Consider the following 111,954-nt stretch of genomic DNA (forward strand, 5'->3'; position numbering starts at 1 on the left):
GCTGCCCAGGACGAGGCAGAGCACACCTCGGGTGCGCCGGGCTCCTGTTTGGAGGGCCCATGTGTGGTGCTGTCGGTTTAGGTGTTTTCCTTTTATTTCAGAGAGAAACCAATTGGGAAAGGCATGTTCTTCTGTCCACGCTGCAAACAACCCTGTGGTTGCCTTCTCTTCTTTCTTAGAGAGCACCAGTGATCTTATTAATTATCTCCTTAGAGGAGCAGGCTTAGAGGTCTATTATCAAGTTTATATTGAAAAGCCTATTTGCTAGATGGGTATTCCTAAGCTTTTTAGAGACAGATCCACAGTACCTCTCTGTTTCAGGGAGGGGGAAACACTGAAGGTTTGGGCACTTAGTGTCCTTTTCTTCTGGACCCCAAACTGAGATGCAAATCTTTTCTCTCCAAAGATGTTTAAAGCCAAGCATCTTGAGGCTGAAGAAGTATGCAAAGAGCCCCAGCTGTCCCTGAGTCTCCTGTATCCAGGATTATTCAGAGATTTGCAAATTAGAAGGGACTGAAAGCAGTTGTCTTGAGCTTCAGTGGAAAAGTATTTGATGGTATGTGGTTATCTTGCAGATAACTTCCCAGGCATCATCCTACATTGGTGATACTTTTCCACCACCGATGCTATTGGTGGCCAGGGCTCTCTGCTTGGCTCATAGCCACCCTCTTATTTAAGGCACAGAGAAACCAACGCAAGGGGAAGAGAGGCCGGGCACAACCTGTGTGGGGAAGGTGTTCCCGAATCAGTGCTGTGCTCCAGCTCTTTCAAAAACCTCGGGACATGCCAGCGGCTGTACTGGGGATGCTCTGGTGCTTGACACGGGCTATGTGGTGTCTCGTCAGACACCTGTGTGGAGGGCTCGTGGGTCAGTACCTCGTTACAGCGAATCCATGTGTCTGGCTTGCCTTTTTGCTCTCTAATTGCCGCCTCCTTGCTTCCTATCTGCATCCAGTAAGCAAGCTGCCGTGATAGTTAATTACTCTTCTGGGTTGAGTGCTGTATTATAGTCTGTTCTGTCAATACTAATTGTTTTATAGAAATATGAAGTACCACTTTGCCTTCTCTCCAAGGACTTTGAGATGTGATGTGGGCTTTAATGATACCATTTGCCCTTTTGTCCAGCGTGAGCAGGAAAACATGATCTCCCATTTGCAATGGGCACTTAGGATTATCTTTTGGAGAGCTGCGAGCACTCTGCTTTTGGGGTCTGTTCCTGTGCCTTTCCAATAAATCTCTTTACCTGCCCTGGCACCGGGCCGGCCATGTGTATATAACTAACCAATCGCAACCCAAGATCAGAGCAATGATTATCATTTGTCCTGGTGAATCCAGGCAATCCTTCCTTACACAGTTCCCTTCCTGGGTGGGGTTCCTTTTTGCTTTTCAACCTTGGGTTTATTAAATAGGTTGTGCAAAAGAATAAGTAAATAAGAAGAGGTTGTAGGCATCTCCTGAGAGTGCACATAGTAGCATGTAAGGATATCACGTAAGGAAAAGTCCCCTCCTCAGCCATGAAGAATGTCAGCCCTTGGCATTCAAAGGTATCTCTGCTTGCGCTGGCTCCGGTGGTCAAGGTGGGCATCCACTGGTGATGGTTCTTTGCAAGGTGATTTATAATTTTGGATGTATTTTTATTGCTCTGGAGTAAACACCAGATAAACCAACATTCATTCATAATTAAAGAAAGGTAAGTTAAAATGTGCCCCGCGTGTGTTCAGCTTCAGGTTATGCGGTGTGTTTATAGTGACTAATGTTTTGGGGCTGTGCTCTGGTTCTCTTTGCCTCGCTGGAGGTTTTGCTGTTAGCTTTTGTTGTTAGCAGTATGGCACAGAGCAGGATGAACTCCCAGGTGAGCACTCGAGATCTGTGCTAGCTGTTGTGCAGAGATGAAATAGGAGAGCAGGGAAGGGCTCAGTAGGAAAGGCCCTGCCACTGGGATGCTCTAGACCTGATCCTGACCGCTTTGCGTGACCATAGCTTCCTGCAGAAGCCTCAAAAATGAGATACGGGTGTGTCTGAGGTGCTGGTGTGATTTTAATGGAGATGGGGAGGGTTTGTTGGCAGAAGGATGGTTGGCAGAGTCACGTTCCCCCGTGGGGCAGGGAGGATGAGAGGTGTCTTAGCCCTCCACAGCGTAGCACCTGCCCGCTTGACACAGCTGCAGGTGCACGCCTTGGCACTTAGATCAAGGCTTCATCTGCTCTCAGCCGGTTACACTGGGCAAAAGAAGACGGGCTGTGCAGGAGGAGGGCCGGACGCAAGGTTTGATGGTATTCCTCTGCCTTCCCAGGGGATTCACAGAGCAGAACCATACTTAATTAGACTTGCTTTCAGAAGATAGTCCAGCTTCTGTTGCTATCAACACTTTTCAACAGCAAGCACAGGAGGGCAAGCAGCGGTGGAGGTACTGCAGACCCGTAGGGCCAGAAATACTCCGAGACTGAGAACTGGGAAGAGGAGGGCTGGTCCATGAGTTGAACGGTGCCAGACAACTGCCGGCTACTCCCACCGGCATGCCACGGTGCTGGACTGCTGGACATCCTCGGTGCATCCCTGTCAGGCTGAGGAATCTTTGCTGAAGTCTGAAACTGCTGTACGCAGCGTGAGATTACATGGCCGTCAATGCAAGCCATGAACTGGGAGATGACACAGCTTTTTCTCTGGAGGAGGGGGTTTTTTGCATATCGTGTGGGATTTATAAACAAAACTTCCTCCAGTATGGGCTGAACCTTTCCTTTATCCCATTAAAATACAGGGTAGGGGGGAAATTAGCTTTTTAGACTTGGTGTCTATCCTCTTCATCCATGTTGAGGGCAGGATGTTTTTGTGACCAGAGATTTGTAGCTTGGTTTGGAGTTCCCGTACAAGGACTTCCCATCCCAGCGGAGCACTCGCAGTGACTTCTCTGCTGTTTTTCTCTGCAAGCATTCGGTAAAGTTTGAGGTACTGCTGCCGTCACCTGCAGAAAACCCTGTTCCATGACCTTAAAATGCATCCCAATTTCAAACCTGTTCCATCAGGGGCTTGAGTAAGCCTGTGCTGGTGTCCCTTCTGTCATATCAGCCAGGCTTGTTGAAGGCAGCATGTAAAATAGTCTCTGAAAACAGTTTTCTGATCTCAGCCACAAATCTGATTATGGTTACATTAGGGAATGGAAGTGTAAGAAGCTGGGTTGTTGCTTTAAATTTTAGCATTAAAGGTCAAGTTCAGTTGATTTTTAATCCTTTGGCAGCAGCAGCGTCCTATCTCGTACACCTGCAACTTCATGCGTGTCTACCAAGACGTAGGCAGGAGCTTAGAGATCGGGCACCAGCAAGGCCAGGCTTTGCTTCTGGGACTTTTCTGGGGAAAAGAGAGAGGAATGTCTCGGTTCCCAGTTTACTTTAAGACAAGAGCCTGGAGCCGCTGTCGCTCAGCGGGACCCGGTGCTGCTGCTTTTGTGCCTGCCGTCAGCGGGATGCTGGGGAGCCCCAGCGCTGTGCACAGCCCTGTCCTGGGTGGGAGCGATGGCACCTCGCTGTTTGGGACCAGCACCTGGAAACCCATGGCAAAACACCCACAGGCTTTGGTGGGAGTGGGGCCAGCTTCCAGGCTGTGCCTGTTTGGGGCCTGTGGCACGAGGACGTGTGTTTTGGGAGGGTGCGGGGTCGCGTGCCTCGAAGATGAGCGAGGCTCCCATGCACGGACGCAGGGATGTGCAGCGGCTCAGGATGCCACCAATGATACCGTTGGCTTAATACTAGTCTCCTGTGTTTGCAAATCTTGGTGTGAGCTGCAGATTCTTCTGTTAGTATTTTGGGGCTATTTCCTTCAGTTCCTTATTAAAATGCATGTGTTTTTCCTTATTTAAAAAGATCATCTGTATCAAAAAGCTAATGATCACAATACCTGGCTTCCTTTTCCCCAACAAAGATGACAGCAGTGATATAAATCATTATGTTGCTGATTGTAAAATTGCTACCTTCAGGCACGTCTTTATTTTAGGGTTGGATTTTTTTGGCTGCCACAATTTACAAGAGAAAGACAGTTGGAAATTCTCCTTTAATATGTAGTTTTCACAGCTCTCAAGTCTCTTTATCGAGTCAAGCTGCTTTGGCTGCCAGGCTGGAAAGAGCAGAAGATTAAAGTGCCTTTTTTAATATGCAGCTGTGCATATAAGTATATTGTGGCTTTCCTGAGGTAAAATAAAGTAATAAAAATTTCCTGGTGGGCTTTTGCATTGCTCGGCTATTGTGGTCCTTGCTGCAGTAGACAATGAATATCCTTTCCTGAGGACTTTTTGCTCGTCTGTTTTAAGCCCCAGTCACCTTCCTGCGGTTCCTGGCGTGGTTGTTGTGGGACTACGGACCCTCCTAGCACCGAGGTGCAGCAGCTCCAACAGGGCTGGCATGTGCAGGGTCCTATTGAGAGTTTGGAGCCATCAGGATTTTAGTTGCTAGCTTTTAGAGGGAAATCCCAATGGGATTTCAATGCAGCATCATATGGAAACACTAAGGATTGGGTTTTTTCTTCCACACCCCCCCCCTCCCCCCCAATATGGGGAGACGTAAATGCCTGTCTGGGAAAATCAGGAGCTGCAGAGAGCATCAGAAACGCCACCATCTGCCCACCTCACAAATGGCCGAGGTCTGCACTTGGTGAATGACGACAGCGGGCCCTATCAAGAGTGTGGCTTGTATTTAATTCTGCATTACAGTCCCTTTAATCTAGGATTATATCCAGTTGTTTTCTTCATGTAGGGTGTATGCTGTCAGCTAAAAGCAATAGCATTTGGGAGGAGAAAACAGGGGCTGAAAACCTTGAATATCTGCAGATGCATTTGTCAGAGGCATGAACCTATCTCACAAAAAAAAAGTCCAAGCAGGTGCAGGGGCTGACAGGACCCTCCAGCTCTGATAGATGAAGACCCTGGGAAGGCAACCGGTTGCAAATGAAATGGTAATTGCTTTCCCCTCACTGAATGAAATCTTCTCTGAGGCGATTACACAGATTAAAGCTTCCCACTGCAATGTACCAGAATAAATATAGCCTGCGCCTCTCGCGGGGGGCCACTGTGGAGCAGCGTCGGGCTGCGGGGTGCCTTGTGCGAGGTATGGTGGGGTAGCTGGAGTCCAGAGAGTAAAAATAGGGCTGGAAGGACATGGGGCCATCTGATCATCTTCCTCTCTCGAAGCAGGATTGCGTGTGCCCGGCTTGTTCCTGGTGGCATTCAGCTGGCTGGTCCTGCCAGGGATGCAGGGACACGGGCTCCTGGGCCACCTCCTCCCGTGCATCTGCATTCTTACTGGGACAGAGATCTTTCCTCAGTCTCCAGCCTGGCTTCCTTGCTGTAACACATACCTTTAGTTTCTTGTCATGGACACGGGGAATGAATTAATCTCTTCTTTGCAGCAGATTTTTCCGTACTTTGAGGACTCTTGTCCTCAAAGTCTCTCCCTCCCCGAGGGAGCTCTGCGGTTCCCGCAGCCCTTCCCTGTGCTCACATTTCTTGCTTTGCTCCTGATCCCCTTCTCAGGGGCTCCCCGGGTGGTCAGTGCCAGCCAGGGTGCCCCTTCCCTGCAACATGGGAAGGAGGGTGCTCCTTCTACCTCTTCCCTTGTGTACCCATCTCTATGTGATGCTTTGGCTTTTTTTACAACACAATACATCTCCCTTTGGTTGTGCTCAGCCTGTAGTCCACTCCACCAACAGCTGAATAGCACTGTGCAAATGACTTAATGCACCCCCAGCCATGCACTTTACATGTTAAGTTTACCATTGCCCTCAATAACAGGTACGTTTTGCCAACTTGATAATTGGTAGTAGATGCCACTTTGGCTGAGGTTCAAGGGAGACTTTGCTATGCCTACACAAAATCGTTTTCCTTGCTTATCACAGCATGATTTAACTACCTGGTGTTGTTAGTGTTGTTTGATTAGGTTATGTGCTATATAATTCCAAGTACAGTGTGTGCATGGTAATCACGCAACACAAATTAAAAATCTCTGAAGTACAGGAGTCATACATGTGAGAGTCATAGAGATCCTTTTCTACTCTAATTAGCTCCTTTCCAGAAGAGAAGAAAAAAGCATTAAAAAACGCAGCTCATTGCAGTGTGTAGTAAAAGATAATGCGTTGTGTGGGCTTGGACAGTGCCACATGACGGAGCATCATGCTGGGTGGTACAAAGCTGTGTCTCTTTCCTGCAGCAGTTTGCTCCCATGAAGAGTCTGACCTTTCTAAGGTCGATGGCAAACCTGATGTGGGCAAGCGCAGGTACGGCGGGAGGGGGGGAGCCCTCTCCCTCCTCTGCACCCAGCTTGTCCAGACCCCATCGGCACGAGCGTGGGCTCCCCTTCCAGAGCTCAGCATCAATCTGTGCCCAAGGGACGCAGACTTGTGGCCTTGACACAGCCCTGTGAAGGGGACTGCTCTTGGCTCTCATGGATTATCATGTGAAATCATTTGAGTTACGAGCACCTTGGGGCACAGGCTAGTGGAGTTTTTCATTACTTCCATTCTGCACCGAGCGGTACAGGGAGGCCATGAGAGTCTGGTTATTGGCAGCAAAAATAAACCCTGGAGCTGACCTGGGTGTGAACGGGACAAGGCAGGTCCCTGGGCAGCACAGCCTGCTGCAGAGGCATTTGCAACCAAAGGGATTTGAGTGAGCTGTAGGGGAGCACTCAGCACTGCTTTGGATTGTGAAGGTGATCTCGGCACCATCACCTCCTATCAAATGAATCGGGAGGAAAAAAGTATTTCTCTGGCTCAGGGCTAGTTAGTTTAATTAAAGGTCTGTTGCTCTTGCCAGCAGTTCAGGCAGAATTTGATGTAGTCAGCTAAGTTGGTTGCTTAAGTGATGCAATGTTGTTATGCCTATTTTTCTTTGAGTCTAAATTTCTGTGGCATAAGTAACAGGATGAAATGATCTGTTGCTGTCTGCGGAGAGCTGATGAGAAATGAGTGGTGGAGGTGGTGGAGAGATACTTCAAACTGGCAGGGGATCTGCTGTGAGACCTGATGGTTTTGCTGCAAATTGCAAGGGCCAAGGATGTGCCAGCGACTCGCTCGCCTCGTGTGGCGTGCTCGATAAACGGGCACCACAGGCTCAGCACCTGCTTATTAAACTGTTTTGAAGAAGATAACCTTGACGTCTAGTTTATCTGCTCTCAGAGGACTGTGGTTTGTATCTGGCTTTTTCTCTAAAGAATAAAAATCTGTATTCATATCTTGGGGCTGAATTTTCTCTAGGCTTTTGCGTATCCAAAAGCGTCAATGACTTGAAGTGATGGTTGTAATGATGGACTTTTCCTTCTGTCTGAACTGCTGGACCATAATGGGGGATGTAAATTAGTACATTTAAAGTGGGATTTGTTTCTGTAAAGGTGCAATGATTGTATAATTGCTGTCTGCTAAAAATAATGAAAATAAGAGCAACTGTCTCTCCCTTGGTATAATGAATTTACACGGCAAAAATAACACTGAAGTATCTGAAACAGAGGTAGGCACAGCTGAACCCCAGGCTCTTGATGCGGTACTGTGTTTGAGCAAGGGTTATTAACTTTTTCAATCAAAATCTCTGTTTCAGAGATCCTGAGCTTCAAGTGGTCTGAAAACCACAGGGGTGGCTGTAAGAAGCAGAAACCTGAGTGAGTAGGTTGCCCAACAAGGACTTTACAGGCTGTTCCCAAGAAGACTTTTATGTGCATTTAACTTGGAAGCAATAATACTTCTTTGTGGTTGCTTGTTAGTGTGTTGTGCAAATGGAGGTAGATATAGCCAAAAAACCCCCAAAACAACACCTTCTGATTTTAAGCCCCTGTTCTTCCATACCTGTAGTTTTCTCATGGACCGTCTTATGTTTCTGGTTGTATTATCTTCTGATTCCAAGCCCTTGTTTTTCCATACCTATACTTTTCTCGTGAATCATCTTATGTTTCCACTGGGGATAGAAATGCAGCCTCCATGCTCCATTCCAAGGACCTTGGCAGTTGTTGGCAATAGTTGTTCCTGCAGTAGCTGCAGAAAATGCTGCGGTGGCCGCCTGGTTCCTTCTAACTTGTTCCCAAGGACTGTAATCAGCTGCCATGTGGATGCTGGACGAGGAGTAGGCTTGTGCCATTGCTGACACCTCGCTGGCCATTTGTACCGCTCTGACTCCCCATCCCAGCTGGGATCCAGCCCTTCTTTGGAGCCTGTTGAACTTGAATCCTGGCTGGTTTCTCATGCTTGTGCCCTGATCACGTGCATGGTACATCTGCTGGGACTGACTTAATGCAGTTCTGTACTTATCAAAAGCGATCATTGAGATTGGAGGCTTTTTGGCTTCTTGGCTGCCGCTGCTGTCAGTAGTTCCTATTAACACTAATGGAAATCACGCTCTGGCATCAGCAGCACAACACCCCCTGCGCGGTGCTCAGCTGTCTGACAGCGTGATGCTGCAGGATTCGCGGGAATGGAATCGTGGAGGTAATTCCTTCTGCGTCACACAGAGATTTTACTGCAAGGGGTCTTGCTATCGCTTCATACATACTGTGCCAGCTTAATGTGCTGTTATTTTCTTTCTTGGGAAGAGCCCATAAAACCAAAGAGTGTGGTGGAGGTTAATGCTGGTTCTGCAGGCACCAAGAATAAGGGAAGAAAAGTCTTACTTCTTTTGAACTCCAGCCTTTGATGTCGTGCTTCAGAGGGTTTCTCTATGGCCCTCCGTAACTACAGGGAATGCCGGTCTCTCTTCAGCAGCACAGCAGCAGCCAAGCAGGGAAAGCACCCTGTGTCGCCCACCCGAATGTCAGCCCATAGGCAGCAGGATTTGTGCACAGGCTTAGCAGAGAGCTCAGCTACCAGACCCATTCAGAAGTCTCCTTGGTCTTCCAAACAGGCTGGTGGGTGCCTTGCTCTTACTGACTCATGTTGGCCAGACTCTGGGTTGCTCCAGATAAGCGTCGTTATTCTATCATGCTCGTGCTGCTTGTGGCTGTTCGCTGTTAGCCTGCAACGTGGCAAAGGCATCTATTTTTCTATGTTGTTTTTTTTTTCTGATGCTATCTTCAGTTGCTTTGCTTCTCCGTTGCATCTGGATGAATTGGGATTTGGTTTGCTTGCTTAAGTCACATTTCTGTGAAAATTGTCTAAGGAATTAATCACAAAGCTCCGTGGAGGATAAAGGAGCTAGCGAGTGCTGGGAGAACGCTCTCCTAGAAGCACAAAAACAGTTCATCCCCTGTAAAGGTAAGGGAAGTAGGCAGAGCAAGAGACCCCCTTGGCTTAACTGTGAGCTTCTGAGTCTGCTCAAAACCAAAACAGAAGCACACCAGAAATGGAAAAGCAGACGAATACCTGTTGAGAACTACAAGGGCATTGCCAGCATGTGCAGAGATGCAGTTAGAAAAGCAAAAGCTCAGCTTGAATTGAAATTGGCCAGAGATGTCAAAAACTATAGGAAAGGGTTCTTCAAGTATGTAAAAAACCAAGCAGAAACAGAAGGAAAATATTGGCCCTCTGTTAAACAAGAGAGGTGAAGTAGTCATCAACAACGCTGAAAAGGCAGAGGTTCTCAACACTTTCTTCACCTCTGTCTTTACCAGCACAGTTGCGCCCCAGGCCTTGGGGACAAAAATCCAGGTTGATGCAAACACAGACCCACCGTCAGTGAAGGAAGAGTTGGCATGTGAACTGTTACAGGAGCTTCAGCCCTACAAACCGATGGGCCCTGACGTCATCCACCCGAGGGTGTTAAGAGAGCTGGCTGACATCGTTGCGAGGCCGCTCTCCATAATCTTTGAGAAGTCGTGGGGATCGGGGGACGTCCCAGAAGACTGGAAGAATGCTAATGTCACCCCCATCTACAAGAAGGGCTTAAAGGAGGATCCAGGAAATTATAGACCCATCAGTTGTGCCTCAGTCCCTGGGGAAGTTACGGAACGAATCCTCCTGGGGGCTATCACAAGTCAAATGAAGCACGCGATTGGGAAAAGCCAGCAGGGATTCACCAAGGGCAAATCGTGCTTGACAAGTGTGATGGCCTTCTACAACAAAGTAACCTGCCCTGTTGATGTGGGGCGAGTGGTGGACATTGTCTATCTGGATTTCTCCAAGGCTTTTGATACATTTTCCCACAGGCTTCTCCCAGAGAAACTGATGCGTTACAGTCTAGACAAGTGGTCTGTGCGGTGGGTGGGGAACTGGCTGGTGGGCTGCACCCAGGGGGTGGTGGTAGATAGCTCCTTTTCAAACTGGCAACCTGTCACAAGTGGGGTCCCCCAGGGATCGATATTGGGCCCAACGCTGTTTAATATCTTCATAAGTGATCTGGATGATGGGATCAAGTGTACCCTGATGAAGTTTGACGATGATACCAAACTGAGTGGGGAAGTGGACACTTCGGAAGGGAGAACACCTTTCAGGAAGACCTGGATAGGCTGAAAGAGTGGCCTAACAAGAACCTTATGAAGTTCAACAAGGACAAGTGTAAGGTTTTGCACCTGGGAAAACACAATCCAGGAGCGCAGCACAGACTGGGATCTATGCGGCTGGGGAGCAGCTCTGTGGAAAGGGACCTGGGTGTCCTGGTAGATAAGCAGCTCAATATGAGTGAGCGGTGTGCCACTATGGCAAAGAAAGCCCACAGGATGCTGGGTTGCATCAACAAGGGCATCCCCAGCAGAGGTAAAGAAGTCATTATCCCACTCTACTCAGCGCTTGCTGGGCCACACCTGGAGTACTGTGTTCAGTTTTGGTCCCCACTATGCAAAAAAGATGTGGACAGGCTGGAGAGGGTCCAGAGAAGGGCCACACAGATGATCAAAGGACTGGGAAGCCTCCCATATGAGGAAAGGCTGAGAGAACAGGGTTTGTTCAGCCTTGAGAAAAGAAGGCTTAGGGGAGACCTTATTGCCATGTTCTAGTATTTGAAGGGTGGCTACAAAGAAGGTGGAGACTCCCTTTCAACAAGGAGTCACATGGAAAAGATGAGGGGTAATTGGTACAAGTTACTCCTGGGGAGATTCCGATTGGACACAAGAGGAAAATTTTTCACAATGAGAACAATCAGCCATTGGAATCATCTCCCCAGGGTAGTGGTCGATTCCCCAACATTGGACACTTAAGATTTGACTGGACAGAGTGCTGGGCCATCTTGTCTAGACTGTGCTTTTGCTGAGACAGGTTGGACCAGATGATCCTTGAGGTCCCTTCCAACCTGGTATTCTATGATTCTATGAAAATAGTACATGGTTTGAAAAGAAGTGGTCACAGTGTAGAAGATTAAAGGGGGGAAAAAACCAAACCAAAACAAAAAACGTTTTGCCCCCTAAAGGAGAGCTTAGGTGTACCCCAGGAGATAGCATGGGAGAGAGAAGTGAAATTGCAAAGACAGACACACGTCAGCCAGGAGGAGTGATTTGTGCCCAGCAGCTCTGCATTTGGGCTTGGGGAGATTTGCTCATGATAAAGACTTTGACTTTAGAGTCAGTGAGGGGGAAAGTATCTCCTCCAGGACTGGAGCTGCCTGTTCGCTTCCCATGGGCAGTGACACTGAAGTTCTCAGGTGACTTCTATTGCCAGCTTCCCTGGCTTTTCTTTCCAAGATTTCCTGTGGGGGAAAATTTGTGCTGATTTTTGTTTAAAAAATGCATGCATAATCTCCGGCTTTCCAAGCCCGCAGCTAGGGTTTTGGCTGGAACCTGGCAGCTTTCTCTGCTGCGTGGGTCAAGCCAAGCGCTGAAGCCTGGCTGGGAATGAGTTGGAGGTGGAACAAAGTTTCACACCAGTTTGTCCTTCTCTTGTCAATGTGGGCAGGATACTTGCCCACTCAAGTAACCATCGTGAGTAGGTCTCTGAAGTTTGGAAACTGCAGACAAGAAATGGCAAAGTAACGCTGGCATCACTGGAAGAAGCCCTGCCAGGGTGAAACCGCTGCCGCGCTGAGGGGCACGGGCTTGTTCGTGCTGCTTCACTGGCACTTTCCCTTCCTGCGCGCCCCAGCCTTGCCCAGTTTTCTGGACAAAACCTGCTTGGTCACAGTTCAGCTTGGTCCCCTCTTCTTTATGGGGTTTTGAGGCCATGTCAGAGGAGCTGCACGACCTAATCAAGCCGGTGCGGTGTTTTTTGGCAGCGCCTGCCTTCACCTGCACACCCCGAGGCCTCCCCGCTCCCTCCCCATCTCGCAGCGCGCCTCCTCCCTCGCCCAGCTGCCAGGGAAGCTTGCTGCCGTTATCCCAGAGGGGTGCGAAGGCATTTGTCTTCGAGACAACCGTCAATCAGGGACGCCTCCTCCCGAGCAGGCTGCGTGGGCCACTTCTGCAATATGTCGCCGGGCCGCGTGCCTGGGGAGAGGCGATCGCTGGCTGTGCCAGTGCCTGCCTGTCGGTTAGCACCAGGAGCGAAACTCCGAGCTCCTCTCATTCAAATATTTTGGGGCGTTTTTGGGTAAAAGACTGGATTCCCAGATCCTCAGTTCTCCAGCTTTTATTTAAGCAATATTTAAGATTAGTATTTTTCCTTCCAATTTCCACAAGTAACAGTTATCCCTAATTCTTTGGTGTAGGCTGAGGCTTCTAATAGGAATGTTTGAGATTGAAAAGAAAAAAAAAAGCAATCCGCGCTGTAGGCTGAGGTGAGCTGGAGTCACAGGGACTGTGTGTGCTTGTACAACATAGCGTGGGATCTGTTTTGTGGGATCAGAGCACACGGGGTCCTGCGGTCCAGCAGAGCTGTCGCTGAGCTCTGGGATCTGCCACCTGCACAGACCTGCTTCCAGGACATAGCCTGCTCCTTGTACTTGCTGGGAGGAGGAAAACGAGAGTAGTCATTCAATGCTTTGTGCTCATTTTGGGAGCTTATTTTCCCACTTTTTGTGGTTTTGACTCTTATGGTTTCAGTGACCTCTTCCAGGGCTCCTGGGAGTAGAAGTGAAGCTCCAGGAGAATGCTGTAGGCAAATGCTAGCACAGCTGCCTTTTAAAAAGAATAATTTGATTTTGTCTTTTCCTCTTTCTGTATGCCCACGTGTTTTCTGCTCCTACAAACACTCCTTCTGAAATTATATGCTTCAAATCTGCAGTAGCTGTATTGCTTTTGTGGGGGTTTCAACTTGTACTCTCAGTGTGCAGACAAACTCATTACCAGATGTAGTAACAGGCAGTTCTTCCCTCCTGCTCTTTAGGGCTGTGTTCCACTACCTCTGTGCCCAGCCTGCTTTCCTCCCTCCTCCTGGGCTTTTTCAGCCAGCAATAAGGTGGCGTAAGAGGCATAAGAAATCTGTATTTGGGGCTTGGACAACATATTCTGGGGGTGTGTTGAGGAGGGTATTTGCTCCATCTGTTACACCCTCTTCTGCTGCAGGTCACTGCTCTTGTAGCATCAGCTTGCAGCGCTTCTCGTCTACGTGCACATAATCTGCAGCAAGCAAGGAGCAGAGACAGCTCATCTGGTGGGAAGGGGATAGCAGGGGGCAGTAACCCTCTGAGCAGAAATGCCCAGAGCTCATCACGCAAAGCCCTTTAAAATAACCTGCCTCAAACCCAAAGAAGAAAAATGACACTCTTCTTTTTGAGACAGCCTTCAATATACTACACTGCACAGGAATCTTAAAAAGAGCTTTCCTATCTTTAAATGAGAGCGTTTTTAATGTGTAGTCATGTGTTTTTGGAAAGGATCTTTACGTAGGGCCGTATGCAACTGTTGTGTTGAAAGTTGCCAGACTTTAGGTAGTTAATATATAAGTGGTACCAAACTTGTTTTTTCTGGGTTTGTTAGAAAAGCTGGATGTTTTGAACTAGTATCTCTCACCTTTGGCCGAAAAAGGCACTACAGGCTTTATTTATGTTTTTTTTACTTTCTGCTTACCAGTACTGTCTCTGTCTCCAGGCTGGGTTGCAGATGGGTGCTGGGGAGGTGGGCTGGACCGGACCAGATCTGGCTGCATTTGCTCTCTGTGCCAGGCAGCCAGCACGAGATATTTTTGCAGTTGGGTCCTGCTGCATGGGGCTGGATGGCTGGTTCTGGGTCACAGCAAGCAGCTTTGGGGGGTGTTATTTAGCTCTAATTAAACTTGGCAGGAGGTGAAAGGCAAAAGAGAACCAGCATGCCAGCTAGAGGCACCAAGGGCAGAGGGATGGTCACTCGGGGAGCTAGGATGTCCCTCTTGTCCCTGCCAGATGCCCCCAGGGATGGTTCCAAGCACTTGTTGGTTATGGCATTGCTTCTTTCCCTCGACTGATGGGTTTTGCTGTGGGGAAGGTCCTGCCAAGCCGTGTGTGGCCAGGACACCTTGCCCTGGAGGTACCTGTCCTTCCACTGGTTCTTCCCTGGCAGATCTCCCTGTGTTGCAAGGCTCAGACCTATCGCTGCAGACTCCAGAGCCCGTCAGCCAGCAAATGGCCTTTTTCTTATCTTAAAAATCATTGTCGAACTCCAAGCCTAATTTCACGCAAGCAGCTAATTGTCCTCTTTGCAGATGCCAGCGTGGGACCTGCACACACTACACGCACGCTGCGTGTGCACTGTAGTGAACGTGATTTCCCTAGCTATGTTTCATATATATTTACAGCCCAAAGCTGAGAAAAGGCCACTGCTTCCTCCGGCCTCCCCTGCCGAGTGAATATGCTCTGAGCCTGGAAATCTGAGCACTTGCTTGAGGCAAACTAGCCTCGAGGGGTATGTCCCCATGGGGCTCTCACCCTGTCTCGGTGATGCTTCAGAAAATTTGCAAGGTTTGCCCCTTTCATTTTCAGCCTCCTGATATAAACTGGGTCCAAAGACTAGGGCTATGAAAAAAAAAAAAAGGATAATTCTAACCTTTCCTTAAAATAAATAATATATCACCCCAGTGGAACAATGTTATTGCAAATAATGTTCCCTAATGTCTTTGAAGGAGCATTCATTCTCAGCTATTTCGGGTACGTACGCCACCATGCAAAGGTATGTTCCCATGTCTCTGCACGGCAGTGGGGATGGAAAGTTGAAATGCTTTGTTTTCTTGCGGTAGTTTGCTGCCTCAGAACAAACTACCTTTTACCAAACTTTTTCTTCCAGCTCCAAACACCATGCCCTTGTAAAATCTGAGATTACTCACTTTAGCAGGAAATGTGAGGAGGAGGAGGAGGAGCACTACAGTTTCACACCTTTTCTCTCTTGTTTTTCCATCCAGAAACAAGTTCTGTTCTGGCTTGACTGATTGATTGAACCTTTTTCAAGTGCTGTCTGAAGGAGACAGCTTATCTTTTGTTGGATCAGAGATGTGTTTGGCTCTTAAACAGATTTTCTTTAAAATCTGGATGTTTTCTTTCTTTTTGTTTGTTCCTGGAAATCATAGCACATGCACAGAATAAGGGAAAATTTCAAACACAGTTTGTACTTAGCCAGAGCTCCGGTGTGTAATAGGTCAGGTCTCTTGATATGCCGCTTTGAAAATGTGCTTTCTTTGGAAATGAAATATTGCTCAGACCTGCGTGTGCTTCCCCTTCCACCCCACCATCCCAGTTTCAAGTTGTTTTAGACAGCAGCCCTCTGTTTTGGGGGGTTGGTGGTTCCCCCAGCTCTCGGCGAGGGGCGGCGGGTGCGTGCGGGATGCCCACGGCAGGGCTCACCATTTCAGCCTTGTCTGCCTGGAAGCTTCTCTCCATTTCTTGCTGTCTTGTTCAGTCCCATCAAAGATATTCCCTCCCCTGCTAACTTTGCCAGGCTGAAAATGGCACTTTCACAGAGGCTGGAACACACCAGGAATCCTTGAGTCTCCATTCATTTGTCCGTCGCTTCTGCTCGGTAAGAACTGTTTTTAAAATAGCTTGTGACATGGAGGACAGTCAGAGTTTAATAATGAAAATGGTACAAAAATAACTCCAGTGATGGTAGATGTACTTTTTTTTTTAAGAGACAGACTGTTTTTTTTGTTTGGAGATCTGAAATGTCAGTAGGAGATCTTTAGCTCTGGTTGTTTAATGTTTTCAAATCAGCATGAGCTGCTGTATACATTAACCAAGAAGTTCTGCAGTATGTAAGGTCTGCCTGGAGTGGGAACGTAGAGATGAAAATAGTTCAAATAGTGATTTAAAACCATCTCTCTAAAAGGAGCTTGCTTTTCTTGGATAGCCCACCATCCTATTCTGTGAGAGGCTCTCAGTCTTTTCATGCGTGTAGCCACTTCTGGAGAGGAGTGAAGTGCTGTTACTCTCCTTTCACAAATGGGAGATGAAGCACAAAAGAAGCAGACAGCTGGGCTGCTGGAGAGCAAGGACTTGCCTGGGTCCTGGGACGCTACCCTCCTCTATGGCGGACCCACCGGCACAGACCAACCTGCGTTCCCACCCCATCCTACACCCACTTTTTGGACTCAGTTTATGGATATTTAGCTGTCCTTAGGTTGTGTCTGGGATCTCCTTATGGTCTTCAGTCCAAACACTGGATATACCAAGCCTTGCCTAGACTCTTAAGTAGTCCAAGAATCGAGACACTTGTGTAGTATCAGCAGCAATATAGGTTACTGATCTTCAGAGTACTGTACTGTCCAAGTAACACTGACCAGGGTGGTGGAAAGAGGTTGTCCACTGTTAGTTACTCCTCAGGAGGGGCTGGCAGGGTGTCCCTGGTCAAAGGGGCTCTGGCCGCATTGATCAGCTGAGTAAAACCATTCCCTTTTATATAATTCTTTCTTTTGGGCACCTGGGCATTATTTGTGAATCTACCTTTTTAGAGCTTGTAGGAGATTTTGCACAAAACATTTTTATTATTAAATACAGTATCAGCTATCTGTTGCAGATGATTGAACTGAGAGATTTTACATGCCTGTCTAAGTGATAGAGCAGGAGGCTTATGGCTTAGTGGCCACTGGGCAATAGATGTGTGACATCTATACCTCAAACTGACTTTTTTACTTTCCTTGTCAGTAAGGCTGTAAAACATCCAAGTTCTGGAAGTTGGCCGCAGAATATTCTGAAAGAAATATAAATTCTAATAGGTTCATAGCCCAGTCTGTCCCTGACTTTTCCAAGGGACATGGCATGGGTGACTCATGGGAGATGATCTGTGATGTTCTCCAGCTCCACAGCGTGCCCCTCCACTGTGCAGCACACTGTGGTCTTGAGGCATGAAAGTATACGAGGTAATGTCTCAGAAGCTGTGTCACGTCAACACTCACAAGCTTCACTTGTTGTTTTCCATCCAAAAGAAAAAGAAAAGGAGTGAAAATGTTACTTTCCAAGACTGCCTGTAAGGCTTGAGAGGAGAAGGAAGATCTTCCCTTGATCCTTTTTCCTAGGATAAGTTTTTTTTGAAGGTCTCAGAGCAGCAATGGACCGTACCTACTGCATGGACTGCACTGTTGGAATAAAAGGGCAGGCCAAGCCATTTCTGTTGCATTTGCAAAGAGCTCCTACGCCAGTCAAAGCAACCATGACTTGACCTGTACCTCTGACCAAGGCCCTTGCTGGCAGCATTTTCCAGGGGAGGCTGTGGAAGTGGTTGTGTTTGTGACCCTTGAGACTTGAGGTTAACCAGAGGGTGACTGGGACTGGGAGGCAGCAAAGGAGGTGTTTGGGCCAGAGAGAGGAGGAGGAGAGAAGCCAGCTGCAGAGTCCAGCCTGGAGGAGACCTCGGGAATAAAGGGATTTGACTCCTGCCTTTGGGGCTCCCAGAGGGAGAACCCAGTGTTGGGGGCTTTGCACGTCGCTCTGCCTATCCTAGTCAGCCTCCATTCTGTTTGCCTCCTGGTTTTATTTATGCTAGCTGTATTTCTGCTAGTATTTTTATGGGTTTGTTTTTTCTGTTTTATTAACAGAGCAGCTACACTTTTACCACAGGCAGGATGATGCTGGACTTTCTGCTGAAAGCTGCCAGATCACGATGATGTGTTTTACCCAGCAGAGCTCACCAGGCGAGGCTCCCATCACAGCAGAAGTTGCCAGGGAAGTTTATTAGAGCAGCAATCGCCCCTCAGCCCATGCTCAGTCACTGGCCTAGTATTTCATCATTGCTATTTCTTGCTTGTATTTTGTGCTGGCTTCTTCATTCTTCTGAGATCAAAGTCATATTCTTATTAATCAGTAAAAAAATAGGGGCACGTATCTGTTTGATCATATACAGAAAAATACCCAGCAGGGCTAGCTTAGTCTGCTGGATCTATTGCAAACTCACTCTGCTAATGGCTTGCTTAGGTAAAATAAGATCAAAGTTGGGAGAAGTTCCAAGTTTTCTGTGCTCTTGTCAGATGGCTCCATCTTGGGGTTATTCGCTTGCACACCGGCTGCAGAGGAGGGACCAGCCAGGAGAAGAGAGAGACAGCAGGAGAAGGAAACTTGTAGACTTCAGGAGGAGCAGAAGTTCCTGAAGCTGTCAGAGCTGCTTTTTTCAATAAGTGCGGTTGATCTTCATGGAAAAGGGGACCCTTTGCAGGGGGAGGTGCAGGGTTGGCATGTCAGTGTTGGATGGACACACCTGGTACAAACAGAGGTAGCAAGTGAAGCAGGCAGTGGCAAGGTATCTTTTGATGTGTCTACATTTAGGCTTGCCCTGTGGTGGCAGGTTACAGAAGGAGGGTGTAGCTTGGAAGGCACCAGGGAGAAGGTTGTCATGGCAAAGGCCCAGTCCCAAATCCTGGCTTTGCTTTTGTCTTTTAGCATTGTGCATCACTGTGTTTCAGAAAGTAGGAGCAGCCATAATAACGTTTTAGGTCTTTCATGTATGTCAGAGAAGTGTCCCTAGCTGGCACAGTGAATCATAGAAAAGAAATGCACTCGGGGTTTGAGAGGACGAAAAGGAGCATCCATGTGTTTCAAAGAGAGCAACTCGGAGCCTGTGCTTTGTCTCTTCTGATAAACCTGCTACTGGATGTAGTCTGGGGCAGTGGAAAAGAGAGATCTGCTCTCCTTGATCTAGAGGCTCTGTGCCTGCAACTGGCCTAACCAAAGGGAGTGATGTTCTACCTTCCCATTACGTATCCAGCAATACTTGAGCCTCTTTAAAGAAGAAATGTTCCAGCAAGTGCCAAAATCATTTAGTACTCACTGCTTGTGCTGCAAAGCTGCTGGAGGTTGCTTGTAGTAACGGAGGTCCTGCGGAGATCGGTCCAGCGAGAGGTCCTGGCAAGGATCGGTAGGGCAGTGGCTGGGTGGTAGCTCTGCGGCTGGGCAGAGGAGGGGGCTTCCTTCCTCTGCAGGCAGCTCTGGTGGGTTTTCTCACCCCTTTGGTCATGTTGCTGAAGCAGACATTTAGCACTAGGTCAGGAAATATTGTTCTTGTATTGTCGGGCTGCTTGAGTGAGAGGTTGGTTCAGTCTCTGAGCTGCAAATCGCTGCTGGGCTGGTGTGTAAGGACCCAGGGGCTGTTTGTGTTCCTTGTGCCCAAACCCAGCCTGATTTCTAGGCGTGGGGCAGGTGAGTATGTAGGAGTGTTGCTCCTTGGAGGGTCCCCATCGCTCTGACCCATCCCCAACATCGCAGGTGGGCTGAGCAGGCAGGGCATGAGCTGCTGCAGGCAGATGGGGTTCTGTGTGCCCTTCGCTGCTCTCTGCGTGTAAACCCAGGCTCGGTGCTGGCACAGTCGTTTTCTCTGTAGCAAATCAACTGGGCACCTCTTCTGAGAGAGGAGAAGGTGGCACCAGGGTTGATGGCCAGGGATGTGACCAGTGCTTTTCTTGTTTGCCATCCACAAAGGATGAGTGTGGCTGGAGAGAGGGCGGGCAGTGTGGATGCACCAGGGCCTGTAAATCATAGACAGACGGGGGAGGCAACAAATCAAGCGCCCACGAAGAGGGAATTGTATAGACAGCGGTAGATCAGTGGGTGTGTGCACAGTGATCCATGTGCGGTCAGACTGTAAGGGAAAAGGATGTGCCGGCTTGGTATCCCTGGAAAGATGTTTTGTGGCTATCAGAAACCAAAGCACAAGGAGCTCTCTCTGGTAACAAATATTAAACTTCTCTGAAACAACCAGAAAATACACTGTTAGGCAGCTGGGAAAAGTTCCCCGAGACTGGCAGTTAATACTGGTTGCTTATGTTAATAGCGAAAAGCCAGCGATGTTCAGCTGTTTGCAAAGCAGCCATGTCTGCCCAGGAGTGTTTGCAATTTAAAACCCCAAATGCTGGGGATGTGAGTTGCCCCCATGTGGTCCTTTTTCCCATTGCGGGGAAAGCAGCATCGGCGCAGGGAGAACCTGGTGCTTTTTCCCAGTGCAAGATAACCTGACAGGTTTTTTTCTAGTCTCATGCCCATTGCTGGGGCCTCTGGCCTCTCTCCTGGGGCCTCTGGCCTCTCTCCCGAGGCCAGCGCTTGGCTGCTCCGGCCCCCCGCACCTCCTTCCCTCCCTTCCACATCGTGGCTGGTTTTCTAACTGTGGAAGCAGTGGTGATGAGGGATGCTTGTTTGGTTGGTTTTGCTTTTTCCTAAATCACCTGGTGCTGAGGAGTAATAAAATATTTATTAGTTGTTACAAAACCAAACCCAGAACAACAGCACAGTGAGCAGTCAAATATTCCTCCTTGCGGCGGTACCTGAACAGCAGATGCCCTAAGGAGGAAGGGCTCTGTGCTGCTCTCGGTCCTGTGCTGTAGGCTGGTCTCTCTGGACAAAAGGCAGAGGTGCTTTCTCTGGGAATTACCTGCAGTCCCCAGCTGAACCGATTCCTGCGACACGGGTGGTGCTGATGGGCTGAGCCATCAGGGACCGGCGTGCAGCGCCGCGGTGCATCCTCACATCCCGGGATGCGCTGGGTGCGAGGGCACCGTGAGGCGTCGGTGCACCGAAACACCCAGTCCTCGATCAGAGGTGTTCAAACATGGCAGTAAAGGGGGTCACCTCTCTACCACAGGGGTGCCTTTCACTTGAAAACCTCCTTCTACAGAGTTAAAATCTGACTGCTATTCCAGCAACTGTCACGTTGATGGGTATGGCTTTATTAGCTGGTTTGAGTACACGTACAGCTGTGGATGGGTTATTCTGTAGCCTGCCGCTGACAAATCAGCGGTTAGCCCTAAAACATTTGGCAATCTACAATCTAGGATGGCCTCTTCTTGTAAATCTTCTGTTGGATATGGTACTGCCGTAGCATGATGTAGGTTGCAAGGCACTTCTGGAGGTCTCTGGCCCAATTTCCCTGCTCAAAGCAGGGCTCCCTCCCAAACCAGATCATGTTCATGCAATCAGGTTGTGAAAATTTGCAAAGCTGGAGATGCCACAGCCTCTCTGGGCCCCTGTCTTAGTGCTGGACCATCTTCACTGCAACATTACACAAGAATTCTTATAAATTCTTATGAAAATCTCCTTTCTGCTAGCTGTCAAGGCATGTCATCTGTGGCTCTTGGACATTTAATACTGTTGATGTGCATCATACAATGTTTGGAAAGACAACTGTCCTGTGAGTGCAAGTCATCTTGTTTTCTTCACACATGTAGGTTTGAAAGTTCACTTTAAAAGAGTGAAAATCTGCAAGAAGTTTTTCTAGTTCTTCTAAGTTCAAAGCACGTAAATCTGAGACTCTGCTTTGATCCCCCCTGTGATACAGTGTGGGGTACAAAACCCAAATCCAGCTGACATTGTGTCATTGTGTAATGTAGACCCTAAGCAGAGAGCTGTACGGCTGTATTTGTTCCTGTGTGCTCAGACACAGCAAAGCATTTTGGAGAGAGGATGGGTTAGCGAGGCACGTTGCCATGTATAACGTTTTTCAGAAAACTTTTCCGCGGCAAACAGCTCCTCTTTGCAATGCTTGTGCCCCCCCGGTGTAGGTGACGGAGGCTGGAGATGATGCGCAGAGATGGTGCCAGCTGTTCGCTGGCTGGAACAACTCTGGAGAAGGTGCCATGGCTCCATGCGTTCAGGTTTGCGTTTGGCTCTGAGTCAGATGGAATATGTACAAAAATAACACGTAGCAAGAAAGCTGCTGGTGAGCATTTGTCCTGAGGAGGCTGGTGTGCTGTTTGCTGAGATCTGCATCAAGCAAATTCAAGAAATTGCCTCTCTGATTTACTTACAATTATGGTGGGGACATGGCATATGCCAGAGATTGTTCCACTCCATTTCTGAGATCATCAGATTGTGCTGGGCATGCAGGTGTTTTTTTTTTTTTTCTTTAAAAAAAAGTAAGACCAAGAAGATAGAAAGCATATGGATGTCCACATCTAGTCACTGGTGAGCTCTTCCCCATAATTTAGTCCATTATGGAGAAGACCTCTGCCAAGCTTCTTATGAAAAGCCATGCAATCCACTAGGAATGCCAGCCCAAAGCTCTGTGGGTGCCCTGCCTGATACCTGTGGCAGGAGTTCATCATCACTGACTCAATTACATTTTTAATATGCATGTGTATATCTGGCAACTTAAGTACTCACATGCTTTAGATAGATAAAGACTGTGAAACACTCTGCTGCATAAACACACCACAATATTAACTTGGGTCGTTTGGGTCCAGAGTCACTGTATGCAAGCAGGGTGTTCTGCAGTCTCTCCAGTGCAGAAATTACTGTTATTTCTTTAACGGCTGTCACACACTGAAAGCAGTTGTGGGGAAAAGCAGCGCGGGTTGGAAAAGCAAGGGAAGGTAAATAGAATAAACCTCTTCCATCTACTGCAGTACTCCTGCTTTCTCCCTTAGCTCTCTACTTCTCTCCTGTGCGACGGCACCTGGGTTTGTGTTTGCAGCAGGGGCAGGGAGGCTCTGCCCCTCCCCAGCCTCACACCCACTGGGCTTGTAACCCAACAGGGTTTCACCTCCTGCCATAGCTGGTGCGAAGGCTATGATATTGTACTGATGTGCTTCGAAGGGGAAGGAATTCTGTTGTTTTCTGCTATTTGTAAGCACACTACGGAAGGTAACTAAGTGAGAAGGGGTTTGTATTGGCCCCTTAGTGGCCTTACTGGATCTGCAGAAGCTGTTGGCTTGCTTTATATGGATTTCTAGCTGATCACTGTGCCTCTGATAGCGAGAGATAAAATAACACCCCTGCCTTTAAAGCACTTAAGGTGAGTGTTCAGGGCATGCGCTCTTTTGAGCCTGTGGGTGGGTTGGTGGCATAGCTTGGCCCTGCTTCGAGGCTTTGGAGTGTGGTGTTGGGGCTGAGGCTGCCCCCCGCCCTGGTCCAGCCTCTGCCGGGGAGGTGCTGCCTCCCGGCTGCCCGAGGGGCACTTCTGGGGTTCGGGGGTGATGCCTTGGTGCCTGATGGGGAGGGGAAGAGGCGTAAAATGGGAGGTGGAGCGTGCTGGGCAGATTTCGTTGACCTGCAGGTCTGGTCCCCTCCGCTCCCTTGCTGGTGCTGACTTTCTGCACCAGGCATCTGCTGCTGTGCTGCAGAAGCTAAATTTAATATGAAAACAGTTTAATTTTGGCTCACATTGACTGCTTTCATGATAACGTCCGTAACAGTGGCACGGACACAGATCAATACGCCAGTGCTGCTTCATGGTCTGGCGGGGATAGAAGACCGAGGGTCCCGTTAGGCGGGGAGTGGGCCGTGCTGCAGCCTGGTGTGATCAGAGAGGATCTCCCTTTCCCTGGATGGGGAAAATACTTGCATAGAGCTTGGGGGCGAGGAGGAGGCAACTGACACTTCAGTAGAGACAAATCTGATGATTCATTTCCACAGCCCCCAGGAGCTCACGTGTGAGCTGCGTATTGGGAGTTTCTAGGAATTTCAAGGAGCATCATTCGTTTTGAAGGTAGCCCGTTCAATATTGAGGAAGGAGCATAAAATATTGCTGCTAGATGGCATTATAGGAATTGAACAAGCAAGGACTTCTGGAGGTTGTTCGAAGAAGCTGGGGGGAAAAAAAAAAATGCCATCCACAATGTTAAAATCCCAAATGAAAAGCTTTTTGGCTCAGAGTATCTGTGCTCTTAGTATGTCTTTCCTTGTGCCTCAACACCCTGATTTCAATGTTACCTGTAGTTTTCCTGTTTCTTTTCTTGGTTTCTTATGGCCTCTATCGCCCTGTTGTTTCTGCCTGATGTTCAGAATGGTTGCTAATACAAAATCGTCAATGCATTTAATTAACATCTTGCTTTTCTCTTCTTCCAGATAACACTTAATAAAAACAGACCTAGCGCCTTCCCACAGGTGTCTCCCACTTGATCACTACATTGTCTCTGTCTCCTCTTATTGCTGACCCAGTTTTCTTTTCAATTCCGTCAGGAGCTTCCATCAGCTCAGATAGGTTTGGAGCCTGCTTTACGTCTAATGCTGTGCGTATTGCCCAAGGGCTCGTGATGTTGAGGGTGCTGTTGGCAAACGCCACAAAGGGTTTTAGGTGCCTGACGTGGCAGGTGGACTCTTGGAGCCAAAAATTAGATCCTGCCAGCCTTAAAGCCAGGAGCTTTTGGCAGTGCTTTTCCACAGGGCTCATTGCAGATGGTGCCCAAGGCTGAGATGAGTCAGGTTAGAGGGACGGTCCTTGCTCTGGCCCTGTGATGCTGAGCCTTGTTGCACATGTCAGTCTGGGCTGCTGTTTTGGGGGGGGGGTATCACCCGTCCTTCCAGCACCCACAGGGGTGGCAAAGGCTGTTCCATGTTTTCTGAAGGAGAGCATATTGAGTCTTGCTTTATGTCACTTTGATGAACACCTCTCCATAAGCACCAGGATAAACTAATCCCAGATTATCACATCAAATTGCCATTGCTCACTAACCCTCCTCAGCATGATGTTACAGAATTAGTTACCAGTATTCATGATGTTCGTTACTGCAGTCCCTGAACACCCCGCATGGCGCATCATCTAGATCTAGTGATATTTATTGTTGCGTTTTCCAAGTGGTCCCTCTCCTGCTTTTTATCACTAGCTGTGTTTACTAGGCTTCATTATACTCTAGTTGTTTGAATCTCTGTAATTTTTGATACTTTATTCAAAGCCATTTAGACACTTAGACCCATTAATTTTATTTTTCTTTTCCATTCTAATGGACTGGTTTCTTCTGCTGGCATACAAGTGAGAAAAAAGTACCATTCTCTAGACCTTTTGGTCATTAGTAAATAGTAGTCCTAATTCTTCCTGCTCTCTTTTCCTGTTAAGTTTGAAGTTGTCATATATACATCTTGTTTTCTTCCTGCTCTTTTGTCTAAATTAATTCTTATCCTCAAACCAGGCACAACATTTAAATCCCTGCAGCCCTTCAGCATGAGTGTTGTCTGCATCTTAAGATGTTATGCTGGCATTGCTGGTACATGACTTATGTTCCTGCTGCGACTTTGTCTGCACTACAAGCTGAAGAGGTGGGGGGTTTTAGCTATATCTCTTTTTAAACTGACAGATAAATTGGCAAAATAATGGCATGTTATCTTACAAGGCTGGAATAAACCCTTGTAAACTTTCTATTGATGTCATTGTGCCAAAATTAGAACTGTCTTGTAAGTTATACCAGCTGTATGCTGGACAGAAACTGTTTTGAGCAGCAAAGAGACAGCAGAGAAAGTCCTTGCTAGGATAAGAACAACAAGTTTGCCCTTGTATGATTTCTTTGGCATTAAATGGCATTAAATTATTTCACCACTGGTCCTGACAGGTGTTTTATATGTGACAAGCCAAAAGAAATGAGCAAGGAAAAAAAAAAACCAAAAACAAACAAAGAAAAACCAAGGCCCCGGTGTGCTGATGAGTGTCATCTTCAACAGCCAGCTCGCAAGGCTTCCCGTTCAGTGATGAAACCTCATCTTCTGAAGGGGAGGAGAGGCTAAATGGGGAAGAGATTGCACTGAAACAGTCTTTTCTAAGCGTACACACAGCAACTGACTTTTGACTTAAGTATACCTGAAGTGGTAAAAGTCTTGTATGCGTTTTGTGGCAGCAGAGTTGTTTAGAAATTATGTTCAGGGTGACTTTAGGTGCTCATGATGCTTAAATGAACTTGCCAGGATGAAGAGTGCATGTGTGTATGTACCCACGCGTGGCTGATTCCTCATCTATTGCCGCTGTCCGCAAGGGAGAGCAGAAGGTGCACATCATAAGCACCCCAATAAGAAATTGCAGAAGATTAGTGTGTTTTTTTCTCATACATAAGCCCTTCTTGATTAATTTTCTCCTTTTGCGTGTTTTGCAGATAAGTAAGCAGCAGCTCCAGACAATCAAAGATCGTTTCCAGGCCTTTCTCAACGGAGAAACCCAGATTGTGGCAGATGAAGCATTTATAAACGCTGTCCAGAGCTACTATGAGGTAAGGAGAGATGATACAATATTCATATGAATCCCTGTTCTCCTCCCTATTCACAGAGAGAGTCGAATCCTGAACTAATGGGTTCTTTGTCCTTTGTCAACAAAGCACAAAACAAGGGCAAGTGCAAGGCTTCTCCCATCTGATGTCTGATACATCACAGGGTTTGTGAGGTTCAGGGTTTGAACATGCAACCATATGGCAACTGTGGCAACCCCTACACCATGATGTATCCTGTAGCTTGATTATGAGGAGGATCGTACCTCCTTTAAGCTGAAAAATATCTTCCTGATGCTTTTAAACAGTGTTGTCGTTTAACCCCAACTGGCAACTAAACTGCACACAGCTGCTCACTCACTCCCCCCTGGTGGGATGGGGGAGAGAATTGGAAGAGTAAAAGTGGGAAAACTCGTGGGTTGAGATAAAGACAGTTTAATAGGTAAAGCAAGAGCCACGCACGCAAGCAAAACAAACCAAGGAACTCATTCACTGCTTCCCATTGGCAGGCAGGTGTTCAGCCATCTCCAGGAAAGCAGGGCTCCATCATGCGTAACGGTTACTTGGGAGGACAAATGCCATCGGTCCGAACATCCCCCCTTTCCTTCTTCTTCCCCCAGCTTTATGTGCTGAACATGACATCATATGGTGTGGAATATCCCTTTGGTCAGCTGGGGTCAGCTGTCCCAGCTGTGTCCCCTCCCAGCTTCTTGTGCACCCCCAGCCTGCTCGCTGGTGGGGTGGGGTGAGAAGCAGAAAAGGCCTTGACCCTGTGTAAGCACTGCTCAGCAGTAACGAAAACATCCTTGTATTATCAACACTGTTTTCAGCACAAATCCAAAACATAGCCCCATACTAGCTGCTATGAAGAAAATTAAGTCTATCCCAGCCAAAACCGGCACAAACAGTGTACTCTAAAACAAGAAAGCTGGCACGATATAAAATAAATGTCATGTGCTCCCTGTGAAAAATACCAAGAGAAAACTGGGCAGCACGTTCAGTTCTTGCTGAAGCTTTTGCTTGTGTCTAATTGACTTCGGGATTTTCAGCAAGAGCCTTGTCTTTTCTCGTTGGTATGACAAGTGCTGTAAAGCAAAGGGGGAGGAAGGGGGATGTACAAAACTAGATGGTACCAAAGAACATGAAGCATCATTCATAATTGTGCAAAAGAATAATTATGCATGTCTGTCTTTTTGCACCTCTTTGTATGCAGCCCTTAATGCTGCCTTTCATATCTTTTCTCAGAAGGAAAGAGCTTCTGTTTTTGAAGGAAATCGGTGCTTGTGATTTGTATGAGGAGTGTCGCTTATTTTTTTGCTAGCCCTTCTGCAAACCATTTCTCTTTCTCCCTAGAGTTATTCTGTCATAAAGGTGAAGATTTCGCATTGCCTACATAAAATATTTCTCTGGAAGTGGAATCGAAGAGGGGACCAAAATCAGATACTAAAACTGAAGAGAATTTTAACTCTATAAAAAATGGCAGCAGCTGCTTCTGTGTAAGGAAAGCACAAATTGTCTCTGGACTAACTCTATTAAACCAGCCTAGTAGTTACTGCTCCATTGTTCTCTGTACAGGAAGGAAGCTGAGAGTAATTTACATCTCTTACCAGGAAAGAAATTGCCAAGGGATCATGAGTTTATCACAGCTTCACCGAACAGATGCTCTCAGAGAAGGTTTTCAAGATGGCGTGAGCTGCATTTTAGGATGCAAGAGCAGCATAATCTGTTCAGATAAGACTATTGTGCAGGAAAAGGAAACTGCTTAAAAACAGGCGAAATACATCCCTGTTTCACCAGGGGGTCTGGCTGAAAGCAAGTCCTGACCAGCTCCAGAAGTCCTGTGCTGTATAATTACCCCAAGTAATCAAGCTTACAAAGAGCAGTTGATCAGCACGAGGTGTCTGCAAACCCTATGTCTTCAGTTCAACTGGACACTCCACCTGCTCTGTCCTACTTAAAACAGGCCACAAAAAGCATAATACATTGCTCTGTGTCCTTTAGCGCAACGTTCTTTTTCTTCTTCTTAACTGTTGGTCTCCTTTAATTTACGGCTGTGTACTTTCAGCTGCTGTGCAGCTGTAGCATGGCTGCGTGTGTCTTCCTCGGCACCGTCTACAGTGGCACGAGGCAAAGCCTTGCCGCAGAAAGCCTCTGCCCCCTCTCAGTGCCTGAGCACTTCCCTGCTGACAGTCTTCTTCCTCCCTTCTCTGCAGAGAGGTGCCCACCCTTGGTTGAGCCATGGTGCAATCTCAGCAGATCCTGCCTATCTCAGCTCCTGCAAATCTGAGTTTTGTGCAATTAACTGTCCCTTGGATGGACGCTATCTAGAAGTTGGCATTTAGGTACTGACTTATAAAGCTGCATGATGGCTTGGAAAATACTAAAACTTGTTTTTTTGCTAAGCTGAAACTGGCCATCTCTGCAGGATGTGGCTCGTGTTTCTAAGGGGTTCACTTACTATTAGTGCAGATTAGAATCATTACCTGGAGAATGATTTTTTTTTTTTTTCTTTTTTTCCTTCTGGAGAAAGAAAGAATTGAAGGTGACATGGTAAGTCAGGGATGCGTTTGCTCTTGCCGTAGATGTGTTTGCATGGCCACATTCTGCTGTTAAGTCTGCTGTCAAGGAGTAAGTGTGTGATTGCCAGGCTTAGACTAGTTCACAGGCTGCTATCAAATTAAAATATGAGTGAGCTGAGCAGGCTCCACTGCTGTCTGCAAAGCACCGCTGTGCCTGCAGGAACGCTGCAGATCCATGTGTGCGAGGTGGGCCCAGCACACTCCAACAGACGCTCCAGGAGGGCCTCTCTCATGCCCTTTCACTTCTAATGAGTAAAGCTTCATCTGTCAACCAACACTTTATGCAGCAGTCCCTTCAGTGGGTATTATGGGAGTGCTTCATTAGACCCATTTCCACTCTGCTGTGGGCAGATAGAGCCAGGACCATGCGTGACCTGGGGGGCTCATCTACGGACGTGGCAGGAGGTGCCTGACCCAGCTCACAGAGGCCAGTTCTCTTCTGCATGCGCCGGTGTGTGCACCCACGCTAGGATTTTGCTCCAGCAATTCTTGACTCCTGGCAGTCCTACCAGGCAGTCTTACAGCCAGGCGATTCACCTGGTATTTTCTAAAGAAAGCAGCTCGCTCTGCAGGACAAAACACCTCTTTTATCTTTTTTTATCTTCCTATTTCACGGTCTTTTTCTGCTGCTTTGTGTCTGACTGGCGCTCCCCCACACATGCCTCCTTTCTGCCAGCTGCAGCCCTCCTTTCTCTGCTGGCTGCTGCTCTGCACCCAGGGAGGATAAATCGGGGCTGAGGGGAGACAGGGAGTCAAGTCCCCCTGCTCAGTGCCGTCACCCCTCTGACGGGGGTGAGGACCACAGATAACAACGGCCGCTGGTGTTGGTGGGTATGGGAAGTCATTAGCGCTGTCGCACAGGGTCAGGCCAAAGGTGCCTGGAGCGGATGATTAGAGAGAGGACGTGGGAGCCGAGGATGCCACAGCAGGGCTGTTCGCCGTGACCTCACACCGTTTCCAGCAGTCAGTGTGATGGGGACTTCCTCGGCTGTGCCAGCAGCTTGGATTTTGATAGCTCTCGCCTATTACCTAAAAGCACCTGCGCACACCCAGGGTGTTATCACTCATATTTAAGCTCTGCAAGGAGGCAAAATGTGTGCTCGTATCGTTTCAGCATGGACTGAAGAGGCTGCTGGTGGCATCCTGCCTGTCTCGTCTGCCGGGAGTGTTCCCTAGCACAGTGATGTTGGGAGGAAACAGCCCAGCTCTTCCTCAGCAGCATTTCTGGGCTGGTCCTGGAGCAAAACCCACTATTAGTCCCGACAGATGCCTGTGCCATCAAGCATCTGGGAACATGGAGTGCCATGTTGCTGAGTGGTATAAAAAAAAAAATCTACCATGTCCTTAGGTCATCCTCAAGCTCTTTAATTATTGAGAGCTGATAGATACACGCTGGTGCTGGCACGGCTTCTTCCCAGCCTGCTGCATTGATCCGTTCTCAGCATCATTAATAAAACAGCAGTTCTTTCTGGGCATTGATTGCTCTCCTGTGTTCAGCGCTTGGGAGAGGAGAGCCAACACAATATCCCCCTGTCCCTCTCTCACCCTCCAGCTCTGCGTTGCTCCCAGGGCATCTCCTGGTCTGCAGGGGTCTGTTGCTTCTGCTGCTCTTGCAGTGGGAAGAACATCTTCATCAAAAGCCTTCTCCCTCCCTCCTGCTGTCAGTGTCCTGCACCTTGCAGGCTGCTCTCTCTGAAAGCCTTCCCAGGCAGCCTCAAACCGTGCTGAACCATCCTGTGCTTCTTCAGCAGAGCTGGAGCAGGAAGGGATTTGGCCTCATCCACCTGTGGCCATGCCACCTTTTAGTGATCTCAGTTGTCTTGGTGCTTACCCATCAGTTTGCAAAAATCAGGCCATTCATCCTTGTCCTTTCCCAGAGTGTTTTAACGGTGCTCTTGCAGTGCTCGTTGCCCAGGTTGGAAAGACCAGGGTACAGGAGAAGTGGGGACACACATGTTATTTAACTGAAGGTAACATTAAATTAATGAATACAACGCCATTCCTGCCATCTTGTGACAGCAGGGCAGTCTGCAAAGATCTCCTCTGGTGTAGTAGTTTAATGTAAGCCTGGTCCTTGCACTGGTCAGAGGTTTCCCAGGGGCCTGGCTACCGGGATAGATGCAATGCAATGCTGCTGACTTGAGTAGGATGACTGAGCTCTCTCTAACAAGGCGGAATTTGGCTAGGTGAATGTAGTTGTGCAATAACTAACTTATATTTTGCTCTATCAAATGTTTTTAGTAACCCTGCTTTCCCAAAGGGCATTTATGTGTCTGGTGAGGTGACCATGAGATCGCATGAGGTCTTAATTGCATCAAAATGTTACATTTTAGCGGACGCAAAGCAGAACTTCACCTGATTTCATTACGCTCCCCAAACTACAGCCGAAACCTCTGTCCATCTGGCAACATGTGGTTGTTGAGCAAGGTGTTGGAAAGTGTACTGGCAGCCAGTTAGCAGGCTTCCCAGCAGTGAAACCGTGTTTTGTGGTACTTAAGGGGGATTTTTTTTTTTTTAACTGACACCATTTGAAGTCACCCCTTTTTTGCAGGTATTCCTGAAAAGCGACCGTGTTGCTAGGATGGTGCAGAGCGGAGGGTGCTCAGCGAATGACTCCCGGGAGGTCTTCAAGAAGCACATTGAGAAGAGAGTGCGCAGCCTGCCAGAAATTGATGGCCTCAGCAAGGAGACGGTCCTGAGCTCTTGGATGGCAAAGTTTGACGCTATTTACCGTGGGGAAGAGGATCCCCGCAAGCAGCAAGCCAGGATGACGGCAAGCGCTGCCTCGGAGCTCATCCTCAGCAAGGAGCAGCTCTACGAGATGTTCCAGAATATTTTGGGGATCAAGAAATTTGAGCATCAGCTTCTGTACAACGCGTGTCAGGTAAGGTCTTTCTCCTAGGCTGGGTTGGAATGAAAGGGGGTTTCTTGGGGAAGGGCTTTCTGATGGGAAATACTGCTGTTACGAACTGGAAACTTTGGGTCTGACCAGACTGTTTTTGAGAGAATTTCCACCAGGGAAGAATTTTGGTTCATGGTGGGACTTCTGCACTGCCAGTTATGTTCTGTCTGTCCAAGTGGGCTGCCTCCTCTTGCTTGTGCTTGACTGCTTAGGGTTTTCTGCAGATGTTTCAGAAGGTCTTTATATTAGTTTTCCTTCCTGAAATCCCATAGGATTGCTGAGATGAGAAACTTTTATTCCTCCAGCTCAGTGTCTGGATGAGCAGGTCTTTGGTGCCTAAGTGGGCTGTTTTGCTGTGACTTGCTTGCCTTTCCACTGTCACATCACCAGTCTAAATGACAGAAGTACGTTCTTGCAGCCTGCAATAACCTTATTAGCACTTGAAGCTCAGATCCACCCCATATGAGGTGGATCCCATATGCAAACTCGCTTATTGAGGTGGTACGGGTTCTCCTTAAGTAGAGGGAGCCTCTGTGACCCCTGCGTGCCTGTGGTGGAAGGAGAGAGCATCCCAAACCCCTCTGACCTCAGGGTGGCTCTGCTTGCACTATGAGTTCCCAAACAGATGAAAACCTTTCCCATTCCTCTCTTTTTCTCCCCCAGTAAGAGCCAGTTCCCCAGAGGCACGGAGCTGGGGCTCTGCAGTGCTGCTTGCCTTTCCAGCAGCTCTGGCTGAGGGCTGCCGGTGGCTGTCCAGGCTGTCGGTGACCCAGATTACCCAGGTCCCCTGCTATCGGATATAAATATCGCAGGTGGGATAAAGGATGTCAGAGTCACGGGGAGGGCAAGGTAACGCTGTGGAAAGTTTTCGGAGAAGTTGCAGGCCTCAATCTCTTCCCTGTAATTCAGGGGCTCAACTTCTTATTGAAATTAATACATTTGAGACCAATTCTATCTCTCTTCTGTCTAGACACTTCCAATTCTTTTCAAGACGTAGAAAATTGTTTGATCTGTTTTTTCTTCTGTAAAGAGCTTGATTATCTTGCATTTGTTCTTCTTCATCTCAGACTTTAATGGCAGAGTGGGGAGAGGATAACAAATGACCATGAGTAAGGCATCTTCATAGCAAAAAGCAACAGTAAGGACTACATCAGTCCTCATAAATTGTGTTTACAAACCAGATTTTGTGCCTCCATCCTCTGTTGGAGGACTTCTTTAAAATCAAAACCATAATGTTTTCAGTGATGTGTTGACAGCTGAGTCAGTTCTGCAGTGTTTTTTTTAACTTAAACCAACTCAAGCCCTGTGTCTCTCATCCTTTCTTGACCTGTGCTCAGCTAAGGAACTAGAGTGTATTTGTGTGAGTGTGTGTGCGATCCTACCCTCTTGCTTTGTGGTTCCCAGTAATGCAGAAAACAGTATTTAATCATGGCTGCCCTGCTTTGTGGATGATCTCTGCTTATAAGAGCCTTTCTGGCTGACACCATGAACCCAGTGGCTGCTCCCTGCAAATTGCCCTGTTGCATCGAGCAACCTGTTCCCTGCAGTAGGTCCTGGTTTTACTCTGAAAGTGAAAGATTTAATTCTGGGTCTTTTCTAATACTCAGAGGCAGCAAACCTGTAATTTAAGCTTTTAGAGAAAGACATAATTTCTGTTGAAAGCGAGTATTAGCACGGGAGTTACTCTGTTTTTAATATCTGGATAGTGAGGATTAGCTATGCAGAAGGGAAAGCCCTTTATACAAGGCATGACTCAGAAAGCTGCAAAGCCGTCAGTCATTCAGCTGTTTGGTATTTTCCTGGGGTATAGTGCGAGTGGTTACGGTGCCATGGTGTTGGTGTGGTGGGGTGGGAGCCTGCCTCGTGGGGAGTGGAGGTGGGAGCAGGTCTCTGCTGCTCCTTCTCCTTTAGGTGCTGCAGGGAAGGCAGCAGTGAGCACCCAGCGGAACAGCAGGCTTTGCTGTGGGGACCCTTATTTCAGTGGTCATGTTATCTGGGCTATTCCAGGGGGATCTCTGGAGCTCTCCAGGCACCAGCGGCTGCTCTGCACTTCGGTCTTCCTGTGAAGCACCAAAATTGCTGTTGACTGCTACTCCTTCCTGCAGGGTCCCAGCCATTGCTTGCAGCCAGTCTGTTGCAGGGTATAAGTAAAACCTATCAACGTACAAATGTTTTTGTTTGCTTAGCTTGTATGGGGAGTTCCTGGCAAAAGTCGAAGGTGCATGCCACTTGGCTAGCATGTTTTCTGCAGCAGAGCTGCAGGGGAGAGCAGAAAATGATATGCAGTGAGCAGTGATTCGGTAACCTGCTACTTTCCCCCCATGAAAGCTTCGTCCTGATCTCTCATGATGAAGCACTGGCATCAGCCCTGAAACAGGAGATTTTTCCCTTTCCCTCCTAAGCTTTAGTAGCAAATTATTTCCTACTCCAAAAGCTCTTGGTGTTCACACAGGGCAGATTTCAAAGCCACAACAGCAGCTGGGTGGCCGATTGCTCCAGGCTGGAGATGCAAGTCAAGCCCTGGGCACTTGCCCTTCATGGCTTGGAAACTCTCCCGTGCCGTAACCCCCTAGACTGCAATGAGCCGCTCTGCACCGGCGGCATCTCCGACGTGTGAGTTCTGACACCAATTAGAAAGCCAGAGGCACCTACCAACATTACAGCACTAAAACCAGAGACATCTGGAGAGAGAAGAATCACGTGTGCAGCGTTGCAGCAGCCCGCATGGGTGCTGGGTGGGAGGGGACCCGGGGCAGCCGGAGGGGAGGAACAGCTCCCTGCTTTGCATGTACATGGGCGCTGTGGCCGTGGCAGGGCTGGGACATGCTTCTGCAGGACTTCGTTCCAGTTGTTCTCTCTCTCCCCACCACTTTGCATTTTCATAAGTTTTCATTTGCCGCATCTGTCTCTCTGTTTGACAAGCCACCTTCTGGGAACACCTCTGCTCTGCCAGCCTGTCCTGAAATCAGCAGAGAGTCCCCTTCCCGGGTGGGTTTGTAAACACCTCAGCCTGCGCCTGTAGCCGTACTTACAGCACTGAGCACACCCATTGGGCTTGGGGGCACTGGCCCCATAACCCCTAAAAATGGTCGTTTATTTCCATCGTGCTGTTTTGTGTCAGTCCGGATTGCATTTCGGTCAGAGTCTGCCTAAGCAGCGCTCATTTGCCTCCCTGTGAAGACACACTGACTCTGTTCTGACTTTTGTCTCATCAGAGTTAATTGGAAGTACAACTTAAATCTTTTTCTTAGTAATGTGATTGAAGCTTCTGTCGCTTGTTTCATAAGAACAAAATATTTTATATATTCTGTTTGTGAATAAGCTTTAAGTAAAAGGAAAACAGTCTGGCCTTTTCCTGGATGTGCTGAAATTGTAATATTCCCAGAAATACCACGCGGGCTCAAGTTGCGCACGTGTGGGTGATTAATACATTTGCTTTTCTCCCTCGGGCAGTGTACAGGCAGCTCTTGCCGGAGCCCACCGTGGACCCTGGCTCAGCAGCCTGCAGTGGTGCCACAGGCTTTACACCGAGACTGAGCAGAGCTCCCAAACAAATCCGGGAGCAATCATGAGCTTCCCAGTGGTGGTTTGGCACAACATAACCTACACTTATTTTTGACCTGCGCTTGTCTGCCATGCATAGGAGGAATTGGGAAACGGAGCCTTTTCCCTGGCAGGCTGTCTGAATGCCATCACTCTTTCTGGGGCGGCAGTGCGGAGCTGTTAATGCAGTTTATCAGTCAATCACCTGTGCTTAGAAAAGCAAAGCCGGTCAGCTTCTCCCATTGCTCCCGTTGGCTGGGAGCGGGGGGGCCGGCTGGTCGGACGTGCGCTCCCTTGCTTTGGTGTGCGAGGTGAAACTGCCCCACAGGCTGTGCAAGGAGGCAAGGGGGAAGAAGAGTTAGCCTAGTTGTTGTCCTCCTAAAGATGAGAGCCTCAAACACTTGCTTGAACTTCTCCTGTGGTCTGGAAGAAGGTGCTTTTCTCGATGTGGCCTCTGTTACATCATACTCAGTGACTGCACAATGGTTACATCACTGTGTTTTCATTCACTTCTGAAATAATATTTTGTTTGTGCAGAAGGAGGATGATTTCTAAAGGGATTTTTTTTTTTAATACAATATCCCCAGGTGATGAGATAAGTGTATTCTTAATGTGATAGCGGTGATACAGCAGGATCTGAGATAGCAAAAGGGATTGATGTGGTTGGAAAGGCTTTTAGGAAACAAAGATGGGAAGTGGTGTTGTAGCAGAATGGTTGTGGAGATAACGGTGTTGTTAAGCACAACCTCTGACTACAACATTTTAAATAATACACGGAGGCTTAAGTTTTTTGCATAACACATGCTATGTGGCTTGGTGTTTCTGCTCCACTGGAGTTGGCGTGGGAACTGAGCATCTCCGGCTCCAGCAGCGAGTTCCTCTGCTGTGCGAGGCATCATGGAGGGAGAAGGGTGTTTGAATCTGGGGTTTCTGGTCCAGAAGCCATTGGCAAGGCTTGGGTTTAGCTCTGCTGCTTTGTAATTAACCCACAACTCTGGAAGAGTCATCCAGGACCTATTTTCTATAAGTGTTAGGCAGTTCCAAACTTGGGTCTTTGCTGCAGTCGGTGTTTCCTTGGGCATGAGCCCTGTATTTCCCACTGACTTTCATGACGGCTGAATTGCAGCGGCATCTCTTGAAAATCAGGCTGTGGTGTTCTCCCCGTCTTCTTCCTCAGCTGCAGGGCAGTGATTTACTTTTCTATCTCAAGCTGTGTTTGAAAGTCATTTTTAGCTACAGTGAGAAAAGAAGAAGCTGGTACAGTGCTGTTCAGTTAATCCAGCGGCAGTAGCTGGTGTCGAGACCAAATCTATGGTGAGCTGCACACTTCCATCCTCCTGCTTTGGAGGAAGCGCTGGGCTCCCGGGCCGTCCCTGCAGGACTGTCTGAATTCACAGGCTTCACAATCAGACTTTCTCTTCTTTCCTGGGCCTGAAGTGTCCCAGGATTGTGGGACATTCCTGTTAAATGTGCAAAATACCTATGCTAAGCTTCCAATTTCATCCAATTCCCTTAGATACTGGATTTGAAAACAAATAGCTAAATGTATGCATGTCAAACCTGCTGAGTAATACATAGTAATACATGGTCGTGGTTTTTCAGCATCTATTCCTATCCATCCAGGAAAAAGGTAAAACATCAGAGAAGTGTGCGTGTGTGGGTGGGCTACAACACAGACCAAGTCCCTTTGCTGTCTGGTGGCTATTTCATGTAAAGGGATGAAAGCCTCTAACCAATCCAACTGGAATTGTTTCGTAAGTTTTGGGGGCCTGTGATTTTAGCTAGGAAACATTTCAACCCAAATTTTGCCGACCAGAGCTGGCTTAAAACTAGAATTCACTGTTTTGACATTTATTTTTGCAGCTGAATTAGGACACTGTGTCCAAAGGCTGACATTTCTCACAAAGCAGAAAGTTCCCCTGCCAAAAAAATTCGTTTCAGAAGTGTTAGCAGAAAAGATATTTAGGATTTCTGTCCTGAATGAAATGTTTGATTTTAGCTCAAGTCAGTATTAGAGATGATTCAAGGTGGTGTTTCGCCTTCTGCTCCTCTCTCATCTCTGCAGTTCAGGTGGTTTTCCCGAACTTTGTTTCTTGACTCGCTGCGGTGCGTTGAGCCCGTTGCAGAGATGCTGAGGTGGTACTTGGAAGATGCAGCCCAAGTTAGGGCAGAAATGAGTAAGGACAGAAACTCTTGTGAGGCGCTGTAACATCTCAGATGGTGAGATGAAGGTTAAGGTGACTTCAGAATAAATGTTTTGTTTGTGTGTATCCTCCCCAAACTAAGTATTTAATTTAGTTTGTTGTGATGAAAAATTCCCAGCCATGCCTTGCAATGAGCATTGAGCCCAGGGTCATTGTGCACAGTGTGGAGTTACCTGGCTGTGCACATCTCTGAATTGAAGGGACACAGGGGTTTAGTATCAGATCACTCCCTTCTGCTCCCTGTTCATCATTTTTGAAGAATATAAAGCAATTCCTTTTTATTGTAGCTTCATCTTGAAGCTCAAAGCCTATGAAATAGCCATCTGCAGTTCTGGCCATTTAAACACTAGCGCTGGCTCCCTCCAAAAGGGAGGAGGTTTGCTTCAGCCCCAGAGCCCCTGGAAACAAACCATCTCGGGGCGGTGGTGGCAAGCCGGGGCTGCTGCGGGGCTGCAGGCAAGGGCCAACGAGCCTCCACAGGCTCCTCTCTCCAGGGCTGGATACCTGGATGCTGTGGACATGTGGCAGCTACGGCCAGCACCGCTGTCCCCCTTCTAAATGTCCCCAGGGCATCAGCCAGACCCCTTGGCTTTTTTTTCCCCCTCTTTCACTCCTTCAAAACACCTTTCAGTCGCTCCGCCTATTTCCACACTGTGAGCATTATCCCCCCCCTTAAAACAAAGCCACCACCAAGAAAAATGGGTTAAGGTGGTTCTGAGATGATCAAAAGCTTCAAAATCCATAAAGCATCATACTCTAATGTTTTCAGTAATTCAGTATTTATTTCCATGGAAACAGAAATGGCAGCCTGGAGCCTTCTGCAGGGTTGTAATTACTCCTGTAGCAGCCAGGCAGCATGCCTGTCAGGGCTCGAGCATCTCCCAAAGACAGCAGTGGTTTAGCGCCCGATGGGAAATTGAAAAAGGAAAAAGCATTGGGAAGTGAATGAAATTTTCCCCTTCATAATAACACGACGTAGATACACGTGGTCCTTCGGGGAGGAGGGGGAATTGCCCTTCTTCGTCAGCTCGGGGTGCGATATTTTGAAGAATGATGTTGGCATGGGAGGGTGGAGGAACGGAGAGGGACAGTGCAATGTCAGGGACGGGGCGAGCGTGACGTCTGGCTCCGCTGGTCCCATGTGCAGAAACAGTGACCTGACACGTGATGCATCGTTTATAATTAGGAGCAGGAGAGGTGGTTGAGGTGGGACATCTGTCTGCTCCAGCATCCGACACCCGGTCTCCTCTAGCGTCCAACGGAGAGCTGTGGGGAGGAGCTCAGCCAGCTGGAGGGGGACATGGTGGCGGGCGGGGCGGCCCTGCCAGCCCAGCAGTGTGCCACGGGGCTGCTGCCTTTTGGGGAGGAAAACGCAGCGATCGCTCTCTGCCAGGGTGGGACCCGCTCCCCCGAGCTGTTGGCACCGAGTGTCTGATTTGCGCAGACACGAATGGACCTACGTGTGCATCCGTTAGCTGTAGGATCAGCTTATGTTCTGTGCTGTTATGGACTTAGAGAGCAATCTTGGCCCCTGTAATTAAATTTAAAGCAAATTAGCTCTTCTATTAAACAAAATAAATCTGATGTAGCCTAATGCTGTATTCTCTAGCTATGGCTGATCAATCGCTCCTGCAAAGAGCAGGCAAATGCTGCTGAGCAGATGGTCTTGGCTGAGGCATGGTCAATTAAACTAATTAAAGATGCTTTCATTTAATCAGAGAGTGTTTTAACCCTGTTAGCTGCCAGTTGGGGATGTATGTTTTTGTGCACTAGGAACTTCCAGTTCTGGCCCTACTATGGACATCTTATGGTTTTACAGTCCCTTTACAGAAACCAGGCTAGAGCGTGCATCCGAAGAGCAGATGTTTAGCAGGGAAATTATAATGTCATGCAACAATAGTGAAGATTTGCAGAGGAAAAGTCAGTTGTTTTCTTCTAACACTAACCAGAGATGTTTATTAGAATGAAGAAGTCTTCTGCACTGAATCCTTCCCACGCTACCTCCTGCCAGCCTTCCCTCCGGGTTTAGGGGTGTGGATGCCTCTCCGCAGCCTAGCCAAATGTCATTTGTTCCACCAAAACAAGCGGCGGCTTTGTTTTTTATTTAAGGGACAGAAAATAGTTTCAGCATCCAGACAGGTTCTGGAGTGGAGGAGCAGCCTCTTGTTTCTGCTCTCTGCTGCCACGCAAAATGTGTTGGCTGCTGGGAGCCCCCCCGCCGTGGGGCTCTGGAGATGGATTTAATTCATTATTTGCTGCAGAAGTCCACAGAGACTCCTCTGAGCCAAAGCCCTGTTTTAGTTTGCTTAATAGAGCACTCAGTCGTTATTTGTCACAACTGGGCACCCTCCCCATTTCCCGTCCCCCCCTTCCGATCTGCTGCGCTGCTCCCCTGCCCTCACTGGAAGGGCTGACGCCACTTGCCAGCGAGGTAAGTGCAACCAAGAGAGCTAGTTACTCTCATGGAAAAGCATGCAAAATTATCTCAGTAGAGAAGACTAACGCATCCGGACCATTAGTGACCCCCTCGCTGGGCAGCACCGAGGGGCTGCAGCACGCCAGGACCAGCGGTCCTCTGCATTTCCAGCAGCTTGTACAAATTAAATTAGAAACAGTTGTGCTTTATCCAGAGGCCACATGGGCAACTTCACGCATCAGACCAGATCTATCCTGCTGCAGCAATATTGATCCCTGCAGGTACATTAGGGCTAAAGTCAGGATGATTTTCAAGATGTTCATCCTTTGTGAAATGGTTTTTATTCGTCTCCTTAGTGAGGAGGTTTTGTGGTGCAATATCAGCTGAACGCTCTTCGTTGTCCATGTGGACTGATTAATTTCTGCAGTTTAAGGTTTAAATTACCATCAAGATCTCTCTTCAGTTTTATTTTTGTTTCAATTGGCCTGTGAATACTTTTCATCATGTGCATTCACGCTGCAAAGGAATGCATAAAAAATAACCATGGTTACCTTATAAAATATCAGTGACTTGACATTTTCAATCTACCTTAACCCTTCTATTTAGGGACTGCTAATTCTTTTCTTTTCACTGAAAATCTAGTTGTTGGCATGACTTTCCTGCTGCTTAGCCAGATATTTCTTTTTTTCCATCAGATCAGATCATCCATTTCAAATGGATGTTTATTAATACAATTCCATTTCCCTACCACCACCTTGCATTTTGGAAAGGATGAGTTGAGTGGTGAATTCCTGGCTTTAGGTAGGAGCAATTGGGGAAAAGTATGAAGGACTGATGGTGTGCTGATCTGCTGCTGCTGCCATCTGCAGACTAGCAGAGGTCTCCGGGAAGGGAAGCACTTTGGCCCTGACATTATTAATTGGGAGAGCTGTTCTGGTGTTTGCTGCCTCTGCAAGTGCCTGGCTGCTTCCACCTCTGAGCTTTATTATAGGAATAGATCAGAGCAGAGGGGAGGGTCAGGAAGATGGACTGTTCCTGGCACAACTGTGCAGAGGATGATGCTGAAGCAGTGAGGAAGGTTTTGCAGGAGCTACAGAAGTAAGAAAACTTCTTGAGCATCATTAAATGTGACAACCTTCCGGAATTATAGCTTGAGACCATTTCAGTGGAGAGTAGATTTAGGATGGCACAAAATATAAACCCCAGAGGTTGAATTGGCAGAGAGGAGGCTACTGTTAGAAATGGGGGAGCAAGTGAAGAAGTTGTTGCTGAATTCAGGAAAGACTCTTTGCACTGAAAAACCCAACGAGCCCATGGGGCACATTGCCACTGAGCAGGGTGGCCCAGCCTCAAAACACTTGGTGGGTCTGCCCAAGGGGAAGCCAAGCCAAACGTTGTCCATCACGGGGGGGCAGTAGCCAAAGGTGATACATAAAATCAGATGTTTATTGCTGATCTCCCAAAAAAGCAACCTAAAATGTAACTGAGATGGGTTGTAGGTTGGATTTGGAGTTGGGCTTCCACGTGGTCTGGTTCCCGGAGGTGGGCTTCGACTCTCGAAATGCCATGTTTATTTCGAGCAATCTCTCTTGCTTCCCTAACTTTCAATTCAGTGCAAGCCACCATACGTAAAAACCAGTTCCTCAGCATGTCCTGTGTTTTATTAGGAAAGGAAAATGTCACTCGTCCTCTTTGTCTTTCCCTCAACCAGAGATGATGAGCAGAAAACATGACAAAGAAATGACCCCACTGGCCCTCTTCGGAGAAAGTAATCTTATTTTTCCTTTGAGCAGCATTTGTTCCCTGCAGTACACATTCTGTCAATCAGCCCAGGAGGCCCTGGGAGACAGAAGGGGTGTTATCCAGACCTCTCTGTCTTTAAGCAAGGAACTGCAAAAGAACCCATATGTGAAGCTTATCTTAAGGAAGGCTGGAATACTTAATAAGACATAACTGGTGCATGACCCTGCACTGTGTTAATGCCTCTCTTTCTCTTCCTTTTAACTGGAAATACAATATGCAGCCGCCAGAATTTAATTTTGCATGTAGGTCTTTAAATCTAATTTAAATTCCACATGAAAACCTCAGTGGTTTGCAGCACTTCAACCCTCACTCATGTATTTTATAACTGAAATCCTGGTGCTTTCCTGGAGAACTTTCAATACCTATCTCAGGAGCAAAATGGAACGATACCATCCTAGTTGCATGTAGCAGGAGTTATACACAGTCATGCTGGAGGCTTGTGCCAGAGCTCCAGGGTCTTCATTTCAACCAGCAATGTCTTGTCGGAGAACCTGGACTGGTTTTCACTGAGCTGTGCTAGCCTAAAGTTACACACTACTCTTTCAGTTTTCTTTTTATCATCTTAAATAGAGAGATCATTCTTGTGACATACATCATCCACTAAGTGAATATTTTGGAAGTTCTGTATTAATATTTTACTGAGTTTTCGCTAATCTTATTTCTGAAAGACGTGGTTTCTCCAAGACTGCTTCTACCCCTTTGCAATCCATATTATTTTCTAGAAAAGAGAATTATTTTAAAAAAAGATGTGTTATCCACCAGTCCTTTCCTCCACTCCCTACATTTCATTCTTCAGACTACCAGTGTTTCCGTGTTACTTGACAAACGCTTCATGCCACAGCTTGGGATGTGATAGACAGTGTCATTTTAATTCAGAAGCAATGTTGGGAGTCAGATGGATCAGGCCACAGAAAGTGCTGCATGAATATAAAATACAGCTGGGTTAATCTTCCAGTTTGCCTCTAAAAAAGTACCAAAATAAAAAAAAAATAGGTATATTTCGTAAGAGAAATGAGGTGCCAAGAATTTTCTTCAAAAGGATATCAAAGTAGGCGCATATTTGTTCCCACTGAGCTGACTATAAATTGGGAAATGATCAGCAAACTAGATTTCATGCATTTCAAAGGCTCAGTCTCAATATCCCAAACTACAGGGAAAGCAACTTATGTAAGCTGTTCCTTACCTTTATTTCAGTGTTGAGTTTTCATATTCAATATACTATGGTTTTTCTGGAACATCTGATTCTACTCATGTTTTGTGAGAAATTAGAGTGCAAGTTCAATAGGGAATTGGATGCAAGAAGGCTTCAAATACAGCCTCTCATGTATTTAAAAGGCAGCTATAATAGCTTAAAGTCCTGTAAAAACTGTGCTCGCCTCCGTCACACAGACTTTCCTGTATAATGCAGAGAGGCAGTGACGTTTCCCAGCAGGATTTTTCATGTGTTGTAGCCTTTGGTCCAGTTCTTTTGTCTCTGGAATAGAGGACAGTAAGAAGATGGGGAGGTGATGGCACAATATTCTTTGTCATTCAGTGTGAAGTCTGTGTAGAAACGTCATTGCAATGGAAGAGGGAGAATGCTTGCATCCCCCCGTTTAACAAAGAGTACGATGGTGTAACAGCCATTCCTTCCAAAGAGTATTTTGAGATTAAAGGCTATATTGAGCTGAAGTTCCCCATGTAATATGGGAAGACTTAGAAGGCAAGAGAGAGAGGTGTAAACCTCTCGAGCAGCGATCCTGAAGTCGGACTTCAGGGGCACGTGTGTTTTGCTGTAGATGCTGTCAGGTTGGAGGCTGTAGATGTTAAACATTGATAGCTATGGCAGGGAAGTGAGTGGAGTTTCCCAGCACGGCTGTATGTGAGCCCCGGGTGCTGGTGGCCCAGGACAGTGCAGTGCGGGCTGGAGGTCGGAGTCTGAACCCAGTGATGCCCCCCGTGTCACCGGGCTCCTGGACCACAACCAGGTTCCTGCGCCTTGCGGGCTCCTGGGTGCTGGCGGAGCCGAGCTGCCTGCTCGTGTGTTCCTGCTTGAGCCTTAAGCCTTCCTTGGAGCGTGCGGAAGAGGGGCCAGCTCAAATTATAGGCATTTCCCACAGGAGAGCGAAGTGCAGATGCATAATTTTGCTGTCCTCTTCTGAGCGTGCTGCCGGGGGAGTGAGGTTTGCAAGGACAAAGGTGCTGGGGAGGAAGCAAGCACAGTGACTGACAGTGACCCACAGAGAAGCGCGCACAGACTTTGCCCAACGCCCTCCTGAGTTTTGGTTAAATGTACCTACTCGTTCTCGCGGGTGCTGGGATGTGCCCCATGCTCATTTCTGCACCTTGACCAACTACTGCCTGTGTTTACAGCTGTACTGGGAACAGCAGCGATCTTGCAGGTCTCCAGTCGTCATTAGTCCACAGGAAGGGAAATTGGTCAAGATCTATACTGAGGGTATTTTGCTCCAGGTATCAACATAAAAAGGTAGAACGTAGGACACACAAAGCAAAATACCAGGTCACCAACAAAGCTGGGAGATCTTGGCAGGTAACACAGGTTGCAGTAGGATACTGGCAGGAGGCATCGAGCGTAAGGCTTTACTCCTTGGTGATTCCTTAGCAGAAGGAGCATCGGTGAAGAGTTTCCTTGTTCCCAGGTTGAGGACCATGAGCTGTTGGCTTTTGTGGAGGGTTTTGCTAAACATAACTAGCTTCTTTTGTGGCCTAGCTAAGTCCAGAGACGATAGCGAGAAAGTCTTTTGGTGGTGGTTTAAATTATAAAATTCTAATAGTAGAGTAATTAAATGGTCTCTTATTTGTTCTCAACAGCAGTCATTTATCCTGCTGATATTTCTGCCAGTTTGCTGGCGAGCTCGTGTTGTGCAACATTGATGAAATGAGCTGCAGGCATGTGTTCGGCTGCCATTACCAGGAGTCTTGCATGCCCGCGCGCAGAGCTGAGACGAGGGCTGATAAAATAGCTGCAAAACAGAGATGCAGTTTCATGGAGAAACTATTGACACAGTAATTTTATTAAATCAGGTGAGGCCTGTTACGTTTAATGAGAATATCATTTGCCAAATACATCTTATTTTGTTTTAAAATCGCATTAAAATCCAGTGCTCTTTATTTCTGATGCAGGGTGTAATATCAGCAACAGTTCCTCATCGCTGTACCCGCTGTCTCCTTGTGGCTTGGAGTCTCTTTTCCTACCTTCCCTCCCTGTGCATATCCAAATTCTCAAAAATGTAAAATATCAAGCAGCCATTTTCAGTCACCTTCTAACTCGGTTCTTCAATCACTTTTCTGCTTGTGGATTTTCTCTTCACGTGGCCTTTTTCTCCCCAACAGTGGATTTTGGCTGGGAACAGTTGTGCTCAGATGGTTAAGTAGCAACTGAGGGTAAATTAGCTGAAGGAGCTGTGGCTGCCACTGTTGAAATGATTCCAAAATAACTTTGTGGAGGCGAGTGACTGTCAGGTCAGACGAGAGCCGCATGGTTTGGATCTGCCTGGGGGGATTGGAGTTAGAGAGGATAATACAGGTTAGATTAATAGAAGAGCAATGCACTCTAAATACTGGCTTATATGCTATCAAAGATCAGTAATAAAAATTACAGTGACCACTCGTGAGTATGCAGCAGCAGTATTTGGGAAAGGGTCTGTTTCAAACTCTGCGTTTCCCATGAACATCTGCAGTATTTGCGATGAGGACCGTGTGGTTTCTTTGAGGTTGGTACAACAGCTTTCCTCTGGGGAGTCCCTGCTGGCAGTGTGGTCCTTAGCAAAGGGAGAGGAGAAAACCGACCACCAGTTTTGCTAAGGATTTGGCTAATTGATGTGCTGCTGTTCTCCCTGGGTAGCACCGTCTGGAGCCCTGCTGTTCCACCAGCACCTCCTGGTCGGTGGCGGGAGGTGACTCTGCTCCTTTCCCGTGCATCACTTTTGCCAGCCGTGTAACTCCTGATCTTTATTACCACTTAACGTAGGCAATTGTTCAGGGTCACTGCTTGGTCAATCTGTTCCGCCTTTATGTATGGTGATTGCAAAACAGCTGAGGATGTCTGGCAGCCAGTAGAAGTTTTATTTCTGTGGATGAAAATAGCCAAAGATACATTCAAGGAGATAATTGGGATCATTAAACTTTCCTATCGTAATGCCAGTTGCAGTTTCATCCATTGTATGGCTAAAAACGTAAGCAGCGTCAATGAACAATGACAAAAAAGTCTATTCCTATCCCAAATATACCAGCAGAAACACTGGTGTTGTAACATCAGAGTATGGGCCCAATCTGAGCATCATTATTAGTGATCTTGGGAAGACCTGGTCTGCTTCAAAATAAGGGTGATTTTCTGGATGACGACAAAATACGTTTTGTTTAGGCCAGATCAGTGGTTATCGCTGGGTAAAGTTACACGGTGTCAGGGGTTAGTGGTCCGTCAGGTGAAGCACCGTGTGAACCACTGCAAGTCAGCAACTCACCCTGGTGCCTGGGAGAGCCGGTGTCTCACTGCCTCGGATTCTGTCTCGTCTGCGGTCAGGGTAGTGATAGATGGAGGAGATGATTTAGGGGAGGGCAGCGCAGGATGCAAGGGCGGGAGAGCGAGCGCATCTGTCTCCCTAAGGCTTCGTGCCATACCAGCGTGCTACAGCAGAAGGGAATCTCTCTCCACTGTTGCGTGAAATTACGGGATGCCAGACATCGATCAAAAGTAAGTCGCTCCTGTTCAAAGACGGAGAGTTCATAAGAATCATTAATAACAAAACTCCTGTGTAGAGGCTGCTGAGGAGGGGTGTGTCAGACTGCTAGTGCGGGGTGCTGGCGAGCAGAGGGGAAGAAAAATGGGTCAAATAAAGTCCTGCTGGAAAAGGAGTAAATGCCCATTGATAGCATTAAATCAGATGTAACTGGAAACCAACAGGGACAAGCTCTGTTGGATATGAATTGGCCCATGCCAACATGATCCCCGCAGAAGGGAAGAGCAGTGCTAGCACCACAGCTAACAGCAAATAACAGCAAAGGCTGGGCTCAGAAAAATTCACCAAGCAAAACAGAGTGCAGCATGGAACAGGAACATTGCCTTTCAAAAATGACATTAGCTGTCTGCTGTAGAGCTTTCTTCAGGCTGTAATGATTCCTGCCTTAATATGGAGCAAAAATCATTATGGTCTGATGGTAGTGATGTATGTGGAGAGCTTTTCCAACTGCCCTGGGACGTCTTGGTGCGGAACCCCCCGGGTGCCTCTCCTGGGGAGGATGTGTGGACGCAGTTGAACTGGAGATGGGGCCAGTCCCGCTTTGCTACGGTGGTTTGCCTACTCTGTTTTCCAGCATCTGAAACAACTGTGCTCCCCCTGCTTTTCTCGGGATGCAAGCCTGTACCCTTCAAGATAACTTCTTGCAAACTTTAGAGGAAGACCAGCTCCTTTTTTTATCCTTCCTCCTGCTCCCCTCTTTTTTTTTTCCCCTTCTTTTTTGTGCTTCAAAAGAGACTCTGGAGAGGACTTACAGGGAAAGCAAGTGAGGGGAAAGTATGAACTGTCATAAATAATGTTAAAGCGAGAGTCAGACTTGCAGTAAGGTAACAAGATGCCAGGGAAGGTGGTGACCGAGTTGTGAAGGGTTTTCAAAGTGCTTGTGTACGACTGATGCCCTTGGGGGCATCAGCTGAGGCATCTCAGGGCGTTGATGCAGGCAAGGAGTACAGGATACAGCCACAGCCTCAGTGGGTGTGCTGAGGTCTCCAGCCACGGTGCCAAGCCTTTGGCACACGTGAAGGTTTGGCTCTTGCAGGAAAGCATGAAAGAACAGGCAGGCTTTGAACTCTGTGTGCATGGAGCCATGAGGAAGGCAGGGCCAAAGATGAAATGAAGGCTGAAGGACTGAACAACGCAGTGGAAGAGCATGTATCTCCACAGATGTGAAGGGGAAGAGTGCTGAAGAAGGGATGGGGATGAGGAGGATGTTTTGGGGCCTGGTGAGTGTAAGTTCGGTACTAACCACCCTTGTGGGGTGCTGAACAGACTGGAGAGGATTTGACTTTCAGAGAAAAGATGGTGAGGACAATTGTGCATGAATGAGTCTGAACTCATGGCGGGGGCAATGCTGTAGCTGCAGTGGCTACTCAGGTCTTGACTAGATACACAGAGGAACCTCAGGGAACATTGGGGGATACTGTTGTCCTTCTATAGGGCAGCAGAAAAGACCTCTACTATGTCCAGATCTGGGATCTGCGCTATAAAAATGTGTTGGAAAGTTCTTGGGAGTCACGTGGAAGGTTAAGGAAGGAGTAACAGTTTGGCTTACTGGGGACACATCCCATATATTTGATCTGTTTGCAAACGTTTTGGAGCAATGGTTAACCGTGCATGTGCAGGTGCGGTAAAACTCTGTGGGATCAAAGCAGACGCTGTCGGCTGCACTTCAGGGCTGGAAGAACTGGGCAAAGGTAGATATTTTTCTGTCGGATAAGGTCAAGTTTGAATGGAGGGTACAGCCTTAACATAGCGACCATAGGCTGAGATTTCCTAGGGGTGTACAGGAGATTGCATGGCAAGGGGCCAGTAGTTCATTTTGGGCTCAGAGCCCATCAGCCTCTCATGACTGGGCAGGTTTTGGACACCTGCACAAAAGAACCAGCATTATTGCTGAGTACAGAATTAAAATAGTTCAGTTATTTAACTGAACTTTGTCTAGGCTGATTATTTCATTTTAGCCTGCAGCAAAGTTGTGGTGGGCTCTGAAAAGAAGCCCTGCAGGCAGGCAGATTGGAGCTGTTCCCTGGTCACCCGCAGCCAAAAGCCTTTGGTATGGAAATACCCGGGTTAGGAAGCAGGACTGGGATGCACGGAGCGCTCGGCGCTGCGTGGTGGCGCGGTGCACATGAGGTGATGGCAGATGAGGGGACACTGCTTTGCCAGATGAAGTTTGTTACAAATTCCCATCTGCTCGGAAGCAGAAGCTATAAGATTTGTGTTGTGCAAGTAATTATTTGTTATACATTTTTAAACATGAAATCTAGTCCAAACGGCAAATATTTCTAGTGTGTGTCATTGTGCAGTCAAGAAAGCTGCCAGAAGCATAAACCTGAATAACTCTGCGTGATGATTGGGGTGGGGATGGGAGGTGATTACCTTCACTTCAGTGCCAGCCTTGCAAACCAGCTATCGCATGAGGTGTCCCCTGCGCTGATTTTGGAGGGCGCCTGTGAAGAGGATGGTTTACACGGAGCAGTGGCAGGTTTGTGCCAGGTTTCTGTTTGTCCCGTTAATGGTGGCAGTGAGCACGGGGAGGTGTGCTAACGCAGCCAGGTGCTCTGCGAGCAGGACTGCAAGCGGGCATCGCCTCTGCTGCCTCTGCCTCAGCGCTGGCAGTTGTTCTTGCCTGCTGGGCAAACGGGTTTAGCTGGAGAGGAAAAATAAATAAATTTAAAGGGAGGGATTTGCTGCTTTGCCCATTTTCCCCTCCCCTACTTAGGTACTCGTCCCCTCTCCAGCTGGTCTCCTGTTCGCACAGGCAGCATCTCGCAGAGCCGGCTGCTTTCTCGCCCACTCCATTCATTTTACCTGGGACAGAAAGCGCACATCTGGCACAGCTGGGAGGTGTTCCGCCAGGTGTGAAAATGGCTCCGGAGAAGACAAGAGAGGATTGCTGGGTTTCTCCCAGTGGAATACGGAAGAGGCAATCTCACATCTCGGTTTTCAGCAAATGCATCTTGCGGAGCGAGCCTGCACACAGCTTGTTACGTAGGCAGATCTGGGATGAATGAAGCATTTTTCAGATTTTCAAGGAACTGGTTGAGTTGTTTCAGCAATATTTTACCCTCCACTCTAAACTCCCCCCAAGAAGAGTGAGAGAATAGATTTGAGAAGGGTCTAAGCATTTTAGAAACAGAACAGCTTAGGTTTTTTAGATTGCAGAAAATGTAGTAAGGAAAACTGTCTGAAAATGAGTGCTTTTTGAGGGGGTGGGATCTGTTGTGGATTTTGCTCAGCCTGTAAGCCAAGTGATTCAGCGATTCCCTCAGCTTTCATGCAAGGTCACTGTGTGATCCTCAGTTGATTCCCTTGCATCTGTGAAACAGCACAGGCAGGTATTGGAGGATTTCCCAGCTGTGCCAGTTCCCAGCAAGAGCTTTCTCAATCACCTCCACCTTCCTTAACAGCTCACAGCATTTGGGCTGTCAGTCCCTTTGGAAGCTGCTTTTTCCTGTTGTTTTTCCCCATAACTCCAGCTGGAGGGAGAGAGGGACACAGAGGGAGCTGCTCTTCTGCAAGGGTATGCAGCCGGGGCAGCAATCTGTCCCCGTGGGTGGTAGCACACATGCATTATTTTTTCCAGTGCCCTGAGCACTGATTTCCTCCCCTTGATTTCCGTAGATCTGCTTTAACAAACTACTTGATTAATAATAAGAAATGGAGGGGAAGAGTTTCAGCTGTAGGTTCCACACGTGTGTGTTCCTGTGGTTTTATAGCCAGTAGCATCTGATGCTACCTTCATTTGAAGTAACAGGGTGGCTCTAGCGGCGCAATTTTGTCCTGGTTATGGACCAGAATGCAAAAAAAGCTGAATCCATGAGAATGCTTCAAGCATTGCTTTTCTCTTTAATCTCTTCATTGGTGGTTTTTCTTAATTTCTAAAAAGAATCGCAGCTGCCATCTGAGATGGGCAGGTACCAACGCTGCGGACCTGCAGTCACAGTTGCACTCAGGCTCGCAGCTGAATTCCAGCTGCATATTCTGCACTCTCTTGCATATCCTTTTTGCTAGGAAGTGTGTTGCTCTCGGTGGAAGCTTAGAGGGAAGACTGACGGTAGAATACAGATGAAATGGGATCAGAGAGCAGGTTATCACCTTATTTTTGCAATGCACTGCCATTCAGAAAGCACCAAGAGACCTCAACAGTAGCAGAGACTATAATGCTGTACTCTCAGAGGGTCTAATTTATTTTCCCTAACTCTGTAAGCAAAAGCCTCCTGCCCTGGTAACAATTTCAAAGGAAAGAGGTCATGCCTTGCCAAATGTAGTTCAAAATAAACCGCATTTCCTCAAAAGGCGGGAGATGACAGTGCTCCTTGCAGAGGAGCTGTCTGGAAGAGTTACCGTGCAGCTGCAGTAAGGCCTGACCCACCACCCAGTCCCGTGTCCCATCCTTAAATCAATCATCTTTTGTCCATGAGACTCTGCTGTGGATGACTGTGCCATCTCCCCTGGCATCCCAGCCCTGTCCTGCCTGGGGTTCGTGGGTGGTGGGTGCTTCTCCCTCTTCTCCAGCTGTGTTGCATCCTGGCACGTGCCAAAGCTGAGGTAGTCCAGCCTGGGTTGGGATGAAGGTGTTGGGCAGCTTTAAATTAATTTGGCTTTAAATGCAAAGAATAATTAGTAAAACAGTGTGAAAAACAGCTCTCCACCCTATGGGGACGGAAAGGCTTTGCCTGGAGGCTCCTTCCGTACTGAGCTCTATGGAAAGATAATTAAGAGGCAGCAGGTGAAGCCTGGAGGGGGGCTGGGGGAAAGTTAGCCATGCTTTCATCAACGCAGCGCAGGACCCTCAGGGCAGCACCGGACTCTCTTCTGCCTTGGTCCCCCCATGTGCAAGACGTCGGGGTCCGTGTCACACACAGTGTCTGCAAAGAGCCTCAGAACGAGCTCCTTGGGGTTGCAGATAGTGTTTTAAAATACTCAGCAGCAAGCTGACTCCATTCGCCATCTCGTGGTGATCGCTGTCTGGGGCTGAGGTGTGCAGGGTGGCTTGTGCAGCCTCAGGCGGGCGGTGGTGGACAGACGGACACCCCGTCCCTCTACTCCAGCGCGAGCAGGGCTGCAGGCAAACGGCTCTCCTGCACCCGCTGGGACAGCAGAGCAGCTCGAAAGCTCCATATAATAATATTCCACATGGAGAAGGATGTTAATGACAGGGAACGTGATTGACTGCCTTTTTCTGTTGCTGCTGTATTATGTCTATTTAAATCAGCTCACATTAACTGCAGTTATGTTTAACATTGTCTGTCTACATGGCTGAATTTTTAGATTGTTAATTTTCAATTGCAAATCGCTTAATGATGTCTGACTTTTTATAAATATTTGTAATGTGTGTTAATATTTTCTATTAAGTGCGATACACATTCTGGAAAAAACTTAATTGTTCTCGCTGCTGTGCGCCAGGTCTGGCGGGAGCCCCTGAAGCCTCGGTGCTCTCTTATCTAAAGGCTGTTGCCTTTTACAGCTGACGTGTCAGAAATCGAGGTCTGTAGTCAGCGCTGTCTGTGTGTTATGGTCAGGAAAGCCATTAGGATTCATTTGGCTCCCTGACAAGATGAAAAGAAAATGTTTATTGTCCGCAGTGTGATAATGAAGTGAAGACTCACCACTCATGACACTGCATGTATGTATTATCGCTGCGCTCCTGGACATCAATATGAGATATGGAGGGCGATGGCTCTTAGCCCAGGAGGAATTTTAAACTGTACCATTTTCAGGGACTCTGAACCCCAGGACCCTGAAAGCCCATCCCTGTTCTCATAGGGGGATGCCCACTGCCCATCCTCCAGTGCCTGGGCAGAGCTGCATGCGGTCCGTGCCGAGCAGATATGGATATCTGTCTTGGTGGGTCTCCTGCAGGGTTTATGTAGTGAAGGGTAAAAAACCGAACATCTCGGCTTTGTATCTGCTGGCTCTCAGCTGTGGCTTCTCCATTCATGGATGCGCTGAGTGAGGAGTGCCTCTCCCGGCAGCTCCGAGGGCCGGTCCCCAGCCGCATCCGCCGTGAGGCTGTTCTGCAGAGCTGCCTGGGAGCCTTCTCTCACGCACAAGTTCATCGGTGCTTAAAAAACCTGTGAGGTGCCAGCCTACGGCAGCAACCTCCAGCCGGGATGAGCCGGGATGGCAGCCTCCAGCGGCAGGAGAGGAGGGGAACGCAAAGCACCAGCTGGACCTTGGTGGGTAATTGCTGTTGGGGTGTAGCTCCCTGGGGAGCAGTGCCCTGTCCTTCGGGGTGCACCAGCAATGGCTGTGCTGCCAAGGGCGATGTGACTGCAGCAGGTCTAGCTGGAGCCAACGAGCATCGGCACGGCTCGCTCCGCCGATGGGAGGGGTATCGGGGGTCAGCCAGGCACACGCCGAGCCCAGATTTGTGGTAGGACGGTGCGATACCCGCTCTGTGTCCCAGCTTCCTAACTGCCATGGTTTGAGCTGGTTAGAGTAAAGCTAGTGCAGGTCCGGGAGCAGCAGCACTGTTCTCCCCAGGCTGCCATGCAAAGGGAGGTGGGATGTCCTGCTGCTTTGCAGGAGCTGCTGCTTCCAGGCTGAAGCATCTTCTTCTGTAGTTGTTATAGTATCTGTACACATAAATTATTTATCTTACCTTTAATATGGACACATAACAGCGTTTTCCATATTGCGTAGATGGCTCGCTTGCCTGACCATCCTCACCAGTAAGGTAACGAGGATGGCGTACCCTATGGGAGGACTTGCCCCATCTGCTAAGATCTCCCCCCGCCGCGGTACCTTGTGCTGAAATCCTTCTCCTCTCACCGTATGGACTAGCTGCTTTTAAAAGCATCACATTTTTGCTCCCTCTGTTGGTTTCTTCGTAGCTATGCCTCTTGCTCCTTTTCTGTGTCTACTTCAATTCTTCTCGCATCCTTGATCTTAATGCAGGTGCCAGAGCATCTCACAAGGGTATTGTGTGGGGTTAAATCCCACATGACAGCTTGTGGCTCCACGCGGCCCTTCTCAGAGGTGTCAGACATCCATTTTATGCCACTGGTTCTTCAGGGGCAGAACAGGTCCTGTTGGAGGGGATCAGGAGGTAAAAGAGGTGGCGGATGTTCCCAATTAGTGGAACTAGGATTCCAATCCCTTTTCCTCGCGGGTTTTTTTCACATTGTTGAATGCTAATTCTTTAAAAAAGAAGTGGCTTTTCCGAAATGCAATGATAAATTAGATAGGATTGGTATGGCTAAGGGTATTGCTTCTGTTTAAAACCATGAAATTCCCCCCGAGGTAAATTTCTCTGAAACCTTTGAATGACTCAGACCACAACTGTCAGGGCACTGTTCTGAGAAAGGTGAGGAATTGGCCTTTTAATTAGCATAATATAGTAATTTAGCATAATAATAATGATTACTTATTAATCATTAGTAATCGTTGTTGTTGTTATGTATTGACCAGAGGGACTTACAGATGTGATGTTTCTGCTCTGGATTTTGATAAATTGATACCATTTAGTGGATTGTTAGGTGCAACCCGGAGGGTCTGAAAATAGCCGGGTCTGCCATGGAGGGCAGCTCCATTCCAGTTCTCCATTGCTGTAGGAAGTGGGTCTAGTGGTGACCTATACAGAGATTTCTGGAGAAGCATGGTGGGACCAGCAACTTCAGCTCCCTGAGGATGCTGTCCACTGAGGTCACGTAGCGATCTTTTCGCACGCTGAGGATTTGCTGCCTAGAGGCTTAATTCTCCTGGCTGCTTTCTCCCTGACCTCACGAGAAGGTTTGCTGCGTCAAACCAGTGTGAAACACATCAGCCCGTTCAGGAGAACGGTCTCCTTAGGTCTCTGGCTGTGATAATCTAAACTTCACAAATACCAAAATTAACTATAACGGGCAGCGCTGCAGTTTTTGCTATCTTAGTCCTTGAAAAAGTGGGAGCCATAACCTTCCCTTTACATTCCCTCTCCTCCTTTCTGCTGATACCCGGTTGTTTGGCATGAGGGGACCAAAGCCTTGCTCTTCATGGCCAAAGCCTCTGCTTTGCCAGTTCTTTGCTCAGAGCATCTGCAGAAAACCATCTATCACCATGCTACCGCAAGAACCAATGTTGCAATTTAAACTCCAGGGTATGCACCGACATACCACGGGTATTTATTTTGGAGAATGGCCATCCAATTTCAAGCTATACCTCTGTGGCAGGCAAGTTTCTTTCTGAATATGGTTTTTCTTTCAATTTTATGTTAGCTATTTTTAATGAATAGAAGTGATCATCATTCACATGATGATCTGTAGCTTCGGTTGTCTACGTGTTCACCTGTATCATCATCCCTACCAAAAATGGTGCTGGTTGCAGCAGAGGAATTTGAGTCTCTGTTTTACCGCCTGGTCTCAGCCCCTGAAGGATACCTGATTTTGTGTCAACAGAGAAGCCAGCTAGGGAATTTTAAATTCACGGCTCAGGCCTGATCCTCGAGCTGTCATCAGAGCTGGGAATGAAGCTTGCCGGGGAGCCAGCTATGCAAAGATCTCCGCGGGAAGGGCTGCGGGAAACCAACTGTGGGGTTGTTCCCTGGCTGTGGGGCCAGGGAACCCAACACCTCCAGTTCAGAAGGACTTCTCCCTGCAGGAGCGGCACTCCTCGCAGGGCACCTTCTCATCCCCAAATACCCACCTCTGCCAAGCACCTGCAAGCAGAGGTTTTGACTTGAAATGTGTGAACATGCAGTGACTCTGTGAAGCCCATCAGAAGCTGCCTCCTCATGTTTGTGAAAGGCTTTCAGATGCCAGGCCACGGAGACCAGTTGAAAATCCCTCAATATGGTGATGAAAGAGCAGGAAAAATCTGAGTTTCCTGCTTGAATCAACAGGAATTGAGACCTCGGCCCCGACCACATTTCAGCACAGGGGGGGAAAGTTTTAAAGATGGTGTGAGTTCCTGTGCAAGAGCCTTGGCCCGGTCCGTTGCATAGGCACTGTTGGAGATGTTCCCGCGTCTTATTCCGTCACCTGTAATCCTGCTGAGTGTCAAGGTACTGCAGCTTTGCTCGATCAGGTCCTCACGCAAGTTGCTTTAGCTCCAAAGGCCAAAGCCCATTTTTAATCATGTGACAAATGTATCTACCATTAAGCTTTTAATCAAAAGATGAGGATTTGAGGATACGTAGATCTTTCTTCCATGATGATTAGGATGCGGTAATTGCAGCTAATTCTAGCTGTAAAAATTACTTGGAACTGAATAGTAGTTTATTGTTGCGTGTAGGAAATTCAGGTGATTCTCTTCCTGTTAACTGATGTGAAATTCAGCATATGATAAGCTGTAAGGAAACACAAGTAAGCTAAATGTAGTGATCTACCTCGGGCTGCATCAACCAGCCAGAGCTCCCATTTCTTTCTTGGTGCTGTAGCTCAGCGTATGCTGCCCACACGCCTTCGAGCGTCCTTATGCAATGCCATAAGAAGAGGGTATTAAGGCATGCTCAGAGGTCAGAGCCTCTGGGCAGCTTAGTTTTTAAGCCCTTTCAGTGTCGTACACCTCGCACGGATGATCTTGCAGAGGGATTTGCGGGGTTCAGAAGTTCTCTGGCCACAGATGGAAAGGACGTGCCTTTCGCATGGAAGTGCTCTGCCATCCCTTTTTTTAACAGCTTGCAAGACATTTGCAAAGGCAGGCAGCACTTTTTCTTCCTCTCCCTGTTTTGCTGAATCTGGTTTTTAATTTACTTTGAATTTATCATTACTCATAAATCTGGAGGTATCTTTGCACAACCTGCTGGAAAGCTGCTGGGTTTGCTTGTCTCAGCTTTCCTCAGCCCCGCAGCACGGCTTTGCAAAGCTGCGAAGGGGTATGATGGTAGGCAGGTCGGTAACTGAGATGGCACAGGGGGATGTCCACAGATCCTACACAGGATCCATGCCGAGCACCCGGCTGCCCTTGCCATGCCGCCGGCATGTGCTGGGTGATTCCTCAGTGCTCTGGAGATGAGCAGCGGGCACCCATGGGTGCTGCTGCTGGCAGCAAGGAGGGCGTGAGAAACCTCTGCACGTGCCACCAGTGCTCCTCTGAAATACATTGGAAATCTGCTCAGCTTGTGGGATAAGCAGCTATCAAGAAGGCGGCGTTTAGACTGGAGTTAATTCGAGGGTGAATCTCTTGACCTCGCCTGGTGAAGCAGGCACGGTCCCAGCATCTGCCGGCGGATGTGATGGGCGAGAGCCTGCGCAGCCCAGGTGGCTGGTGGAGCACGGAGATTTATTGCAGTGTTATAAGATTCAGCGCTCGGGTGAGGAAGGGCGGCTGTACATCCCAGGGAATATTTTCACTGACAAGTCAAGCACAACCCTAAAGCTCGTGAACCGTGAAATAAGATTTCTCTTGGAGAGGGAAGCGTCAGCCCTTACTGAATTATCCAAGTCCTTTCTCCTGTTTTAAATCATCCCCCAGGACCCCCTGGCTGCTCTTTCATGGCAGCAGTGGTTCATTAGATAACCCAGGAGCTTGCCGGGATAACGGGAGCAGGCACCCATCCGCAGCGAACGACCAACAATGTGCAGCCATTGGAAGTGACTGAGTTCCTGCAGCAGGGCCGATTTTACCTACACAGGAGCAAAATGCTGTGGGCTTTTCTCCAGGAGAGGGGATTTGTCACCTTTTGGGATGCTGGAGCCCAGGGGCTGTGTGAGGAACTGGGGCCAACAGGAGGGGAAAAGAAAAGTTTGGTGAAGTAGTGGGCGCAGATTGTAATTCCTTGAATTAAGGGGAATTTTACATTGTGCTAGAAATATTCTGCATGACTCTGAGTCTGAAAGACTGATTTGGGGAGGTCTGACTGGCCAGAGGAGAGGTAGCCTTGAGCATCCTTGTCGTGCAGGGGCACCGGGAGAGCGGTCCTCCTGGGATGCGTGGGGATAGTGCAGTGTGGCAGTGTGGAGAGCTGGTGGAGAGGATGTGTCCTGCCAGTTCCCTCCAGCTCTTCCAAAATCCTCTCTTGAACCACACAAGTGACAGTTGCTGAATCCACAGTCGGGCTGTGCTGATGCTGATGCTGATGCTACTGGTTTTGTGGACATGGGGAGGTGCGTAACATGGGGAAGCTGTCTTTGCTTCCTCTTCCTCGCTCCCATTTCAGATCCCAAGGCAGCCGGCGGTCCTTGGGTTGCAGTTTGCTGCACAGAGGATTAGCGTGTTGCCCAGGGCATTAATGACTCATGCTACTGAGGCAGCTTAGAATTGTTTGCATTCCCAATTGAAAAGGGAGGTCAGCATCCCACCTGCAGTCGAGGGAGGGAGTGTTCAGATCCTCCTCTGCTTTCTGCTTCAGAGACGTGGGCAGAGGTCGGGGCCTTGAGCGCCGGGCTGCCTCCCTCGCTCTGCCCTTTGCCGCTCGTAGAGAAGAATATTTACTGTTAGTGGGAAAAGGATGCTACAGATCAATCCATGACGGTAGCACAGAGCGTGTCTCAGGAAGCCGTGTGCGGTTCATGGTGCCGCTCTGTCCTGACTCACATCACTTTATCTCCTAGAGCAGTGGTTTTCCGATAAGAAACCGAGGGCTTCCATGCAGTGAGTCACTTTGGGGGCCACGTGCTTCTTTCAGCTGGAACACAACACGGTGCCAGATACCATGAGTTGTGAGTACGTCTGGACTGATAGATTAATTATTAATTGATGGGGGTTTATGAATTTTTCAGTATTTTCTCTCATTGTGCATCACAAAGCAAAACCAGCTTTTATGAAACAAAGATCTCTCCTAAAGCCCTACATCAAAGCTGCAAAATTGTCACCCTTATTGTGATCTTGTTCAGCCTTCACATGCAGCATGTTTGCTTTGAAATACTTAATCAACGATTTGCTGACTACAGAGCTCCCAGCATGTCAAAGGATGAGTGTCTTGAAACTTTCTCTTTGAGGATTTTGGCACCTATAACCATACATGACACAGGTATTTGGCTGCATTAATTATTTTGGGAAGACTTAAGCCAGGCTTAAGAAGGACATGAGTGGGTCATGGCTTTTGTCCTTGTCCTCCACCCAGGGAAAATAATTCACAAAGTGGGATTTTCAGACCCCCCAGCTGCATGGTGGTGTGCTGGACTCAGGGATGGAGAAAATTAATGTTGGAGACCGCTGACAGTGCCCCCAGCCAAGGCAGTCCCTGCTCGGTAGCAGCCCGTCTGCGCCTGCCTTCAGCTGTGCAGGAGGGATCGCCCGTCCCCGGGTGCCGACGCTGCCGCAGTGGAAAACCGGCACCGGCGGTGGCTGTGGATTTTGTGGAGACCTGGACTAAATGCTTTCATTTCCAGAAGGTGAAAAGCTGGGTTTGTTTCCATTCCCGATGCAGCGCCAAGCAGGTTGCTGCAGCTCAGCATTCACATTGCCAGAGCATTTAAAATGTGGTTTTCCAGAACCCTGTTGTAAATGGCTCGTCCTCTGCAGGAGCGCACGGCTGGATTCACCACCACGTTGTAACCTTTCTCAAAGGGAGGGGAGATACTTTCAGATCGGCACCAGTTATGCTTCAGGAATGGGGATGTTGTGACACTTGCTGCCCTTGCTGGGAGGCAGGCATCAGCATTAGCAGTGACTGGCAGGGAGGGATTAAACTGTTAAGTGGTCCCAGTGGTTTCTGGCTGGGGCTGATGGCAATTATGCCGACAATACCTGTCATGTTCACGGCGTAAATGCCAGGCTGATCGTTGAAGGTTGTATCTGTATGTCGCATCCTGTCATAAATCCTCGTAGCTTACAACAACGTTATTTCATTAGAAACCCTCGTAGCTTACAACAACGTTATTTCATTAGAAACCCTCGTAGCTTACAACAACGTTATTTCCAGCAGCGCCGAGCTCAGGGCGTGGGTATAAATCCCATGTCGTATTTAACTTGCCCATGTCTGTTGGGAGCGTGCCCCATCAATACGCGTTTGGTGGCATGGCCGGATTCGTTCTTCTCTTACTGACTGGCTGAGTGCTGTGTATGGCACGTCACTTGTGCCGCTGGCATTGTCCCCAGGCTGGGCGGGTTAGCCCCGGCTGCAGCCCTCTCGCTGTGGCCGACGGCACAAGGGCCGTACCCTGCTCGGTCCCAGGGCAGGCGGGTTGGTTTGAGGTGTTCAACTGTGCAAAACGGCTTTGGGCATCATGAAGAAGGGAAGGGGAGGGCAGCCTGCACCGCCCCGGCATCGCGTTTGGAGCCAGGGCTGTGATTGTCATGGTTTGGCTTCAAGCTGTGATAAACTGAAGCTGGGGCTTTAAATATATAACGCATTAATTCCAAAACCATGGGAATTTAAAGTGTTTCTTAACACCGTTAATGTCCTTGAAATGCCTCCGGCGTTTTCTGGGGTGAGTGGAGATGAGCCTGGGCTCCTGGCTTTAAAAACTACAAGGCTTAGGTTGGGCAACGCGTGGGAGGTCTCTGACACACCGAGCAAATGGCTTAGGCATGGATTTGGTAGGTGCCTATGCGTCTTACTGCAAATCTTATGACTTAATTAGGTTGGTTGGTTTGCCTCTGCCTTTCAAAGGTGTAGTAAGACTATCTTCCATCCCTCTGGGATAACATGAGGAAAAGTCTTGCAGTGAATTTGTTTCAGGGTCGTGGAAGCAAAGGGTTCCTTCTGCAGACCAGTGGCTGGTTCTTACTGGCGATTAATACTGTCAAAATCCCATGATGAACATTTTTAACCTCTTCTTTCATTTACTAGTGCCCATTAAAAATTATCCCTTATTAGCAGCTTATATGTAAAAAACCTGCCTTTTGCAAGATCTCTTTCTTGCAGTTGAGCGGTCACCAGAGATAAAGTAGGCACGTGCTGGCTGCAGTGCTGGTAAATTTTGGGTTCCACTCAGAATCTGATCTACATAATTTTATTTTATTTTTATTGTTTTACTTTAGCAACTGTTACACCAATGTAGATAACCTCTGCAGGGCAAGCAGAGAGAACTAATGTCGTATGCGGGCAGACGTATGAAAACATCTAATTTGCCAGCAGGCAGTTGGGTAATGATCAGTTGAGAATTGCAAATTATGTACGTCATATATTTGTGGTATGCTGCTGAAGAAAAGCCCAGTGCATGTGACAAATCATATATATACTGAAATTTATAATACTTTTCATATTTAATTGACTGGGGCAACCTTATGATTTATATCTTTGCTTTATTCATAGTACGCCCGTAACATAGTCATAATGCAGAACGAAACTAATTCAATTTCTCCTTGACTTTGTAAATCATTTATATATTTGGCTGTCAAGTATTTGAATATACTTGGGCATACATACGGCAGAAAATAAATAGCTGATTCTCTAGTTAAGAAATTGAGTTTTAATGATATTAGGGTCTGTGTTGCCTTAGTTGGATGTTTGGTCTTGTTTAGATAGCATGCCTTACCTTTGCCCCTTGCCTTATTTCACAAGCAAAGTATGTTTTATGGGCACCAGCATTACTCTCTTAATGGCCCTATATAGTGTTATGACTGTGTAAAAGGTACTGGCCTTGCTTTGATGGCAGCGGGAGCCCTTCCCAGGCTCAGGAGCAGTAAGTGGCTGAGCTGTTGGGCTGCTACTCTTAGTCACAAGAGCTCTGCTTGAATGTGCCGGGAGGACACGCAGGGGCTGCCTCATTAGTAGAGGCTCTGTAGATGACAAGAAGAAAATGTTATGTTGGCTACAACAGACTGTGATTGCTTTCCCAAAGATCAGTTTTTGCCATGGAGCTATCATGCAGAGTCATTGAAAATGCAGCCTGGAAAGATTTTTTTTGTTTCCTTTAAATACCAGGTTACCTGGCTTGGCATTGCTAATTAAATCTTGGGAAGCACAGCCCTGAAAAGCAATACCTTACCCACTCGACCACAGCCAAGGAGGCTTCCTAGGGTGCTTGTTGCCTCCTAAGAAAAATAATTTTCTGCAGTCAGATCTTTCCTTCACATGTTTTTTGACACCTGTAGCGTCACTGGAAAACATCTGCAAAATCAAGATAGTGCAGAAAGTGTGAGGCAGTTTGCTGGCTCATTATCATACCGCAAAAGCAGCTCTCCTCCACAGCAGCATCCTTGATTTCTAAATTTAGCGTGTGAGTTATTTTGGGTAGTGTGTGATTAACCTCAATTACTGTAGCTCGGATGGAATTCAAATAATGCCCCCTCTTTCAGAGTTGCAAAGAAATGGAAATCTGGGACTGTACGTTTCCTACCCTTAATGAACCAGCTCTGAGAGATGCTTGCACATCGGTGGAGGTCAGTTGTGTTATGCGTTTGTTCATGGAGAAATTACTGGGGGAAGCTGATCCCGAAAGGTGCTGGTGGTCCATGGCTCTGTAGTGGTTTTGGGATCAGGAATGTAGAGATGAAGGCAGCAGGTTATGTGGTGCAGCTGTGAATGAAACCTGGGTGGCCACAGCAGAGATCACTGAAGCTTCAGCGGATTTGGATCACAGTCAGGACACTTTGTAGTTTTCCTGCTCGAATTAAATCAGTAACGGAAGCTTTCAAAAACTAATTAAAAATATACTTTCCCTCAATCTCAGCCGTAATGAATGTCATCTCTCCAGAAAATCATCGGTGGTGAAGCAATATGCCAATAGATGCCTGCACGCACGCAGACCTACTCGAGCCTGTGTGACAGAGGGGAGGTGCAGGACGCTGAGAAGGTGCCGTGGAAAGCGGCGGGTCTGGGGGAAGGCGGCATATTTCAGCCCATCCAGGGAGCGCTAACGGACGAGCTTGTCGTTTGTCAGGCTGAGAATCGAAACTTTTGTCATCACTGTAGCTGTTACTTTCCAGACTGCACTGCACCAGCCAAACCTTTCTTCTGTCAAGCAGTTTGTCTCCAAAGGAGGATAAAACCCAGGGAGGTGGTTAGTGCAACCCCAAGCCAGCAAATAAAGTTCATTTATGTGTAGCAGTCGGCGGGAGAGCTGACGTACGGCAGCTTGCTGGTAGCCAGAAGGGGCTGATGCTTTGCAAACGAAGGCGGCATTTGAATGGAGAAGCCAGCCCTTCTGCCTGAAGTCAGGTTTGCATGAGGAGGTGAACCAAAACTGGGAGGTTTTGCGCCAGGCTGAGCTTGGTTTGGAGCCTTGTGGGTGGAGCGGTGCCGTGACCACCCCACTGCTCCACGTTTCTAGCCTTGTGGCATGGCCAAAATGACCCTGAAGGAGTCTAAAGAGTGCTTAGAGCCTGGAAAGCATCTATAAAATTGCAACCTCATTACAGCAGCTATCGACTTCTTCAGGGGCCAGTTTGATTTTGTGCTTTTTGTGGTTTTGTAATTTATGTCTGTGTATTCGCACTAAAAATAACAGATCTGCCCCAAGTCCTACCAATGGGAAACTGCTCGCGGCAGTCACCATGCTTCTTCCACGTGTGCTGTAATTGCTTGCTTAACTGGCAGAAACAACATTTTACCCTCAGAAGACATTTCAGGGCCAGGCAGACGCTGAACACTGAACCACAGGGCTGTGGGCAGTGTGTTGCAAAAAAAAAAAAAAAAAAAAAAATCTCTGCTGAAGGCAGCAGGAAAACCGATTGCCCGAATTGAGTGGTAGCACAAGGATGCAGCAATATGGGGGAAAAGGGAAAGAAAATAAGCAAGTGCTATTGTTGTGCATTTCTGCTGAGCTGCCTTCTGTCTTTTTCTGGGTGGCAAGCAGGGGGCAGGGGGTGTTTGGCTTGGTGCTGTGTGTCCTGCCCTAGCACAGGGGGACTTCCCAAGCACCAGCAAAGCGATAGCCTCTGGAGGGCACCCTGCTTTTCAGGGGTTCAGATAGTCACCAATGAGGCTTGCTGCCAGACTGACTCACAGGGCAAAGTGAGTGTAAGATCTCGGGGTGAGGATGCTCAGCCCCAGGAAGCAGCTGGGCATCAAAACAGGGTCTGCACAGTCCCCTGGTTGTGTCTGTCTTGGGACCTGGTAAACATTGTGTCCTTTGTTGGGGGCTCTGTCCCAAAGCAGGGCCCGTCACCACTCTCTCTGTGCTATACTTAATTGATAACGTAATACAAATGGTCGGTCTGAAGAACTTGTAAAGGTGCTGCATTGGTTAATTTTTTACCTTGATTTGCTTTTTGCTTTTATACAGCTGGACAACCCAGATGAGCAAGCAGCACAGATCAGACGCGAGTTAGATGGACGTCTTCAAATGGCAGAGCAAATTGCCAAGGTAAAAAAAAAAAAAAAAAAGGTCTTCTGTATTAACAAGCTCTTCATATAGAAGCACATAAGTAGTTTGATGCAGCCCCCAGGTCCTGTCCTTCCCTCACAGGTTTCTTCTCCCAGTAATCACCAGTTAAAAATGTGCAGATTTTTAACGACATACAAAGCAACAAGTACAGATGAAGCTGTTGTGATGTGCATTTATTGGAATGTCCTGATAAGCTGAGACAGTTTAGGTCCCTGCAAAATCCCTTACGAATCCTCAGCAATGGGGAAGAAATTGTCTTGAAGTGCTCCAGCTAGATCTGCAAGTGCACATGTAAGCCCTCTTTGTCATGGGGCTTACACTTATATGCTGGGCAATAAGGTGGGTGATGGCATGTAAAAAGGAGCCAGAAATTGCCCTAAAGGGGTTTGTGCCATTCTCTGGGCTGCTGGGAGCCACAGCTCCTTGCCTGAAGGTAGATGCTGCCTCAGTAAAGGTACTTCAGATGTGCTGTCCCAAACATGTTCACACTTTGCACAAGAGCAGTCAGGCTAGTGTTGCACCGTGCGGACATCACTGCCGTCTGGAGCAGCAGACGTGGGACCTCAAAACAGTTTTTGTAACCAAGCACTTGGCTAAACTCCCCAGAGACCTTTCTGTAAGGTGGCATCTATGATTCTATGATCTCTTTAGGAGCAAATCACACCCTCACATGGTGCAGATTTACGTGGCCTCCGAAGGACCATAGATGGAGAGAAACCCTGGATCCTGTTGACATCAGTATGGCTGAGATTTTATCCTTGCCTCTAATCAGATGCTCTGAGTCACCGATAAAGCCCTAATGGGGCTGAAGTCATTGGGAATGATCTATCTGTCTGTTCTTGATAATCAAGAAACCATTACTACAAGGAAAAGAAAAAGGTCTAATCAGGGAGATGTAGCTCAGGCTAGGGGCCTGCCTTTCGGCAGCAGTCCTCCTGGCACTGAGCTGTGCCAAATGGTAGGCTTTTATGAGAAAGGTAATATCAGAGCTGTTTGCGACCACACTGAGATCCCTGGGTGTGAAAAGCAGAGCCCGTTCATTTGTGGCCAGGCGTTAGCAAGGATGCCAGCAGTGCCTGTGCAGTTACTCCTCACTAATGCTTCTGTTAAACAGCTACTGCTGTTGCGTCTTTGGGGAGGTGAGTTCTGGTTTTCCCCACTTCACTGATAAAAATAGTAAGGTGGCCAAGGACCACGTGGCCAAACGACAGCGGAGCAAAGCAGCAAACCGTCTGCAGCTCCTTTGTTCAGCGTTTGGCCCTTTGCCATTTTATTGTCAAGAAAACCTACAGTATTTTTCATTTGCAGCAAAACGTAAGCCCCTTCGTGGAGTGCTGGTGCTCCGGTTCTGAGATGGGTAGGCAGGCACTGGGTGCCAGAATGAGATTGCCTGGTTTCGTTGTTTCATTTTCTCTTAATGGCTTGTGGGACAACAATATGCATGGTTCAGTAGCAGCCAGCAGAGGCTGCAGCTTCATGAATTATTTTTTGCAAATGAGAATTTGCCATTTCCATTCCTTCCCCATCCTTTTCAGGATGCTGAAAACAAACCATGCCACTGCTGGCCCTGGAGAGACAGTCAGGGGAAAGTCCTCAAAGCAGCCTGACATTTCCCCATACAGAATTCAACCTTCAAAATACAGCTGTGCAGCTTGGGGGGCAGTTTAGAGTAAAAGTGACTTACCTGTGAGCCAGCTGGCAGGTATTGATATTTAATCTCCTTCACGTTACTGCTGCAGGCCTTCTCTCCAGAATGTCAGATCCCACCAGCACGTGCCTACGAGAAGCCTTGTTCTTTCAGACCCATGAATACCATCTTTTGGAGGCATCCAAATGACCTTTTGAATCCTTTTCTGTATCCTCCTTTCCCAGCAAGGCTACTTTCCCTCTAGCATAGGGCAGGTTCACAATTCAGCTCAATGAAAGGATAGCATTTCCAATTTTATCTCCAATTTGCACCTTTTAATGCAGATTTGCTGCACAGGGAGACTTACTGTGCTCGTGAAACCAGCCCTGAGGTGGCCGTCTTGGAGATTCCATGCTAAAGGCAAATTAGCACCTCATTAATAAATTAACAAATTCACGCTAGGACTTTTGTACTTCAGAGGCAACGAAGGCTGTGGAGTCTAACGGGACCTGGGATCACAGTGCTGCAGGACTGGTGGCTCTGCAAGCCCTCGTCTGACCTGTCGTGTGACCCCGAACAAGTCACCACGTATGCCAGCTTCCCTCAGTGACCTGCATCTGGATACCAGGGCACAGCTCTGCGTCTTTTTACCTCCTCGTGTGCCCGGGAGAGTGCTGCTCCGCACAGCGCCAGTGCAGCATTGGGCAGAGTCCCCCACTGAGCTACATAAAGCCTAGCCTTAGAGCCAGCCAGCTTGAGGATCACGCTCGAAATCAAGCAGATGTTTTAAAGCTGCATCTGGACAGGCTCTGCGTGTTGTACTTTTCCAGCATCGAAATGTGAACAGCATTACAGCTGAGAGCTTAGTGATGCCAAGGCAGAGGTATATTTTTTCTCTGCAGTAGCAAGTGCTCTGCTGTCCTGTGGTGCCTTTCCCCCCACCCAGTCACCTGGCATCAAGGGCAAGGAGGAGCACGTGTAGGGGCAACTAAATGAGATGTTGGGGTGACACCAGCGCAACATGTCCGTCTGGGGCTGGACCCACTCTGCTTCAGCCTGCTGGACTGGTCATTCCTTGCAGTCTTTCCACTCTACTTCTCTCCACATTTGTCCCCGCTTCTGGTCTTCCCCCTGCTCCAAGTATACATGGAGGTGACGAGCATCCCTTCTTGCTGTTGTCTGCATCCCTTGATTGTGTCTTCCTCCAGACTTCCCCCTACTCTATCTCCAGTCCGATGGGTAACTTGGGACCACACCTGCATCTCTGCATTTCCATCATCAGACCCAGTCCCAGTTAAATTGTTATGCATCACTTCAAACTACCTGGTTGTAGCCTTAGTATAAGAAGTTGCTGCTGGCACACAGTGAAATGTCTCAGTCCTTGCTGCACTTCTGAAGAGGTTTGTGGGGGCAGTGCCAAAATTGCAGTCCTTGGAGAGATGGATAGCAGCAGGGTGAAAAAGCAATAATGTTTGAACATCATTGCTTCAGCAGTAGTTCTCAAAATCTACAAAACAGTTGTGTTTTTTTTCCTAGGGGTGACTTATAACTTATACAATGCATAGACAATAAACTAGACTGATTAGGTAGTTTATCTTACGCCACGTCTAATTTACATGAGGGAATTGCTTCCCAAGATTGAGACTGGAAACAGAAGACTATATTTTAACTGCTTGGTGCGAGTGCTGCTGTGAGGTTGTAATGGGTAAGCTATCGAGGACTGATGCAAAAACTAGTGCAGTGGAGTACTTTTTCAGCAGCCTGATGACAGTCTTCTAGAAGAAACATGACCTTGTTTTCTTTTCTAGCATACATTTTACGAACTGCTTTTTACAATATTATGAATTGCCACTAAAGTACTTTGCAGATCAGCCTCAAGTTCCCTGGCTGCAGATGCTGCCTTGCTGTCGTACGCCTTGCACAGTCTCTCGTAACCCACTGAGAGACGTTCAAGTCCTGAGCAGATTCGGGGCATGGGCAGAGTTGTCAGAAGACGTAGGGCTCAGACTAGTGATCCTAACGGAGCTGGAGCATGGGCAGCAGTTCAAAGCTGAGAACACACTTTGGGGCACATCACATTTTGCTCTCATTGACAGCTTTGATTTTAAAGTTTAAGTGTCCTGTTTACAACAAGCAGCATTGGAGGGTCTCACAGTGAAAGTTTATCTTGCTGGAGGGACACACAGGCCTTGGCAAGTAGTGGAAAGGGTGTTTTACCCCTTCTTCCAGTTGGGACCACACATCCCTGCCCGCACATTGCTGATTTTCCCTCCTTGGGTTCCTTTCACACCTAGAAAACTAATGGAGCAACGGCTCAGAAGTGTTTTAAAAAGAGCTGGCACATTTGGGAGACTGGAAATGAGTCCCTAACTGTCAGCATCCTTTGAATCATTAGTAAATTGCTGTCAATCAGAAAGTTCAGCTGAGATCTGGCCTGGAGTGTTTGTAACTGTGAATACATGTATACGAAGAAGGCCATTTGCAGATAGAAAAATGAATGAAATGCAAGTACATGCAAGAAACAGTGAAGTTGGATAAGTACCAAGTAGTAATTCTATGGGAAGCTAACAGTAATGTTTCTACATTACACAGGGGGAAGCTGTAATTTGTCGTCTGGTTTGTGGGAGTTCCCTGCTTGCAAACCTCTCTGCAGATGCTCCTGGGGGATTCTCCCAGTGCAACAAGTGGTTGCTGATTGTCACCGCAATTCATTCTGTTGTTTTGTTTCCAAATCCAAGGAGCGCAAGTTTCCGAAGTTTGTGTCCAAAGAAATGGAAAACATGTACATTGAGGAGCTGAAGTCGTCTGTCAATCTCCTGATGGCAAACTTGGAGAGCATGCCTGTGTCTAAAGGAGGCTCCGAGTTCAAGCTACAGAAGCTGAAACGCAGTCACAACACCTCAATAATTGACATGGGAGAAGAAAACGAGAACCAGCTTTCCAAGTCAGATGTCGTGTTGTCGTTCTCCCTGGAGGTAAGCTCATGCACACGACAGTGTGCAGAGTTTGTGGGAATAAAAATCACAGCAGCTGACTTCTGCTCAGTTCAAGCTTAAGTTAGGCAGAGAGAGTTCAGTAGAAATCACTTTCTGATCTCCATGAGGAATAGCTCCTCCCTGAGTTACCAGAAGCTTTGCCTGTGGTCAAACACTGTGTCCTTTCTGGTGTCTCACCATCTTGTTGGAACAAACTTTGTGAGATAAACCGTCTGGCATTTCCTGAGCTCACAAATCTGCATCGTTAACTGACCTCTTCATGCAGCTTGTTACTGAGTGTACCCCAGTACCCCTGAGCCTGTATTGTCCCCGAAACCACTACAATAATGCAACACCATAAATGTCAGCATGTTTAGTTATTGCCAGTCAGGGGTGTCACTGTATTTCCCTGCAAGCCTTGCTTCCTCTTTGGAGAATTGTTAAAAATTGCTGGGGTTTGAATGCACCCAAGACCTCTTCATGCAGCTTGTTACTGAGTGTACCCCAGTACCCCTGAGCCTGTATTGTCCCCGAAACCACTACAATAATGCAACACCATAAATGTCAGCATGTTTAGTTATTGCCAGTCAGGGGTGTCACTGTATTTCCCTGCAAGCCTTGCTTCCTCTTTGGAGAATTGTTAAAAATTGCTGGGGTTTGAATGCACCCAACAGATTGGCTTGCAGTTTGTGTAGAAATACCGTGCTTTGCTGGCTTGCTCTTTGCTTTGTGTTGAGCGCTGACTTTCTGCTCAGCGCTCTGTCGAGCAGTTTGTCTGTACAGCCCAGGGAAAGGCAGGGTGCTGTAGGAACTCCGACACAGGCTGTCTCGGTCCTGGAAGCAGTGTTGCTGCAGTAGCTGTTTTCAGCAAACCTAATTGTTCTGTGCAAACATATTTGCAGTCTAGGCAAGACATTTACTCCAAGCAGTCATCAGCGCGCCCATACAGAATTGTTGTTGACTGTCAATGAGTGGGTTTATGTTACATTGTCAAAACAACTACCAGGATGCGGTCAAAAATGTAGGAAGCAGAAAAATCAGAAAATTCTATTTTTGTGTAGTTTCCTGTTTACTTCTCTTCCTAAGTGGTCTCTTGTTATATATATCATGCCAATCCAAAACTTAACGATGCTGGTTGTCCAGTCTCAGAGTTTAACTTATTAGATGTCTGACACCGTCTTTATAATATTCAGTTCAATCTTATTTAAAAATAGGGCTCTGAACGCAGAGACGGTGCCTTCAACAGCAGCATCAAGTAAAGCCTGACTTCTAAGAGTTCCAGTACAGAGGAGCAGGGAACTATCACAAAGCAGTAGACCTTTGTGTTGGAAAAGCCTGTGCAGCGTGGATAGCCGTGCATAAAGGGACTTGCCCTTAAAACGGGATGTCTCAAACGCTTTGCTCCAGCTGAACCCCATCCGGTGGGAAGCAGAAGCTCAGTGAAGCACTGACTTCAGGAGCTGACAGGTCTGTGCATGGCTCTGTGCACGAAACTCTTGCTGCAGGAGAGCTTTTGCTGAAAATGTGTGTTCATCAGAGGGTCTGCGGAGTTCTGTGTGCCAAGGAAGGGATCCTCAGTGCAAGGACAGATCAGAAGACCAGAGGAGAGGAATTTTAAACCCCTGTGTATATACTTCATAGGTAGCTGTAATACAACACAAACAGAAACTCCCACAGTATTTCTTGTAGAAATGTTTAAGGTATGTGGTTAACAGGATTAATCACCTTTAAAAAAACAAAAATGTAATTACCTGCAAGAAATTTAGATGGTGATTTCTTAATAAGAAAGATGGAGAAACACTTTTTACCAGGGCTTGTAGTGACAGGACAAGGGGCAACAGTTTTAAACTGAAAGAGGGTAGATTTAGATTGAGTGTAAGGAAGAAAATGTTTACGATGGACGTTATGGTGAGACACTGGAACAGGTTGCCCAGGGGAGTTGTGGATGCCCCATCCCTGGCATTGTTCAAGGTCAGGTTGGATGGGGCGTTGAGCAACCTGATCTAGTGAAAGATGTCCCTGCCCACAGCAGGGGGGTTGGAGTAGATGATCTTCAAAGGTCAAACCCAAACCATTCTATGATTAATCTTGAAAATAGGCTTTTGGCACAAGCTGAGCAGCTGTGTGCTTTTTTTCTGGATTTCACGTATTAAGGTACTTTTAGGTGGGGCAGTACCATGTCTGTGAGGCCCATCTCCTGAAGCTTGGTACAGCCCTGGGCACCCATGGGATTCAACTAGCCTATGTGCAGCCAGAGGGAGACCTCCCGGTCTCCATACAGACCTCGTTGCCTGCTGCGGTCCCTGCTCAGCCTGGGCAGTGCCACCGTCCCTGCCCACCTGCCACCATGAACATCCAGCAGCATGTGGAGGACCCCAGCACTGGCTGACCCCGTGGGTTTCAGCAGCCAGAGCGAGATCTGAAGGAGGCTGCTCCTCTTACACTCCTCTTTCTTTGCCCCGCAGGTTGTCATCATGGAGGTGCAGGGTCTGAAGTCACTGGCCCCCAACCGCATTGTGTACTGCACCATGGAAGTCGAAGGTGGGGAGAAACTGCAGACTGACCAGGCTGAAGCCTCAAAGCCAACGTAAGTCTTACTTTGCCTTTTGCTCTCTCCACCATGCTCTCCTCTGCCCCATCTCTGCGCTGCTGAGCCTCTGCGGATAGCTCTGGCTCCTGCATGGTGAGGACAGAGGGGACTCAGAGAAGCAGAGGCCTTCCACCTATGCAGAGTGTCGTCCTGCAACTAAGAATGGCACATAAGCCCTGATTGAGGGGAAAAAAAAGTGTTAATAACAGGCTTAGGTCTCTTGTAGCCATAGAGACATAAATTTGTGCCTATACGTAAGTACTTTGCTAAATAGGGATGGAGTTAAGCATGTGCTTAGATAAATACTTGTCTGAGTGTCCATCTGAACTGGTGCCATCAGGTGTAGGTGCATAAGCTCATCCTCTCTGTCAGGCTTTCAGTGGTCCTACGAGAAAGGGAAACAACTGGCAGGGACATGCTCCAGCAGCCACAGCCAGAGGTGGAAGAGAGGACCTGGGAAAGCTTCAAGTCACTTAGTTAAAGCTTTATCTGAGGCCACTCTGCCCTGGTCCAGTTCAAGGGCAGAGTCTTGTTCTGTCCTCTTTGACCTGGTCCCCAAATCCCCAGCCTTGGCCCCATACTTGGCTTTTTTGTCTTCCCCAGATGTTGTTTTAAGCCTGCTATTAGTGATTGATCTTTATTAATTTGGAAGGAGAAAATGATGAATGGCTTATTTCCTTTCTGATTTGTGGGATTAGTTGAAACACTGTCCGTATGGATTTGAGGCAGTTTTCCTCTGGTTCACTGAGGAGATTTCACACTTAAATTAAATTCTCGGTGCGCCTCCTCACAGTGGAGAATTGCCAAGGTGATATGAAGCCTCCTCCGGCGGTGGGGAGCAGTGCAGGAGGGGATGCTGTTGGGATATTCCCTTTCTGTTCCCATATCCCATTCCCTCCCAGTGACCGGTCCCCAGCGGCGTTTCACCAGGAGCTTCCCAAGCTTGTGGAAGCAAAGCCAAGAACACCCGGTGCGTTACATGTGAGTGCACAAGGACTGCAGGCAAACTGCAGTTCAAGGCCAGCTGATGCAGGCAGGAGGAGAGCCGAGCCGAAGGCAGGCTGCCTTCCCTGGGAGGTTGTCCTCCCGCCGAGATGCAGAAACTGCTGATGCCTTGCACCCTGCGCTGTACTGGAAGAGCAGGAATCTGCAGTAAGTGGTTTAAAAACAATATTCCCAATCAGTGAAAGTGCTGCAGCCTGGCTTACTTTTCAAAACACTTTGAAATCTGCTTCAGAGAAGGAAGTAGGAGAGCTGTGCTTGGAAGAAAATTTCCATAAGAAGCTGCAGTTGTCACTATTTTAGGTATTTGGGCTCTATTTAGAGGAAATTACTACTACCCATACTGAAAAGCACACTTCTGCTGGGTTACACGCGCTTGTTTAGCTTGGTCTGTTCATCCCACTTTTGCTCAAAAGGTCTGTCCTTCCTTACACAAGCCTTCTTGCTGTCAGCCATAGGACTGTTTATACAAGTGTTGTTTTGAAAATAAGGGCTGCAGGAGTGAGCTCTTTAATTGAGTGGGTCTTTTTATCATAATGAAATGTACAGTGTCTGGGCATGAAGCCATCAGCCCTCAGGAAAATGTAGCCAACGCTGAATGCTGCGGCGTGATACGAGTTATGCAAATCCATCACACTCATCCTCTCTCTGCACTGGCTTCCCATAGAGGTGCGAGTCAGGCTTGAAGTCTCCTGGTTTGCTCCATCACTTGGGTTGATAACTATGGAAAAGCCTTAGGAGGGGAGTAGGTTTGACAGTTGCGTTCCTTGGGGGTCCTGGGACTTTTTACTTCCAAAACCGAAGACCACCCAAGCTAAGGCTTCAGAACTACCTTCCACAGAAACCAGAGACCATCACAGAAAGCTTGTTCTTTTTCCTTCTTTGCATTAGAAGTGCTTCTTTCTCCTTGCTTCCCCTCCCAGACACAAAGGCCCAGGCAGGGAAAACAAAAGCCCTATGAAAGCAATTTACTGCATTACATTCTCCTCTTCAGAAGAGAAGGAGAGAATTAACGAGATGTGACATGTTTGTCGTGATGCTTGATACAAGACCTGAAGGCCCTCAGGTAGTCCGGTGATGAGGGCAGTGATAGAAACACCTCAGAGAAGTCTTTGGTGTGTTTTTGAGCTGTGCTGCCTTGCAGACAAAAGATCCGCGGTCAGCCAAAACAGCCTTCTGGATCGTCTCTTTAGATACCGACGTCACTCTCCCCGAGGTCACCGTGTTTGCTTGTGTATTTTTTATCATAAGCAAAACACTCATTGATAAAGGAACTAGATCAGCAAAAGCATGCTGGACTGCTCTCCAGGGGAGCTCGCTCGCTCCCCAGGCATCGCAGGTTTTGTGTGCTTTGGCAGGGGATGCTGCCTGGCCTGGGGGTGAGGAGCACACTGTGGGGAGTTTGAGCCTCAGCACTATGAAAGTGTAAATACTGAAGCAGGTTATCCCTGTACATCCCAAAACTTTTCTATCTCAGAGACTCAAAAAACAGAAATGCAGGTTAAGTACCTGTACTCAGAAGATGCGATGAATATAGTTCTGAAAACATGCAGTATTTTCTCAGATTAAACTGTAACTCTTCAAACTGCCTGAAATTCAGTTTTGCCATCATCTGGAGGCTCTACAGGCTACAAAAGACTAAATTTCTCATACACATCAGGGGAAAAAAAATTACATTTGAACAGTAAGATTACTGGAAGACTTCCCTTTTTTACGACAGCCCTGTGTCCTGGGGAGGTGGAAAGGAGAGTGTCATGGGTGTACACGACCTTGTAGGACATCTTTTTACCTAAGAATGACTCATGGAGTTCTTCACTGTATTCTCACGTGTCCTTGAAATGCCAGCCCTCAGCTAAAACACCCAGGCCACAGCTAAAACACCCAGGTGGCAATGGCTGCTCTTCAGCTCGATGCCAGGGGTGCTAAACTGGGCTTTGCACCCCTAATAGAAAAAGGCAGTTTCCCAGCCAGGAGAGGATTTCCAAAAGCACTGGTCTAGGTCTGTGAGAGATTCACCTTTTGTCTTCCCTGGTGCAAAACCAGCAGTTTTTGCGAATAAGATGTTTGAAAGCGTCGTAGTGATTTTGGAGCTTGACAGAGGCACGGTAGCAGCAAGGTTAGCAGCCACGTGTACCAAGCGATCAGATGAGTTGAGTGCGAGAAGTGTGGCTCTCAGGACAGCAGTAAATACTGGTCTTCTATTTCTTCTTAGGCTCCATGTTGGATTCCTGACGTTTTAAGCCCAATCCCTTCATGTGAGGATTATCTGCCTCAGCGCGGGTACAGAGGATGGCACAGTACTAGAGAAAGCCAGACCTGAAATAGCAAGGGTTATTTCAGATCAGGCTTGCAGTGTATTATTAGTAGCACTTTTAATAAGTTGTGTAAGAAAAAGCCTTTGTATTATGCCCTAACCCGCAGATTGCCTCTACGAAATATCCCAAATCCCAATGCGAGCAGGATTTTACTGCTTTTCATGCTGGAATTGTATTCTTGCAGATCTTTGAGGGTTTTAAACCACTCCTCTTCCCTGCACGTTGTCCTGATGTCTGCCCTCTGTAAAGCACGGAGAGTGATGTGGCTCTGCACGTCTTCAACACTGCCCTTCCAGGAGCTGCATTAGTAATGCTGCTGTTTGCACGGCCTGAGAACAAGATTGCCGAGGGATCGGGGAATAGCACAAAAGGTCCAGCCGCAACACCCCTGTCCTACAGCCTCTAAAAAGGCTACTGGATATATTTAAACAGTGACCTGTGCTTGTAGCACTGCTCATGGGCTGTACCAGTGATTCATCTTCTTATCACACTGCCTTTTTCTGACGTGAGCAGAACAAAAGAAAACAAAGAGATCCAAACAACAGCAAGATCCTACATGCCTTGTAAATAAATGCTGTATATTCACCTGGATGTATTTCAGCATGCAGATAAGTGTCATTCTCCCCTGGCTCACAGTAGTGAGAATCAGGAGCATTGAACTCAGCTGAACCATTTGGGATAAAAGCAGTAAATAACTGGTTGGGGGTGAATCTGGCCAACTTGTCTGGGCATTTTGGCATGCCCAAGAAGGGACAGAGGTACGGGCTGCTCCTCTGACTCTGGAAATGCCTTCGTTTGAAGGTTAAATATCCCCCCTTGCAGAGCAGCCTCTCCAGGACTAGTGCAAGGGTCGTGCAGTAGCTCAGAGTATGAGAAGTGAGGATGGAGCTTACTATTTTTGAAGGAGAAAAGATCACTCTTTATTGCCTGGGGTTTTTTTTTCCCTGCAGTTTTCTTAAGCGTGTGCTGGAGAGAGGGCACTCAATGGGTCTTATCTGATTCTGTGTCATTTCTTATGTTGTTTGTCGTGACCAAGAGCTCAGGTCTCATGCCCTCTCCAGAAATTCGCTTTTGATAAAGTAATGTCTTTGGTAAACTTTTAAACCTCTACATCTCCGTTCCCTTAGCCACCGCACTAGGAGGCAGGGGTGCCCTGTTTTATCTTCGTGCTTGCTCCTGATGCTGCTCCCTGATTTGCTTTCAGGGTGCTCTGACGGCTCAGCTGCTTATCTCTGCTACGACAGGCTGCCTTCCTTTGGATCCCTACACCAAACCCTCCAAGCTTATCGCTCAACTAGGGTCTCCGTTTCAAATTGGTGTGCCGCATCCAGCAGAGCTCTCTGCCTCGCTGCGAAGAGGGACAGGAACGCCACAGCATCCTTCCTCAGCGCCGTTCGGTGACCATGTCCTTCCGAGAGACGGGCACTGAGCAGCAAAGGGAGAAGCCCTGCGGGAGGGGTGGCTGGCAAGCAGGGATGCCCTCTCTCTCTTTGCAGAAGGGGAAAATCTGGTCTTTTCATTCAGGAATCCCCTGCCTCAGGCCCTGGAGTTTGAAGTGATGCTCAGTGGCTTTGTACAGAGTAGGAGCATGATAAAGGCATTTTGTTGCAGTCAGTGTTTTGCTGTCACGGTTAGTTGGGAGATGCTGTGAACACTTCCCCGTGGTAAAATGAGAAAGTTCCTTTTGAGATGTATAAATTACAAATAAATATTCCGTACGCTGTACGGAACAAATTTAACTCCACTAAACTAAAGGGGTTTATACTGATGCGAGTGAGAGCAGTGTTTAGCCCTTAATTCATGTTGTGTATCCTAAGCACAGCTGTTGGTGCCGTGCCTGGTAGGTCTCTTCCAGACATGTGTAGCTCTGCAGTCCAGGAGGCTGGCCACTGCTCTTAGCGGTGTTGTCCTGCTTGCTGTGACAGCCCTGTGGGCTCTGCAGACAGGCAGGAGAATCAGCCCCTTAGACTTCGCGGCATCAGCTGGGTGCTCTGAGCCCGTGCTACATTCAGAGCTGTTGCTGTGTTGCAGAGGTATCACACCATGGCAAAGCTCAGGCAGGTTTGCATGGCTACACAGTTTTAAGCATTCGTATTTAGGTTTGCATTCCTAGCTAAGCCCTCTGTAAGCAAAATTCATGATGCTGGGTAAAAAAGCAAAAGGAAATTTTAGGAGATAGCTGCTTTTTTTGCGGGTTTTTTTTTTTTTTTTCCTCCTCCCTCTTCTAGTTGGCTTCAGCATTAAATATAAGCTGTCTTAATTACCCAGACTGATTGGCTTGCCTTTCCAGTTGCATGATTTTGTTTCAGAACTGTGCAGATGTTTAGAGCTCTTTTTCCTTAGGAAACCTCCAGGAGCCTTACGAATGTGTCAAAGTAGGTGACTGAGCCCTGGGTAGAGCTAACATCAGACACCGTCACTTCTGAGATACAGCCCTCATCCCTGGGGTGAGGGTCTGAGCCCTGTTGGGGAAATGTCTTCCAGTAGGTATCTTTGGCTTTGCTCTCTGCAAGCGCAGTGCAGATGCTCTGAGCCCATGATGCTGCTGGGCTAAGAGGTGACAATGACAGGGACAGGAACTTCAGGGGAGTTGCTTTTAGCCCCTCTGTCTAGGGCTGAAGGGTACAAAGTGGTGTCCAAATCCCCTGCACAAGATTTCTTCGCTTAGAGCTATTTAGCATGTCTAAGAGCCAGTTTTCCGATGAGACTGCACGGCTTTGCACCTGAAGGGTTCTGCTGATAGTTCAGTTTGACCCGCTCTTCAAATCCCCTTTTGTGCGCGTGATAGTATTTTCATAATGCTCCTGAGATTTATGCTATGACATTCGCATTTTTGAAAGTGGAGGCTGTGGACAAGTCATTAAGCACAGCAAAGTGTACTAAAAAGTTATTACCCAGGTGCAAGCATGTGATCTATTACGGGTATTCTTCACACAAGTGGTTTAGTGGCCTTTTTAATTAGAAATTCAGAACAACTACTGATGCTTCCTCGTAGCTGCTCTGCAGGAGTGGTTCTATAAAAAATCCGCTTTAGATTAAGCGGCTGAGTTTTTCCCTAGAATAAAGGCAAGGCCCCATAGGGATTCCCTTACCCTGTGGATCACTCAGCCGGCCGCGCTGCCGTGGTGCAGCCTCCTGGACAGCAGTGCAATAGTCTGCTGGGACTGCAAAGGGTGATCCCAGGTATGGTCCTGCTCCCAAAGGTCTCACGTGCGGTCCCTCCTCTCTCCTGTTCTGTAAATCTTACACTAGAAACTGTGTTGAAGAATAATGAGGCTTGTTTCTGTAGACTTACCTCTTGTAGTTGGGTTCTCTGCTATGAAGTAAGTGCAAGCTCTGGCTGTTTTCCCTGACCATACATAGCATTGCTTTCGCATGGATTCTCTGGTGTCTAGTAAGGGTTGAGCTCATGTACCTTTTCTTTCACAGATGAATGCCTTTCTTTTCTCACCAGCTGTCTAATTTCTTGAGTGTTCCCATGCACTTGGGAATTATGTATTCCTGTGATAGCGCATACATTCAAATTTAAGTATTCCGGAAGGTGTGATGATGCCCAAGGCGATTTTCATCGATAGCCGTCTGCTTCATCACTCCTATGCATGCAACCTTAAAACAGGATAGTAAAGACAAAAAGGACATTGAAATGAGATTGAGATTCAGCGATCTGAAATAGTGCTAAATTAAGAGGAGGACTGCAAAACAGAAGTCCTGGGATACATTCAGTCTTCTTGTTTAATGCTCATGGTTGGTGTTTTAAAAAAAATTAAGCCATGCCTTTGTGCAAGTTCTGCATGTCACTTGCCGAGGGGAAGGCGGGGGATGAGACATGTGAAAAGTGCCCGGTTGTTGGTTTATTTATTAAGTGCAGTACAAGTAGTGCACATTGTTATTTAATGAGGGGTACTGCTGTTGCTGGTCGCAAAGCAGCATAGGGAGATGGAGAGCATGCTTTAAAGAGTTGGTACTGTGCCTACTCCTGCCTGGACAGAGCTCTGGAAGAGGGAATGGTTTAATGGGAAGGCCAACCTTGACAGTGATTTCTTAACATTTTAGTTGTCCTTTCTGTGAAATGAAGGTAGAGAGGCCTGTTACCTTTGTGAATGTGCTAGGTCTCCCAATGAACAGCAGCACTATGTGTAAAAGCACTTAAAGGGAGCTATGTACAGTTGTCACTACATGGGCAAAGAGGACGAGGCATGCTTGTGGAGAGAGGAGCTTGCGAACGTGGCCAGCGTGCAGAGAGACACGGCAGCATTTTCTTGAACCCTTTCCAGAGCAACTCCAAGGTGTTTCAGATTGAAAAAGTCCATGAAAGGCACACAAGAGTGTTTTGCCTGGCTCACCGGTCTTTCACACCTTTGCCAAGAGGCCTCGTAGGCAATAAAGCTGAGAGAATCTACAGCAACTCCCACTCCGTGGCTTAGAGGAGGTGAGAAGGGGGATCCCAGCAGCTGCACACAGCCACTGCAGCTGCAGGATCCATCAGGATGTGGGAAGAGGGCTCACCAGCCCTGATGGTTGCTGAAGGAAGGATGAAGTCCTGCAAGTCAGGGGTTGCTGAGCCCTGCGATCATTGTCAGGCCAGACGCAAAATGCATGTCTAGGGACGCATGTCCCATGGAAACGAAGGACATGGTGTTAGCGTATTTGCTCTAACTCTTTTCAGTGGCTGTGTGTCCCTGGGCTAGTGGCTGGCTCAGTCCTTACTTCAGGTTTCCTATCCGTGAAACTAGGGCAATGGTTCTGTTTCACAGCAGAGAAAATGCTCGTGATCGAGATGGCTGGGTGGGCATCATCTGCTGGAAGTGCCCACTCATCCCCACTGACCCGGGAGATGCCAGGATGACTTTGCTTCTAGCCGTCAGAAGTTAGGCAAAACAAGCCCCATCCCAGGTGTCTGGCTGGATCTGGGCTTCCTATCCTGGGTCCTGGCTTAGAAGAATATAGGACAGCAAAAATGTGAGTGGTGGCACAACAACAAGAGACGGTCTCACACCTCTTGTTCCTCTCTTTAGCTGATTTTGGAAGGGTACCTTGTACCATTTTCTGCTCTGTTTACATTTAGGAAATATTTCATTGCTCTCCTCTAATGAATTTTATAAAGGAGGGTCTAGACTGTGTTGGCACAAAACCAGTAACCTGTATTTTCAGGCAGAGGATTTCTGTCTCCTTTTCCATGGTCTGTGCTTGTGAGACACCGAGTTTCTGTAAAGCTGGCTGTGCATGGCCTTAGTAAGTGTAAATCATAACCAGGCCTTAACTAGCTGCAGTCCTTTGCGGTTGTGTTTTCTTCCAAGGCGATAAGATTTGATAGAAGTGATTAACCATGTCTGAATTAAATAATCATTCTGTGAAATGAGCAGCTCTGTGGCTGGTTCCATGCAGCATCTTTGGTCAAAGGAAACTTTGATTAGTATGTGCATGGCATTGCAATCACCTGTACAAGAAGTAGTAACAACCACAGATAGTAAATGCACACAGACCCATTTCGTGAATGAAACTCTAACTTGTGCTGTATCCAAAGCCGATATACTGATAAAGCACATACAGTAGGCAGGCCTTGTAAAAGCAATTATTCTTTCAGTTCAGACCTCCCAGTTAAAGGTTGCTGGGCTTATATTTCCATTTCCTCCTGCTGAGCTTTTCTCCTCTAATTGTAATATCATAGTATTAAGTGAGAGCACAGGGCATTTCAAAAGCAGTAGTCATTTAAATCATGCTAAGTAATCACGCTGCTTATTTTCCCTGTTAATACCCTGAAGATTGTGGTGAATAACATTGCCATAAATTCTCATCCAAACCAGCCGCGGGATTTCTGCAGTAAAGCACAGCCTGGGGTGAAGCAGGCTGGGAGGAGTGTGTGGTCCTGGGCAGGAGGTGAGGCTGGGCTGGGTACAAGCATGGCAGAGGGACATCTCCGGGGCAGGCATGCCATCTCGTGGCCGTAAATAGCTATTATGTGATGAAATCTATCTCCCATCCCTTCTTACAACTTCCTCATGACACTTCCCCTGTGTATCAGCTATGCTTAGGAAACACTTCATGCTGAAATCAAGCTCTGCATTTTCTGTATAGCAAAGATCATCCTTTTTTGGGTTCCTAAAGCTGTGCTGTCGGCCTCAGCAGCTCCTCTTGGCTGCAGTGCCCTGGCAGCCAAGTGACACGGTGCTGGCACAGGAACGGGGTCTGCGGGGACTGCTTGTGAGCCACAAGCAGATCAAGAGCAGACCTTCACAGGCTTTGCTTTGCTGCAGTCTCCGTCAGCTTTACCCTATTCCTTTTGCACCTTTCACACTCAGACGCAGATGTGATGCTCTCCTAGACATATTTCTCTCTCAGCCGGCAGTCGTAGTGTTGCCGTAGCCAGTTTGAGGATGTGGGAGTTGCAGCTCCTGCAGGGAGAGATGGTGCCTTTTATCAGCTGTCTGGTACTGCTGGCTGCATGATGTTAAGCAAGATGGTGTCTGCGTGCATGACACTTACATCGTGTTTCAGAGCTGTGGGAACAAAAAATGGACAGTCCATGAAATGCTGGAGGTTGGAAGACATCCTTAGCTGCTGCTAGGAGGAGTCCAGTCCTTAGGGACGTGCTGTCTCTGCTCACCTTTTGGATAACACCATAGTGCTTTCTGCAGGGGTGTTTTTGGGTAAATGAACACCCTTTTTGTAAGCAAAGGAATTACTAATGGTGCTTTTTTTTTAGCAGAGGGAGTGTTATATGCTTGGCAGGAATGAGGACGTCACGGGAAATGATGGATTCACTCAGAAAGCCCTTGGGTTATCCCATCAGAGCACATGTCGGTGCTCCGTGCAGAGACATGGCCTCACTCGGTGTTACGTAGCTCCAGGGGAAGGCAGGTACAGCCACTGCTGCTGGCCAGCGCCTCCGTGCCTGCGGGGATGCTGACTTGTCTGTCACCTGCACAGTAGCTGCATCGGTGGAAGCAGGTTTTGCCATCGTTATAAAGTCTGTGCGGGAAAGTCTAGGAGGAATCAAATCTGTTTGTGCTGTCACTCCCACTTCAACTCAGCTTCTTCCGAGGGGATGGGACTGAAAGGCTGTTCTGACAGCAGAAAGGGAGGAGAGGAAACAAATGTGAACAAAAATAGGCCGCGTTGTCAATCTGTGTCTGATGACTTTGGTTATCCTGTTCTGAAGGTGAAACACATCGAACTCTTACTGTGGGAGGAATCCCAAAGGAGGCTCAGCAGCTCTTGGGAATCAAGCCGTGTTACAGATGCGAACTGTTCTCAATCCGTTTCTACAGGCAGAGTGGAAAGGTACCTTTCTTAGCACCTGTATTCCTAGCCTAGGACATTTTCACACGAGCAGAAACGTAGAAGGTTCTCTGCATCTATATATATTCTTTGAGATTTTCACTTCAGATCTTTTTTGTGCGCCTGCAGCAGTCACCTCCAGCACCCCTCTTTAGCAGTGGAAAGACAGGGGCGCTTTTAGGGCAGGCTTCATTTCATCTGCTTGCTGCCTCTAAACTGGCATGAGGCAAATTAAGGCCTAACTCCACTGACTATTAGTTAGATCTCTCCTTATTACAATAGCAGGACCCCAAGGCAGGTTACATGGTAGTACAGTCCCCTAAATTTGTTTTTTTCCACAGTGCTGATCTGTCTCATGTCTTGGCATCCTCTCCTGCTAGTTAAAGATCAAATCCTTTCCTTGGAACCGTAGTTCCATGTGAGGCCCTCTGTGGCATGTAAAACCCAAACTCAGTCCCACAAAAACCACCAAATGGATTAAATTACTTGCTATTTTGCCAGTGGATGGCTGCTGGTGGTGGAGGAGCCGACATCTCCTGTACTTCATCCACAGCGTGATGCACTTGCTGAACGCTGCAGAGCTGGCAGCACGCACTTTCTTCTTTGTTTGGTGTCTTTACACCCTATTTTGTTTCTGACTACATACTTTTTTATCTTTCAATAATGATATCTCTTGAGAAGGTGTATCGCCCACGGAGTTATATTTCTTAGAAGAATTCAGCTGAACTCAATCAAGGTTTGTAATCCTACTGCAATAAGTTGCAAACCAGTTCGTAACTGTCCCCAACCCAGCATCCCCAAACTGGCTGTGGTTTATGGGCATTCCCCACTGAAACCAAGCTGTGTGTGGAGCTGCACCCTGTGGGTCTCCAGCTGTGTGACCCAGCCTGTGGGTTTTCTTGGAGAGTCTAAAAAAAAAGCCTGAATATTTCTGTTGCCTTTGGATTTTTTCAAATCCCAAAGACACAAACCAAAAACCTATTATCCATTGCCATTACCCACGAGAGTTGCAAAAAATACATATTTTCCTGAAGGCTTTGGGATGCCCTACTTCTTTTTACTACTGCTTTGTGACCCAGCTGGTGCAGGTGTGAGCACCTGCCTCCACCACGTGCCTTGGACACGTCCGTGCTGCCGCATCCCCTGCCAGTTCGGTGCCTCACCAACACTGCTCCTGAAGAGGAGCGAGCTGTCTGCTCTCCCAATGCCTGCTTGTGAAGGGCTCAGCGCATGGGCAATGTTGTCTCATTTACATTGTTCCTAGAAGTTCACAAATACCCGTTTCTGAAAATGAAACGAGCATTTTCATCTCGGTGGAATTAATGCCGTAGATGCATCAGGTTTTGCTGTTGAGCTGAGTAAGTCTGTGTGCACTCCATTATAATGAACTGCAGCCTCAGAGCATGGGCAACGGAAGTTCAGAAAGATCACTGTTAACTGTAATCTTGGTTGTCAACCTCTGTTTCATGTTTTTGAACGGCTGGTATATGTAAAGCATTAGAGAATATAACAAAAAGCTTTCCTTCATGCTCCTTCACATATAGTTAACTGTTAAACACATTTAAAAAGTGTTTATTTTCCTCCTTGCTGGTATCTCAAGAAATATATAAAAATGAAACACAACTTAACATCACGTTAGAGAAACAGCTGTAGCCAACTCCATCAGCTGCGTGAAGGTAGGTTAGCTGGGTGTCTGGTGTGCTTCTTCTCTAACTTCGTTTTTCCCAGTGCTTGAGCTTTGGGCATGCATGATTTATGGCCTAAGTTTTAAGGCTGCTCCCTGGAAAGGTCTCTTCTAGTAGGGGAGGAGTGGCTGAAGAAAGAAAGCCATCATTTGTTAGGCAGGATTCTTGGAAGAACTAAACCAAGACTGTACACAGCATCTGTACACAGCGGTGAAACGGAATCGGAACTCTCCATCCCCAGAGCGGGATCCAGTTCCAGCAGGCACCACGGTAAGCCAAGAAACCAAGGCTGGTTAAAAGCATCACACCCAGACAAGGGGAAGCGGTGACCCAGCAAAAGGTGACTTTGTTGGCACGTTTCCTCAAAAAACAGGCAGTGTCTATTAGACTGCTGTCTGTGCCACCCTCTTGATGGGCTTCCCCCCACCAGCCGGCTGGCTTTGGAGACTGAACTACAAATACACCAGGAGGGACATAGACACACTAGTGTGCGTGCCGGGAGAGAAGAGGTGGGGGATGTGGATGAAGAGAAGTGCGTGAAGCAGAACCCTTTCCTGCCTGCAGCAGCAATGGACGAGGGAGGCAGCTGGTCATTGCATTCTCACCAGATCCCATTCTGGCAGCAGAGGACAGCAAGTGAGGTTAAGCTGGCCCTTGCAAATTTTGTCTCAGGCATGCTCACATGTATTAAAGGCCTTTCAGATGGACTGCCCTGCCTCTGTACGCAACCGGCTGCAGGAAGGCAGTGGGTGCTGGTTTAGGCGGCTGTGCCCCTGCGGGGATGGAGGCAGCTGCACGCCGTGTTCTGCATACCCAAGCACGTGCTCCTGGCCTGGGAGGGGACAGGCATTGCTGCTGATTCACTTACGTTTGAAAAAAGATACTGAGCTGTAGTTCAATAAACCAGTGCAAATCTGGCCAACGTGCAGGAATATTATACTGCAAGACTTTTTTACTTAAGCAGTAAACTTGTGGGAACGAGGCAGAAGGGCAGCATCTCCTGCAGAGAGGGACCATGTCCCAGGATACTGCTGTGTACATTGAGCGTAACGCACACCTGGAGTGAACCCACCAAGGAAAGAGAGTAGCTCTCCTGTAATACGCATTTTTACTTCTATTTTCTGCTTTTTTCATGTTTATTCCATGCAAGCTGGCAAGCAAACCCGTTTCAATAAATATGTCTGGAGAGGGAGAAAAGGTGTCCTCTGGCAGTTTTGAAGCCCGTGAAAAGTCATAGATCATGTTTAAATGATCTATGTCATAGATCATGTTTAGTCATAGATCTAGTCATAGATCTAGTCGTAGATCTAGTCGTAGATCTAGTCATAGATCATGTTTAAATGTCAACCCCGTCGAAAGCACATCCCTCTCCAGCTGCTCCCCTGTTAGCCTACTGACAGGCTGAGCTGGTCAGCGGGGCTGATTCATGGCCCAGCAATATAATTCAGTTGTGCTTGTTCATTATTTATAGAAATCACAGGCATCGATGTTCTGGCCACATCAAGTTACAAGACCAATGATGGAAGAAGGGTTACTGTTTCAAATTAGGCAGGGGCTAAGCAGGCTTGCTGGAGACCACAGTACGTGAATGAAAGAATTTAATGCATTCTCCTAGGTACTAACGTGTATGTTCACTTTTGGGAAGGTCGTGGGTACTAAAGTGTCACTTAGAGGAACTCACACACAAGACGTGAGTAGAAATGATTAAGTCAATGTCTCTCAAGGACAGAAGATTGTAGATTAGGCCACATAAGTGGGATATCATGGAGAAAAACAGCTGGCAATGTGAGGAGCTAGGTGGTCTTACTTGTTTTGTTCATAAGTGGGAAGGGCTGAGTAGCATCAACCTGAAGGTTTGCCAGAAGATCGCCAACGTGTTGCTTGAAACAGCTGACAGCAGCTTTCTGAGCAGCCTGGCACCTGCATCGGCAATGGCATCGCTTTCCCTCCGTGTGCCAGTCAGGACAGTGCCTGCGAGAGCTCCCAGATGCTCCTGAAATCAGACAGGTAGGCCCATCCTTCAAGTGCTCCACGTTAGACAAGGCGATGGAGGTAGTGGGGGACAAGGGTGACCTTCCTCCCTTGTTGTCTACTCACACCTTCTGGATCTGTGTCATTTTATGTTTCATTCAGGAAAAAATCTCAGCGTTTTAGGCTGTTTGGTTAGTAACTGTGATGGCACCTCTAGGTGAATCTATAGACACGAAGTCTACAGTGATGATCTACTTATTTTGCTTGTAAAAGGTAAAACAAGGGCCAGCACTTGTCAAATTAGCACCTGGGGCATACCTCATCCTCTGGCTCTTTGCAGCCAGAAGAGTTTAGCTACTCGTCCTAAGTTTGATGCCTAGTGAGAAACCCTGGAGATGCAAGTAGATCCAGGTATCACTGGAACAGCACAGATGCGATAAATAGGGCGATAATTCCAGCAAAGTCCTCATGCATGGTAGCATTTCTTGGCCAGCTCCAGGCTTTGAATACACTGGGCAATAAGAAATGCTGGGCTGAGGGGTTCAGGAGGGATTCGGACAGTTACTATGGTCCTAACTGAGAAAGTACTGGCATGATTTATCTGCTTGTATCGTCCTTTTCTCTGGTGTGTATATATATCCTTTTGGCCAGAATGACATTATTTGTCCTCGTTTGGAGAAGTATTATTGCGCTGAAGTGATGTGTATATATATCCTTTTGACCAGAATGACATTATTTGTCCTTGTTTGGAGAAGTATTATTGCGCTGAAGTGTAAGCATGAGCTCTGTGATATGGGGACAAGGTAGCATGGCTACTTCATGAGAAGATTTGTCCAGAACAGGTGCCAAGGCACTTTCCCAACAAATAAACTCCTGCAGTGATAACCTGCTTAATTATTAAACATGGAAATGAAACCATTACACTGTTAGGCATTAGGATCATCTGAGGGACTAACTACTGTCCAGAGCTAATTTTCTGAACAATAATTTAATACACAGCACAGATAAACTGCGTACTTAGATTGAATACAAATGATGTTTCAGTGACATGAATTATGGCCTTATGCTGAGCATCACTATGGCAACTAATGACATCACCGCAGGCTTCAACCTGCACAAAACCCAACTTCTGAGGGTCTCTGTTTGTTGGCGCGGATCTTTTCAGGGCTTTTGGGGGTATGAATATGTAAGCACCACAGTGTTGTCAAGGGTTTGCTATGCATGTTTAGTGTCATTTGAAACATTTATTCCCTTTGTGGTTAATGTTGTTCTCATGAAGGAAACCTAATGAAAATTACTGTTTGTATTTGGTTAGTAACATTTGTTGATAACATATGGTCTGGGAATGCTTCAGCAAATAAGAGCTTTTTAACAGTAAACAGAGATATGAGTTCTATAAAGCAGATGCTGTCAAAATACATGTGTAAGGTTGGATACTTTCTTACTTTTCCCTCTTACCCAAAGCAAGATTATCTTCCCGCTTTCCCTGCTGGTGACAATGCAGTTTTTTTAAGAGAGAAAACATAACGTGTGACCTGAAGCTGCAGTTAGAAAATAAGGTTGTTTCTTCGTTCTTATGCTTGAAACATTTATTAGGGAGCTGATGGCTCACACATGAAAAAGATGTAATATGGAGGGTCTGACTGGACCTGTAGTGCTGTAGATAATTTATGCCAAACTTCTGCTCCCTGGCACTGGTGGCAGTTTGATGCATCGTCATAAAAGATGAAACATGTGGGACAGTGACACTGGGAGAGAAAACTTCAGGGCAAAGCTGACGAAGAAACTGAGTTCGTTAATCAGCTATGCGCTGAACACGCTCATCTGTTAAGCTTAGTTGAACAGGATTTGCTCAGAGAAGAGCAAAGCGTAGAACTCCTTGGGAACAGGAAGGAGTAAATTATTTTTCCCGATAACTTTCCAAATGCAAAACCTGCTGTTTGGTATTTATGTTTGAAGAACATCTAGTCGCTGGACCACATGTCACCTGAGCCTTTTCCCAGTCATTTCAAGGGAACTGCCTTTCTTCAGCAGAGGATCTAGTTTGAGGACAGTGTAAAATGAGAAAGTATCATTAATAGGGTGAGGGTGAATGGATGTGGTTTGTGAGATATAATCTCTCATCTGACTTGCAGTATTTTAGGTTGCAGTGTGTGTTCCATCACATCACTTGGAGGTGTTGCTCACGGCACGCTTTTGTACAAAAAGCACCTTGTCTGAGATTATTCTTCAAGCTTGCTTGTACACTTGGTATGAGTTTTGAAATGTGATGAATTTTCGGGATCTCTGGGAACAATATAGAAAGCTAGCTCACAATGAATTATAAAAAAAGACAAAGAAAGAGAATAAAAAAAGAAAAAAGAGCAGGTTTTATCTGCTAGTTTCGCGTTAGGCCTCTGCATGATCGGATGTTCAGGAGCATCCTTCTTGCAGTGGTGCTCTCTTCCCCAGTCCTCCCTCTGCCCTTCATCTTTGGCTGACCTGTTCTCTGCTAACAAGGGCACATGCAGTTTTAGGAGTGCTTTGCTCTGTCTGGAAGTTTCTGTCTAGCTTTATTTTAATAAGTTTCTAACTTTCTAAGCTGTAGAAACAAGGCTTGAAACACAGCTGTGAAGTCTCAAACATAAAAGCATCATGACTTTTTATCCCTTAAGTGTAGAAGGTATTCTCTTCTCTGCTACTTTCAAAATTGTTTAAAGCTTACAAATAGGCATTAGTTCAAGTTCCACTTAATTTTTGTTCCGTGACCCTCTTCTGTCTGTGCTTGTTTGCCAGAGGGGAGTGTTCTCCTTTACCTCAAAAGCTTTAGCCCAGGTGAGAAATTTGATTTGCTGGTGTGACTGGCACCACTTGTGGAGACTCTTCATGAGCCTATTGGAAAAGCTGTGGCCCTTAGGATGTTGAACAGGTCTTTCACAGATTTCTTTTCCCTACGATCTCTCTAAATCGAAGCTGACTACTGTGTAAGCTCTGGGTATCTTTAGGAGAACCCCACGAGGATGCTCGCCAGCGCAGCTCAGGTGAGCCTTCGCGGGTGTCACCAGGCAGCAGCTCCAGCTGCAGCATGCTGCTCGCTGGGACGGGAACAGGGCCCAGGAGGAAAGTCCCTTTAACAAAGTGCAATGGGCTGTGGCCCAACTGGGGCTCTGTCCTCAAAGCTTCCCCAAGTGCCTGGGGCCAGAGAGGGAACCTCTAGCGTGGCGTGCTCAGGCCCATCACCAGACCTCCCTCCGGAGGGCTGCAGGGCTGCTGCAGTTCCCACCCTCATGCGGGGAAGGTCAGCTGCGGGGTGGGCTCCCCTTGTCTTAAAATGGCAAGTTTGGCCATAGGTGTCGGCAGACTGTGGCTGGGACCGTGTGCGTGCAGGGCCCACATGGAATGAGTTCATGTTCTCTGCACACTCGGGCAGCTTGTGGTTGCAGGAGCTTGGAGATGTCCTCTAGAAACACGGATGTCTAGAGGGGGTTTTCATATGCTGTGGGTCGTTCAGCCTCCGTAGCACTGCTTTCCAAGCCACGCGACCAGCCAGGGGATGACTCATGGAGTACAAATAGTAGACGATGGTCTTGGTTCATTGCGTAGTTGGAGAGGTGGCCGCTTCCTGGCCACTGCCGTCCCATCCCCAAGGAGCTGGTGTCCTGCTCTGCAGTCCCAGCAAACTGGGATTACTCTAGAGGTAATGGCTTGAACTTAAACCTGGGCTGGGCTGGAGGGCTGGGCTGGGACTTGGAAGAGGACCCAGGTTAAATTGGGGTTTCTTCAGAGAAAACAAACCTCACTCTTAACCTGTAAAGGAGAGGTTGATTAGCCAAGAGAAGAGCAGAGGCATGAGCGATTACAGATGTCCTAGGTGCAGATGTCCTCAATCCTCAACTTCTGTTGTGATTATACAGGCTGTTGCTGCAGGAGACCTATAGTTCTTTCTAAATAAAAAAGTTCTCTTAAATTTGTTTTCATGTTGCTCCCAAATACTCTCTTTTTTTCCCCAAAGAACCATCATGGGTTTTCCAAACATCTGTCCCAGATTTCCCTAAGAAGATAATTAATGCCCTTGTCACTCAGACAGCCCAGCCACTTCGGCTTGTGCCAGACGGGACGTTTTCGTTTAACCATTGCATGTCCAAGGTGTAGCACTGCTGACCTGCCAGCGGAGCTGAACATCTCTCTGTCCCTGTTTTTGCAGCTGGGGCACCCAAGGAGACTTCACGACAACACACGCGCTTCCTGCAGTGAAGGTGAAGCTGTTCACAGAGAGTACAGGAGTGCTGGCTCTGGAGGACAAAGAGCTTGGGAGGGTAAGGAGACTTTGAGTTTAATAACGTTTCCTTCTGGCCCTGCTTTTCTAGAGAAATCTCTCCTGTATGGAAATATCTTTGGAGCACAACATGCTCTGCTTTTTTGCCAAGCTTCAGAAGGGGGGAAAAAAGCAAGCTCCCCACTGCTGGAAAGGAGTGCATCTCGCATGCTGTCTTTGTTGTGAGTTTTTAATGGCAGCATTTCAGCTGGCTGTGCCTGCACTCAGCAAAGGCAGAGGATCTTGTATGCGATATTGGCAGTCCGGAAAGCCTTAGAAGTTGCTTACGGAAATGGACGTTCCTGAGGCAGAAAAGGGGATTATGCTGAAGCAAAAAGAGGGGATTTAAGTTTGGCAAGAGAGCGTTAAGCTGCTCTCATATCTGCTGAGCAGCTGGTGCACGGTTTGAGCATTTGAAAGCACTACTGCAGTACTCACTGCAAAGGGCTTGAAATCCTGGCTCCCCCGGGGATTGTGGCTGAACTGGTGGCTTCAGTGGGGCTGGTCTGAAATGTGGAGGTTCATAGCGAAGAGCTCAGATTCCCGGGGTACTGGCCACAGAGCCAACCTTCCCACCCCATCTCTGCCTCTCACCTGTGGTTCCCTAAACTAGCACCCTGGGGTTGGTTGCCCTCCATCACTGCAGCCCACAGCTCCAGAATATCTGTGGACGGCACTTTTCTGTGGCTTTGGGACACTTCAGTTAGTCTCCATGGATTTTTTGCAGCGGTATAATTTGTGTTGGCCCCAGGCATGGCAGCAAACTCCCTGCCATCCCTTCCTCAGCTCTTCAAGGGTGAGAGATCTGCATGGTGAAGACCCCATGAAAACCATTTCACGGGAAGAGAGGCTGCACCTTACACATAGGCTTGGCACCTCCCATGTCATGGCTCAGCATGGCCTGAGCGATCTCCAGGAGCAGCCTGGGCTCTGTCTGCCCGGCTCTGCAACACACCTTGCTCTCTGCCTTGTCTACATGGCCATGGCCAAGAAAGCCATAGCCAAGAAAGTCACTGAGCCTGTGGCAAGCCCAAGTGCAGTATTTACAATTATGGACTAACCTGTTGGGATGTGTCTTGCTACCTCCATGGCTGCTTGTGCCTTGACACAGGAGAGTCTGTGTCTGTAAAACAGTTTTCCTAATTAACGTGGTTTTGTATTCGTCCTATTCATACAAGTGCCAAACGTTTTTCCAGGTCCTAGTGAGCTGTTGATCTAATTTATATCTTTATGGTGGAGAGTGCTGCATGTGATTTTGTCTCATATAATTTATGTTCATTTTAGCTATTTGGGTTTTCATGTTCATGTAACATCCTTTGTTATTGCACTTGAGAGACTGAAAAGCAAAACTACCCCTTCTTTTCTCCTCTCAATCTTCTCTTCAAAGAGTCACAGCCCCTTTGGACTTTCCTCATCCGCACCGTGATCCTTCCTTTCCCCCTGTCCTGCTCCTTTTTTCACAAAGAGGGTGACCCCACCAGGCTGCAGTACTCCAGCTGAAGACCTACAGCTGCTGTGCCGCACAGCATCATAATATTTTCATGATTATTTTCAAAACCTTGTTCTTCAAACAGCCGATCATTCCTGCCTTTATCTGCTGCAACATGCTGAGCAGAGCTTTTCACCCGGCCGGCCGCGATGCCATTCAGGGCTTTTTCCCCTGAGTGGTTACACTCGGTGTAGACCCGCTTGCGTTGTAAGTCTTGTTTCCACTGACAGCCCTGAGCAGTGCTGACTTTGCTGGTCTCGGGAAGCAATTAGCTGTGCATGTTGTTCTGAGAAAGACGTCAGGCCCCAAAGCAACCCCGCTTGCCCTGAAACGCTGATGAGCCAGCCCCGCCAATGTGCTTTAATTCCTGGTCCAAGCGGGAAGCCATCCCTCCGCTCTGAGCTTCTGCAGTCCAAAGGATGTGGGCCAGCAGCAGCTAGCACGGGGAGCCAGGCGGTGATTTCCCCTGGCCTGTGGCCACCAGCGCTTTCAGTCGGACAAACATCAAAGGGATGTTTGGTGTGCCCGGAGCAGCCGAGAGATGACGCGTCAGGCTGCATCAGGATTTCTTTTTTAATGAAATAATGAAATCGGGAGCATGTTAAGCCCCTGATTTAGCTGTTGGAGTGGGCACGAACCTGTCTGCACGGAGAGGGGAGGGAAGCAGATTTTATACACAAAAACACCCATGCTCAGCCGCCCTTTGAGAAGCAGCTTTGTGCTCTGCCAGGCATGTACAATGCTCACTTTCTATCGCAAGTGTTAAACTGGCAACCGGCCGGCACTCCTCATTTCACCACTTTTATCGAAGGGAGAGCTGGAAAATGCTCCCAAGCCCTAAACTGCTGGACGGGCAGCTGAAGGCATGGGAATACATCCTGGCCCTATTGAAGCCGGTGGCAGGGCTCCCACGGATTTCAGCCATGCCAAGACTTCATCTACTGAGAGCAAGGAGGGGAAGAGCCATGAATTACAACAACACTGAGCAAAGTTTATGCGCCTTTTGGTAAAAAGAGTTAGAAATCAAAGTAGAGAGCATCCCAAACACCAAGAGCGGCAGCTGCCTCGCTGAGAGATGGGGTTTAGTGCATGACCTGCCTTGCAGTGGGTCCTCGGAAGCTGCTCAGAGTTTGGGTCCATCCATGTTTCTAATAACACCGCTCGTGGAGGACTCACTTCTTATTTTCAGGATTTGCTTAAATGTGTTTTTTTTCCTGAGAGTGATGCAGTAGAGACTAGTGTTGCTCAGTTATCTATCTAACTAATACCAGCTTCAGATTCCTGCCAGAGAAAGCATTAGTCTAATTGAATAAAAGAAGTGATAAATAGTGTTGATGAATAAGGGTGAAGTGGAGAATCTACTGATGTTAACCTCAGTCTTTAGAGGAGGCAATAAAATAATTTTTAAAATCATTCGTCAGAGGGTGATAGCGTCAAGGATATTTTGGTGGAAAACAGCCCCTAGGTTGTTGACTCAGCAGTAAAGTTGAAGAGCAGAGGAATACAAGATTATAGTCTGGGCTGGAGTTTGGCAGGAGCACAGACTAAGTGTGAGCAAGAAATGAGTGATGGAAGCACAGCAAATAACGAGGGTGAATGCTGCCATTTGTAAAATAATTTGCTTGCGGAAAGGTTAATGGATTTAAAGGAGATTCATCTCACTACAGGACAGTGGAGACTTGAATGCGTTTGTGCCAGGCAAAGTCACCTCTGAGAGTGGAAAGCATCAGAAGAGGAATAGGCGTAGGAGGGAGAGGGTTAAGCCACCTCAGAGAACACATATGGAAATACCAGGAGAAGATGGTGGATGTGGTGTAGTTCTGGGAAAATACTCTGTGGCTCACTGTCCGAGGGAGCTGCTCTGCTTTGTAGGGCTAATGGGTGAGTGGGAAAAGCCCAGATATGATCAGGAAAGATTATTCACCTCTTGGAGCCTTTCAGTTTCTTTGATGAGCCAAGCACTTCCATTGGTGTTCATCTGCACAGCTCCACTGCAATCATTGGTGTTGCACTCATTTACCCCAGCTGGAGACCATCCCATCGTTTCCTCACTGCATGAAATGGAAGCAGAGTCCTGCAGCCACTGATGTCATGACATGGGATGCAGATTTTATCTGCTGTCGTAGTGCAGTCAGACACACCAACTTATCTAAAACATTGCCTACTGCATCCAGTCTTAACAGTAAGCAAAAAATCAAGCCAGCTTCCCCATAACCCAATAGTAGCAGTAGGTGAACCATTTTAGGTGGAGCTTTCTGAGCCCTCAAAACAGCTTATCTCACATGGGACATGTCAGGAAGGTTGGAGTTGACCAAGTTGCATGAGTCTGAAAGTGGGAGATTGCAATGGGCAACCTCAGCAAAAAACTTGTTGCTGGTTTGCTAGTCACATTAGTCCACATCACTTCTAGACTGATTTACCTGCACCGTTGTAAGTTCATTTACCACGGTCTTTCCTTAAACGATGAGAACTGATAATGCAGTTCTGTTCTGCACAACCCCATCAACAATGGCATAGTAGGTAGAGGAGCCAAAGAATATATGAATAATCTCAAAATAATAAGCTGTGCTTTAAAAAAGCAATAAAAAGCCATGCTCACTGATGTGAATAGAAATTTCCAGACTGACTTTTAGGGGAAAAGTAGCTCATCTGATGTGCTTTTGTTCCCCAATAAAACCCATTTTGTGGATAATTTTTCCCTTTAACGTTGTTGATTTTGTCACCTGCAGGTTGTTCTCCACCCTACTCCCAATAGCCCAAAGCAATCAGAGTGGCACAAAATGACTGTTTCCAAAAACTGCCCGGATCAAGACCTGAAGATCAAGCTTGCCGTGCGAATGGATAAGCCTCAAAACATGAAACACTCTGGGTAAATGCTTGTTTTGATCTGAACTCAATTTGTTTTGAATGTGCATTAGAAAAATTCTTTTTTAAGATTCTGGAAGAGAAACTCTTTTTCTCAAGCTCACAGGAGGTCAAAAGAAAGATAAATATAAAAATGGCATTAATTCAGTCATTTATAATCCACTTTCCATATTCTTACCATAGTCTTTTTAATGTATATCAGCCCAACAGTTTAAATTTTAAACAGTATTCCTCAGGAAATTGCTAGGGTTTTTTTTTTCCTGTAAGGAAATAATAGGTGAACTGCTCGACTTTCTTATTGAGAATGGTATAATTTCTTAAGTTATTCTGTGTTTCCCTGGATTGACTTCTCAGAACCGAAAGCACAGCACACCTTCTGCTTGAAATAAACTCCAGTGTGATAGTCATTATTTATACAGAGATACAGCACAATTAAATAGCAGTTGCCTGGAGTAGGCAGTTGCCTGGAGTAGGACTAATGATCTGGAAGGTTAAAAGGGAAACCTCTCTCCTCCAGACGTGAGTGTCAGAGGATCTGGGGCCAGGGAGAGCCCTGACCCACACCCCTGGCTTCCACCTTCGTGTTGTGCAATTACCAATTAGATCATCCTTGGGAAGATCTAGCTAACACCATTGGCAAGGCTTTCCTATGTTTGCTTTTCAGAACTGAGGATGTGATAAAAAACAGAAACTATCCAGGAGAGTCAGTGTTTTGATTAACTCTTTCTCCAGTATGTTTTTGGTGCTATAAAAGTGACTTTGTTTCATTTTTATTTTCATAATGTTCTGTTAGATTCAATCCATTATTACGTGGTTTAGATCACTCATCTTTCTTTTAATCCCGTCTCCTCCTCCTCCTGTCTTCTCTGCTAATGAGATCAGAGCCAATAGCCACACGTGAAGTTTAATTTTTCCACCATGATCACAGGCACCAAAAGCAAGAAAGGACAGTTCACCTGTCATATTTGTTTCCTTGACCGCAGCTGATAGCAACAGGGCTGAGCAGTCCTGGCTTTTCTCAGGCTTTCTTCAACTAACATTCAATTTACAAGATGCTGCTTAAAACGATGTGGTTTGTAACACTAGCTCGCTATCAGAACTGAGATTGTCTTTCTGTTGATGTTAGCGGCAATAGCAAAAAGGACAATTCTTTCCCTGTTCTTGAACTAGCCAAGGACTCAGTGCCCACATTAGCATGACTTGGAGTTTTGTGGCTTAAACATTCACTAAGAGTATGTTGGATCTCTTCTGGCATAAAGAACCACTAGCATAACCAAAAAGGAATTGTTTTTCTATGTATTGAGCCAGAACTAAAGTAATTATAATGATACATAAAACATATTAATGCTGAATAATGTCCTTGTGTTTATTATTAGTCTGGTGCTGCCACTACTTTTGCCAGTGTTTGTATTACAGTGTCACAGTGGCTGCTTCATCACAGAGATTAAATGCTAATTTTGACATTAATTTGAAAAGTTAATTCTTCCTTTGTAGAAAACAGTAAATTCACTCCTCCTTAGAAATTATTCAGTTTGCTTGAATATCTGTAGCCAAGCGATTTCTAGGAATTCATCTTAAGCTGTTCAGCAAAGTGTCCTTGTTTAGTCAGTCCAGTGGATCCCGAGTACTGGTTTTGATGTAGAAAGTATCCCTTTGTTTGACAGCTCCCCTCAGCCAAATGGTTTTGTGACAGTTTAAAGCAACATTTGGGGTTTCTCTCCCCTAATTCTTCTATTGCAAATGTATTCTTCACCCATCCGACCATGTCGTAGCCATTCACTGGCATTAAAGGGCTTCTGAATTCTGGGCAAGTTGTGAAAGACAAAGAGGAAGAGAGAATTAATACTGTGTAACATTAAAACCCTGGGAGCTTTTTGTGTCACTTTCTTTACAGGTTATTTGTTCAAGCTAGAAATAAACACATTCATGAATGCTGCTGAGCTTAAAAGTCTTGTAATTACTCCTGCTTGTGCATTAACTTCAGTTTCTAGGTGTGAAGAAAACATACTGAAAAGCAAGAGAAAAACATATAGGCACTTGTGTACTGAATTCACCTATTTTTTTCTCCTAGATATTTATGGGCCATTGGTAAAAATGTTTGGAAGAGATGGAAGAAACGATTCTTTGTCCTGGTCCAGGTAACAGATTTAACTAGAAGTGATCTTAAATCACAACATGAAATATTTAAGTCTTTGTTCTGACCATTTTCAGTGTTGTATAATAGATGCAGAGCTGTGGTTCTGCGTAGGGTGTCTGTTAAGTCATGGATTTTTTTCTAAATGTATACAACTTCTCAAGGATATCCCAGTTGCAGACCTCTAGCCATGAGTTTCCTGATGCAAATGAATGCTTGGTGAAATGGAGAACCAATTTTAGTGAGGAATTAATGAGATGAGGAGGAAGCTCGGTCTGTCTTGGCTGGAGGTACTTGGGTGCAAATGCTCCCTTTTGAGCCTTCCAGGTAAAATTTGAAGTCCATTAAAATCTACAGAAGTTTCATCACTGGCTACATCAGAGTCAGTATTTCATTCTTGTCGTTTATCTTGCCTTCGCGTTCATTACTACCTCTCATTGTTTGCAGCTCTCATCGATCATTTTGCAATGTCTTTATTCCTTTTTCCCTTTTTTCTTTTTTTCACTTTCTGCCCTCCAAGTTTCAGTAGACCTGTATATTTGACCATGGTTAAGAATTTCAAGGAAACAGGCAGATGATGTCCTGTGACCTTAAAGGATCTGTGATTCTATATTTAAATTCTATGATTCTATATTTAAAAGACATGTAGATGAGGCGCTTAGGGACTTGGTTTAGTGGGCCTGGTAGTGTTGGGTTGACGGTTGGACTTGATGATCTTAGAGGTCTTTTCCAACCTTAATGATTCTGTGATTCTATGATTGGTGTGTTAGATCTTCCCGCACCTTCCCAAGGACAGCTGAAACCATGCGTTGGCCACAGAAGTATGGGGCCTCAGTTTGAGCAGCTTCATCTTAGCACCAACCTGATAAAGCCACAGAGCCCTCTTGGGTCCTTCTCTCCCTCCCTCCTCTCTGGGTTCCCCACGGTATGTTGTCTCCAAGTATGAGAAATGAAAGCTTTGTGCAGGGTCCTGTGGTGAAAGCAACACAGAGATGCTCTGACAGAATAACATGGGATCCAACTGAGATCTTGTGCCAGCCCAGATCCAAAGTGATCAAGTCAGAGGGTGAAATCCTACTGCCGATGAAGCAGATGGCAGGTCTGCCGCAGAGGGGCCAAGATTTCACCCGTGTGTAAGAACTGAGACGGTGTAAACCAGGTGCATCAGGCTCCACATTTGGGATGGAGCAGGCTTGTGTGCTGGCTTTCCTGTGCCAATAAGGGGAGGAGTCCATGCAGTCCATCTTCTACCTTACACAGTTGGCTTCTCTGGTCCTAAATCACCTGGTGTAAACTGGTTAGTTTGTTTAGGGTTAATTATTACTCCAAGTTCAACTGTCTCAGTAGGAAGCTTAATTGCTTTGTCCATCACTGTCGGCCTCCGTAGCGCTAAATTATGTGGCAGATAAGAAAATCCATCCTGAGGAGGTAAAAGGGATTTATGAATGTGCATGACCCATGTAAGTAGGAGCCTATTTGGAGAGACCAGTTGAGTACCTAGTGCAATAACCAAGTATGATCAGCAGCAACAATTTAAGTGCTCGTTTTGTACTACAAATGGGGTCAAAATGGCCACAGAAGTGGGGAAGTTAGTGCAGAGCAGCCACAGGAGATGCCTCTCTCTGCCCAAGCAGTATATTTAGATTTAGGTAAAACTGATGGGTTTAGGATCTGTGTAATCCATTCCTAGAGGCATCTGGTTTGCAAATGCACCCTCCGTGCCGGGACTGGCCAGGTCCCTGCTGAGGTAGGGTGCTTGGCACCTCGCAGGGGAACCCAGGTCTTGCGAAGCTAGACCACTGGAGGTAAATCCCAAACTGCCTCCTGGGTAAGAAGCAGCAGAGGCCATAATGAAGGAAAGGCCTTTTGGGAACATTAGGCAGTGACCCTGTTCTTGGGCAGGGATTGAGGGATTGCTTTTCTCTGTATGTTTCCTTGTTATGTTCTGAAATGAAGTTAAAAGTACTGTCTCAATCTGTGATCACCTGTAGAGCAATTAGTATTGCTTTTCCCTGAGAGATGATTCGTTCCTATTAGACCAAGTTCTCAGTCCCTTTTTCCCTGTGAACAGGGATTCTCCAAAGCAGAGGATCCTCTTTCCTAACATACCTTCTCCTGTAAATAAATCTATTGATACTCTTCTGTGCAAGGGTTTGCAGGTTTGGACATGGATTCCTATGTCTCTCTCAAGAAGCCTTTCTTCTGGCCATTCTATGTGGTTCCAATCACTTTTCTAGTTTTCAGTTGTTATATGTCCTTCAGCATGCTGTGGAGTTGAAGCTCTCAGAGTTATTCCATGTTTTCTCATGCTACTAGGTCTGTATTCGTCAGTTGGCACATAAGAGTAGAATTTGGCCAGAAAAGCAATTCATTTGAATAAGATGAGCAGACTTTTGCCCCCAGAGAGTCTCTGTAGCCCACCTCAGAAATTCCAGCTGCCACTGCAGCTTCTCTGTTATGTTACCGTTTGCTCAACATTTGGTGCAATGTAAAGTGTTCTGCCGTACATCAAATATAAACAAGAAACACTCTCTATGCAGTCCCTCAGATGTAGTTTGAGCATATTGAACATGTCAGCAGGCAATAAAGATGGAATAAAAATACTTTGCTGTCCGTATGTTTGTCATTTGCTTTTCATGCAATGCAAAGGATGGGTGCTGGTACGAACGGGGATTGGCAGCAAAGGTGTTGACGTCCAGGATGCTCTGAACTCTGCTAAACCGCAGACAGAGAATAACCCCGGCAGGAAGGTGAGCTGGCTCTGTTACGTAAAGAACGGACAAGGAGCAGCCCTTCTTTCAGGAGCTTGTTCGTCTGCACCAGGCTCCTGCTTGCACCAGATCCGAGAGATGGAGTCCAAAGCATAAAGTCCATCTGGGATATAGTGGTCTGGTCAGTCCGTGACACTGCCAAGAGAGCAAGGCTGTGAGTTCAGCTGAATAACTAAACGTTTCCTTTCTGATCCCTTGTCTCTGTCCTTTACCTGTAGCGTCTTCTATTGCAGCTCTGGCTGCTCTCCTGTCCTTGCAGAGTAACCTCCTCCTCCTGTCCTGTGCCCTCTCCTGCCCCTCTTTCCCCATTTCAGATGGACGCAGCCTCAGTTCCTTCAGTGCTATGGGGTGGTACCGCTCTGCCTTCTGGTACCAGCGGTTAAGAAATTCGTGGTAATAAATGCTCAAATTCTTCATAACCATCTAAACAAGGCACAAAGGTGCCAAACTGCATGGGCGGCACCAAGGAGGAAGGTGTTGATGGCAGTTTGTCTCTTTCGTGTCAGTGATGCCTCGCCGGTATGAACGGAGGCTTTGCGCATGTAGTAGAAACAGGAGCTCTGCAGGGAGCATTTCCAGTGCTAGTTGGCTCCTGTAAGCCCTGGAGAGAAGGGGAAAGGAGCAATAACTGCCTTGTAATTTGGGTGGAATAATCCCTCGCACCTTCTGTGTCTGTGTAGCTGCGAGGGTTGTACAGGAGAGGAGATGATCTGTTTGGGTGTAGTGGGTGAGAGCAGTTCCTTTGTGCAGTTTCTAGAGCTGGGCCTCACCTCTCCAGTGCATGCATTGCTGCGTGGACTTGGTTCAACCCCTCGGGGAAGGTTTCCAGCATGGCACGGCTGGCAGAGCTGGTTGCGTATGCTCCTCCAGCATGCACCCATGCGTTAAGAGGGGATAGTTTTCTCTTTCGAATGAATTGCAGTCCTCTCTGCACGCTGCCCACCCTTCTCGTAGACACCCTTTGAGATGAGCAGCAGAAGAGCAGAATACTGATTAGATGTAAATTACATGGCAGAGACTCGTTACTTGCCTAATTTTAAATCCTGAGATATGCAGCGTGAAAGTGATGGCAGAATATGGCCCTGAGCTTGGATGGAAATGGTCCGCAGCATCACAAGTGAGGAAAATGCTTCGTAAAGGCAACAGTAATGCCAGTGGCAGTGGTAAGCGAAAGCAATGGAGCAATTTAGGGCAAAGTTCTCCGTGACTGGTTAGGAAAGAAAATGTACATCCATCACAGATGTTGTAAGTCTTTCCTAAGTTGCTATATCAGCTGCCTGAGCACAGCATACGAATTTCAGCCAGTTTGCCAATTAGACTGTCGATCGTGCAAAAGCTGGGATTTTTGATAGCTGACAGAGCTTGTATTAATTCTTTGCAAGGTCTAATGTGCTGTACTGGCAACAACACTATTGTTGGTTCTGGTGGGTTTGCTGGCTTTGCGATAGGAAATTTCTTGTAATGATTCTTAAGGGCAAGTGAATTAATTACATGGAGATTTCAGACTGAATCTGTTCTTCTCTTGTCATAACCCTATTTCTGTGCTCTGGCAGCATATGGGAAGTAACACTCCATGGTACCTGGATGACATGTCTGCTGAGTAGCTTGAAGCAGTTTTCAGCTGATTGTGTCTGATGGTGTTTGCAGAATGTTGTTGGAACCAGATCAACTCTCTGCAGATTAAAACCAGTTGCAGTGTCTACGCCTGGATCTATTGTTCTAGTGACAGACTCCCTGAACTCATTATAATGTAGACTAACAGTGACAGTTCCTGCTTTTAGCAAAACTCAGCTGACCCAGGATAAAATGAAATGAAGTAGGTGTTCAGTAACTCCCAATAACCAACAGAATTTGAAAATAATTCAGCAAAATTGCAGTGTACTACACCAGCAGTCCTAGACTGTGGTCCTCAAGACAAGGTAAATGACCCGTAGCTAGTCCCCATAATCATATTAAATCATGTTTTCAGTTAGACCCTTGCTGAGAACTGGGCATAGGTGGTGATTCTTGAGAAACCTTGAGTGTTGATGATAAATACAAGATGTTTGGGAACTGCTGGTTAAATAGATGCCACAACTCGTTACACCTGGCTGTGGTAGGTCCTGCATGTCCGGTCCGTACTCACGTGGGATGGCTTCCCATCATGCAGCCCTGCCCGAAGAGAGCACACCTCCTGCTTGAAGGAAGAAGTTAGGACAACTGCTATGTGCAATTGTTTAGAGCTGAATGGATGTGCTGAGATGTGAAAACAGCAGTTTCTTTAAGCTAGATCATTTCCTCTGCTCATTTGTGTCAGGAAAGGGCTCGGGAGGCAACATGCAGCTGCAACCAGAGGACAAGAGTCTCCCATCAAAGTGGAAAGCTGTATTACAGCTGGCAGTATCTTAGCACAGTTTCTCTCCCTTGGGACAAAATGCATGCTGTTAATCTAGGAAAGGTCCATTTAAGAATTTAACCCAAGTGGGGTGGTGTTATGTCAACAGTGAGAAAGGGGGAGGCGGATGACTGAGCTCGGAGTGTGAGGAACGACAATTAACAGGTTTGAGCAGGATCCTGGGGAAAGCGGTGCTTGCTAGAGCAGGAGTCTCTGGTGCAAAAACAAGGACGAAGTCAGGACTGGTTAATACATATCTACTGTATTTATTAATCAGTCGGATTATATAGTTGGTGACAGAATATGGTCGAGTGCCAAGAAAGTCAAATCTAATTTAGCAGCCTGGGAATAGTGAACTTTGGCATTTGTCTCCTGCTGTCTGCTTCCCCTTTCCTGAATTTCTTTGTCTTTTTCTCTTTTTTCCCCACTTTCTTTCCTTCTTTTCTTTTGTTTCAAGTTATTTCTCAAAGCATTTTCCCTTTTTTGTAAAGAACCAGCCAGGGCAGCCTTGGATTATTTCCCTTCTTTTAGTTTTGTTCAGTTCAGCTTCCTTAGATGCTCCTTTCTTGGCCCTCATCAAGTCCCTGGATGAAATCCCAGCTGCTTTGAGAGTTTGTTCTTCACTGGGCAGAGATTTCTCCTCAGTCTTCCTTCAGTTCCCTCTCTGTATCTGTGTTTTTTCCAATTACTCAAACCATTCATCTTGCCCATCCCATCTGCTCGCTTGCTCTCGTACTCAGCTACCGTTCGGTGTGAACTCAGCAGGCTGTAAGATTAATTTCTGCTATTAACTGTTTCACTTGTCTGGCCACTTCTAAGCTTCTACAGAAAGCAGGCTCTGTAAAGCACAATGGTTTAGAGGACTGATGAAAGGCAAGCTGCAATCTCCACTTGACCCTACAGTGCTGTTCAGCAATGAAGCACGATCGTGACATACCGAGCTTTCTAGACTCTCATTTTGGCGGATTTTACTTTACACCACTCGTAAATGGAAGGAGCCACATTGCACTCGTCATCTTCTTTCTGACCCCAAACAGTAAATGCTTTCGGCGGCAGGATAGGACTGACAGACTGGTACGCTAGTCCTTGAAGCCAGTAGCTCGAGTTGTTTAGGTGCAGGCACTCTGCATGGCACAGTTGGCACCTTTTCCAGAGGCCATCGATAGCCGTCTCCTCCCTCCAGCCTGATCCCAGCCCGCCTCCTGCCAGCAGGCCCTCGGGCAATCCTGAGCTTGGGCTTCCCACTTGAGCTGTGCGAGTAGAGAAGTAGGAGGTGAACCCAGATGAGCCCTGGCTCATCGCACGTTGTAGACCCACCTGTAGGTTTCTCTTCGAGGTTTCTTCTAAAAATGAGGTGGGGCAGCTTCTTCCAAGGAAATCATGTGAATGCTGAGAGGAGAGACCAGTTTGCTTTGCCTCTGTCCCAGGATGGCTCCACCAGAGCCTACTGTCTAGATCTGTCTTTTATAACTTTTAACGTGAGAAGTATAAGCTCTGAAATGCCCGCGTGTTTTTCCATACGTTACTGTTGTGTTGGTATGGTTGGCTTATTGATAGGGATGAAAAATATTCTCTGGGTCCAAAGATGAGAGGAATTATTTGTACATGAAGAAGAGCCTGAAATTCAGACCTCATGTTCAGGGTCAGAGAAGAAGAAACTGAACTACTGAATGAATTTTACCTGTTGCTATAGAGCGTACAGGAGAAGAAAAAAATCATTAGTTCTATTAATGTTTTCAATCAATGTCAGTGTAGGTTAGCACTGACTCATTTCAGGAATTAAATTTATCATGCAGTCCCTGAAGTTCAGGCTGTCTAACACAGAGAAATCAAATCCTCACCACTCAGATGAAATCTCCAGGATCTTACTGTAAATAAAGCACATTCAGGAGTTTCTCCAGGAGATGGCAGCAATATACTGCAAGTATAACTGAATGAACACTGCAGGAGTCGTCTGAATATTGTGCTGTGGGGCACTAGGTTATTTTTAGATTTCTTCGTGTTAATCTTTTTAATTTTTGTGTTGCTGGTATGATGGTATGCATTCAAAGTTCATAGCATAGAATATGCACTGGTGTGCTCCTGCTATTGGTCTGTTACTTGTCAATCTTTCGTCAGTGCTGGTAGTTTTAAGGAGGATGCAAGATGCTTAAAGCATCACTTTTAGTCTTACTCCCACAAATGTGTTAATGATAGGGTTTATTCTTAGGTGGCTTTTGGAGCTGTTCCTGGAGGAAGGCACCGTGCAGGCAGGGCTGCTGAGAGCAGGCTGGCAGCTAGCAGAAGCCCGTAGAGGGCAGCAATATACCGAGTGCTGGCTGGGAGATGCTACACCAATAGATGGGTCCCTGACTTAAATATATGACATTTTATTAGCTACAGATGCCACCAGAATAGGTGCTGCATGTGTATTTGTAGCCGAGCAATTTATCTGGAGATTGGAGGCAAAATCCTCCAGCCAACCCGCTCGCCCATCAGTCAGGACCTCTCCCGACTTCTAAAAAATGATGAGCACGATCCATTGCCACCCACCAGAGTTTTAAAGTTTCCTCCAGAGGTCAAGAAAATGTCCAGACTAATAAAATTATGTCAGGTGTCCAGGATGTGACACAACCTTAACAAAGTCATTTGAAATCATTTGACAGTAAATTTCCCCGTAAGTTCCTAGCCTGGGGCACGGAGAATTCTCTCCTCTCCTCTCCTCCCTGGACGAGCTTCTCGCCGACCATCCAGATCGCAGCACGCCGAGTACACGCGGGGTCTTGATGCGGCCTGATGGCCTCCTGAAGGCGATTTGGGAGCCTGGCAGAGCCCCTGCAGCTGAGTCGGCTTCCGTCAAGAGCTTGACATTGAATGTATTGTGTCATGCAGATGGTACCTCAGAGGAGTGAGAGCTGCCATTTACAGCACTGATGACAACAACTGCCGAGATCAGTGGGATCTTAAGATTGCTTTAATATGACTGGCACCTAGCAATTTAGCTCACATTGTTTGTGACAGGGTGTCACTCTTGCACTTGTCTGGGGATGAACGAAGGAGGGTTTTAAAGCGTGGAGCTTCCTCTTTTGGAGGAAATTAAACCGCTGTATGTACTGATGCGGAGAATTAGATGCCTGCCATGGCAGGGTGTGTTAAGAGAGAGCTTTGCAAAAGCCTAGTAAAAAGTTTAGTCTGTCTCATATGGGCACTGACCGTCAAAATTACCCCACCACCCCCAGTCCCTGTAAACACACCATCAGCGTATGGCATTTGTAAGCGCTTTGGATTGCCGTGTCGTGATCACCCGGTGCCATCTTAGCTTTGTGATTTTCTTCAGGTTAGTCAGTATACATTTGCTATGTGCAGCTACCGGGAGAAAAAAGCTGAACCTCAAGAGCTGCTGCAGCTCGACGGATACACTGTGGACTACACCGACCCGCAGCCAGGTACGGGGGCCGACGGCTTGCTGCTGCGCCTGCAGGTGCTCGTCTTCCCCACGCTGCGTGCGGCTCCCAAACGGGAGTCCTCTCTCCCTGCTTGCAGCTGAACTGTGATCAGCATTATTATAAATATGTTTGTGTTTATACTGATCATTAGCTATGCATGACTTTACTATAAATAGATCTAAGGAATTGAGCTAGGAGTTGCACCAGAGGAGGGAAAGACTTATCTTCTCTGGGGAGCCTAAGTGAATTAGATGCTTAACTCCCAGTAAAATTTCATTGTGAACTGAATGCTCAAATCGAGTGATGATCTTAACCTGTGCCTTCAGATTATATTCCCTAAATAAAAGGTTAGCAGTTATGCCTGTCTTTACTGTAGAAGATATTTATGGGACCAACCCAGCGTTTTTGCCTGCCCCATTTTCTCTCCAATAGATGTAAGTGAGTGGAAGGGACAGGATTAGAAAGCCCCCTGGTACCTGGAGGCACCTATTGTGTAGATGGTGCTGAGACCTTACTTCAAGTGGAGAAGCACCACATTTCTTTTATTTCGATGGGGCAACACATTGAGCATGGTGACCTTCACCATGCCGTGGGTAATGGTATCCCCAGAGGAGACGAAGAAAGACACAGTAGGTTGGTTGTCAAGACCTTGAATCCAGGTTCATTCCGATGTTAGGGAGGTGGGAAGAATCAGGACAAAGACAGGTATAAGCACATCACCCCAGCACCTTTTGTGCAGTGTGAGCACTGGTGCACCCGCTCTAATGGGAAACGTCCCACCACATCCCCATAAAACTCATTTTTAATGGGGCTCCAGCAGTGCAACCCTCACGGGACCTGCATAGACAGGGCTGTAGGTGAGAGAAGCAATTAATCTGAGTGTGTTGGGGCATATTTTAGTAATCGCGGTGCAGGGTGCTACCTGGGGACCTGGCGGGCTCTCTCACAGGTGAGTTTGGCGCAGGGGAGGGGACTGAGCTCAGCCAGGAGCCGGGGGCAGCGCGAGGCTGGCTGGGGGGACACCTGGGGCGGTGGTGGGGTGGGAAGCTGGGGGAGATCCCCTGGCTGGCCTCTAAGTCTGCAACACTCCGTTGTTGCTTCCTCTCCTGCCAGGTTTGGAGGGCGGCAGAGCATTCTTCAACGCTGTGAAGGAAGGAGACACGGTGATTTTTGCAAGTGACGATGAGCAGGACCGTATCCTGTGGGTCCAAGCGATGTACCGAGCCACCGGCCAGTCTCACAAACCTGTGCCGCCTACCCAAGTGCAAAAGCTAAATGCTAAAGGAGGAAATGTACCCCAGCTAGACGCCCCAATCTCTCAATTTTGTAAGTAAATAAGTTCTCCTAGAGAGCAGAAGTCTTTGATGGAAAGATTTTCTGCACTGATGTAAATCAATATTCGCACACATGTTTCTGACTCCAAAATGAAATTTTTTTCATTATCATTAAGCTGCTTTTTACATCAGTGGATCCAGACCCAGTTAACCTGTGTGTTTAGCACAACCAAACCCAAGAAACAAAATTCTTTGGGGAACTTGTCAGTGAGTATTTTAAAGTGCAATACTTGATGTAGGAGAGACTGGGATCTGAGAGCCTGAGACCCAGCTTGCTTTCTGCAGACGTGCGTTTTACCCCCACACAATAAACTGCACACCCAGATCAGAGCGATTCATTAGCGCCATTAGCTGTCTGTCAAATGCATCACGTGCTCAGAACTACAGGTGCAAATCTTGCAAGTATGAAATGCACACACAAAAAGAGGTCTCCTGTTGAATATTCAACTGTAGGAAAACATATGGTATTTTTAACAGGTTGCTTTGCAGGCCAGTTAGATGTGAATTTAAAGCAATCATCTTCTAAGTCGTAGCTATGCTGCATGTCCTGTGCAGTTATACCCAGTTTGCTTAATTTGAAATTTAGAGCAATTTCTTTTGTCTTGCAAATGTAATTTGATTATAAACCAGATGAATGCCTCCTCGCTCATTTTTCTTGAAGGTCTCCATCACACGTCTGGAGCCTCTTTGTTACGTAACATACAGCAGTTCTTACTAGTTTCAGCAAAATTTAAGAATTAGTATCATAAAATATACGTAAAATAAGGAAAAGTTATAAATATTAGCAAATTCTAATTAAATCAGATTTTAGCATTTAAAATAGTCTCTGTAAAGCTGTTATGGAGTATTTTGTTGTAAGGAACTCAGAAAATCTGCCCCTTGCTTATCAATATCATTTAACTGCTTTTATATTAGTTTAACTTCCTCATGTCAGTATTTGTAGAAAATAACAATGCAAGACATACATCTGTACCGTGAGTGTTACAGCCGAAAACCTCTGCTTGCTGCTTTTTTTCTTTTTTTTTTTTTTTTTTTTTTTTTTTTTTCTTCCCTCTCCTTTTTTTTTTTTTTTTTTTTTTTTTTTTTTTTTTTTTTTTTTTTTTTTTTTTTTTTTTTTTTTTTTTTTTTTTTTTTTTTTTTTTTTTTTTTTTTTTTTTTTTTTTTTTTTTTTTTTTTTTTTTTTTTTTTTTTTTTTTTTTTTTTTTTTTTTTTTTTTTTTTTTTTTTTTTTTTTTTTTTTTTTTTTTTTTTTTTTTTTTTTTTTTTTTTTTTTTTTTTTTTTTTTTTTTTTTTTTTTTTTTTTTTTTTTTTTTTTTTTTTTTTTTTTTTTTTTTTTTTTTTTTTTTTTTTTTTTTTTTTTTTTTTTTTTTTTTTTTTTTTTTTTTTTTTTTTTTTTTTTTTTTTTTTTTTTTTTTTTTTTTTTTTTTTTTTTTTTTTTTTTTTTTTTTTTTTTTTTTTTTTTTTTTTTTTTTTTTTTTTTTTTTTTTTTTTTTTTTTTTTTTTTTTTTTTTTTTTTTTTTTTTTTTTTTTTTTTTTTTTTTTTTTTTTTTTTTTTTTTTTTTTTTTTTTTTTTTTTTTTTTTTTTTTTTTTTTTTTTTTTTTTTTTTTTTTTTTTTTTTTTTTTTTTTTTTTTTTTTTTTTTTTTTTTTTTTTTTTTTTTTTTTTTTTTTTTTTTTTTTTTTTTTTTTTTTTTTTTTTTTTTTTTTTTTTTTTTTTTTTTTTTTTTTTTTTTTTTTTTTTTTTTTTTTTTTTTTTTTTTTTTTTTTTTTTTTTTTTTTTTTTTTTTTTTTTTTTTTTTTTTAATCCTCCACATGCCTGCATATTTTGGACTCCCTTCTGCCTTGCATTGCTGCTGCTGTCAGTGGGGACGTAGCATGATGCAGTGTGGTAAACCCATAGTCAGTATTTTCATTTCAGTGACGCTCATCCTCTTCATCCCAGTCAGATCACTGGCTTTGGGGGTGCAAGATGTAAAGGATTGGGGTTGGGAAGGAAAGACGCCTCTCAGAAAGCCAAAATGGGAGGTAGGAATTGGGCTTCTGCAAGTGGGAAGTTTCCTGGCTGTGATGAGCCTCAGCTGAGTCGTGCTGACCTGAGAGCATTCCCAGGGGTTGTATGTCCCTCTGCGCAGGTTCTTGGATGTAGAGGGCACAGGTCCTTCAACAGTTGCTTTTTTATATGCTAAAAGCCTTCGAAGTGTAGCAAGAGAGAGCAGCAGAGGGATGCCGCTTGTGGCTCCCTCTCTTAATAAGTGATGCTGAAAAATGCTCTTAGCTGTGTGGTTGGTGCAAAGAGGATGCACTCCTGCTCATCCCAGCATGATCCCTGCGGATTAGGATGAGAGCAACAAGAAACTATCAAACTGGGGAATCACCTTTCCCTCCAGGCTTCTCCCATCCCTGCAGACATCAGCCCGGAGAATTTTTCTGCTGGGTAAATTCCTCATGTTTACAGAGTTTTCACTTTGCCAGACCAGTATGTGGGGTCAGGTGAAGGTTCCCTTTCCCAGACACATCCTAATTGCCTGGCAGCAGCTGTAGCAAAGTCTGGCAGGAGTTTGGGAAGGGAAAGGGGATGCCTGGGGCTGTGGACCTTCGGGTGTGTTGTCCCCATGCACAGCCTAGCACTGTGTGTGTGGGGAGAGCTGAACCCCCCTGGCTAGGTAACTGGGATGGAGAAGGGGCAGCTGGTTTGTCCTAGTCCTTGCCAGGGAGCAGCGAAGTCGGTGACTGAGCCCAGGAGTCCTCTCTGCATCTAACCACAGCCCAGCACGTCCACCAGAGACTTGTGCTGCTCGTGGTCCTGCAGACCTCTATCAGCCTGACTGTGCTCAAAGCTATAGAAATGCCACAGGTTTGACCTTGCTTTTTCCATCTCACTTGCCTGCCAGGAGGCAGGGATCCCTCATCCTCGCTTCTGGTGAAAACAGCTGAGATTTCACCCCCTGGTCCTTCCAGGGCATCTGAGGGGTCAGGATCTGACCTCGGTTTCTCTCACTTGTTCTCATGCCAATACCAGCTCCAAATCCGGGTCATTCGGCTTTTTTTATGCCACCACCCTCTTTCCATCCACAATGTGTTTTCCCCATAAGCTGGGTGGCTTCAGGCTCCCCTTTTTGCTGCAGGCACTGGGAAACCCTTTCAGTTGTGTTGTGCCAAAGCGTGGAAGGGGGAAACCAGTGAGCTCCTCAGTCTGATGATGACTTGCAGCTTCAGCATCCTCTGGGCTAGTGTGTTTTGTCCTCGGTCTTCCTTCCTCCTCCTCCCTTGGATCTAGATCCCTCTGAAAACTCTGTGCACAGGACCTTCATCCTACAAGAGGGGGAGGGCAGCACGCCATAGTACACCTTCGTCTCAACAGCAAGGGCTACTCGTTTTTCATATTTCAACATTTGTACGTGGCAATGCTCATGGCAAAAGTCATTGGGCACAGCAGTTAAATAATCAGAAGCAGAAGTGAGTCATGCGTGCCACACATGATGGCTTATGGGGAGTCTTAAATGCCCAAATACGTATCTCAGCTCCTTCAGTCTTGAAATTCAAACATATCAAGTATTGCATTTTTAAAAGCGTCTTGGTTTGTTATTGGGTTTTTTTGGCTTGGGTGTTTTGGTTTGGTTTTTTTTTTGCCTGCAGAAAGGTAAGGACTTTTGCGAGACGTTTTATTCTTGAATATTTATCTTTATACCTGTCATATTTTTTGTGCTTATTAGAGCCTATGGTGAATGAGGATGTGCAAAGAAGTAAATGTTAAGCCATTTGACGAGTAACTGTTGTTATAGCTTTCATGTTGTAACAGTCCGAGATGGCACGCGCGCATGCATGCACATGCAGAGAAAATCCAGCCCTCCGCTCCTGTGATGGAGCTGTCTGTTAAACAGAAACTTGAGAAGAACATATTTTGCTGTTGGGGAAACTTGGGAGAAATAGTGAATTCATTTGGTTCCCACCTCTTTTGACTTAGTAAGTACAAACTTTGAGCAGCACTCAAATTCTCATCCGCAGTTCGATAGCAGCGCTTGACTTGGAAGTAAGCAGACAGCTCCGAACCAGGGTGGAGTTTATTTTATTTGCAATTTAAGTACTGAAAAAAAAATAGATCCTGCTATTCATTAATTATTGTATGACTCTACAATTCCTTTTATGTGGGTGAACAACACCTGTTAGAGTGAAAAGTTTTGCTTTTTTTGTTTTGCCACAATGTAAAAGAAAAACTCCATTCACGCAAAGGTGTGCTTTTCTCCGATGTTCGCATTATAAAAGAAAAAACCCAAAACTGTTCTTGTTTACTGTTGAAATCATGCACAGTATTATAGTCAATAATGCTGCCAATATATATTACACCTTTTGGCTATATTTAAGCTTCATAAAAGTGGTCACTTGTCTGAAAGCACCAATCTCTGTTCGTTCTGTGTTAGTGATGCATCAAAATTCCCAAACATGCTCAACATTCTTTTTTTTTTGTTTGAAACCCTTTTCTTTTTAACATGAAAGATTGGTCCGTACTTGTTTTACGTATCACTTGTGGTTATATTTCATTTTTTAATGTCTGTTTATATTTAATGACTGTTAATCACACCATATACAAAGAGTTGGATGTTTTGAGAATTTGTAATGATTTGTTCCCCCATAATAAGTAGCAAGGTTTATTGAGCTGCTTAACAATTTTTCAGCTGTAAGTGGTTTTTGTTTTGGTTGGTTTGATTTTCTTTAAGTTTCTTCTTCATTCTTTGCTTGAACCCAAATATTTAGCTGCTAGGTTAGGGCTCCTGTCTGCTTTCCTGAGCCTTGTTGCTAGTCTTTATGTTATTCTGGTTTGTTCCTTCTTACCCTGCTAACTTCTAGCTGGACTCAAGGGTAAGTGCTTCCCTGTAGCTAGCACAGCTCAGATAATCAGACTAGATTATCTGACATATGCAATGTGCTTTTTTTTCTCTTAAATCTTTCTCATGTTTAGATTTTGTAGTACAAACTTTCCATGTTCTTTTCCTGAATTGAGGTTTGAAATGTAAGTTTCCATACTGAAATTAGGATGCATGTGATGTTTGCATAATTGCCTTCTCTCCCTGGCTTTCACATTGGCATCAAGTGATCCTTTTAGTAAAGCCAATCATTAACATTTCTATTTTTCATTTCAAGACGTAAATATTAATTAACATCACAATAAAACTGTAAATAATACCTTCTTTTGTTTCATGGAATTTACATCTAGTTGACTGCTTCCTGCCTGAAAACAGATCATTTTGCACTCTGACTATATCCTTTCTCTCTGTGCCGATGATTAGCTTGGTGCAGCGCACCAGCGTGCGGGGCTAACCGTGGACACCTCAAAGCGTAGAAAGGTAGGGCAGGAGACCCCGAGAGACCTAGACGAGGTGCAGGACTCCATAGGAGCCCCCAAAAAAACCCTCTGCACATGCCTGGTGAAAACAAGCCTGAGTCATCGAGGTTTGGTAGTTCCCTCTCCTGTAAACTCGGTAGGGGATGATTTTGGCAGCAAGCGGCAGCTCTCTGGCTCACCCCGGGTTTGGAGATGCTGGCCCACCCTGACTTAAATACATTAGTCATGGAGGGGTGCTGCTGTTCCCCCAAATTATCGTAAATTAATGTTTTAGCGTGGGTCTCAATCACCAATCAAAGCAATGCTTGCCAAAGAATAAGCCAGGGGAATTATTATTTTACCTTTTCATACTGGAATACCTACTTTGAAAAAGATAAAAGCACAAACTTGTGCTGTAAAAGAGCTTCTCCTTAGTCTTTGTTCAGTTTTAAATATACCCGCTACAAATCCTTTTTTGGTGTTAAAAGCTGCTTCTCTAATACCTGTTGAGTGCCTGCTTTCCTTAGGAGGGAATAGCATCCGTGGGTCATGAGAGCTGGCAAATATGTATCCAGAGTACCTGAATGCAATTATGAGAAGGAACAGGCGGTGTCATCCCTCCTGGCCATCAAACACGACTCCTTTTTTTCTTCTTCCTCCTTTTGTTTCTTTTTTCTTCTTTTTTTTCTGTGTGTGAGTATGTGCGTGTGTGTATAAATATACCCCTGGGTAGCAGGCAGAATTCCTTCTCAGCAGACACTTTCTTTTTTCTTTCTTTTTTTTGTTTTCTAAATGTTTGGATTTCCAAAGAGGATTCTTATCAGACTTTACCGCAAAAACAAAAGTTTAATTTGATGGAAATACAGAATTTTGCCGCTTTGAAAGAAAGAAAGAAAGAGTGAATGAATGAATGAACTTGGGTCTGGCAACATTACATGTATTTGCACTACAATGCATTGCTATCCTATTAGATTATTAGTTTTGTGCTTTACTTGCTTTTTTTTTTTTAGATAGTTAGAGATATCATGAGAACGCTGCTGTGTCTTCTGTATTGTCAACTTGCAGATGCTTCAT

General features: G+C 46.7%; 1 protein-coding gene across 1 annotated transcript; it reads left to right on the forward strand.

Moving 5' to 3' along the window:
• Positions 1-9,690: 9,690 nt before the first annotated feature.
• On the forward strand, positions 9,691-105,554 carry LOC104073953 (calcium-dependent secretion activator 1-like; the record flags this gene model as incomplete). Its single annotated transcript, XM_009573899.1, has 11 exons — positions 9,691-10,176; positions 26,002-26,115; positions 31,240-31,572; positions 63,332-63,412; positions 67,799-68,035; positions 70,501-70,622; positions 89,060-89,171; positions 93,389-93,528; positions 95,596-95,662; positions 104,120-104,228; positions 105,342-105,554. Coding segments are annotated over exons 1-11 (2,014 nt in total), but the record flags the coding sequence as incomplete, so codon positions are not given.
• Between the last annotated feature and the right edge of the window lie 6,400 nt (positions 105,555-111,954).

This window comes from Fulmarus glacialis, unplaced genomic scaffold (assembly GCF_000690835.1).
Source record: "Fulmarus glacialis isolate BGI_N327 unplaced genomic scaffold, ASM69083v1 scaffold5532, whole genome shotgun sequence".
NCBI lineage: Eukaryota > Metazoa > Chordata > Aves > Procellariiformes > Procellariidae > Fulmarus > Fulmarus glacialis.